Source organism: Chanodichthys erythropterus, chromosome 23 (genome assembly GCF_024489055.1).
Source record: "Chanodichthys erythropterus isolate Z2021 chromosome 23, ASM2448905v1, whole genome shotgun sequence".
Taxonomy (NCBI): domain Eukaryota; kingdom Metazoa; phylum Chordata; class Actinopteri; order Cypriniformes; family Xenocyprididae; genus Chanodichthys; species Chanodichthys erythropterus.
Window position 1 is genome coordinate 12,613,000 of NC_090243.1, and position 144,179 is coordinate 12,757,178.

Below are 144,179 nucleotides of genomic sequence, written 5' to 3' on the forward strand. Positions count from 1 at the left end.
GACTTTGAATGTTGGTAATTACATTGCTTTCTATGGGGGATAAAACAAAACAAAAACTCTAAGATATTTTTGATGAAATCCAAATTTGTGTTCCGAAGATAAAAGAAAGTCTTACAGGTTTGGAATGAAACGAGGGTGAGTAATTAATAACAGAAATTTCATTTTTGGGTGAAGTAACCCTTTAATACAAGGGTCCGTGGCTCTACCATTGGAGAAAGCGTAACTGCTAACATGAATCACGCGTGCCTTGATAACCAATCACATTACTGCCTTGATGTCATTGAATTTAGTTGTGCAATAGTCAGTTTGCGGATACTACAGAAATGAATGAGAAGTGCCGTAAACTGAATCCTGCAATTGTCTGTGACTTCTTATAAAACTGCATTTTTTTCTGTGTAAACTGTAAAAATAGATAAATCCAAAATTAATGTTTAAGAGCAAACCTGTTTTCCCACAAAAGCAGTTTATTCAGGCCACTCCTCCATTGCCATCCATTTAAAAAAAATGGCCTGTGGTCTCCTTCAGTGCGTACCATAGCGTTAGCAGGCATTGCTAACCTTGTCTTCAAGTTGCTTTGATTAAAATAAGAAAAAATCTTTTTTTTGTGATTGAGATCCACTGTTCTATGATATATTAGTCCCTTGATATGGCCTGGGATTATTTTTTATTGCCCATTTTATTGTCCACAGCTACAATCATACATATGACAGCTTTATTAGGATATTATTAGCATACCTGCACTATTTGAGGTATCATTCATGTTCATAGTGCAAACAGTGCATGATGTGTAACGAACCAAAGTTTAAGATGTAGGTTTAGGAATTTGCACAAAATCCTTACCTTAATTCTGAGTAATAGCAACACCACTCATAAACCACTGATACAATTAAACAAAGGATGAAATTGTCCTTTCCTACCATTTTAGATCAATTGCAGTACACAAAACGAACATTGTTGTAGAAAAAAAACAGGTGTGACTGTCAAACGTTGCTTGGCATTGTGGAGGAACTCATGATGGCGGATGCCATCTTGTGGTGAAAAGAGAATAACTACAGGCTCTTCATGGATTCCTAGTTGTACAAATAACACTATTATACCACCAGATCAATCTCACTACAACAAAACAGTCTGAGATACGTTCACAGTCTGGCACAATTTAGAGTTTATTTGCAGTCTCCATAACCTTGGTTATAGCAAAGATAGACCTCAATAAATAAATACTATACACTTCTACATCACAGTTAAGATGTACAGTAACAAACGGAATAACGACATACTATCTTTGTCCTTAAAAAATAATAATAAAAAAAACAGAGGAAGAGACTGGTATACTGCATGCAGATAACTGCTCTGGAAAAAACAGAACGGTAAGATATTGATACATCGTTTTGGCATGTTTACGTCATGTCATTTACCTACACGTAAATTAGCTTTTTTGTGTGAAAGCTTGAGCCTTCCTTGTACTCATACAGTAGTTTCTCATTCCATGCGTGTGTAAAATGTTTGTAATGAATTATAAAACTTTGTCACTTGTCTCTTCTAGTTTGGCTTCATTTTTTAACCTATTTCATAAAATACAACAGCTGCACCCTGTGCAATTCCATAAATTAGATTAAAACCAAGTTTTAAAAAAATGTCCCAGGTCTTCAAAAAGGATTAAAAGCAAATAGATGTTCAACTGAAATCCGCAGATGTGTGTTGGACATCCTCATCAACAAGCCCTGCCACCAACCACCAATTTCCCCTCTTTTTTTTAGTCCAGATGTGAAAAGCCAAGAGTTTTATCTATGACAAGCAGCAGTTCCCATGGTGCTCTCTGGCTGTAATGGTGGCAATGAGATCCTACTTATCCATCCAGAGGTCTTCCCAGATACACCATAGTCACTTCAGTATTCCCATAGACGGCCGAAACAGCTGGAAAGAGGCATGTTTTGGGCAGCCCTCGGAATGCCACTCCAAGGAACTCAAACCCTCGCTCAAAGGCTAGTGTCTTATCATCCATGTCTAGGATTACACGTATTCTCTCCCCTATCTGGAAAACAAATACAAACATATTATAGAAAATGGACAATTCTTATTTTTAGGAATATTGCAGTATTTATTACAAATAATTTATCAGTACACATCAATATTTAATTTTTTAAAATGAATGTGCCATCATAATCTTTAATCAAAATAACTTCCCTTCCCTCTTGCAGTGACATCTCTTCTCTGATGAGGTGTTTACTGGCGTGAGGGCGGGGCAACCTGTCACTCACATGAGGTCGACCAATAGCAAACCAAAGTGATCCAATGACCCAATTAATAGAGTACTTCAGGTATGACGTGTTTTTGTAGGCAAAATCCGTTAGCATATTAGGACTTCCGGTTCCATCGGCCCGAAGTCAATGGATTTTTTGAATGGGATTTTACTAAATCGCCTGAAATAAGGTCTGTGGTTAACAAAGCCTCTAAATATTTTCACGTTTTGATCTATGACATAAAACACACCAGTTATAACCCGCTTGTGATTTTTAAACCTTTATTGTGTCTTAAAAATGGCGGTTGCTAACAAGTTGCTAAAAGGGACTACTTCCATTGGCGGGGACTTTAGACATCATCATGACAAACAGGACATTTGGACAGCATTTTTCATGAAAAAGTGGATAAGTATTCATACACAACGCAGATCATAATCAGCGAGCATATTTTTAAATACAGTTTGAGGAAGCTTGGTGGTGGTGACGTTGAGCCGCGACCATGGTGTGCTGAAGTCTGTTTATAGCCCACTGTTAGCTTTTTATATTTGGTGACTTTATTTAGGCTTCAAAATGTATAAATGTTGTGTTAACTTGTAAAGATTATCTTGATAGACAAAACATGTAAGTGTCATAACCCTTTGTTAAACACAGAGGCTATTTTTTGCGATTTTCCAAAAGTCTATGGGAAAAATGCATAGGCTTTCGATCGAGGGGACCCGTGCGCTGCTATCTTCCGGGTTGGCCTACAAAAAACGCATGGGCCGTGAGCAACTGAGCTTCACACGTGCATGAAGGGGAATTTTGGGCCTCATTTATAAAACGTTCGTATGCGTAGATTTGAACTTGGAGTGTATGTTAAAATCTACGCCAACTTTCAAATTTATAAAAATGTTTTTTTAAGTACACATTTTACTTGTGGCGGAAAGTCAGAGTCCTGCAGGTATTTGGAATTCTAAGCAATTTTTGCCTCTCTCTATTCTCAAATAAAGCATTTGGATGTTGACTGGTTGGTGATCTTTTATCCGTTAATGAAATTAATTAGGGGGCGTTTTCAAGGCTGAGATCTGAAACAAATCAGCTGCACCAAAGTCCCTTTCAAGGAAAGTCTGTTTACTCTGCGGCCATATTTGCAACGCCTCTGGCCAGCTATTTTGGCCATCCAAGACCATTTCCTATCTATTTCAATGGGGGAATCCTGAAATCTCAACTGCTTGGCGAACACACAATTACATAACATTTCATATCAGCAACAAAATCTGGCATGAACTGTCCAATAAATATTGTTTCTTATGTTCAAATAGCGTTGAAAAAGCTTATTGGCTAGACGAACCAATCCGCATGTGCAGTCCTAAGCGCGAGTCTCAGGTTTTTATGTGAACCGGAGCTTCTAATGGCAGCTGCAGTGATGCAATGACTTAGACGGCGGGACGTATTCTGACATATTTCTCCCATTTATAATTAATAGGAGTGAACCATCTTTCTATACTTACAGGGTTTGGCTGCGCACAATTTCAAGATCATTTGTGATTTTTACATTCAAAAATTTAATTTACCTCAGCATAGTTGAATAACAAGAGTTCAGTACATGGAAATGACATACAGTGAGTCTCAAACTCATTGTTTCCTCCTTCTTATATAAATCTCATTTGTTTAAAAGACCTCCGAAGAACAGGTGAATCTCAACATAACGCAACTGTTACGTAACAGTCGGGATCATTAATATGTATGGCCCCAATATTTGCATATGCCAGCCCATGTTCAAGGCATTAGACAAGGGCAGCCAGTATTAACGTCTGGATCTGTGCAGAGCTGAATCATCAGACTAGGTAAGCAAGCAAGAACAATAGTGAAAAATGGCAGATGGAGCAATAATAACTGACATGATCCATGATATCATGATATTTTTAGTGATATTTGTAAATTGTCTTTCTAAATGTTTCGTTAGCATGTTGCTAATGGTCAAGGTCAAGGTCTCTTTATTTCGTACCCGCAGGTAAAATTGTTGTGCAGAATAGAATTTCATTGTCCAGCAAAAAAACACATACAAGACATAACAATGTACAACAGCATACCAGTTAATAACATCATGACAGGCTGCATCAAACACATACATATCCCTTCTTGCATTTAACTATTGCATATTAAAACATCTAACTTAAGTAATATTTAACTGTAAATAAGAATCATCACACCAAGTCACAAAATCCTCCACAACTGGACCATGGCCAGACTCATCCCATTGTAACAGGCTCACTATGACTGTGTCATCAGCAAACTTAATAAAAACTCTATTTTCATGTAGACTTTGACACAAGTTAGTATACAAAATGTATAATAAAGGTGAAAGAACACAACCTTGTGGGGATCCAGTAGATACACTTAATACATCAGAAAAACTGCCGTTCACCTTTACCTTCTGCATTCTGTTAATTAAAAAGTCCAATGACCATCCCACTAAATTATGGTTCAGCCTGTAATGCTCAAGCAGTCTTCTTACTAGGATGTGGGGTTGAATAGTATTAAAAGCAGAAGAAAAATCAATGAACAACAGTCTTGCATGTGTATTCTTTCCCTCCAAGTGCTTAGTCAGTAAATTTAATAAAACAATGTACAATGTACTAATGTACTGTTAAATGTGGTTAAAATCACCATCGTTTCTTACTGTATTCACGGAGACAAGAGAGCCGTCGCTATTTTCATTATTAAACACTTGCCATCTGTATAATTCATAAACACAACTTCATTCTTTATAAATCTCTCCAACAGTGTGTAATGTTAGCTTTAGCCACGGAGCACCATCAAACTCATTCAGAATCAAATGTAAATAAATACCATACTTACGCGATTAGACATGTTGCATGACGAACACTTTGTAAAGATACATTTTGAGGATTATATTAGCTGTGTGAACTTTGTTTATGGTGTTTAAGGCAAGCGCGAGCTCTGTGGGCGTGGAGCACGAGATTTAAAGGGGCCGCGTCCCCTGAATCAGCACATTTATAATGATAGGCAGTTAAAAAAATTAATAAAAAAAAAAAAAAAAACTATGGGGTATTTTGAGCTGAAACTTCACAGACACATTCAGGGGACACCTTAGACTTATATTACATATTTTCAAAACATGTTCTTCGGCACCTTTAATATCTGGAAGAGAGGTGTATGCACGTTTTCTGTGTGTACATTCGTTCTTTGAATCACACACATGCACATTTGAGAAATGATCGCTATATAAAATGTAGGACGGTTTCTACACAACGTTTTATAAATGAGGCCCATTGAGTGGCGCGTCACACCGCACAGTGATAACGACTAGAGTGTAAGTGAAATCTGATCGCTGGACACTGAGAGACGGGGTGCCATATATTTTTGGCCGTTTTTCTCTTTTTGCCAAAAACTGAAAATGCCATTTTCGGCCGATAATTTTCAGTGGTGAAATTTTGGTGTATCCCTAGACTGCACAAAGATTCTTGAAAATTTCTCCTTTTCATAGGAAAGATCATTTATTCATCTTCACGTCATTCCAAACATATAGCTTTTTTTCTTCTGTAAAACACAATAAGATATATATAGCTGTTGTCCATATTCTGAAAGTCAATGATAACATAAAAGGTAGAGTAAAACTAATTGATATGTATACATATGTACTGTCTAATGTATAATTTTTTAAAGGTGCCCTCAAAAGGTGCCATTTTTTTTTTTACAAGATGTAATATAAGTCTAAGGTGTCCCCTGAATGTGTCTGTGAAATTTCAGCTCAAAATACCCCATAGATTTTTTTAAATTAATTTTTTTAACTGCCTATTTTGGGGCATCATTAAATATGAGCCGATTTATGCTGTGCGGCCCCTTTAAATCTCGTGCTCTCCGCCCACGGAGCTCGCGCTTGCCTTAAACAGTGCCTAAACAAAGTTCACACAGCTAATATAACCCTCAAATGGATCTTTACAAAGTGTTCGTCATGTATGCGTCGGATTATGTGAGTATTGTATACTGTTATATTGTTTACATTTGATTCTGAATGAGTTTGAGGCTGTGCTCTGTGGCTAAAGCTAACATTACACACTGTTGGAGAGATTTATAAAGAATGAAGTTGTGTTTATGAATTATACAGACTGCAAGTGTTTAAAAATGAAAATAGCTACGGCTCTTGTCTCCGTGAATACAGTGCGAAACGATGGTAACTTTAACCACATTTAACAGTACATTAGCAACATGCTAACGAAACATTTATAAAGACAATTTACAAATATCACTAAAAATATCATGATATCATGTCAGTTATTATTGCTCCATCTGCCATTTTTTGCTATTGTTCTTTCTTGCTTACCTTGTCTGATGATTCAGCTGTGCAAAGATGCAGATGTTACTGGCTGCCCTTGTCTAATGCCTTTCATAATGTTGGGAACATGGGCTGGCATATGCAAATATTGGGGTCATACATATTAATGATCCCGACTGTTACGTAACAGTCGGTGTTATGTTGAGATTCGCCTGTTCTTCTGAGGTCTTTTAAACAAATGAGATTTATATAAGAAGGAGGAAACAATGAAGTTTGAGACTCACTGTATGTCATTTCCATGTACTGAACTCTTGTTATTCAACTATGCCAATATAAATTAAATTTTTAATTCGAGGGAACCTTTAAAGGTTATTTAGTCACCCGAAGTTGGATTCTGATAGCCCCTTCCCTAATTAAGTGCTTAAAGTCCCCCTGAAATCAAAATTAAAGTTTTTTAGCTTTTAGTATGAATATGTTAGCCTTAATGTTATGAATAAGATGGTGCGTTCCAAAACAATGATAAAATTCGCATTTAGGAGATATAAGCATTCAAAACTTTCAGTCTCTCACTTCCGCTAAAATGGATCACAGATTTTCATGACATCACATCGCACTTCAGTTTCTCGTCAAATCTTCGGTCCAATCAAATGCTCTCTAGAATCTGAAGTCCCGCCTCCTCCTACATTCTTACAGACGCTGAAGCCTTGGCTGAAATCGGTCATTTGTTCACACATTTACTAGTTCCTACATGGAGAATGGCACATAGTGCACTATATAGAGAATAAGGAACAATTCAGACAGTGTAAATATGCTTTCCATTGACGTGAATGAAGTCAGTTTTCGCATTAGTTTCACATAAACCGCAGCAACACAAGCACAGTCTGCTCCGGCCCAGAGACACGAGAGCACAGAGCAGATCATATGTGCGAGTCGGCACAGACCACAAAAGGTATCGGACTCATTTTAATTCTGCACAGAATGCTGTATATAAGCGATATAAAGGACATTATGAGGAGAAACGGTTAGAGATTAGAACTCTATCGGCTCTGGCAAACTTTAACATGAAACAAAACGCTATTGGCTATTTAAAAAAAGGGGCAGGACTGTTCGATATATATCGCCCTGTCTTCCTGTTTCAGCTGAAATTACGTCAACACACTGAATAATGCTGCGCATTCCAACACTCTTCAGTGGGCCTTTAATCTGTGTATTTAAAGTGCACTTTTTCTTTTTGCAATTTTCAGTGTGAACTACTTATTATGCACTATTTATACTACAAAATGGCATAGAATAGTGTGCAAGTATGTGATTTGGGATGCACCTACATTAATCATGGCAGCACAAACCTAAAACATCCTCTTGTGTGTTTCGCAGAGGAAAAAGTCATAAGGTGTGGAACAACATGGAGAAGTAAATTAAGTAAATTTTTAATTTTTAGGTAAACTATGCCTTTAAGTTTGGAATAGCATGATTTTTATATATAGTACATTCTCAAGCGCCACTACCTGGTATTTTGGTGCATTGTTGCACTGAGGAAAGTTGCCGTTGACCTCTCCGTTGTGAAGCAGGTTATTGTCTACTAGATTCCAACCCCAGCTCTGGTCATCGCTGCCTAGAAGTGCCACATAGCCCTGGCACTGCATGGGAGCCCTCTTGGTCGCGATGCCGATCACCGCCACCGTGCCAAGAGGACCCTCCCACCAGATCTCCCAGGCATGCCGGCCCTCCGAGAAGCCGATCTTCCCACGGGCACCGTCAGTGCTTTGGGCGATGGGGTTACGGTGCAGAGTGAACCCGTTTTTCTTTATATATACATTCCTGGAGCAGTCATGGGAACTCAGCGCATGCTGGAAGGACTTCAGCTGAGGATAAAGGAAAGAAAGTTACTCCAAACTTTTGTCCAATAAAATTGTCTCAATATATAAATTAACCATCTATCTCTATCTATCTATTAATATGATAGTATGATATGTTTAAAAAAGTATGATATGATTTATTTGGTTGTTTTATGCCATATCAGTATCTATTCTCATTGCAAGAACAGGGTAAAATAAGTCAAAAATAGGTAAACAATTTAATAAACATACCATTTTCAAAACACCATACTGGTGCCTTGCTTTCTGTAAGCATGATGAGCTTTGATACGACCAGTTAATACAGGATTTCACAAATTTATATGTAAATGGACATATTTCTGCACATTAATTGCAGGCAACCTATTGATGTGACTGTATTTGGGTCCAATATTTACAAATGACGTCATGCATTAGTACTGTTCTGACGGTCACCTACTAAAATGTATTAAAAAAATACGATATGAAAAATTAAAGTTTGTTTATTATTTGAAACATAAAAGCATATAATACCAAATTCTCATGCAGTAAGCAAAATCTAGCCTATTTAATAAAAATAAAAAACATTTAGAACATGCATGGCACATGATGCACGATCATGCGCATTACAGTGTCGATTATATTAATGAAAATAAATGAATAGCATGATGACATTAATTAATTTGAACAATCTTACTTTTCCTTTATATGAAGTCAGGTTGCAGAGGACATCAGAGCGTAGCGCTTCTTCACTGAGCAAGCGGGCGCACAGACTCCGCCACACCTCGCTGTTTTCATCCGCCAGACAGTTGTTCCAGTGCCAGCAAACGAGCGAGCAGTTCATGAGATCCGGTAGCTCCAGATATGAGAACATATGCTCGAGAACTCGGCTGGGTAACCGGCCTGCGATGCCCGATCCTCCGCTTAATAATGCGGCAGAACCGGCGCCCGACGAGGAGGAGCAGCAGCCCGCGGCGGCAGCGCCCAGCCCCGCAGACTGTGCCCCTCCACCGGCCCCTGCGCCAGACATGTCAAACTCCTCCGCTCAAAGCAACCGTTATTATAACCGCACAGTCGGATTCAACAGCGGGTCAGAACCCCACCGCGGTCCCGTGAAGCACGTTTGCCTGACACATCTCCCGGTGTTATTGCAGTTGCGGCCAAATGGATCAAAATCTAAGCTATGTGACTATTGTAAAGGTCCTGGACGGCGTGCGGTCAGCAAATCCTAGCTGTACGGGGTGTACGGAAGTACATAGTTTGAATAAGTTTAACTTTACTTTATATATTAACAATAATCATCCACGTATCGTACATAACACGTAGTTATGCGATAAACGCGCTACTCTTTCTGTTTCTGTTTCACATTAGTATTGTCCGATTGAATGAATGAATCTTGTGAGAAGTGAATTGATTGAACTGGTCCACAAAACCGATGAGTGAACCATTTGAAGTGAACCGAGGCTTTCACTAATGGTAAGTTAGCCAAATAAAATGTTCTGGGAGAAATGTTTATGCCTTTTATGATTGTATGTTTATGATGCTAAGGTGATTGTTTGACTTTGACATTATATTCAACTTATATTTAGGTCCTTAACTGGTTCTTTGAAACGAACCGATTCGCGGAAATGAATCTACCTTCTCCATTTTATATTACACACCCCTTTAAGGACCTTGCGATTGACTAGATTACGTATAGAGGGGAGGGGGAATGGAACTATAATGTTACGGGAAAGACAACTAGAGGGCGCTGTTGAGTTTAGGCTAAAATAAACACAATTATTAAAACCTAAAATGTACAATTTTGATAAATTAAAATAATTATTAAATATGCATTCAAATAAAGTGTGCATTATTTATAATATTAAAGGCTAGCTATTTCTGAATATTTAAATTCATAAATTAATAAAAGAGAATATTAGGAATCAACCTAATATGCAGGCTTGTGAAGAGAAAAAGATCCAATCTCTTAGCTCAAATTTATGGTTTATGTACTACATGCCTTCAGCCTGTTTCTCAGAAACAGCAACTGGAATTTGCAATTATTTTACTTCCTAAATGGCCTGTTATTAATTATTAACTATTATTAAACCTTCAGGGTTATTTAGTAGCTTGATCTGGCAAGGACTAATGATGTAATTTAGTCTTAACACTCAAAGAAAGATTAGATTTCCTCAAATTCTCTGTTGTATTGGAATATACCACCTTGGTTATGCATCTGTCAGTCTGTTTTCTGCATGATTCATTGCTTGTTTCTGTCAGGTCTGATGGATTGCTCTGACGGGGACAGGTAGGAAGGAAGAGATTATATCAGTTATTATGGCTCACCATTGCTTTTGCACAATACTAGCTGACATCTACTATAATGGGTTTATTTCTGCCAAAGTTTGTATATTGTAAACTTGTAAAGTCCATGTTTCCATGTTCCGTGAAACTAGCTGTCAGACTGGATTGACTGGTTGACTGGAAATGATGTACGCTGCTTTCTGTAAACCATCGCCACTATCTGCTGGGGGGAATGAGAGTATTAGTGTTATTGTATTGACTATAAATAAGGGAGTAAATATGATTATACTTCTGAGTTTTACTTCTCAATATTTATGTGCAAAGGTGCAGGAATGTTTTGGAAAGGAAGACACTGAGAACCAGGGTTATTCTCATGAACTCAAAATAAAACAAAAGAAAAGTCATTACTTGAAATAAAATTAACTGGAAAAAAGATACTAAAATAACACTGATATGCACCTATTATTTTAATATTAGTGGTTAATCAATGTTTTTGCTTTGCTAAATGCTCAAAATTTGCTCAGTATTCTAATATTTGATTTCATACTTAAACGCAAGACTAAAAAAACAGCCACTAGATGGATCAAATCCCTTTCCAAATCAGCCTTCCGTTTGGCACACTGTCAATTTCTATTCCTGAGCACAGATTTTAAGTTCCCTAGTTATTCGTGATGGTATAAAATATAAACAATGGGCAGGAAAATTCATTTTAAGGCATTATTTTGAAAGAAAATAAGCGTGAATGTCAATATATCGTCAAGAGTACAAGTACACCTGTTGTTAGTGGGTGGAGACGGAGGCCCCGCCTCTCCACCTACCAGGGCCAATCATGAGTTAGATGGACGCTAGAGGGCGGGGCGAAGCCAAGCGGAATGTGAAGCGCGCATAGACATCATTATTTCGGTTTACGGGACTGATATTGTAGAGCAGACCAGGGATTTAACGGCATTTCGGATATATTTTGGCTTCCAGTATACATGCATCTGTGTGCAATGATCGAGACAAGCTCTTTCAGTGAGTATGCATTGTCTAATGTCATATTTGATATAGAAGAATTGCTTGACTGGAGGGATTTTGATTTAAATAGGCTAATACGTTAATAAAAAGATTGAAGGACTGCCGCTATAAGTGAAATCCGTGTTTTAAATAGTATTTGATGTGTGCAATGTCGCATTAACAGCACAATTTGCAAAACTGTATGCTACTACAGCCTCGGATTTAGTTTTTTTGTGAACTTTTCCTCCTAACGTCTTTATGATGAATGTTGTCTAGTTGTTTGGGAATGGACTTCATGTGTCCTTTGATATTTGACGCAATGTTTGTCAGAATTTACGCGTTTAATGTCATTGTTTAACTCTTTCATCGCTTCATTCTATCAGTTTATTCTTGTAAAGATAGGATATGTTATTTTAATATTCAGTGTGTGGATTTGTCATATTGTGTGTGATGTATTTACATGTTTTAGGTTTTGGAGGAAAAGTTTTATACTTGCTAACACAAGGTTTCTAGTAACGTTACTCATATTTCTCTAAATACTGACATGTTTGGTACTGACAAGAAGCCACTTTCAATTGTCTTTAAACTGTAATTCTCATCTGCACATTTCCATCATAACCCACACACATATTACACGAAAAATACCTAAAGAAGTATAAATATGTTCTTAGGAAAAACTGCAAAGTAGAATTTCCATGTTTTTTGTCATCATTTTTGTTTATCAAGTTAAAAAGTCTGGATAAATGTAATAGTCTGTGAAGTTCTAACTTTATTTTCCTAATATGATTAGGAAACCTATACAAAATAACTTGTTATATATAGATATTTGGGATTCTAACTTACTCTTACTATCCTTGATTTATCTTTCTTGTCTTCTACAGCAAGGTATAGTTTTATTTACAATTCACAGTGTGAGTTCTTTCAAAAATGACAGAAATCTTAAACAAAGATAAAGTGAGATGTTACTTCATCTTTAGTCTGTAAGGTTAGTGGTTGCGCTTTCCTCAAACTCAAAGCATTTTACCTTAAGCAAAGTAAAGGCAGTGGGATTTATTTTTACCTGCATTTCTAAATTATAAACTTCTTTTAAGAGCACTTGATATAAAGAATGCAAGTCTTATATGTGAAAAATCACAGCATGATGAAGACATTATACACTCTAAAAAAAAGTTGGGTTGCGAATGGGTTGTTTTATCCCAGAGATTGGGTTAAAATGTTTGCCCAACCTGCTGGGTAGTTTCATTTAACTCAACTATTGTTTAAAAATTACTTTATTGCTTGATTAAAATGAACCATTAACTTAAAATAATTAATAATAAAACAATAAACATGTATTAAATTGATTATTAATAAATGTTCACATTTTGATTACTATTGTTGCCTCTAGTTATGTGTCTGATTTTTAATTTCCAACCTATATTGGGTTCAGTAATTTTTAAACAATAGTTGAGTTCGATAAAACTGCACAGCACGTTGGGCAAACATTTAACCCAACCGCTGGGTTTGTCCATTTTCAACCCAACTTGGGTTGTTTTTAACCCAGCATTTTTTAGAGTGTAGAGTTAGTCTTTTCCCAAGCTTTTCCTAAGCCTCGGGTCACAGTGAAAATATGCCTTTGAAATTCCTGGTTTGCTTGTAACTAATATCCCCATCTCAAAGTATATCCGACCATATCACCTTTAGTCTGTTTGAAGGTTTCTTTATTTGAGATGTAAATCACTTTTGAGACTCAGTGAAGGCTAAAGCAATTTGGTGTGTAAGACATCCCTATTAGAGTACAGCTTAAGTTTCTCCCCTGTGTATGTGCGTTAAAGTGCTGCAAATAGAAGTGTTCTTGTCTTTAAACATTAGCGGTTTAACCATACGTTGTCTCCATTGCGCACACAGGACCAACTGTCAGTGAGGAAACTCTTGGAATCTGAGAGTCTCCAGGGAACGTTGCACTGGGATCCTTTCAAACTGGCTGCAGCTGGGATGTTTGCTACTGGGATGCTGCAGCAAAGCAGCGGAGGACTGAACAAGCGATCGCTGGGAATGGCGCGGCTTCCCAACTCCCACTTTTTCCCCCTCTCCTCGGGTTCAGGGTCGTGGGGTTTGGGCCGGTCGGCGAAGAGTGGCTCTCTGAGCTCCGTCAGCTCGGGATCGGACAGCATGGACACGGCGGGTGCCGATCCCGACTACATCATGCAGCTGGTCAATGAAGTGCGGAGGTTTGCAGATGTGCTGCTCCACCTCAAGGAAGCTTTTAACACCAAAGGTAAGCGTGAGATCGCACAGGGTCGATGAAAAGAGGTTGTTGTTGCGCCCAGAGTTTCAACTTGTTGTGGGTCAGCTTTTGCCTTGGTTTCACGGCCACTAACCTCTCTTTATCTTTTTTTGGATAACGGCAAGGGAAAGTTTATTTGCCATCAACAATGTGAGGTCATTCAACAATGCCAGCAATCTTAAACAAAGATAGTCGGAAATGATTTTTTCTTTATTTAGAAAGGTTAGCGCTAGTTTATTTGCATTTTATTTTGGAGCATAGGAAAGACATTTGAGTTTGGTTTGGTTTGGTATGGGTTCAGTACAGAAAGGGGAAAAAACTAAACATAAAATTGCTTTTTTATCATTATTAAACAGCTGTTTATTGAACAAATTGTGTATCTTTCTTTAAATAAGTTAAATTGTAATTAACATTTTCTTAAGAATAAAAAATAATCTCAGCTAATATTGGAAACTATATACAGGGAGCCCTTTCTTGCATATTATATTACAATAATATTATAGGTTACAATTAACAACAGAGCGCAAACTAGTATCAGTTGCAATTTATTTTTAGATATAATACTCAACACTCAAAAAACAAACAAAAAAAACATGTAAAATAAATATAATGAATATATTTAGTGAAATACTCCCCTCTAGAGTTAATTTCTCTAGTGAACTAACTTGCTGTTGACACTAAATGACTTGCCTGAGGTTAATGTAATGCTACATGAAAAAATCAAAACCTCAATTAATTGAACATTTTACCTTGATTTTGCCCTTATAGTTCACTAACAAGACTTGTAGTGTAAATGATTGACTATTAAAGGTGGGATATTTTTTCCTATTGAAAGAGTGATCTGACATAACAGCTCACTTTCAGCAGTTATTTTATCTATGGTTCGTAACATTTCTGACAGATTTCTGCTCGTTGTAAATCAGATAAAGATATATTCGCACAGTACCAGTATGTAATGAGAGTGATTGTGTGTGTGAATTAGTCATACCGTCTCTATTAATTGTGAAGCTGTGGGTTGTAAATAGTTCCTTCAAAAGTAGAAAAATATATGCTATAATAAGTTTTGAGTTTCTAAGCTACTTTAAGGGATAAATCACAGGACAGCACTCACAACTAGTCTTCACGTTTTGCGCAACTACTATTTGTATGAGTGTTCGTGCCACAATGCAGCTGCGCGAGCACGGTAGCTCGAAATGATATACATCCAATCGTCTAAAATCGCTTGAATGTCCAAACTGGAAAACCTTAAAACAAATACAACTGACAAAGTTTAGTGAAGAAGCAAGGCTCACCGCTCGCACGCCATCACTATGTGTTGAACCGGCCGTCACCTTGGTGGAGTCATGTGGCTACATATGCGGTAATATGTTTTTAAGGATTAAAAAAAAACCCGAAATAACCGACCTGGGAAAATTACGTCATTTAGAGGTTCTGAATTTCGATTACTTTGCGATTAATCGTCCAGCCTTAGATTGCACGTAAACCTATCTCTGCATAGAATGTTTGTTCTTCTTCAGTGCTTTTTCCTGTTGTGGCAGTTAGCAAACAGCGTTGCATTACAGCACGCGCCCCCTTCTGGATTGGAGTGTGGATCGCCTGTGACTGACTGTATTCGTCGCCTGACTGTATACACAGAGACAGAACCGTGACGTCCGTACTGTGACAGTTTGGGACGAATACATGTAGTGTTATACGCCTAATTATATATACATATCATAACAGCCGTGATTGTGGGAATATTTAATCAAATAATAACCTCTATTGTAAATAAATAGCCTTTCGTCTATACTCTGTAATCTTAAGTGAAGTGTTTTAAAACAGCAAGAAATGTTTTTATAATAGAGGAGTGAATGAAGATTAACGGGATGATTGCTCTTGCATGTGCGATTACTGCATTCCCAAGGCAGTGCCGTTTGGGTCCGTTTGGATCAGATCCAGTGCACTAATCCTTGCCTTCGCTTGAGAGTTCCTTAATAAGGAGGGGATGGAGGGGTGGCTGTGTGTGTATGTGATGGGGGGTGTTTCCAGCCTCCCATTGTGTCTGTGCCATGTTGTCCAGGGACTGTAGGAATCTCTCCTTTTGTTCGTCGGGGTGATGGAGGGTCCTTGACCCCAGCTGGGTAGTAGAGTAACTCTGAGAGCTGCCAGTGTGTGACCAGTGCTTTTGGCCTCCAGGTCCACCCTTCCCGCAGCTTTGGACCTTGAACAGTAGGAACACCAGATCTGAGCGGGGGTGTTACTCTCCTAATCACTGAAGACTTACAAACTATGTGTCAGTCTTACATTGTTGTCATAGTTCTGAAAGTGTGGCGCTTTACAAATGCGTGTCAGGCGTGGAATCTTTCCGTAGAGTGACCTTATTAAAGATCTCTAAAACACCACTGCCAAAACAGTTGCACTTTTACAGAGAAAAGTTAACCTTTAAACACACATGTAGCATTTTTTGAAAAGACCCCTTTGTGTCTTAGCCTTGGTGGCACATATCGAAGATAATATGTAAATAAGCTTAGTAACACACTAACGTGAGTCATAGCGCTTTTGCCGTAATCGCCTGAAATTCAGCTAAATGCAGGAAAGGAGGCTAATTGGACAGGACGCTGAATATAAGAGAGTGAGGAGAACTCAAGAGGCTCCTTTCCATGGAAAATCAAACAACATGCAAACAAATAGTAAATTACTTCTACTTTGTAGAGTGTTGCAACTGTGTCATCACTGGGTGATATAGATAATGTTTTTCTTTCTTTTAATATATATTATTTTAGCCAATTAAAATGTTAATATATTGACAGCCCTAATATATATATATATATAGTTTAGTGTATATTAAATAATACAAAATAATATTCATAGCAATTCAGAGCAATATTTTATTTTATTATTTTTTATTTTATTTTATTTTATATAAAATAAAAAAATATAATTATATATATATATATATATATATATATATATACACACACACACACATATATAATTTAATATATATTAAATAATACAAAATGAATAATATTCAGAGCAATTCATGTTATATATATATATATTCATGTATATTAAATAATACAAAATAATATGCAGAGCAATTCAGAGCAATATTTTATTTATTTTATTTTTTATTTTATTTTATTTTACATAAAATAAAAAATATAATTATATATATATATATATATATATATATATATATATATATATATATATATATATATATAATTATTAACACACATATAATTTAATATATATTAAATAATACAAAATAATATGCAGAGCAATTCAGAGCAATATTTTATTTTATTATTTTATTTTTTATTTTATTTTATATAAAATAAAAAAATATAATTATTTATATATATATATATATATATTGACAGCAATAATATATATATATGTGTATAATATATATGTATATGTGTGTGTTTTAAATGTATTTATTTATATAAATATTTAAAGCAATATTTAAGTAATTTTTAATGCCACTTAGGTGGCTTAAAGAGTGATGACGCCATAATCACTGTGAAATTCACACTGCAGGTTCAATTTATATCACCAACAAAACAAAATCGCATGTATTGTAAATATTCAATATATTGCCCAGCCTTGCTTTATGAAAAAGCAACACAATTCTTAACAAATCATCATATTTCTTCCACAGCCACTGATTTATTCCCAAATCGTACATGCGGCACTTCAGACGTCCATTTAAATTAAGAAATACTCCAAGTTTCCATTCACAAGTGACTCTTGAGCCTTGTTTACTCTGGTGTGTGTAGGAAATGAACATTCTGGGTATCTGGGTGATTAGTGTTTTGCTTCAGCGCACATCTTCAAAGTAGTAATTGTTGGTAGTGAACTGGGTGGGGCTGAAGTAGAGCATAAAAGAGCTGGTTGGGAATCAGTTTCTCTGGTGTGATTGAAAGTGATTTAGATCCTTTCAGTTTATGGCTGTATTGTCTCTGCAGTACTTGGCTGCAGAAAGACACCCCTCGTTTCTCAAAGCTTTCAGGAAGGGTCGGGAAACCATGGATCTTTTATCACAGTGCAATATTTCGGCTTGTTACAAAACATCTGCTTTATTCACATGCACTGATGTGAGGGTGACTTCCTTTGTCACTCGTTCTTAGATTTGTTCTTCGAGCAAACTGGCAGCTTCTGGCAATGAGTCGACTTTCCCATACAAGAAATAGCAAGAACCTTGAGATCCCTCCTTAGGGAGTAGTGTTCTGCTATAGTAGGAATTCATTTTTTTCTTTTTCTTTTTTCTGTCTGAAGTCAAGCATGTCACCTTAAATGGCAATTACTAAACAGCAGCTCTCATAGACAGCACAGTTAAGAGGCTGACCTCTATATTTCATTCTACTTGAGTTTTTATGGATTTGAATCAAGAAAAAAAAACATCTCGATGGCTTGTTTTCACATCGTTCCCATTTATGAGGTCTAGACAGCTTCCATAAAGATGTCTTCACAATGAGAGGGATATTTGAATATCTTGAAAGGGTCATGACCTTGCCCGGGGGCCGCACATGATGGACATGTTGGTAATTGGATTGGATTATTTTGTGGTCTGCACTTGCCTGGGACATAACTGGCAGTTTGGGCTCTGAACTTGGAGGTCAGTATTGAAGTATTTAGTTTAATGTGGGGGTAGTGAGGATTTTTTTTAACCTATTTTAAAGGCCAAGAAACTTAGTTACAAATTATGTATATGGGTCAATGACATGACAGGTCATTTTTTTGTCCAAAGGCTTTAATAATAATAAAAAACAAAGATATGACATCCAAAGTATGTAAGGTAGCACAACTAGATCTCTTTTATTGAATCCAAAAGGTTTTAATTATATGTAACTACAAACAAAAAAAAAAAAGGTATTTTAAAGATTTTGAAGTGTCAAAAGGTCATTTGGTTTAACCATCCAAAGGTCAATACAGCCATTTCATTTGTGATTAAATTATCTTAAGATGTAATAAATGTATATATTTTTATACCTGGCATGATTTTTTAACATCATATATTAACATAGTGCAAAATGGTATTAAAAATATGTGTAGAAGTCGTTGCTTTATGAGAAAGAATGTCCAGAAAAAATTATTTTCATTGATGTCATTCGGAGTAACCAATATAAAAGGACAATTTTGGATCAAGTCATGCGGTCAGTATCATGTGACAGGATGTGACATCATTCAGACACCTGCAAAGGACCACATGGTAGCGATGGGCAAATGAAGCCTCAAGAAGCACTTCGGAAAAAGATTCAAAGCTTCAAGAGTGTCGAAAACAGCGTCTTTTAAAAAATAAAGTAGCCAAAACTCAGTGAAAGAAGCTTCTGTTACGTGCTCAAATAAAAGCCTAAATAGCGCACGCAGGTGTGTGTTGAATTACTTAAATTCATTTACCTGTTTAACTGTGGCATTTAATGCCAGTATGAATATCAATATGATGTAACAGAAGAATAAATGTACACATATATGAATTGCATATGGCAAAATATTTTCCTGAAATAATTTGTATTCTTATAATACTTGTATGACTGGGTATTTAAAAATGTAATTTAATTTAAAAAATTTAAATTCTAAATGAAAACCTACTCATAAAGTAAGATCTGGGGGTTCGAACTTTCCGACACTCAAAGTGAATCGCGCACGTGATTGGACATAAAGTGAGGCTTCATTTGTCATCAATCACTTGACTCTGGGAAACCAATACACACACTGATACGAGACTTCACTAAAAATTGTGTCGCATGCGCAATACGCACATCGAAGCTTCAGTGTCATATGTAACATCACTACCACATGGTTGTGAAGCAAAGTAACTAACTCTCTTTTGACTGAAACATTCATGTTTTCGCTTGCTCATACGCAAGTCCCGAAACATCATGTAATTTGGTACAACCACTATAAAACATGGAAAATGTAGTAATATTTTAAAAACTTATACTAAATATAAAATGTTTGATTGTCCTTTAGCTTGCTCGCTAGTAAGCTAACTTGCTAGCTAGCTAGATGTCAGCCTGTTAACATTGTTCGAATATCATCATTCGGTATAACCAAAAGTGTCATTTGGTAAAACTGAAATTTTTGACTTTTTTGGTGACAAATTTTGTCCATCTTGTAAAAAATGACAAAAGCAGTGTTAATTGATTATAAAAACCACATAATCTCATTGTTAACACTTAATAAAACTTCAATAATAATTATATCTCCATTATGTTTTTTTTTTTTTACACTTTTAAAAACCTTATTCTCTGATTTTGAGATCCGTTCTCTTCACACTGAGGACAACTGAGGGACTCAAACACAACTATTAAAAAAGGTTGAAACATTCACTGATGCTCCAGAAGGAAACAAGATTCATTAAGAGCCGGGGGGTGAAAACTTTTGAACAAGATAAAGATGTCCAAATTTTTCTTATTTTGTTTAAATATAAATTTTTTTCATTTAGTACTGCCCTTCGGAAGCAACAGAAGATACTTTTATGTTTCCTGGAAGACAAATTAAATACAATTTACCTTGATCTTCGAATTCAAAAAGTTTTCACCCCCCAGCTCTTAATGAATCGTGTTTCCTTCTGGAGCATCAGTGAATGTTTGAACCTTTTTTAATAGTTGTGTTTGAGTCCCTCAGTTGTCCTCTGTATGAAAACACACATCTCAAAATCATTCAGTCACTGCTGTAAAGGGTTCAAATATGCAAAGATGCTGGAAAACTGATGAATCTGCAGGATCTGGAGGAATTTTCTGAAGAACAGAGCTCAGTTTAACTGCTCAGAACAAACAAGAGACTCATGAACAACCATCACAAAACAAAAAAACAGTCGTAGATCATCAGGTAACCACACAGTATTGAGAATCAATGGTTCACATACTTATGAATGGGGTTATTTTAATAAATTCAGCTGTCTTGTGGATTATATGTAAACATCTTTTATGTAAAATATCTTACTCAGGACAGTTCTAAATAAAAATAACATGCATTTTGTTTTATACTTTATTTTGTTAAAATTAATAACATTTTCACAGATTCTGCAAGTGTTCACATACCTTTTCTTGCAACTGTATAATCTTTAGCAAATATCAAAATGAGTATCCATTTTCTACTCTGAACATTATAAGACCTCTTAAACAATGTCACATAGCATTGCACGTGAACCAGTCCTGACATAATTCAGCAAATTGTTTAAAATGTTCAGCATTATCTATATTTGACTGCCCTAATTCTGGATTTATTTGCCTCAAAAATAGTCAATATAATGCATTAAAGCATGGCATGTGGCATATACAGAGCATCCATTGTTGGATTGACCTCTTGTCTTACATTTTGAGACCGTGTCTTTGATTTGCCGAGCTGGTCAGGTGTTGCGTTTGTCCCATGGGCGACTCATTCAAGCAGCAGGATGGTTGGCATGTGTCAGCTATTTTGGAAATGAAAAACAAGATGGCCTGTAATGAATACTGGCCCTATTCACTGAGGGAAATAAAGTGTGTAAGGTTCACTGCTCTCTTTATGATGTTTTGGAGACCCTCCATTCACGCTTGCTCATTTCTGATGGGAACCATGGCGAGCTTTTTGCCTTTTGGATAATAATTTGGAAAGTGCTGTGTGAACGCACAGTTTCAAGTGTCATTTCTCTGAAAAGCTTTGGTTAGAAGGCACAACCGAAATTGACACAGCCGCCCTCACATAGACCAGAATCAGCTTCGATTGGCTGATTAGCCAAACCTGTTATTTCGAATTGCAAACTAGACTCTATGTTTATCACTCCACTAACTGCTTGGTCGCCCTGAAGTCTATGTGAACTCTCAGAGATTCTCAGAGTGGAGATTTGTTTATTACCAGCTCCTAAGGGACAGTAAACTGTTTCTTTTCTCCCCAAGTGCAGGATGGGTAAATAATCAAATTTTCATTTATATAATTTCCCTCATATTTCAAATGCTTTGGGGTTGCTTTATAGCTCACAGATGTTTTTTCCCAAACATAAACACTTATTCAGTTTTCTTAACTTTTAAGAGAATCATATTAATCACAGCTCACATACTTTATGATATCTCAGTACTTCAGTGGTTTCTGTTTGAAAGTGCTAGTGTAACCTTGAGAGGACCAGCCTGGTGTATTTTTAACTGTTAAATCAATATTGACCCTCTCCTGGTCGGCCATTACCGCAGTCTCGGCTCATCATTTTGATGGGGTGGGAAACGCAGTCCTCTCCTCTCCCATCCCCCCCACATACTCTGCATTCCTCCAGAACAAATGCTCACTTGTTGCTTTAGTGTCTTAGATCAACAGTTGCTGGATGTTGGACACTTTGGACAAAAAGAACCGGCATAAAACATTGACAGTGCTGCTGTCCTGTCCTGGTACAGTGACTTTACAGTCCATTATGATGATTGGAAATGTTTGGAGTCAAAGGGAAAAAATAGTTTGTCTTCATAATCCTTAATCAAAATGTACTGCTGTTGACACTTAGGCCACACAGGCTACGGGATGACCAACAGCTAAATAACATTTAGGGAGTTATTTTGAATTTTACAATGGGTTTCAAGAGTTTCTGTTGTTTTAGCAGTAGAGCATGGCACTAACAACACTGACATCTATCTAAAATGCAGGCCTTGATAAAAGAAATGCAAGAATTGATAAAATATATACCTTAAATGCAATGTAAGTCACTTTGGATAACAGTGTCTGTCTAATGCATTAATATAAAAATAAATATATTTATGTGTTGTAAATTTAATTTAATATTTTTTGTATTTTTTAATATTATGAAGAATTTATTAAGATTTTGAATTAGCATTTATTTTAATATTTTCCTTTTTCATTTTTATTTTAGTTGATGGTAATGTTATGTAAATGCTTTTTTATTATTATTTTTTTAATTTATATTTTTTTATTTTTAGCAATTTAGTACTATTTTATTTATTATTTCATATTTTTTTTCAGTTAACAGAAATTTTTTTAGTTGTTTTTTTATTTTCATTTTATTAGTTTTATTTTTAAAAAGTTAATATCTTTACTTTTTATTTATACCATAAATTAAAATTATACTAAACAAATGTTATAAATTATATATATATATAATTTTATAATTTCTTACTTTAATTTTTTTGGTATATTATGGCCTTTATGGCATAAGCCCCCTTATTATTATTATTATTATTATTATTATTATTATATTATTTCCAATACTGGGCAAATTTCTGAGATGGCCTGGAAAGGTCTCAAATTGTGGCTCTGGAGTTTGTGGAGGGTCCAAACTACCCTCGCAGTGAGGTGCAGTCCGAGTCGATGAGTGGGATTAGACCCCTCTTCATCCCCAGTGGCACCACATTGTGCTCCAGCCTGCCGTGCATGGGGGGCTTCCTCTGATCGGCTAAAAGTGATTTTCTGGCCCCCATTGTGAGGTGATTTGGGGGCTGGTGACCCTCACCACTTGCCCTGTGAACAACAACCTTCAAACACAGGCAAGATGGCCCACATGAACCATACATATGGGCTGCTTTGATCCCGAACAGATTTCAGATGTGTTTGGAGTATGGCTACAATAGCATAGCTCGTCTGTCTCAGAGAATTTGTTTCTTTGTGCAGAGTCAGTGCTGACTAGTTGTACCACAGCTGGTTTTATGTCTGAGTCATGAGTGCTTTACATTTAAAGTTAGTCACCTTTGCATTTTAAGTGTTTGAATACAAAAAGCTTTCAGTATTCTCAATGAGTCATTGGTGTCAGATGACTTAATTGCTTGGCTGAACAGTAAAAGGTGATCAAAATGGTCATTTTCACAGTATTCCTGCACTGTGGTAATGTTTGGTAATGTGTAACTTGTTAGGTGCTGAGAACTTCTCACCAGGTGTTTCACAACACCCTCATTTGTCAGACGTCACTGTGAGTAATTCCTGGTGTCGAGCCAGGAATGTTTTTAGGATTACGGTTTCTTTCCCATGTGATACTACAGACTGTCTCTCAACTGGTACACTTATGTTGTGTTGATTTCATGGTATAGATAACAATGAGAAACACAACTTCTCTTTGTCCCACTGTAAGTTTTATGGGAAAATGCACTAGCTCCTCTGAGAAAACCAATATGCTGTTTTAGAGATTTGAAATCATCCATTGTGAAATTCCAGCCTAAATTTAGCTGTCCCGTGTCATTTCAGTGGCTTGTTCTGGAATTTTAATGCAGCTGTGATCCAGCTGTACTTCTGGTAGATGATAGATCTCCTCTGATATGAGATGCTCGGTGCAACCACCAGTCAGTTCTCTAATAAAGAGTTCCTTTAATGGCCACTTTGAAGATATTCTTGTTCAAAGGCAAAGTAAATGAGCTCATAAATGAGTCCAGATCATCTTTGAAGATCACATTACACTTTCTTGTTTCATCAGAAGTAGAGTTAGAGCTAGCAATCTTACTTAGAACCGGTACCAAATACTGTAACCAAATCATTTTCATGATGTCCGTTTATGAAATGTCTGCATTCAGTCCTTTAATCCTTAAATATTTATTTAGTTAGTTAGTAAGTATGTATGTGTATATGTGTGTATGTATATGTACTCGACTCTTGCATTGTCAATACAAGATCTTGACCAAAAATTGATGGAAATAAATGTTTTGATGTTATTTCCATCAAGAGGTGCATCAATTTTTGGTGAAGATCCTGTACTTACAATGCAAGAGTCAAGCGCTCTGTAAAGTCAGTTAGGGTTAAAAGAGCTGTTCCTAAACATATAACATGCTAGAAACATAATAATCACTGCAATAATGATCCAGTCATAGACTCTTAAGTATTTGCCTATTTAAATCCAAACAGCGACTTTTTCCCTTTTTGGCAGTGTGTGTGTATATATATACACACTGTACTTTAAAGATGACCTATAATGCCCTTTTACAAAGGCTTGATTTTGGTTTTGGAGTTTTCTAGAATAGATTTTCATGCTTGAATGTTCAAAAACACATTATTTTTCACATATTTTACATTGTTGCAGCACCTCTCTTCCCAGTCTGCCAGTAATACCAAAGACTATAGAATAACACAAGACGCGTCACTCGTATTGTTTTGAATGGGAGAAAGTGTAACGCGCAATATGGCGGAATAAGTCCCGCCTTCTAAATAAGAGCCAATCGCCGACTGGTAAAGTCATCGCGTGACTTGAGCGGCCGTTAGAATCACGGGTTTCTATAGAAACAGTCAGACGTGTGCCTCCGAAGAGACGCGCATTTAGGTCTGCGCATGCGCATTAGCTTGATCCAGCCTGAAAAATAGTTTTTTTTTTGTCATGATTCGAGCGTTTACAAACTAAATTTATGAGCCGGTTGTTGTTAGATTTCATTGGTGATTTCAAATATGAAATTTAATCGTAAGGTTGGCGAACAGTTTTGGAGAATTTGATGTTTCCCCATTCAAAGAGATTGCATGACGCCCAGGATGCCCGAGAGGCGTTTCAAAGATGGCCGCCGAGTGAAATGACTTGTCTTAAAGGGACTTTGGTAACACTCTGTTTAGTTCCTGTTCCCTGATTGGTCAGCTGGATCAGTGTGTTGTTATTGGTCAATGGCATATCCCTTACCATAACTACGTTAGATCCGGGTGGACATGGCAACAACATACTATTAACACAACTCAATCAGATCTCGCACTCTTTATTTATATTGTGACGTGTTCGTCTCTGGAAGAAAACTCAAGACTATAATCGAGGCATTTCAGGGAGTTCAGAAACAGTGCACACTGATATAGAGAATATCTCCCTTTGGAGTGGACTATGTGCTTTGTAACTTTGCAGACCAGTTTCATGCTCAAACAACAACATTACACTAAAAAAGCATAATAGAACCTCTTTAAATCATTAGTTCAGCTGTTTTTTCTCCTTTTTCTCCCAGATTTCATTGCTTATCTATAGCAGAGCTCATTCAGGAGGTGGGCATGGAGCAGAGATTACAGCCTTTAGGGAGAGCTGAATGTAGGGCAAGGTGACATTCATTCCATCCCTGAGCAAAACACAGAGAATAATAGATAAGACACAACTGTTAGATTTCAGGGCTGGCTGTACCAGTGTACATGTGTGGGCTGCGGATAGCTGTTTACTGCCTGGTCTGTGCTGATTTGTGGCGTTTTAACAGTTAGCCACCCTGAAACAAGATTTGTAGGCTGAATTTTTTTTTTTTTTTTTTTTCTTCTCCATTCTGGTCCTGAATTGAATTTTGAGGCCACTCGTTTCACTCTTGTTTTTCAAGTTGAAGATTTATGGTGACATTTTATTCTCAGAGTGGATTTGTTTTAGGACAGGGTTCCTAATGAAATGTATTGTTTTTATTTTATTTTATTTTATTTTATTTTATTTTATTTTATTTTATTTTATTTTATTTTATTTTATTTTATTTTATTTTATTTTATTTTATTTTATTTTATTTTATTTTATTTTATTTTATTTTATTTTATTTTAGAGACCGCACTTACAGCGAAGACTTTTAGTATTATTTTTGACCCCTTTTGCCTGCCTCTATTGTTGGATTTTCTTCAACTATCCATCTCAAAATTAAAAGTCATCACAACATTGTAATGTACCATATGAAATCTTTTGAATATGAGCAATTCATGTTGTAAATGTCAAAATGAAGCATTTTTGTAGTTTATATGTTTGCAGAAAAATGAACACTTGCTGAACACTTGAGGCATTCAGATTAATACAAAGTCCTAACATAAGGAGCTCTGGAATGAAGAAAGATTACAGCAGGAAGTAAAGTTTGGAGAGAACTGTAACCTAGTCAAACATAGGACACAAAGGATTGTTAAACAGTTGTCAAGAAACTGAAATGATAATGTTGGTCAATGGTAACAAGATACCACACCTGAGGGTCCCAGTAGCTTTGTCTTTTATCTCCAAACCAACCTAGCAAATATGGTCTACAGATTAACCTTAATACTAGACAACCCCCAATCAAGCCCACCGCTCTGGATTAGCAACTTGAATCCAAGACGGCAAATTCATCCTGTAGATTAGATTAAAGTGGCCCTCCGATTGCTACTGGATTAAAATAGTCTGGAAAACTGAGGATTTTATGTGTCCCTTCAGTCTCCTTACCCTCAGTAAAGTCAGGAATGGATTAATCTCCTCCACTCCCACAAAAAAACACAAGGGGCTCTATAGCATAGCCCTGCAAGACCAAATAGGCCAGTCAACTTGATCTGACTCAAATCCTGTTTTCGAGCAGTGGGTTCCTGGTACAAGATGAGTGGTTGAAGATTAATTGGCCCCTGTTTTGCATCTGAGGCCTGAGCCCTGGAAAGCCCATCAAAGAGACACAGCTTCATGTTGAGAGGGGAAACCCTGTCCGTGGCTTATCCTTGGCCGAGCAACAGCTGTCTGGTTTTTCTCACGGATTTTATGGACAATTGCACAACTGGTGTTAAAACAGAATGAAATGTAATAGTGTTCCACAGAAGGAAGGAATGCATACAAATTTGATTTATGGGTGAACTATCCCTTTAAATGCTCAATGCACGCATATACCATTTTTAGAGGATGAAGCAAGTTTAGGTCTTGTTTGAATAGGATTTTTATGTCAGATTTCTGTAGATTATGGTAATTATGTGAAGCTTTTTGTGTGTTTAACTCTGCTTGACTTTTGAAAGCCCTTCATTTTTTTGGTTCTCTACCTTCTGGATGTCAGGTCCGAGATGAGCTAGTCGCAGTAATCTGTGCGAAGAGAGCTGGGCTCTCTGTGTTCTGGTCAGCATTGCTCTGTGGGAGATTTTGAGTCGTGTTGAATGCAGCATAGCTGGAATGCTGGGGCTCAATTCTCTTCATAATCTTGGGGAATTGGAGGGAGTGGTGGCTGTATTTTTTTCACGCTCTCTGAGTGATCGACAGCTGTGTGGTATAATGAAAGAAACAAGTGCATTCCTGTCTCCATGCAGTCGTTTGATTTATATTCAGCAATACTTGCAATACTTAATGGAAGTGAAGATATTATTGCCAAAATGGATGTATTTAGCAAATAACATCCGGTTTCACAATCAGCTGTCCTTCAATCTGTGATGCAAGTGATTGAGGAACATCTCAAAGTGGACTGTTTAAGGCTATTCAACAATCAGGGCACTTTTCTACCATGATTACTAATGGCACTTGATGAATAATGTGACCTTACCATGTCATTCAAGACAATGTTCATTTTTACACAGCTTTTTTTTAGTTATAGTTTTTGTCTTTTGACAAAAATATCCGTGAAATGTAGTTTACGCCCAAATTTTACTCTGACTAAAATAGCATCTAATTTAATTTTTAAATTTAAAGGTGCCCTAGAATTAAAAATTGAATTTACCTTGGCATAGTTGAATAAAAAGAGTTCAGTACATGGAAATGACATACAGTGAGTCTCAAACTTCATTGTTTCCTCCTTCTTATATAAATCTCATTTGTTTAAAAGACCTCCGAAGAACAGGCGAATCTCAACATAACACTGACTGTTACGTAACAGTCGGGATCATTAATATGTATGACCCCAATTTTGCATATGCCAGCCCATGTTCCAGGCATTACACAAGGGCAGCCAGTATTAACGTCTGGATGTGCACAGCTGAATCATCAGACTAGGTAAGCAAGCAAGAACAATAGCGAAAAATGGCAGATGGAGCAATAATAACTGACATGATCCATGATAACATGATATTTTTAGTGATATTTGTAAATTGTCTTTCTAAATGTTTCGTTAGCATGTTTCTAATGTATTGTTAAATGTGGTTAAAGTTACCATTGTTTCTTACTGTATTCACAGAGACAAGAGCCGTCGTTATTTTTATTATTAAACAGTTGCAGTCTGTATAATTCATAAACACAACTTCATTCTTTATAAATTTCTCCAACAGTGTAGCATTAGCCGTTATCCATGGATCACAGCCTCAAATTAATTCAGAATCAAATGTAAACATCCAAATAAATACAGTACTCACATAATCCAATGTATGCATGCAGTATGCATGACAAACACTTTGTAAAGATCCATTTTGAGTGTTACATTAGCTGTGTCAACTTTGTTTATGCAGTGATAAAGTCGAGAGCTCGGGAGGGGGCGGAGAGCGTGTGCAATTAAAGGGGCCGCAGCCTGAATCGCCGCATTTCTAATTATCCAGTTAAAAAAATTGATTAAAAAAAATCTATGGGGTATTTTGAGCTGAAACTTCACAGACACATTCAGGGACACCTTAGACTTTTATTACATCTTGTAAAAAAACTTTCGATGGCACTTTTAATTCTGACTAGCTTGTTCAAGTGCTACTGCATTCGCATAATTTTAGGCAAACTTAAGTTGTAATATTACGTTTATGTTTGAGTATAATCTCATTTAGGATGCATCTGGATGAATTAATTTACCAAGCAGTTCAGTTTACCAGTGTTCAGCTTCAGCTCGTGCAGCTCAAGTGGGTCAATCCACGACAATATTGATTATGATTGGATTGTTTGAAACAATCACATTATTTCAAATTTTTCTTCTTTATAAAACATGCAAGCCTTTCAAAGTATGCACCTTTGACCATGAGCGTGGAAAGACGAGTGTGTTCACCCCGTGCGGACTCAAGTCACTCGTGTGTATGTTTTATTTAAAATTGTTGATATGATCATGATGCATTTTTCGCCTCATCTTCGCTATTTTAGAAAAATGGTCAATAATTTCATTGACGAGATTAAGACTTGATTAATTTAACACTTGCAAAGTATTTAAGTCCCGTTTGACCTCCGAGGCATGTCTATGCGGGTATGTGTGTGCATACAAGAGGTTCTTTTAAACGTTGGCCCTTTGTGTGCAGTCATGGGAAAGAGTGGATGAAAGGTGGATCAGCAGGGTATTTTGGGGCAGGGGGAGATGCTAAATGCAAAAAGGCCCCTTTACCATGGAGCATGTAATATCCTGATCCCGGGAGCTTCCCTGTCACTGGGGAGGACCTGGCCCACCTACCTCAACAGATAGTGCCTCAGGGTGGGCCGTACGCACTGAGGAACGCATTAGACCGTCCACCCTGGCAGATCTGATCAAAAGGTCATGTTAAAGGCTAAGTAGTCTGATTTTTACCAAGTCTTTTGACTTTAAGATATAAAGGAGGAACGTAACCAAAGATGTTGATCACCAAATGACTCCTAAACTCAGAATTGATTGTAATGCTGTTGACCCCTGATCAGATGATGCAGACAATTATCATAATGAGTCTTCTTGATGGTCTTTGTGTTGACTTTTTGAGTAGGTGGTTGTTGTGGGCCTCCAATTAAAATGAATTTTCAGTGGTATAATAGCATGTTTTTTTTTAATCCTTTGTGGAGTGGGGTTCACATTAAATACTATAAGCTCTTTATAATTTGATTGGGTCTCAGCGGGCTTAATTGTGACATGTTTAGTGATTTCACACTGGCCGTAGACCAAGAGGCCCTGCCATCCATCTCTCATATTCTGAAGCTTTATTATTACATTGTTCTCATGATTAGCCATGCATGATTGAGCAAGCTTGGGGTCGCAGGAAGATGAATATTCCAAAGGTTTATATATAAATACTGATACTGTAATTATAATTAGATTTTTTGATTTTAAAATGTAATTGTGCATGCTTATTTAGATTTTATATATATATATATCAGTTCATATTGGTTGATATTGTTTTTTTTTTAATTTCAAAATATAATTGTTTAATTTAATCATTTTTAAAGGTGCCCTAGAACACTATTTCACAAGATGTAATATAAGTCTCTGGTGTTCCCAGAATGTGTCTGTGAAGTTTCAGCTCAAAATACACCATAGATTTTTTATTATTCCATGTTTTATATGCCTATTTTGGGGTGGGATTAAAAATGCTCTGATTTGGTGTGTGTACACCTTTAAATGCTTGTGCTCCCCACCCCCAAGCTTGTGACTGCATTAAACATTGCATAAACAATACTGAAGTTCACAATAATTTGCAAAATGGATCTTTACAAACTGTTCGTGACGCAACATATTAGATCATGTAAGTATGGCATATTGTGAATGTTTACATTTGATTCTGAATGAGTTTGATAATGGTGCGTGGCTAAAACTACACTGTTGGAGAGATTTATAAAGAATGCAAATGCGTTTATTAATTATACAGACTACAAGAGTGTTCGGTTTAAAGATGAAAATAACGACATGGCTCTGATCTCCGTGAATACAGTAAGAAACAATGGTAACTTCAAACACATTTAACAGTACATTAGCAACATGCTAATGAAACATTTAGAAAGACAATTTACAAATATCACTAAATATATCATGATATCATGGATCATGAACAGTTATTATCGATCCATCTGCCATTTTCGCTGTTGTCACTGCTTGCATGCTTCACAATACCTGCGTAACTTCTGATGATTCGGCTATGCAGCTCCAGACATTAATACTGGCTTGCCTTGAACATGGGCTGGTATATGGAAAAGTTTGGGGCGTACATATTAATGATCCCGACTGTTGCATCACAGTCGGTGTTATGTTGAGGTTTTCCAAGGTTTTTTTTACGAATGAGATTTACATATGAAGGAGGAAACAATGGTGTTTGAGACTCACTGTATGTCATTTCCATGTACTGAACTCTTATTATTCAACTATGCCAAGGTAAATTCAATTTTAAATTCTAGGGCACCTTTAATACACTTATTAGTTTAATCACACTGTTTGTTAATCACACATCGACTTTTCAACAGATATTGGCCATAATGTGAAAGTAATGATCAGTAATAACCAAAATGTTAATATTAGTGCACTCATTGTACTCATTGATTGTTTGTTTTTACATTATTTATTATAGTTTTATGCTTTGGTTTAGCAGATTTTGAGGAACACTTCCTTCCCAGAAAGGAGCCTTGGCTGTTGTACTTATTTGGAAGACGTTATGTTTGTTTACATGTGTGGCCCCTCTTTTCCCACTCCTACACTTGATGAGGCGTCTCCATATAGGAATGCTGGGTTTCCATGACGCTAACTGGGTAAAAATGTGGCAATGTCTCTGAGAGTCCGGACAGGCTTGCAAGGTGGTTTTATTCCTAGAAACAAGCTTCCCCCTGGCCTTAACCCAGGTGCACATATCTGGACCCAGGAAAAAGTTCCCAACTTCACCCTTCCTTCACCTTCTGTTCCCTGTAGAGTCTCACAGTCCCATCTCTCGTTTCTGAAAGCCTCCCAGATTTATTGTTTCTATAAATGCCTCATGCTGCAGGCCCCAAAGAAGACATCCCTACTGTTTGCAAATGGCCCCCGGAGACAAAAGAAAGGTTCCCCCAATCAGAAAGGCTTGTCTTGTACTGCTGAAAGCTCACTCTTGGTTAAACAAGGTTTCCCGTCATCACCGGTGAGGGGTCTTTTCCCTGCTATATCAATCTCTTGGTGAGTGATCGTGTTTGGCCCCGTTGAGAACAAACTCGGTGCTATTGTAACCATCCCAAACAGGGAACCACAGGGTTAAAATCATCAACTTCCCATCCTTCCCGCTGTTCCAGGGCTCAGTTGTGCTAATTGGTTGTTTTTTAGTATCGGCCCAAACGAGCAGGGAGCCATTTAAAGTGTTTGATGGCCCTGGGTCTTGTGGCCTCTATTCTCTCTGTTCAGCCATAGCGAGAAGAACTGAACCCCCCCGTCCTTTCGGGATGCGTGACCGTGTGTGCATGTGAATGGGAACGCTGTGTGGGGATGGGGCCTTGCTTTGTGTTTGTGTTATTGTCATTCAAAATGTAATGTCTTTAAAAGAGGGATTTTAATTTGACCCCCACCAATTAAGAGATTTAGGCTCGGGTTGGTTGGCGGTCACCTTTGACCCACCTGCTTATTATACTCGCGTCTTCACATCATGGTGTGAAATCCTCTTGTGCTCCTTCTGTTTCTCCGTGTATCTCCCAGTCCGCACTCATTCTCTATTCACGAGATTGTTTCTCTTGATAGTAACGTAGATCATTGTTGCCGATTGAGAATTTCTAATTGTTCTTGGTCTTATGCTTTCCAAGTGAAACGCAACCTTAATATAGCAGAACTTTAAGAATAGTATGGCAGTTGCAGCATTGTAGTGATTAAGATTATACTTAGTCAGCTAGTAAGTCCCATACTTACAGTTGCTTGAAAACGTATGGGAACCACTTGTAGAATCTGTGAAAATGTGAATAGTTTGAACAAAATAAGAGAGATCATACAAAATTCATGTTATTTTTTTATTTAGTACTGTCCTGAGTAAGATATTTTACATAAAAGATGTTTACATATAATCCATAAGACAAAAAATAGCTGAATTTATTAAAATAACCCCATTCATAGATATGTGAACCATTGGTTCTCAAAACTGTGTGTGGTTACCTGATGATCTACGACTGTTTGTTTGTTTTGTGATGGTTCTTCGTGAGTCTCTTGTTTGTTTTGAGCAGTTAAACTGAGCTCTGTTCTTCAGAAACTCCTCCAGGTTCTGCAGATTCTTTGTTTTTCAAGGATTTTTTGCATATTTGAACCCTTTCCAGCAGTGACTGTATGATTTTGAGATCCATCTTTCCACACTGAGAACAATTGAGGGACTCAAACACAACTATTAAAAAAGGTTCAAACATTCACTGATGCTCCAGAAGGAAACACGGAAGACTAAGTATAATTTACCTCGATCTTCAAATTCAAAAAGTTTTCACCCCTCGTGTTTAAAATTCCTTGAATGTGTTAAATTGGTGTGTTAAATTTTCTTGAATTGCAATTCAATAAATTCCTCTTCCTGCCATTTCAGTCCAACTTCCTGAGTGGCTACAGATACCTGCTATATCTCCTCAGATACAAACGTAAAACACTCTCTATAGGAGCTGTTCCTCTTGAGTCATTCAATGCCTCATTGACTCATTGAACTGTAGATGATTTAACTTTGAAAGCATGGTGACTTCACAATCACCTAGAGCAACCTCTCTCCCACAGCTAAGAGTAAGATATTCAGTTGTAGAGGCTTACAGGAACACATCCTGCACACTCCCACATGCAATAACCTCATCTGATGTGTAATAGCACTCATGGCGAGGGGTCTCTGGTTCAGAAGTGCAGGGTTGGCCTCTTTGGAACAGGAGGGGAGCTGGTGAAGATTGGCTGCAGAAGATTGAAACAAAATCTTGGTTCAGTTCTCATAAGAGAGCACCGGGTTATCTCATCAGGAAGTGGTTTTACATGACACTTGATGAAGATAAATGAGTGCTAAAGCAACAGGACAGTGGCAGACCTGCTGTTCACGCTGGTAAGGGCAGCAGGGGTGAACATCAATGTAGATATGTCATTCTATGAGCTTGGCATATTGACTCATGCAGTGGGTAGTCATTGAGCAGGGGTTTTCTAACATTTTGATGTCAAAGACCACAAAAATGATGATCCCCTGGCAAAGGACTTTAAAAATATAAAGGCAGCTATATAATGAATGTTAACATTTTATTTTATTTTATAAAACCCACGAACCCAAGATTAAAAAGGCCTGATTTAGCTTTTATTCAAAGTAACATTTACAGCAATCCCAATCACTGCTCAAGGGCACTGTGGTGATATTTATGGATCGCCCCTTGTATAATTATAACTTATGACCTTCCGGTTATCATTCACCATATCAGGGCATGTGGGTACACCTGCATAGGAAGCCTACACATTAACCAAAATATAGACAATATTTTTTTTTAACACTACTTAGTGCATCACCTTCAAGGTTCATATTTATGAGGAACTTAGGAACACACTGATTTCTATAATTACACATGATTTAGAAAATGGAACGCACAGTAAGCACTGTTTCATGAGGAGATAATTTTTTTTTGTAATTTACACTTTATGCTCATTTTTATTTATTATATTAATGTTTATTGTTTAATCTTTCATACTTTATATGATCGTGTTGTGATGTCTTAAAGGTGCCCTAGATTCAAAAATTTAATTTACCTCGGCATAGTTAAATAACAAGAGTTCAGTACATGGAAATGACATACAGTGAGTCTTAAACACCATTGTTTCATCCTTCTTATATAAATCTCATTTGTTTAAAAGACCTCCGAAGAACAGGCGAATCTCAACATAACACTGACTGTTACGTAACAGTCGGGATCATTAATATGTACGCCCCCAATATTTGCATATGCCACTCCATGATCGAGGCATTACACAAGGGCAGCCAGTATTAAAGTCTGAATGTGCACAGCTGAATCAACAGACTAGGTAAACAAGCAAGAACAATAGCAAAAAATGGCAGATGGAGCAATAATAACTGACATGATATCATGATATTTTTAGTGATATTTGTAAATTTTCTTTCTAAATGTTTCGTTAGCATGTTGCTAATGTATTGTTAAATGTGGTTAAAGTAACCATCGTTTCTTACTGTATTCACGGAGACAAGAGCCGTCGCTATTTTCATTTTTAAACACTTGCAGTCTGTATAATTCATAAACACAACTTCATTCTTTATAAATCCTCCCAACTGTGTAGCATTAGCCGTTAGCCACAGAGCACAGCCTCAAACTCATTCAGAATCAATGTAAACGTCAAAATAAACACTGTACTTACGCGATTAGACATGCTGCATGACGAACACTTTGTAAAGATCCATTTTAAGGGTTATATTAGCTGTTTGAACCTTTTTTATGTTGTTTAAGGCAAGCACGAACTCTTGGGGCGTGGAGCATGAGAATTAAAGGGCCACACACCTGTGAATCGGCTTATTTCTAATTATGCCCCAAAATAAGCAGTTAAAAAAATGAATTTAAAAAAATCTATGGGGTATTTTGAGCTGAAACTTCAAAGACACATTCAGGGGACACCTTAGACTTATATTACTTCTTGTAAAAAAAAAGTTCTAGGGTACCTTTAATTGACTTGTAGCATACAAACAATTATATTAGTTTTTAGCATGTTTTAATTTTCTTAAAAAAAAATTGTGTAGATTTAGATTATCGGCCAATCATGAATAAATAAAAAAATTATAGCCTAATGATAAAATTGTTTTCCTATAACTTCCCTTGTGTAACTGTAATGTGGTCAGACTGTGTTAGCCATTCTAAGGCCAGAGAGCAGCAGTCATTTCCATGGTAGTCACCATCCACGGCAGCATTAGTTCCACCGCAGGCTCTTTTTGTTGCTTTTCGGAAAAGAGATGGAGCGAAAAAAGAGGGTAGAGGGGGTAAAGTCTCCCTGATCCCCTTTTCCATATGCCGGGTAATCCAGAGGCCACTGTCAGCACAAATGTGGCTTTGATAGCTGGGAGAGGGTGCGACTGAACATGGTGCCCCTGAATGTGTTTATGGGTAAGCGAGTGTGTGGGTATGTGTTTGTGTGCTAGTGCGAATCTAGGGGGAAACATGTCAAAAGAAGCTGTATAGAAAGAAGGCCCCATTTGGGAAGTTCAGTTTGAATGTGTCTGGAAAGTCGGCACTCTTGTTGGGCTGTGCAGTGTATGCTTGGACTGCCCAGACACTATGACGAAATAACATAATGAAAGCAAATGTGTTTCAGAAATGGTTATCTCAGGAAATGAGATTTGAGAATGTAGATGTAGTGATCAGACAGGTTCATGCCATTGTGTTGTTGCAGACTGCAGGTTCCTAATCTAAACAAAAGATTCATTCAGAATAGTGTTTGATGACGTATTAATTGGAATCAGGTGTCAAAATACAACCATCACATGAAAACGATTATTGTATTACCTAAGTTTAACTTAGGGTGCTTTCACACCTGCCTTATTTAGTTCGGTTGAATCGTACCAGAGTTCGTTTGCCCCTTTGGTGCGGTTCGTTTGGGCAGGTGGGAAAGCAGCAATCGCACTCGGGTGCGCACCAAAAGCGGACCAAACAAGCGTACCGAGACCTGCTTGAAGAGGTGGTCTCGGTACGCTTTCAAACGAACTCTGGAGCGGTTCGCTTGAGATGTGAAAGCAATCGACCCAGTTAACGGACCAACGAACCAAACTATATCATTTTCATAACGGAAAATATGATATAAAAATCAGTAATGTCTGATTCTGTGAGTGAGCACATTATTTACAATATCTGAAAGCCAACGATCGCCTCTGGTGTGTAATTACACTTCTCCGTGCGAGAATGCTGTCCCGACGAAGTCTCAATTCCCGCTCTGCTTCATTATAAAATTCAAATGGTCTCTCTCGACAGACGGACAACAGGTCGCCTACTAGACAGCGCTGGGAAATCCAGAGATGGAGAGAGAGAGAAAGAGCGCGGGTTTGAATTTGCCGCAGCAAATATGAATTAACTGCGGGAGAGAGCTACATTTATAAAGTGTTTGTGTGTGTCTCGACAGTTACAAATAAAGCCACAATAAACTCATGGAGCGAACTTGTCAATCATTATTTTGATGGATGACGCAGAGAAAATTCTGACCAATAAGAGGACAGTTTTACTCCCATGTGACTTACCTTAACGCATTTTGGTACGCTTTGAAATTTTGCCATGTGAAAGCGAACCGAACCAAGAAAAAAAAGCAACATTGTAACAAATTTAGTCCCTGTTTCGGAACAAAACAAGCGATCCATAGGTGTGAAAACACCCTTAGATTGCTGATATTTGTCTTGTGTGTCCTTTCAGAACATTTTATTTTGTTATTATTAGTGGTGTTTGCAAAAACTAGCATCACTATTATAATTTCTGTCATGACAACTCTCTGAGGGTTTTGCATGGTCATTGATATGACAATGTTGTTATGTTTGGTATTGGCGGAATAGATATGTTATGCTGCTGATGCAGAGCAAGTAGCTACGGGACTTGCTACTGCCAATACATACACAGACACGCTGCTGTGAGCAAGTAAAGGCACGTTCACACCAAGAAAGATAACAATAAAGATATAGTTTTAAAAATCGTTCTAAATATAAAGGATAAGCACTGTCCACACCACAACTATAACGATAACGATATAGAAAAACGTTATCGTTGGAATCACTTTCAGACCGATTTTTTTTTTTCAGCTGTTCAACAATAAAACACTGACAGTCAATCAGAATACATTCTAATTTAAGTGTCCGCGCATTAAAAAGATAATCGCCGAGGTCCAGAAAAAGCCAGCACTGTTTGACAAGTCAAACCCCATTTTCATGGATACGTTAAAGAAAATTGATAAATGGAAAACAGTCAGTCATAGTATACCCTCAGAATGAATGGTGAGAAGTATTAACGATGAGATCATTTTGCCAGCCTAGCAAACAGTGTAACATAAAATTACCTCAGGTATCCAGCGCTAGTTTCGACAATATTGTCTTGCTTCCTTTGAAGTTGCAGTGAAAAACACTAGGCGTTGTTTTTATTCCACTATATTGACTTTGTCAGGTAAATTCACTTTTAAATTAGATCGATTACACTAGCTATTCACTCGAAACATTGCATGCTGAGGACATCTGCTGGTTAAAACCACTTCCCTTTTTTTCTGTGCTTCTAATATGTAAAGCTGCTTTGAAACAATTACCAATTGTAAAAGCGCTATATAAATAAATTTGACTTGACTTGACTAAAACAGTGTAAATGCAACAAGAACAGCAAAAACATGTTGTAGCCTACACACTTTGAAACCACAGCGCGTGTACTTAGAATAAACAGGCCGTTATCATTGTTGATGTGGACTCAAATATAGTTATCTTTATAATTATTGGTTATTGGTGTGAACAGGCCTTAAGACTGCTGCTGCTGTACAAAATAGCATACATGATTTACCTGTAGCAAATCTATACAGGTGGAACTAGGGGAGATGGAGGGCTTCTGAAAGTGTGCTGCAAATTCTACAGCAAAAGCTGACCAAGTATTTGAAGGCTGAGCAGCGAGCTCATTGGCTACTGATACAGCAGGAAACAAATATTTGTGTGCCCTATAGAGAGCGATGTGATTGCATGCAGATTGAGTTAAGGACCTATCAGCCTGCGCCATCTAGAGTTTCATGACAGAACTTTGTATTGCTGGCTTTGGATTTGAACGAAGACCTAGCTCTAAGTATAAAACTATGGTTTGTAATTGTGCTGCAGACATGAGGGATGCAACAAATCATGCAACTAAGTGAAAAGAAAAAACCTTAGCTTCAAAAAATGTGTTTTTTAAAAATCTTTTCAACACTGATGTAATGCATATTTTGAGTCATGAACAATTTGTTTAAACAAGTTTCAGTTATTGAATAACACTTTAAACACTTTAAATTCATTTTTTGACTGTTATGTCAAGAGGTACAACCAAGTAGTTGTATGTATATACTGTAGTTGTACCGTCTGACATGGAAATTGAACTAACCGACCCATACTTAAAATTATCAGTTTTACCAGTATTTAAAAGAGATCTACAGACCTTTTTACTCTGCCACAATGATCATTTGAGGACCTCTGGATGATGCATTTACTGTTATTTCCTTGTCAATTCATAATAAAAGGGCCATGTTTGCAGTTGTGCCACCCTGACATTTGAGTATATATAAATTGCTGACAAAAGTTTTTCACTCGTCTAAACAGCTTTAAAACTTTAAAACTATAACTTTATAAAAATTTGTTTATATGAAAGGTTTTAAACCTAAAATGATGCCATAGTATTTAGTTTTTAATTATTTTAAATTATTTTATACCGCCATCTCATCTGTTCATTTGTACGTACAGTTGCACCATCTGACATTTTGTGGGTTTAAGATAACAAAACATAAAATAATATGCATTATTTAAATGTACTAAAAATTAATTCAAACTAAATAGGTTTTATAGAATAAAGTAATATATGTCATGAATTTACCAAATTATTTTAAAAGGAAATAATTCACTTGGACACAAAAATAAATGAATTTTTTTTTTTTTTTTTTTTCATGACTGTAATGCTTCCGTATATGTGTTTCAGATCACCAGGACTGTCTGCACCAGGTTGTTCACGAGCGTCTGGGAGAGCTGTTGCGTGTGTTGAAATCTGTGATTTCCAAACACCACTCTCTGAATTCGGTGGAAATCCTCAGCGCAGCAGGGACCCTAATCGCAAAGGTCAAAGGTAAAGAGTTGTCTCACTCGCCTCCTTCAAATTTAATATTACACATTGTAGAAAAATGAGGGAGAAATACTCATTCACTTGATATCTTGTTACTCAAACTCTCTCACACAGGCCTCCCACTCTGGATCACTCTAAATTGTCTAATGTCACTAGTAACGATAAACCCAAAATTGCCAGAGATGACTTTCCAGCAGGATTAACAGTCTATACAAAGCTCTGTGAGATGCATGTGGAAATCAAATCCCTCAAAAAGAGACATCTTTGTTCCTCAAGCTTCTCACAGGGCTGACATTGGAAAAGCAGAACAATGCATGTCTACAAGTGTGTTTGTGTGAGTGCACGTATGTGTGGGGGCAAACGCTTGCTCGCAGTACAATGTCCTTGTCAGAGTAGAGAAATCCTGTTTCACTCGGTTCCTCGGTGGGAGATTAGCATCTCCATGCATGGCGATGCTTCACTTGGCTTGTGGACAAGAATCTCTGTATCTGCATAGCATCTAACAATCTTCTTTTTGTGAGTGTTTTGCTTGTGATGTCTTAGAAACCACTTAGTTTGATATTTTGTTATCTAAATCAATGACATTTTAAGTGCTGCCCAAGTGTGTATATAGTTTTTTAGGATATATGTGCATATTAATTTCATAGATAATGATTAATTAATCCACATTTTCTGATATGTAAGTTGTAGTGTCAGTGATGTCGAGATTTTTCAGTGCTGAAATGTCTGCTGGTTCTCGCTTGTTAACACAAACATAAGCAGGGCTAAATGGTGGGTCTTGGTTTATTATGTGGTCACTTTACTTGCACTCTGCCTGCACTGTTATTGGGAACTGAAGCTAAATGCCTAGCTTTGTTTTGACAGTTGATCTCATAGCGGGCCATGTGATGTTTTTGTATAAACACATTTCCAAACCTTTTAGTTTCCTCTTTCTAAACAGTTATGTTGTTATGCATGCCTTTTGGTTTCCTCTTTCTGTGCAACTATTCAGTTTTCTCTGTGTAATCAAATTTATTTAACTTAAATCTGGTTTGTTAGTCTTTAGTATGCGTAAAGTGTGATTCTAACATACGTGCATTTCTGTGTATATGTATATAAACTCAAAATGTACTGACAGCATCTGAAAAACTTAAAGTTTGGATACTTATGAATGTATAGTTAATATCAATATCAGAACATGAAATTCATAGATTTATTTAAATTTTATGAATTTAATTGGGATTTATTGTAATTGTAATAAATTAGATTAATTAATATATTATTAAAATTGTATAAAAAATTATTTTATAAATCAAATGATCCATTTAATTGATCAGAATCAGAAATATTCTATAAATAAATAAAGATAAATGATACAAAAAAATAAGATACAAAATAAATGTATCATATATAAAAAGTAACTAAAGAATATTTAGATAAATAAATATTCTGCACTTTTCTGCAGAGTCTTTGTGAGTCTCAACATTTCTCTGATAAAGTGTTTCCGTAATTCACTGATAAATTTGTGAAAATGCTCTGGAAAATTCTGTTAGAGGATTCAAATAAATCTCTATTGGATATACTGTGAATATAGATGCTGTGAATATTGCATTTTGATATTGTATGTTTCAGTGTTTAAACATTTAAATATTAATGATTTCACCTTTCGATTTTTCTAGCATTTGTTAATAATAGCAAGTTTCTGAAGGTAAATCTGTGCAATTCCAGCTGCCACCACTAGAGGGGCAAAATGCTTCTTATGTTGCCACCTCTTTCCAATCTCTCTCTCTCTCAGATACACACACACACACACTGAATCCTTTGTAATGTGACACTTGAATAATCAGTGTTCTAGCTCTGTGGCTCGGAGATTAGAATAAGAGAAAGTTGAATATCCGGATCGGGGAGCTCCAAGCATGATAAGAACTCCACTGTGGAGTTTGAACAGGGCTGAATCTCTCATGTTGGCTCGAACACATGCGTCCGCTGCAGAAATGTGACACTGACCCTCCTGGCTGGGCCTCAGGATGAGATAGGGACCAGCAGGAGTTTAGGCAAACCTTCATAGAGGCTCTAGGGAGGACTGCGGTCCAGAATGTTATGTGAACATCGCAATATAAACTCCCCAAAAGCCGAATATCCTGATGGGAAGATATGTGCTGATGTTGACGAACCTTGTGCGACGTGTCCTTGATGATTTTAGTGCTCAGCGTACCGTCCTGTTCTGAGGAAATAAAAATAAGGCTTGTTTTCTTGAACGAGAGCCACAAGGAGGTTTTTTTACCTTCTTCATTGCTGTTATGCAAGAACTTTGAGGCTTTCTCATGCAACGTTCTTGCACGTATTGGGTTTCAAAAGTAATTGAAATTTCTCTGTGGTACGGCGTCTCTCATGGGCTGCCAACAAAAAGGGGGTGTGTTTGTTCCCATCAGTCCTGTGCCTCTTTACCTCTCATCACCTATATCCCTCAGGGACGCTCCAAACCCCCTTCATCTGATGGACTCGAGACCTTTTGACTAAGTGCTGCTCTCCAAATTCCCAGAGCTTATGGAGACGAATCCATCAAATTCTTCTTCACACCAAGTTAGGACTGCATTTTAACCACCTCTAATGTGAGGACGTGTCAGTGTCATCCTTATCTGAACAGATAAGTCTGGTATCTTCTGTGGGAAACATCCAAACTGGGTCTCCGGAGGCTCAATGTTTGGTCTCATCCATGTTTTATCAGTTCCTCCCTCTAGATTTAGAGGTGAAATTGATTAGCAAGCCTCACTGGTGCCTGATTTCCCAGAGAGAAGGGGGAAAAACGCGAAAAAACAATGCCATTTTTGCTTGATGATGTAACTTCCACATTTGGATTGTGTGTGGACGGTGAGGGCTGCCATTGTGTTCTTGCGAGCTTCAGGATGTCCTGTTGGGGAGGGGTATGTGTAGGGACGAGGGGACGTGAGGACCAGACAGAACTTCGTAAACGGCGGTAGAAGGTGCTTCTGGTCCACTTCAGAATCTAAAAACATTTCGGGATATCTCAAAATGTCAAGAAGAGCAGCCTAACTGCTTTGTCCATTCAGACCAGGAGTGTCTTCAAGCAACGGTTGTTGGAGAATTTTGGTTGAAAGACCCTAAAAAGTTTCCTGGAAACTTCGATCTTGTCTTTTCCTGGCGGTTTGGTGTGTGCTAACTGGATGGGAAGTGTAGTGGTCGGTAAGTGTTTGCTTTGAGTCTTCATTTGCTAGTCACGCTATGATTTTTGAGGGCTTTCAAGAGTTCTTAAAGCTTCTTGTTCTCAGTTGAATGGCATCGGAAAGCTAAACTAAGACTGTAATGTCAGTTAGTTGAGTTTAAACCAGTGGTGACCAGATAGAAAGGGAAATTTGGTATATAACAGGTGAAATCTGTTGGAATGGAGTACCTGGACATCCATTGACCTTCTTCCTCTTCACAAATCTTTGTTCTCCTCCTTTTTGGAGGGTGTGTTGGGGTGGATTTGGAATCGTGGGGGGAGGGTGTTGAAATAGGAATGGCGTCAGTGGTTTTGGCAAGGTCTGCCACTTGTTTATTTTCACAGTGTTTATTATTGGAGCTGATTGTAGCTTATTTACACTGCTGTTTAGTCCCTCCCTGTCTTTACCAGTGCAGTGTTTACCAGTGTTTAGACTCAGGAAACAAAGTTTTCTCTAGATTACAGACTGAGCCATAATTTTACTCCCCATCTTAGAGTACAATTTGACTTTAGCATCGTGTATTTTTATGTAGGAGTGACTGGAACACTAAATCTGTTTAGCTAGTAGTTTATAATTTTTTAATATTAGTAATTTTGCTTAAATTATTATAGCAGCATCTTTGATACATAGTAAAAATAGAAAAAAAAATCTATAGCTGTATATAATGTGATTTAAATTAAATATTAATGTATGCATATTCATTCATTTGTTTTAGTATCCATGTAATAAGCAAAACAATTAGTGTATTTTAATATTTTCATATCAAACCTTTTTTTCATTTTTGTCATCAAACAGGTGTGAACTTCAAGGAAGTGAATGAAGACAATAAGCAGACGCTCTTTTCCGAGATCTACACTTCCATAGATACATTGGCCTTCACGTTTGGCAATGTGTAAGTGCAGCACAGTTTCCTAATTATATGTTACTGTAAATTCATTGCTTTGTCATGAAACATTATCTGATTGGTAATTTAAAAAACATCTGCACAGAGGATAGTGACCTCCCTGAGTCAGCAAGCTGAATGTGTGTTCAGCTCATGTCTGTTTTATAAGATAACACCGACTCTGTGGTTTAGGTGTTGCTTGTTATTTTTAACGTCAGGAGTGTGCATGATTGTGTGTGAGTCATTGGCTTTGTTCCTAAACCTAGTGAACTGAACTTCATCATTTTAAGGCATCTTAGACAAAAGCTGTTAGAAAAGGCAACTTAATTTTATCATGTCTGTCTGCCTCCTAAGATATCTTGTTTTAGAAAGATTCCAAGAAAGCATTGCATCGTTTGAATAGAAGGCAATGGCTGCATCCACATATGCATACTGTACTTCCCTACTATATAGTGGGCGAAAAACAGTATGTGAAAAGAGTAGTATGTCTGAACTCTCAGTATTCATAAAACAGTGGGCGAAGTGTACCCAGTTGATTACTTCCAGTGAGATTTTGAAGTGTGCATCCACTTTACTATCCCATGAGGCCACCAGAGATGAATTGTGAAAGGCAGCGAAGTGACACAACTGACATGTCATGTGATAATAACAACATGACGAATGTAGTATTTATGGATTATATTCATACTACACACATTCATGGTATGTAGAACATACTTTTTTTATCAGTTGTGAAGTAATTACTTATTCAAAAGAAATACCAGCTCGGAGAGTATGCGATTTCGGAAACGGGTTGATAAACAATGGATTATTATTGTACAGCATATTTTTGTGCAGTATGTATTTTTATGCTTAAAAAATTGTTAGTTCCTGTCCTTGATTTTGATTGGTCAATAGCTGTGTTTTATTCACGATAAAACACGGCTATGAGCGCTTCACCCAATGGTTCTGTGTATCACTACACAACACCCTTAGCAACCACTCTTAGCAACATAAACTGTATGTTCTCAAATGATACTGTTCATTGAAGCTTACTGCATTATGTAGAAGAGTACTGTGAGAAAAAGAAAGTGAGCGAGTTTATTACCTGAATTCAGATTTAGCATTTTCCTCCAGGTCAGTCCTATGTTCATAATAAAAAATCTGTTTATATGTCTGATGTATCATCCTGTCCTTTTAACAGTTAAGGGGTTTTCCCATGACTGACGCACAGCGCTAGTCAAAGCATTTGTCAGTTGTGTCTTGTTCCGTGTTCACAACAATTCAGTCTTTTCAATATAAAAGTCTTCGTTACTGACTGACACACTCATAAAGACAGTCTTTGCCGCCATCTAATGGCGTAATAATGTAACTACTGTTGCTGTTCGCGGTCAGGGAATATTTTTTCCGGCGGAAGGAAGGCTTTTAATGAAAGTTTACTTCATCAAAGTTGCATTGATACATATTTCTGGCTTTAATATTTGTATTTTATTGTAACCGTATTATAAAAGCAATAAGGTACTCGAGGCTAGTGCTGTATCGTGAATAAGTCACAGCTGAAGGGGTTGCAGGTTTGCCTAACAACATCCTTCAGGAGTGAATTATTGACGATACAGCACAGCCTCTCGTACCTTATTGCTTACTTAAAAGATCATTACAATGTTAGCTTAGCAACATGCTAACAACAACCTATTGGAGTTAAGTCAAGTCTCTTGTGCTATTTTTATTTATATAGTTTTTTGAGTTGCTGCCTATTTAGACCACTCCAAATTGGTCACTTATGAGGTTTTGTCATGGTTAGAATACTGTCTAATTGTGTTCACACACTCATCAGATATGTCTATGATTGGCTACAATGATCAACGCACAGGAGCTTTTGAAAGCACACGGAAGTGTTTGAATTTGAAAATGTTTTGAAAGCAGGTGTCCCTCAGCGGAGCAGTCGGCTGATAGATGTCTGCTTTCGAACGCTCCCGTGTGTATCTGTGCAAGCGTTCGGTGAAGAGCGTCATTGATGTCTGTTTACAACATGTTTTTGAAGCGTTGATCATCGTAGCCAATCACAGACATATGTGATGAGCGCGTGAACACAATGGCCAATCAGAGGTGTTTACGAATCCGCTCAACAGCGCTCAAAGCGTCACATTTCTAAAATTTCAGTACCGACTTTGTATACCGACTAGTACTTTTGACAACGCTACTGTCTAAGGGGGCTGTCCACACAGAATGCTTTTTTACATTCCAATGCACTGTTTTTCCATTGTTTTTCTATGTAAACATGCGTGAGAAGAATGTGTTTCACTGTCGCACTTGGGTTTTGCATCTTTTGCAGTGTCTTGCGCATTACGCTCAGGTTAAAAATAGTTTAGCTTTCCAAATCAGTCACTTACGAGGTTCCGTGACTGCTACGATGCAGCTACCTATGTAGTAGGTAGCAAGCTGTCTCACTAGATTTTTGGAACAAAGCTATATGGTCCTGCTGTGCATGTACGTTTATGTGTGTGTTGTTTTAATGCTGAGTTTGTTTTTGTCTTGTCTTCCTCAGAGTGTCTGACTTCCTTATGGGAGATGTAGAGAATGGCTCAGCCTCGGGGCTTCCTCAGGCCCGCAGGAGCAGGGTGAGATTTCCCGCTGTCCACTCCTCATTATACACTTTAAAGCAGTCCGATTTAACAGGTGGCTGTATGTCACGTCAAAGGCTGAAGGATACGGATGCTTTCTGTGCTTTAGAGGTGGGGGTCAGAGAGTGCAAAGCTCAGTAAAGAAAAATAGAAACATGGTCTGTTTTGGAGAAGAGGGCTCTTCCTGTTTGGACCACCCCTGTGATATATCTCATGGAAAAAGCCAGTGACACTTTGGCATTGTGATTTGACTGAGCACTCTCAGATAAAGCAGATATGGAAGATAAAACGTGTTTCCTTTTCTGTATTGGATTGTTTGTTCATTCTGTGTCTTTTATTTCAGTCTTTTGAAAACCTGACGGTGGAGTCCGGAGGATGTGGACCGGAAAAAGATGACCCTCCAGGTGAGAGTCAATCCATTTTCCAAATGCAAGTTACTTATGAATATGCTTAAATTATATCTTTTAAAGGATTAGTTCACTTCAGAATTAAAATTCCCTGATAATTTACTCACCTCCATGTCATCCAAGATGTTTGTCTTTCTTTCTTCATTTAAAAAGAAATTAAGGTTTTTGAGGAAAGCGTTCCAGGATTTTTCTCCATATAGTGGACTTCAACAGTTATCAACGGGTTGAAGGTCCAAATTGAGTTTAAATGCAGCTTCAAAGGGCTCTACATGATCCCAGCCGAGGAATAAGGGTCTTATCTAGCGAAATGATCGGTCAGTTTTCTTTTTTTTTTCTTTTTTTTTTTTTTTAAAGAAGAAAAATTGGATACTTTTTAACCACAAATGTTGGTCTTTGACAAGCTCTGTGATGCTCCACGCATTACGTAATCACATTGGAGAGCCCTTTAAGCTGCAATTTGGACCTTCAACCTATTGGTTATTGTTGAACTGTTTTTTTTATAATTTCATTTGGAAATATGTCACATAACAGAAATAAAACAACAATTGCAAAGGTTTGAATTTAGCAGCACGGATCACACCCACGTAGACACAAACATATCAAACAGCTCTCTGTTCTCAGATCAGATTTTACTGATAATTCTTAGCATGTGTGAATAAACTCTCTCTCGGGTCACACATTCGCTGTCACTTTAAATCCTAGCAGGGCTGCTTAGTGCCAATCCACTCTAATACAGCCCCAAGGTCAGTAAGCACTTTCCATCTGTAACTCCTACACACACATACGCAAACACCCTGCCCCTGGTGTAAAAACACCTATGTCTGGGGTGGGCTTGCTGGGATCCATACGTCAGCCCCTGCTGCTCACCCTCACGGATGTGTTTGGGTTTGTGTCTGTCCTCTTCGCAGGTCCCTCTCCGCCCGCGCGGGTGGAGGAGATGGATGGAGCTTTGCTCCGGAGTGACAGCGGGGTTGAGTCCGCCCTGCTCTATGCCAAAGCCTGGTCGAAGTACACCAAGGAACTCCTAGCCTGGGTGGACAAACGTCTTAATATGGGTGAGTAGAGCTTCTAGATATCTCATGTTTATCTATCATTAGTAGATGAGGGGGTTGCAATTAGATGTCAATCAAGTTAGAGTCATATTTTGTCTTCAACTTTATGATGTGTTTTTCAGTGACTGATGAAAATATGATTAATAAATATGTATAATTGAATATTTGAGTAGACTAGGGCTTACAAAATGACAATGAGAAATGTTTAATTTCACAATTTGTAGCTTTGATTATATGACATCATATGTAACGTGCAATGGTCATGATAATATAATTCAAATGACACGCTACCATTCAAAAGTTATATATATATACATTCATAATTGTAACAACTTAAAATATTTTAGTTAGTCGGATGACTGTCTAATTGCACTGACAAAATTTTATATATATATATATATATATATATATATATATATATATATATATATATATATATATATATATATATATATATATATATATATATATATATATATTATATACATTTTTTTTTGTCAGTGCAATTAGACAGTTATCCGACTAACTATTTTTTATATATATATATATATATATATATATATATATATATATATATATATATATATATATATATATATATATATATATACATTCATAATTGTAACAACTTAAAATATTTTAGTTAGTCGGATGACTGTCTAATTGCACTGAAAAAAAAAAAAAAAAAAAAAAATATATAATATATATATATATATATATATATATATATATATATACATTCAGAATTGTAACAACTTAAAATATTTTAGTTAGTCGGATGACTGTCTAATTGCACTGACAAAAAATATATATATATATACATTCAGAATTGTAACAACTTAAAATATTTTAGTTAGTCGGATGACTGTCTAATTGCACTGACAAAAAAAAAAAAAAAATATATATATATATATATATATATATATATACATTCAGAATTGTAACAACTTAAAATATTTTAGTTAGTCGGATGACTGTCTAATCGCACTGACAAAAAAAAAAAAAATATATATATATATATATATATATATATATATATATATATATATATATATATATATATATATATACGTTCAGAATTGTAACAACTTAAAATATTTTAGTTAGTCGGATGACTGTCTAATTGCACTGACAAAACAAGGCTCTATCTTAATCATATCCTTCGCTTTTATTCCCAGACATTGAGTGTGCAAAGAGCTATGCTAAGATGGCTGAATCTGCAAAGGCGCTGGCGTCTCAACAGGTCAATATTTCTGCTATGATATGCACTTCATAAAAGTACAGTACAAAAAACTACAAATTTCCATTCTTAGACTATAAAAAAAAACCTTTGCTAAGTAAACAATGGTGCTATCAAAGCTTTTTATCAGTTTGTTCAATCCTTTGTGGTTTATTCCAGGAACACATGCCATTCCGGGATATTTACATCTCTGCCTTCAAGAATGATATTGAATACAGCCATTTGATCATGCAAACCACAGCTGCGCTACAGTCCAACAAATTCATGCAGGTACAACTACTATTTCCTTTCTGATTTTGATCTTATGCTCTCATTGTGTAACTGATTAATTGGAAATGTACTACTTTTTTAAAAGTGTATGTCCTTTTTTAGCCTCTGCAAGCTCGAAAAAATGAGCTCGATAAGTTGAGGAAGGAGGTGAAGGAACAATGGCAGAGAGAGCAGAAGAAAATGGTGGGTAGATTTGCAGGCAAATCAATGAAAAGCAGTATTTGCGAAATACGTTGCTCACTATGAGGTCCCTTCTGAAAACCGAGTTGGCACAGCTGTCAGCCTGTTTGCTGTTCAAATTCCTCTGCTGATCTAATAGAGGCTCTGTGTTAACACTAATTACATCAGATTCAATTGCAGCAACTTCATTCTGTTGGTGCACAGACATGTCTTTGTGTGAGGTATTTTTGTAAGTGGCTGTTTAGCACCTTAGCATGACTTATTACTGCCGAAAAGAGAACAAAGAAAGTTTAAGTTAGTGCTTAAGCACTGCTGCACTCTCAAGTGCAGTTGTCTGTGTTCTTCTAGTGCCTCTGAATGGGCACCAAGAATGTACTTCCTTTAGAGCGTATTTGCGTGATTTGACTGTTATATAAATGTGTTGTGTAATGGATGTGCATATGTGCTGAAATGTGTTGATTAGTTTGACTTTATTATAAGAAATTGCTGTTTTATGGTGCTTATTTGGTATTTTTTCCCAATGTATGATTTTTGAAGGGCCAGTATTCTTTTTTGCAACTTTTTATTATTATTATTAGTCCACTTTTATCATTTGTCGAAGTTTTAACTGATAACATTTTTGCAAGATATTAAAGATGAGCACACTCTTTAATACAGTTTTTCTCAGTCGTTTTGGTACATTTCTCAGATCAGAATTGAAATTCTCAAAACTACCTGTTCAATTCTCACATCATTGTGTCACTTGTGCACATCAAAAAAGCAGTTTCTCATTTCTTTGAACAAGTTGCAAATGCTTTGGTACATCCATGCAAATGATTATGTACAATTCTCTGTTGTTTCCTACATTATCAGTTGCTTATGTCATGTTGATCAAAATTTATTATATTGGGTCTCTGTTGAATAGTCTCACCCCCACAACATTTAGGCACAAGCTCATAGCATAAGTCTTTACATGCAAAATGGTTGAACAAGTTATCATAATATGTCAAGCATATTTCTATACTTTCTATATTTCCATTAGACTTTTTTCTAAATCTGTCCTGAATTGGTAAATTGCTCCCAGGTGAATCTTGACAACATGACATGACTCAATAACGACATGACTCAATGACTCAATGACATGTTCTGTCAATAAAATACAGTACAAACAGTAAGAGAGTAAATTTGAATCTTTTCCATTCTCTTGCAATTACACTCACACATACACTAAGATGTAACTTATAATTGACAATAATTGTCATCAAAACTTTAGCCATAGTTTCCATCAGAACGTCCCTCCAGAGTAAACGGTTATATTGAGAACATGACTAAACAATTTGACTGTCTTATCCGTACACAATGACACAAGGACTTGTCATTCTGATGGCACTGACATGTTCATTGACACAGATATTTACTTTTGAGAGATGAACTAAGGATTTTGAGTAAGAGAGTGGCTTTTGCAGGTTATCCATGGTGTTTTGCTATTTGTACAAATTGTTTTGCGAAATGCACTTACTGTTTTGCAAATTGTGAGTTTGATTCGAGAAATGTACCAAAGCGACTGAGAAAAACTGTAATATGTATAAGCAGAGATGGTCCAAAATGCATGCGGCACTTAGTTTAAGATTGAGTTATGAGGGTGGTGTTATGGATCCAATGGAGTTATGAGGTTTAGTCACAACTTTTAATTGGTTAAATATTTGCAAAACCCACTAACAGATGTAAAGGGTGACCAATAGTGATGATTTACAGAAAAAAAAAAAAAGATGAAATACGATAAGAGGTTTCCGCTAACAGATTTATTTTTATATCACTCTGGAATGACTTGGCTGTTTTTGTTACTGTACCTTTAAGATGTCTCCATTTAAATGACCTCTGTTATGATTGGCTAATCATATGAATGTGTTTAAATTTTGTATTTACAGCATGAAGCAGACAGTGCGCTGAAGAAGGCCCGGCTCCTGCAGGCTCAGAGGCAGGAAGAGTACGAGAAAGCCCGCTGCTCAACCAGTCGAGTGGAGGAGGAACAGATCGGAACAGGAAAACAGCTTGAGAAGAGACGCAAACTAGAGGAGGAGGCTCTGCAGAAGGTCTGACACGGATGCAGCGCACACCACGTTCCTAATTCATATAATTAAAAAGATTAACTATATTATAAATATTTGATATAATAAAATAAGATTGCACCCTTAACTAGTTTCATTGTTGCAGCTATGTTTTATTTGTAACTAGTATAGCTAACTACTTTTCTAAAATGCTAAGGAGTCACAACAATTGTTTACTACTACAACTATAATTTATGAGTCTCTTTTGGCTTGGCATACTAGTTTCCTCAAGTCTGCTGTAAATAATCCGTTGTTTTTGACACGAAGATGATTTGGGCCAGAAATGAGAGAAACAGGAAATATCCTGGTCTAAATATAATTGTGTTTGTATGTGTCTGTTTCTAGGCAGAGGAAGCCCAAGAACATTACAAGCATTGCATTACAGATGTCGGGGTGAAGAGAGTGGACCTGGCCAACACCAAGAGCGAGATTCTTACTCAGATACGAGAGCTTGTGTTTCAGTGCGACCTGACCCTGAAAGCAGTGAGTAATAATGTACACACACATTTAGATCAAATCTAACTTATTACTGGTTATTCAGACAAAACAGGCGCACCTGGGATCCTTGAGGCGGAGTGTAATTGGTTGACCTCACTTTAACAAAGTGACCTTAGGCTACAGATTAAATTTCACAATTTCTTAACCAGGAATGACTCAGTGGACAAGCGATAAAGTGTTAATTATTTTTTATTTTTTTGACAATTGCTTGATTTTACTTTTTTCATGTTTTTTAATGTTTATAAATTTGGGGGATTTATATATTTATATATATATAATATATATATATATATATATATATATATATATACACATGCACATATTATATATTTACAAACTTTTATGTTTAATGCGATTAATTGCGATTAATTGATCTGACAGCATATATATATATATATATATATATATATATATATATATATATATATATATATATATATATATATCGCATCTAACATAAAACTTTGTAAATATGTTTGTATGTGTATATATTTATACAAACTTTTATGTTAGATGCGATTAATCGATTTGACAGCATATATATATAATATATATATATATATAATGTTGGTGTGTATATATGTATATGTATATATATGCTGTCAAATCGATTAATCGCATCATATATATATATATATATATATATATATATATATATATATATATATATATATATATATATATAGCTTTAATTTAAATAATTTAGTGCTTCAACTTCAAATTATTTCAGTTTCAGTTAAAGTTTTTCTGTTTTATTTCAGCTTTATTTTATTTTAGTTACAACACTAAATCCCATTGGTTTGAAATTCTGTTCAAACAGATTTGCATTAAAGTTTCAATCATTAACATCACTAAAACATCCTTAATATTGTTCTAACATCTGGCCAGTAACTTTTCTGCAACATATTGCAGTTGTTCAGATGCTGTGGTTTTTCAAAATGTATTTTCGAAATTTGGCAAAATTAGGATGAGATGTTTGTGTCAATTGCCTAAGTTGTACTCATTTGATAATAATAATTTATTTTCTTGCTTGCAGGTGACGGTGAACTGGTTTCAGATGCAGCAGGCCCAGGTGGTGTCCCTGCCTGTGAACTTCCAGTCACTATGCGAGAACGCTAAACTGTACGAGCCGGGTCTGTGTTACACTGAATTTGTGAAGAGTCTGCCTTCAGACAGGACCAGAGTGGATTCATTCTCCTTTGACATCTCTGGGACACAGAACACAGGGTAGGTCTATATCCCTATCCGTAATTTTTCCCCAGCTCAAGACATTCCCACCGAGATGAGTATCCAGGAAAATCTATGTTTTGGAATCACTATGAGAAGTTTTGATTCTCAAAAACTGGCAGCGGCCTGCTTGTTTTTTTCCCAGATCTTTGACATTTAAGTCACTGAGTGATGGAGAAAGAGAGAGAAAATGAATTGTGTTGGTGAGAATGTCACACAATTGTGTGGTTGCCCTCAGGTCTTCCTGAGGAAATGGCTGTGGTCAGGGCAGAGAGGGATTCAGGGAACGGGACAGGAGTGAAGGGAGGAATGTTTCTAGTTGTTCCTATTTAGCAGATCTCACGTTAACACGCGCTCTTTCTGGCACATGAATCTGGGTTGTTGATATCCTGTGTTGTGTTGGGGACAGTATTTCAGAGAGACCTCTATTAAAAACACACCTCTCATTTCTGAAACGAAACTCAAAAGCAGTCTAGTCAAAACACCCATGTTCTAACACAAGGTCCTTTTTTATTCATGGCTTGGTGAGAGATTTAGCTGAAGGCCTTTTGTTTCGAACTGTTAAGAGGTTTTACTAAAATGGCTGGAAGGTGGTGAAAACTGGATTTCGACAGTCTCTCTTTTAAGCAAGCACACAAGTGTTAAAGGGATAGTTCACCCAAAAATTAAAATGATCCAATAATTTACTCATCCTCAATATATAGCGTACCAACATTAACATGTTTAAATAGCCACAGTCAATATGTCCAACTATGTTCTTTCTCATATCAGGTTTGTGGTATAAAAGCTGACTAAACTAGTCCAAACTACTTTTAACTGGTTTTCTGAAATACTTTTTTATGTTCATGCAGGTTGCCCCTCTCAAAGCGAGTGATGAATAGCGGTCATTCATCCCAAGTTCACTTGTCCCAGGTGTCTCTCACACCTGGAGACTTCCTGAGCGCCGACGACGTGGAGAGTCACGTCCAAGCACGCACTGGAAAGATGACGGATGGACGCTCCAACAGCACTACAGATATTCAAGGTAGCACATAAAACACCTCTTCTCTTTTGAACAAGTTTTCCTTAAAAGCGCAGCACGTTTTAATGTATGGTGAGGTCCAGTTAGGCTGCATCACTCTGGGGTTTGGCTGACTTCCCTGGAATGCTAAAAGTGAATCGCTCCCTCAGGATGCACCCTCGTTTATCTCTTTCATGAAAAACTTTGTTCTTTTCACTAATGACCGATAAAACCTCCGCTTTGAGATAGGCCTGTCAGACCTGCTTTTAGCAGAGATCAATTGGACACATTAGTGTTTTGAGACATCTCATTAAGGTTTACGAGAGTGAACTAGCATCAGCTGAAGACAGGGCAGAGGAAGTGGGCGTCAGATACACCTGTGATGTTTCTAACTCTCATTTACTATTTTTCATCCAACTTCCTTTAATTTTATCCTATTTATTATTAGGGTATCAATACTGATTCAATAATGATTCAATTTGATTCTGATTCATAAGCTCTCAATTCAATTGAATTCTGATTCAAATTAGATTTGATTAAATTAATTTGGGTGTATTTTAGTTATAATGTCCATTTTGCATAAAGTACATGTGATGGTAATTTTCTCTCTGCTAAAACTTTAAATTATATGTAGTGTTTCAGACTGATTCAAATCTGTAACTTTAATTAAAACCAGTGTTTGTCAGACGTTTTCTGCCATTCCCCACTTTCTAGGTAGGGAAGGGTTCCGAGTCCCACCTGTCCCAAATCACCCCAACAAAATGTTAATAAATTAGGTTAAGTTTAAAACATTTAAAATGTATTAATTTATTTTATTAACATTGCATTTTAAAACATTACATCAAATAACAGCATAAAAAACTTTATTATTTTTTTACAGTCTATGATAAATTATAAATTAAATATTATTTGAGGGTTTTATCGTTTCCATGGCAACGCGTCAGGCTTGTCAGAAAAAACAGATGTAACGCTTTTATTTCGTTTCTTTTTTTCACAAAATATTCACAAACTTGCTTACCATGTCATCAACTATCTGATATTCCGATTCTCAAATATGTATAAGTGAGTGTGTTTTGTCGTCTAAAAACGTTAATAAATGATCTTGATCTATAAGGCGAGATGGGCGCCGCCATCTTTGTTTGCGCAACTGTTCTGCGAGTCCTGTCAGTCGGATTTATAGCACGTGAATTAATCAATTTCTCCCGAAATCCATGTAGGTAAGTGTCTGGTGATCTGGGAGAAAAATAGAGTAAACTTTATAGTTATTTATACTATGTGTGTCTGATATGAATAAAACACGTCGGCAAATTATATTTGAATTGATTGTTACTGCTGCTTCCATAGACATCAGTATGTAACGTTACTTTACAAACTCTAAATGTATGGTTTTACTAGTACTTATGTATATTTAAATGTCGGACACCTAAAATAAACATTATGTTGTTAAAAACACTGCATAGTTGTGATAAATGACAAGCGCTGCTGAACGCGTCCGTCTCTGGCTCAGCGCCAGCCAAAGCGCGAAAACACAATTTGAATCTTGCAGATAAGTGACGTTACTGAACGTTATAAATCCCATATTTGGGACCGTACTCTCAGGGGCACATAAATAAAAATCCCATATGTGAGACAGGACTCAAAAGGTTAAAAGAGATGGGCACAAAAATGTCCAAATTTCCTCTCGTTTGTCGCGCCCCATCTGTCATGTCTCTATGCCCCACACTTTGAGAAACGCTGATTAAAATTATTAATTAAAAGGTCTGGCTCATAAGAGTCATGTTTTGGGAATCAGGTTACATTGGTATATTAAATTGTTATGATTCACTAAAAAGAACTGGTTCATAAGAGTCATTTGTTTCAGGAATCAGGCTACACTGGTGACTATATATGGTTATGATTCACTAAAATGAACCAGTCCATAAGAGTCATTTGGTTGCAGAATCGGGCTACTACAGTAAATCTGTTTGAAGAAATCTGTATTTTATAAAGCGCCATATAAATAAACCTGACTTGACTTAGTACACTATATTTTTTTGAATCAATAAAATGAACTGGTTCATAAGAGTAATTTGTTCATGAATCAATCACTTATGTACCATGTTATATAGTGAAACACAATGATGGATATATATATATATATATATATATATATATATATATATATATATATATATATATACACACACATTAAAAACGAGCTTGTGTATTCAGATAAAAGTTTCTGAATGTTATGTCGTGTTGGATAGCTCTGAGGATCCAGGGTCCGTTCCGGGTCTGGAGGACCAGCAGTCAGGGTGGAGGCATGTGCAGTGACTCTGAGAGCGCTGGAGGAAGCAGCGAATCTCGCTCTATGGACTCTCCTACAGCAAGCCCAGGTACAGCTATAGTCACTCTTACTCTTATAAATCTCTCATCGCTTGAGGCAGAACAACACTCTTGATTGACAGGTCTTGTGTCATAACCGTGCATAACATAGTGATGGTAAACAGACAAGTCACGTATTCAGGTGCAAAATGACCCAGAATGCCATGTAGTGCTTACAGTACATATACTACCATTGAAAAGTTTGTTTTTTATAAAGAAATTACTAATTTTGCTCAGCAAGGATGCATTAAATTGATCAAAAGTGACAATAAAGACATTTATTATTCTATTTCTATTTCAAATAAATGCTGTTCTTTTGAACTTTCTATTCATCAAAGAATCCTGAAAAATGTATCATGGTTTCCTCAAAAATGTTAAGCAGCACAACTGTTTTCAACATGAAATTAAATGTTTTTTAGCAGCATATTAGAATTATTTCTAAAAGATCATGTGATTGAAGATTTGGCTTTGCATCACAGGAATAAATTACACTTTAAAAATATATTAAAATAATTTTTTACATCTATTTTTATTTTAAATTGCAATAATATTTTACAATGTTGCTGTTTTTATTGTATTTTTATCAAATAAATAAGCATAAGCAACTACTTTCAAAAATATTACCATCCCCAAACTTTTGAACAGTACTGTAACATCTTCTATATATGATTTTTGCATTGATTGTAAACATGTAGTGTTGAAACTAATCATCCCTTTGTGGCATTTTTCAGGTGATTTTAAGAGAAGGCTTCCCAGAACCCCATCCACCGGCACCATGTCTTCAGCAGATGATCTGGATGAGAGAGAACCACCATCTCCTTCAGATAATGGTGAACTTTTGTACATTGAGTTCCAAACATGCTCTCTGTTTGACATTGCGCACATTCTTTTACTGTAACCCACACACAATGCACAGAATGTAGTCCACTCATGTTAGAATTATTGCTGAAAACATTTTTCAAAATCTTTTGGCTGTAAACATTGTCTTTTAGGCTTGAGTGAAATGGTTACGGAGGCAGCCAGCTCTCCTGGGCCTTTTCGCAACACGCAGATGTCTAAAGCGGCACAGACGCACAAGCTGAGGAAGCTCCGTGCTCCATCGAAGTGCCGGGAGTGTGATAGTCTAGTAGTTTTTCATGGTGCTGAATGCGAGGAGGTGAGGTTTTACATACACACACAGGTCATTGATAAAGCATGAGCTAAAATTATTTTTTGTAAGATAATGTTATTTGATGTTTTTGTGTTTCAAATGATATTTCATACCTTTAAGGTGAAGAATAAGTTAGCACAATGAAAATGTAATTATGTAATCTGTTCTTCATTATTTTCAGTGTTCTCTCGCTTGTCATAAGAAGTGTTTGGAGACTCTAGCCATCCAGTGTGGGCATAAGAAGCTACAGGGAAAACTCCATCTCTTTGCTATCGACTTTGCTCAGGCAGCCAGGAACAGTCCAGATGGAATCCCATTCATCATCAAAAAATGCACCTCAGAGATCGAAAACAGGGCTCTTAATATCAAGGTGGGTACTTCCTCTCTATGCCTTACGTATTTCCAGGAGGATATGAAACGTAAAAGATGAGCGAGACTGAAAGAGGATGTTTTGTTGTGTTTTTTAAAAAGGGAATTTATCGTGTTAACGGTGCCAAATCACGGGTGGAGAAGCTTTGTCAGGCCTTTGAGAATGGGAAAGATCTGGTTGAGCTTTCGGATCTCTACCCTCATGATATCAGCAACGTCCTCAAACTCTACCTACGCCAGGTATAAGTCAAAATTATATTTTTTAAGTAATAAATGTATTATGTTTTTGTGACTTTTTTATTATTATCCATTATTAAACAAAATTATTTAAGAAATATTTTGCCCTAAAAACATAAATTTTTAGCCCTGCTTCAGAATTTTTTAATTTTTTTTTATTTTAATTAAATGTATTTTTATTAATAATTTATATATATATATATATATATATATATATATATATATATATATATATATATATATATATATATATATATATATATATATATTATAATGTATATATTATATTAATATATTAGTAATTTATTATTATTCTATTTCATTATGTGAATTTTATATTGTTCTATTTACCCATTTATAAAATAAAATAAAATAAAAAAGTACTTTTGTATAATAAAAATGATAATTTTATGCCCCTCAGCTCCCAGAGCCCCTCATTCTTTTCCGATACTATAACGACTTCATCGGATTGGCCAAAGAGAGTCAGAGTATTATTGTTGACGAAGTAGAGGCGTCAAGAGGCTGTCCCACCTCCGACAGCCCGCAGATCAGCGTAGAGCTCAACCGGGTCCTCTTCAAGATTAAAGACCTGCTGCGTCAGCTTCCTCCAGCCCACTACAAAACCCTGCAGTTCCTGATTCAGCACTTGCACAGGTGTTTGAACGAGAATATGTTTTAATTAGAATATCGATGAAAACAGTGTCAGTTATGTAATCATATTTTTCTTTCTAATAGGGTGTCAGAAAGGGCGGATGAGAACAAGATGACTGCCAGTAATCTGGGCATCATCTTTGGGCCCACACTGATCAAGCCCCGACAGGCCGATGCAGAGGTCTCTCTGTCCTCTCTGGTGGATTACCCCTACCAGGCCCTGATAGTGGAGCTTTTGATCCGCCATTACGAGATGATCTTCGATACTCCTCTGAGTCCTCTTCCCCCTTCCTCCCCTGTAGCAGAGAGCTCTCCGCTTCCCTTCAAATCACGCTTCACCCCACAGGAGAAGGAACAACAGCTTAGCCGACATTCAAAGTCCCTGGTGGACATTAAGGAGGTGAGGCGGTTTGTTGATGTTTATGATGATGTTGATAATAATGGGTAAAGTCCATCAGAAACCAAGTTCTGATAGCTTGATAAGTTTCAGACTGGCCCAAAGCAGTCATTACCTGGTCAAGATGGTAGTTTTGCTAGTTTGAACCATCTTTATTAAGCCAATTAGCACTGGTAGACCACCTTTGACCATTAATAGTTGGGATTTTGTGGTCCAAGTAAGTTTTCCAGCAGAGAGAAGATCAAACCAAACCTTAGAAGCCTAAAAAATGATACCAAATGTGTCTAATAAAAAGTCTCTGCTTCATATTTCCATTTTTGTTTCATTTGTCAAAGCAGCAACAACCAAAGGCTAAGACATATAAAAGACATTCCTCTGTAATACCTTCTATGCACCTGATGGATGAGGTGAAAGAGGTGAAGATAAGATCTGACAAAGACTTCACTGCAGGTCAGTATTGATTTACTTGGCTAAAAACCCATAAAGTGACATATTGTCATATTACGAAAGCTTCTACTACTTCTCTCACTCTTCGTCTTTACATGCAGTTGCCGATACAGTGGACATCAACAGGCACCTCTCGTCAAGCGTTCCTGAAATGCGGAACTCACCCAGCCTCAGCCGCCGCAACCACGTCTCCAGAGTTCAGCTTCGGCCTCCGAGACCCAAGCTGGCCTCTCGACCTATCAGCATGCCAGCCGAGCGGCTCCTCAACCTCGCCAAGGTGGACGAATGTAACGTGAAGAACTCCGTAGAGCAGGATGACAACCACAGTCGTGATCCCGTCATTGAGGAGGTGTCTGAAGAGGAGAAGCCCAAGTCCAGAGCGGGAAACCATTACAGGAAATCTTACATCGATACGCAGACCCTACGGCGGACATGGGACAAGCAGTATAAGCATCACGAAATCACTCCAAAGACCTTCATGATTACAACTACCTGTCCTTCTGATTCCGGGACCAATGATGCCAACGTTCATACTTCTTCTCTCACGTCATCGTCTTTCTCAGAACACACCAAATCCGCCAGCACTGCTCTTGCTAATAGACCCTACACCATTGCTGTGAGGCCTGGACGGACTTTACGTAGGGAAGGAAACGTTAGTGAGTACTGCCCTGTTCCCACAGCCTTCAGGCCTCCTAGAACTCTGCAACCTCCTCCTGGAACGTTCTACAAACCTCCAGGTAGCAAAACCAAATCATTAACAGAGGTCGAGCGTAAGTCTAGTAGAGCAATTGCAAACAGCACCGAGGAAGAAGAAGAGGATGATGATGACGACGATGAGGAGGAGGAAGGGTTTGGGGTGGAGGTCTCGGTTGATGAGCCCGAGCCGGATTTGGACCCGGAACCATCACCAGAGCTGGATGCCTGCAATACAAGCCCACTTCCGCTCCCCCAGTCTCCCAGCTCCAGCCCGGAGGAACTCGGACAAAACGAGACCAAACCCGTGTACCAGAGACTCAGATCACACCGTATGCAGGATCTCGAACACAGGGAGGCACATTTTGTTTGAGATCTGGACACGTATGATTCGAGGGGGACAGCCAAGGAATGTCATTTCGGGACGAAGGAGCCCGACTATGACATACCCTGGACACTGTCTTTGACGATTTTGTCTCGGACTTGTGAATTTTAGCAACGGCCCCATTTTGTATATGTGGAAATATTTTCCATAACTGTGAAGAGATGCAAGGACATGTTATAAATCTATATATTAATATATATTGCGCATCTTTTGTTTGTAATAATCAAACAAACCCCTTGGACAAGAATTTACACAGTATGCACTTAATGTTTTTTACTTTATCGCATCACTTATGCACAAAGTCCTGTTTTCGCATTATAACACCAGAACGTCACTGTCACTGTGCAATTTCATTTACACTGTATATGATAGTTTGTTTAAAATATATATAAATATATATATTCTGTATATTTCTGTTTTTTTATGTTTTACACCAAAACCAAAATGACCAAGCTGTTACAGTTGAGTATCGTCACTTTATTATAATCATAAAATGCACTTATTAGACTTTGGATCCACACATTTCTCGCTACTGAATTGTTAAACTACATGCAGTGTTAATTTTGTTTTTCAAGAACAACAGACAGATGTAATCTGACCTGTCTGAGAGATGTACACTTGTTTTTTTTAAAGTGTGCAAAGGTATTTTTTTGTCTTGTTTCTTTTTTTAATACAAAAAATGCTGATATTAATTATTGTTTATAAGTCTGTTAAAATAGCGCTTTTAGAAATGCAATTTGGCCCACATTCTATTAAGTGTTCATATAATATTGTAACAGTTTGCCCAAAGTTTTTTTTTTTTCTTCTTTTTCTTATTATTTTACTGGTTCATATCAACATCAACTGAAATGTCAGTTTACCCAAAACAAGCAAGTCAAGCCAAAGCAAGTGCCTTCATTTATGAGAGTCCACTGACTGGTTGTCCAACACAAATTAGCTAGTCTAAACCACATTTTACCAGTTTAACACTCAATCAGTGTCTTTTGTAAATAGCAACCATGTATCTGATGTGAATGATATAAACTGAGTATTTTCAAGATGTCTTGCCTTCCCTCAAGTGTAAAAACAGGTACATGATGTGAGAATACACACTTGTAACTTATTAAAACCACAGCTGATGTCAAATTTGAGTTCATGTTTTTACTTGAAATTGTTCTGATGTACTTCACAGAATGTGTTACCCCTCATTATGTGTGCACAGAAATGTGTTTTTGAAGTCCCAGCCATAAATTTAATCAAAATTAAACTTGATAATTAGCGAATGGTGAATGTCAATGATTATTGTAACGATGAATTGTTAAAAAAAATATATTTCTTATCTCTTATTATTGGTTGTTTTTACCTCAGTTAATATGGGGCATCTTGATATTGCATCCTGATATGGTAACACTTTAGTATGGGGAACATATATTCACTATTATGACTTTTGCCTCAATAAACTCTTAATTTACTGCTTATTAATAGTTATTAAGGTAGTTATAGCTTTTAAGTTTATATACTGGGTATTAATATGTGCTTTACAAGTACATCCTAGTAGCCTAATATGCACGTGAATAAGCAACAAGTTAAAGGTGCTAAAGAGGATGTTTTGTTAATACATTTTTCAATATTACTTGAAACTGTCTTTACTAACTGATAAAAGACTATTTATTAGGTGCACTGAAAGTAATAATATTAATATACATAATCTGTGCACGAGGTAGGGCCTTAAAAACATCAGCCAATCGTTTACGCGATTGGCCCTCTGGCTTGTCAATCACTGCCGTGACGTTCCTTGTGAGAGACGTGCACAGCTGCACTCCAGTAACTTTCCACACTACACAGGCGCTGCATGCAATGTTTTTGTCAGGAGACAGGAGTAACAACTGCAGATTATGAGTTACCTGTGGTGAGTCCGACATAATGAATCCAAAAAACACAACACAGCGAACACCGGTGGTAAACACTCGTTTTCCAATACTCGTGCACGAGTTTTGGGAGGCGTTCCTTTGAAATTGAGCTGTGAAGGAGGGGGGCTGTTCTTACGCATGCGCTCATTTCAAAAACTCAGTCTAAATTCTCAGTCGACGAAAAAATCCTCTCTATCACCTTTAAAAGTGAGAATTGTTCCCCATGCTACATGTTACCCCTGATATAAATAGTTATTATAAAAAAGAAAAGTGTTGTAATGTTAAAGGTATCTCATTTTGATTATGTATAGTATAAAACTAAGTAAAATACTGAGGCAACACTGAAACGTTTTGGGAATGGCAACTGCGTTTATTTGCAGAAGGGAAGTTCCCTACAGTGTGCGCGCCATTGGAGCATGTTGTCACAGAACACTTTTGTTTATTGACGATGGAAATATCCAATATATTTTTTTTGTAGCTTGACTTTAAGGTATGTGTTTATACAGAAATACTCAATACTTGACATATTCACTGGCGTAAATGTGTGACAACTAGCCCTGGTCTTCGCTATATAGAATATTTTACCATTAGTAAATGAAAATGAATTTATAAGAATTCATATTCATCACCGATCAGCTGTTAGTTAGGTCACAGGTCCAACGCAGCAGAGATTGGGCTCAGAGCAACGGCTTTCACACTGGTGAAAGGAGCTTAAATCAATCAGATTACAAACCTGCTTAGCTTCTGTAGCAAACCTACAGTCAGTGGAGTGAGGAAAGCCATGAGCTTCAGCAGATGTAAGCGTAAAAGAGCGTTCTTCTCCTGAGGTGAGTTCTTTCTGTTTAATTATGTTTTACATGTGTCTTTTAGCCATTTCTGGATGAATGGTTGTTGAGTGTTACATAAAGGAGCATGCAGGCCTGTTACGTAAGAGTACCGTGTTTGTCTGTACTATGCTGAACTGTATTGACAGCCCACACAATTCATTTCGTCTCATTATGTCTCATGATTAGTCTTATGATTTAGATACAGTGTATTTATTTCGAACCTTTCTGAGAGGTAGAGGACAGAAACAGTTTGGTTTCTTGCTCATCCTTTCCTGCTGCCTTTGGGTTGCTCACTAGGTGTTTTGTAAGCCATTATTTTCTGTAAAATTCCTCTGGAACTAAATGTATGAAGGTTTGCATGAGGTTGTATGAGGATTCTTAGGTTGGGATTAGACCACTGATGCATTTATAACCATCTTACATGTCTGATGGAGATAAAATGTGCATGAGTGTCTTTTCTTTCGTTGTTTTGTCCAGGTAGGTCACCTTTATGTGACCCCTGTGAGGGTGAAGAGCAGCAGTCATGGGAACCAACAGCCAAGTGCGGCTGCTCCTCTGGAAAAACTGGACTATCCGCAAGAGGCAGAAGGTGAAAAGATCAGCTTGTTCCTTCACTATACACATAGGAAAGCTGGAAATTACTACATTTTATTCAGCAAAAGGAAATTCCAGTCATGTTATGCAATGCATTTGAACTTCAACTGACTAATGGATACAGCTCAAAAGTTTTGTATTTATAAAAAGGATGTGTTCACTGTCATCTGTACTAGGTTAGATGTTCTTTGTCTGCATTTTTTCTTGAGCCTTTCTAATGAATTTTCTTGCATTTTAACCACAGACACGCCTCTTTATGGAGATTATGTGGCCTGTGGTGCTATTCATTGGACTGGTTTGGCTGAGAAGAGCGAACCCACTTTACCGCCAACATGAATGTATGATGCTGAAGATGATTTTAATAGTTAATTAAATACATTTAGAAAAATATATTTTCATAAAAAATAATTTTATTTCAAATATTTTATATATATATATATATATATATACATATATATATATATATATATATATATAATTTAATAATAATAATAAATAATAAATATAATTGAAATTAAATGTTCATTTTTATAAAAAAAATAATACAAATGACTGTATATATAGTTAATATATAAAATATAAAGGATATAAAATTTTATAAAATGGAAAATATATATATATATATATATATATATATATATATATATATATATATATATGTATGTTATATTTTATACATTTTATAAAAAAAGAGAATTATGTAAAAACAAGATATCTATTATTTTATTTTATATATATATATATATATATATATATATATATATATATATATATATATATATATATATATATATATATATATATATATATATATATATAATATATATATATACACAATGATTGATAATATCTTCTTTTTACATATTAATAATAATTCTAATTTATTTTATTCTATATTACGGTATTTCAAGTCACATTCAGAAAGCAGGTGGTCTCACGGATGTTGGTTGATTCTTGTGATTCATATGTCCTTTGTTGGCAATAATGACCAGTTTGCACCACCTCAGGTCATTTTCCGAACAAAGCCATGCCCTCCACTGGCATCCTTCCATGGATCCAAGGGATCTTCTGCAACGCCAACAACCCCTGTTTCCAGCACTCAACCCGTGGAGAGTCTCCAGGCCTGGTGTCCAACTACAACAACTCAATGTGAGTTGATTTGTTTCATGTGCAAATGATGAAGTTGATCCAGTCCTCCATTGCTGTAACACACATTCACCCCTCTCTGTTCAGACTGGCTCGGTTTTGGGCAGACACACAGGAGCTGCTGTTTGAAGATCCAGAGTTCCTGCAATTGGGACGGCTATGGCGAGAACTCATGGACATGAGCAACTTCATGGACACTCTCCGAACCAATCCCGAAGTGATCGCAGGTCAGCAAACCTTACGTCGCCTCGGCTTCCCAGCCGTTCCTCCAATGTTTACAACACTCACTCAGATTACATCACATGCTCAGTCTGCCTTGAAGAGGTCCTTTCATGGGGAATGCTAAGAAGCTTATGGTCCTTCCATACTATTATTTTTAGAGAAAGCACTTCCATTTGTTTACCTCATGACGGGACACACAAATAGAAGTTGTCTCGGTTTGAGTCTGGCATTCCTTCCCTGAAAGCTCTAATGGGCCTGTCCGCGCTAGAAAAACAAAAGTCTATGGCCATCAGTGGAATGTGATTGATTGTTCTCTGGTGATTGACTGCATAATTGTCCAGTGCATTATGGTGAGGGCAGGAATGAATGAACTTTTGATTCCTGGCAGAAGAACCTGTCTTAAGCTTAGTCCTACGTGCAGCAGCTTGCGTTCAAAGTGCTAATAGCTCTGTGGCCCTTGAGAATAAGGCCCATGTTTTTTGTGTCGTGTTAAATGGTCTCTGGCTTCTCTAGGTTCCTGGCACTGATTCACACCGGAATCTCTCTCCTCTATCAGCTCTTCTTCTCACTTTCTTTCAAAAATAAGCATGAACAGAGCGATATCTTGGCCATATTTCAGCAGGCCATGGATGCCTGGCATACCAAAGCTGTTGTTTATCTGTTCATCTCATCAGAATGATAGACATGCTGCTGAAATCCTTCCAGCTGAGCATCTCTTAAGTGTTGGCGTGTCGCATTCTTTCATCCTGTTGAAATTCTTCTCTCTGGCATCCTATCCTCATGCATTTTGTTCACTTCATGTGCAGGTCGAGGTGTGAAAGTGGAGGACATTTTGAAGGATGATGAAACTCTCACTTCATTCCTGCTCAGAGATGTTCCTCTCACAGAATCTGTGGTGCATCAGCTGGTTCATTCACAGATCCGACCTGAACAGGTGAACTGTTTTGGACTGCTTACATTATATGATCCTGAAATATCCAAAATACATATTGGAATAATTTGTCATTTATTTTTTATATGTCCATTTCATACCACACTGCAAAATATAGTATGTGTTTTAGTTGCTCTTTTTTGGATTGTTTTCCAAGTACAATTTCTAAAAATCTTTAAAACAAGATAAATTTACGTGAGAAGAAGCACTGCATAAAATATTAAGACTAGTTGGTAACACTTTATTTTAGTGTCCTTGTTACATGCAGTTACTATAGTAAGAACTATAAATTATGCATAATTACATGCAACTAACCCTAAACCTAACCCTAATAGTAAGTACATGTAATTAATTAGTATTACTCAGTACTTACATGTATAATTACACTGTAACAAGGACAACTTAAAATAAAGTGTAACCTACTTGTTGTTGTATCACTAGTTTTTACGTGTTTGCACTTATATTAAAGACACAATCTAAAATAAAGTCTTAATTTTTGCTATGTTGCTGATCAAGTAAATATATTTAGTTTGAATGATTGTTAGATATTCTTTCTGGAAAGTAAGATAAAAAAACAAAAACAACAACTAAACATTAAAGATAAGAATATGATTTCTTTGTAGTGCACTCATTCGCTGACCCTTAGAATTAAACTGTCAGTATGTAGCCAATATCACCAGATCACAATTTCTCTTGGCTTTTCTTGCAATAATAAATGTGTCTTATAAACACAGTTACAGCAGCCAGAGAAAAACTAATGTCAAGGGTCAAGAGACCAACTAAAGCAAATACTGACCACCATAATGGTGACTTAAACATACTCAAACATACTGTTAACAACGGGTGTGCCTCATACGTCCTGAAAAGTGAAGCTGCGGGCTCTTTGATCGCCCCCTGGAGGCTGGATGCAGTACAGGTCATAAACCCCGCCCGCTCAATGCAGACGAATGAGACTTAAGTTAAAACATAAAAATAAATTATGCTTCAAATAAAATTTTCCGAAAGATGGTTTTGGTCTTTTAAGGTAGTTGTTATCACGCTGATTTATATTCAAATGTTCGTTTTTGTGATAAGTTTGATTTTAGCTAGTAATTTAGTGCTATAGAAACGGGGCATGTCATCGTGATTCACAGTTGATTGACAGCTTCTCTGAGGACTGTCGGAGCTTCGAGGGGAGATTGAAGATAAATAAATAACTATTAATTTTCAGTTTCTGTGTTATTTCACACTGACAAAATGAGCTGTTCGGCAGTAAACTGTACTAACTGACCTACAGGAGCTGACGGATATCTGAGCTTTTCTCGGTAACGTTAAATGTGGACTTCATAAGCTAATTAATAAACGTTATTAGTTAAGATAACACGCCTAACGTTGGCCATGACGGGAAAAAAGCAGGTGATCGTTATCTGGCAGTTATAATTATTTTTATGGGTATAAAATAATAATTAGCAGGATAAAACTAATGATAGCCTACTCTAATTAATTCTAGAGCACTGTCTACAGCAATCGACCTCCTGTAACGTTAGTTTAAACATTTTATTTAAAATGACAGGACGTTTCTTACATTTTAGTTTCTAGAGGCATATAATATTGAGTTCATCTACTGAATTTGCCGTTCAATACAATGGAAGGAAGCGGCGTCGCGGCGTCCATCTTTTTTTACAGTCTATGGTTAACACACAGTTTTTTTTTTATTTCTGTAGCATTTTTACAGTCTTTTACAGTTAAAATTAGTTTAGTATTAAAATTAATTTATCAGAAAGAGTCCAATATGTACAAATGGGACAGATTATATCTAGTAATAATGGATAATAAATTATCATGGAAAGCCCACATCAGACATATAAGAACAAAAATTTCCAAAACCCTCTCAATTATTAATAAAGTTAAACAATTCCTTGATCATAATGCTCTCCTCACATTATACTGCTCCTTGGTACTCCCCTACTTCACCTATTGTGTAGAAGTGTGGGGAAACAATTATCAAGGCTCAATATATCCATTAGTTATACTACAAAAGCGAGCAGTAAGGATCATACATAAGGCTGGTTTTTTAGAACATAGTAATATTTTATTTTTTCAATCTAAACTGTTAAAAATCCATGACCTTATAAAATATTATACAACACAAATTTTATTCAAAGCATTCAATATGTTGTTACCAAGTAACTTACAAAAGTATTTTACTGTCAGAGAGAGAGCTTATAGTCTGAGAAGTTACGGAAATTTCATACTACCGAAGGTTAGAACCACCCGAAAGAGTTTTTGTGTGTCTGTATGTGGGGTGAAAATGTGGAATGGTCTGGATCTCCAACACAAGCAATGTCCAAATATTCACAGATTTAAGTCGCTTTATAAACAGTTGGTTTGGTCACAATACAGAGATGGTGGGGCCTAAATGGCCTCATATGATAGTCTAGTCATGGATCTTATCTTACCATTGTTGGTATGTGATGGTGTTGTAATATGTATGTATGTACTACAATTTCTAAGATAAATAATTATTTATTGTCTTGGTATAGTCATGGATCTTACCATTGTTGGTATGTGATGGTGTTGCAATATGTATGGGTAGATTACAATCTTTAAGATAATGAATTATTTTTGTTTTGTGGTTATATTTGTTGTGTGTGTGCATGTGTAGGTATGCATACATATAGTGAAAATTTATTATTTTTTTATTTTTATTTTCTTTGGAGTTTGGTGACTACTTGGTTTGATGAAAGTTGTCTTTAAGGAAGCGGTTATGCTTGCGTGACATGTTTTTGTATGTGAGATGGGGGTGGGATTAAATAAGTTTTCTTCTTCCCACTCCTTTTCGAGCTGATGTGATATAAATTATTTGTTGACATGATCGAAGAGACATGTACCATGTCTTTGGACGTATGTAAATTTGTTTTATTTGTAATTTTGTTTTTTTGTTTGATTGCTCGAAATGAATAAATAAAGAAAGAAGAAAGAAAGATTGCTTAGCCTCTTTTTCATGTAAAATGAGTGACAAAGTTAAAGGATTAGTCCACTTTCAAATAAAATTTTCCTGATAATTTACTCACCCCCATGTTATCCAAGATGTCCATGTCTTTCTTTCTTCAGTCGAAAAGAAATTAAGGTTTTTGATGAAAACATTCCAGGATTATTCTCCTTATAGTGGACTTCAATGGCCTCCAGACGGTTGAAGATCAAAATTACAGTTTCAGTGCAGCTTCAAAGGGCTTTAAACGATACCAGACGAGGAATAAGGGTCTTATCTAGAGAAACGATCGGTCATTTTCGGAAAAAATACAACTGTATATGATTTATAAACACAAATGATCGCCTTGCACGTGCTTCCGCTTTCCGTATTCTTCAAAAAGCTTACTCTGTATGTCCTACGCCTTCCTTAATCTACTTACGTAATGAACGTGGAACCAGTTCCGTTTTTTTTCTGTAAGTAGAATAGGGAAGGCGTAGGACATACAGAGTAAGCTTTTTGAAGAATACAGAAAACGGAAGCACGTGCAAGGCGATCATTTGTGTTTACAAAGCATATACAGTTGTATTTTTTTTTTTTTTAAATGACAGAATGTTTCTCTAGATAAGACCCTTATTCCTCGTCTGGTATCATTTAAAGCCCTTTGAAGCTGCACTGAAACTGTCATTTTGACCTTCAACCATCTGGAGGCCATTGAAGTCCACAATAACACAACAATAATCCTGGAATGTTTTTAATCAAAACCTTAATTTCTTTTCGACTGAAGAAAGAAAGACATGAACATCTTGGATGACATGGAGGTGAGTAAATTATCAGGACAATTTTAGTTGAAAGTGAACTAATCCTTTAAGCTTAAACTCACATTTAGGCCATCATAAGTGAAACAGGCTCTAATATATTGGTACTATATTGGTTATGGGTGGTAGTGTTTTATCTATAAGTACTATATATTCAGCTTGAAGTCTCCAAAACTAAGAGAAGCGAAGCGTCCTTTTTTTGTGATTGTCTAATTTAATCATGAACGATAAGCAGATTGATTTTGCCGCAGAGACACAAATTCATCTGCTTTCTCTGCATATAAATAGACTTTGTTGGTGGACTTGAATGTCTCTGTTTGAGACTGAGAGAATCTTGGCTGGTTCTCAAGTGCCTGTTTGTTCAGCATCAGACTGCATGTTTGGGTTTCTCAGCTCTCTGTACAGACCTTTTGTGATGTATATATTTGTCATCCCAGGGCCCTGCGAGTAATCAGACCCCCAACCCACAGCAGAACGACTCTGGCCGAACCTCGCCCCCATGATACCCTGCCCCGAGATTCTTTGTGGGTTTATTTTTCAGTGAGAACAAAGCACCAATGATGATTTGCACGAGACTGTGTCTCCTTTGATCTTGAGGGCAGCGCTGTGGACAAAGAGAAGAGCAGAGGAAGCAGAGGAGAGAGGAAGTGATAGCATGAACACAAGAACATTAGGGTCAGAATCACTTTCATATGGAAATGTAAGGGAGAGGAATGCAAGGCATTTTGAAGGCTTTCTCAGAGGTGCTGCCAGTCAGCCAGCAGGGGCGTACAGAAGAAGATGGAATGTCCTGGTTGGATAAGTCCTTAGCTACCAATGAAATAGAGAAAAAGAGAGGAAGGCAGGGAAAAGCTGGTTAGAGAGGATGCGTGAAGCTGGAAGTTTTCCAGCTGTTTTTTTTTGCACACTGCTTTTAGCCATAGCTTGCATCTATATGTATGTTTCATCCAAGAGTGTATCCCATTGTTGTGGCAAAGAGATACAAGTGCTGTGCCCGAAATTTTGTACTGGGTAGGTACTTCACGACCATTAAAAAAGTATGTTCTATATAGTATGATTATGGGTAGTATGAATGAAATTCGGATGCATTACATCCGCCATGTTGTTACTGTCATGTGACCTACCAGTGCCAGTTGCATCGCTTCACCTCCATTCATAAATCCTTTTCCGTGGCTTCATGGGATAGTAGAGTGTCCATCAAATGCATACTTCAGAATTTAGGCGGAAGTATTAGGTCAAACTACTGTTTTTCGAATGTATTCAGACATAATACTCTTTTGGTGTATTGTTGTAAAAACAGTAAAATGTGAAATATTATTGCAATTTAAATGAACTGTTTTCCATTTTAAAATGTTATTTATTCTTGCGAAAAGTTAGCAAAGCTGAACTTTCAGCCTCATTACTCCAGTCTTAGTGTCACACGATCCTTCAGAAATCATTCTAATATGATTTGCTGCTCAAGAAACATTTCTTATTATTATCGGTTGAAAAGAGTTGTGATGCTTCATATTTTTGTGTAAACAAAAATTATTTGATTAATAGAAAGTGAATCACAGCATTTATTTGAATAAAAATATTTTATAACGCTATACTGTTAGTGTCTTTATTGTACTTTTGATTAATTTAATGCATCATACATAAAAACATTAATATATTTTTAAAATCTTCCTGTTCCCAAACTTTTGAACAGTATAATTTTATTTTTATTCAAATTATATACAATATGACACATATATAAAATATGTGATATCTATATATTATACACATACAGATCATTTAAAAGAATAAAGATTATGTAAACATACATGTTATACATACTATATAATATATATTATATATGTACTATATAAGCAGCAGATGTTGTATTGTCTAATGGCAGCAGGCAGCAACACCTCAGAAGTGTTTTTGTGATTCAAACTGATGGCTAAAGGATGTCTTGGGATGTTAATGATTTCCTCCAATTATGTTGCCATCCTCTTTTGTGCCCCTTCCTTGAGCTGATCCTTGAGCTTGACTTTTAACCTGTGTGTGTTTTACGCTCTGAAAGGAAAATTAGCTCATTTTCATTCTCAAACCTGCTGCTAAAACACATGTGGTCTTTTGTTGCTCTGTCATACATTGATCAATACTGTGAATTGTGCTAATTTAGATAGCATTAGCCAGTAAGCCTATGATGCTAATGTTAATATGTCTTTATAGTGAGGCCAGAGAATGTTAGCATAGCAACTTTAGCTAGTATAAATCTGAATGTAACCAGGCCTGAAAAACAAAAAGTTAAGCATTGATGCTACTAAATGTAGCATTGATGTGTTTTTTTTTGGGTGCTAGTGTCTTCATTCTTGTGACCGAGTTGGTGTAAGTGTTGCAGTAGTAGAGCCATATCAGAAAGGAGTTTCTCAGAGAAAAACTGCAAAGAGTTTGAAGTTATCATCATCTACAGTGCATAATATCATCCAAAGATTCAGAGAATCTGGAACAATCTCTTGCGTAAGGGTCAAGGCCGGAAAACCATACTGGATGCCCGTGATCTTCGGGCCCTTAGACGGCACTGCATCACATACAGGAATGCTACTGTAATGGAAATCACAACATGGGCTCAGGAATACTTCCAGAAAACATTGTCGGTGAACACAATCCACCGCGCCAAAATTCTATAGGTCAAAAAAGAAGCCATATCTAAACATGATCCAGAAGTGCAGGCGTTTTCTCTGGGCCAAGGCTCATTTAAAATGGACTGTGGCAAAGTGGAAAACTGTTATGTGGTCAGACGAATCAAAATTTGAAGTTCTTTTTGGAAAACTGGGATGCCATGTCATCCGGACTAAAGAGGACAAGGACAGCCAAGTTGTTATCAGCGCTCAGTTCAGAAGCCTGCATCTCTGATGGTTGCATGAGTGCGTGTGGCATGGACAGCTTACACATCTGGAAAGGCACCATCAATGCTGAAAGGTATATCCAAGTTCCAAGAGACGTTGTCTCTTTCAGGGAAAACTTTGCATTTAGACCACATACTGCATCAATTACAACATCATGCTGCGTAGAAGAAGGATCCGGGTACTGAAATAACCAGTCTGCAGTCCAGATCTTTCACCCATAGAAAACATTTGGCGCATCATAAAGAGGAAGATGCGACCAAGATGACCTAAGACAGTTGAGCAACTAGAAGCCTGTATTAGACAAGAATGGGACAACATTCCTATTCCTAAACTTGAGCAACTTGTCTCCTCAGTCCCCAGACGTTTGCAGACTGTTATAAAAAGAAGAGGGGATGCCACACAGTGGTAAACATGGCCTTGTCCCAACTTTTTTGAGATATGTTGATGCCATGCAATTAAAAATCAACTTATTTTTCCCATAAAATTATACATTTTCTCAGTTTAAACATTTGATATGTCATCTATGTTGTATTCTGAATAAAATATTGAAATTTGAAACTTCCACATCATTATATTCTGTTTTTATTCACAATTTGTACAGTGTCCCAACTTTTTTGGAATCCGGTTTGTACATGACAGATCGTTTTAGAGATCACTCTATCTATTTTTATCTATTTTTTTCTATTTCCAGAAGCATTTTACTACTGTTGAATGTTTAAGTCCGGCTCAGACTAACTAACACAGCATTAACTGCCCTCAACTCCTAATCTTTTCATTCTGTTTTTCACTGTCTGTCTCTCTCTTTCTCTTTCAGTTTGCATATGGAGTTCCTGATCTCCATCTGAAGGACATCGCCTGCAGTCAGACTCTTCTTGAGCGCTTCCTTATTTTCCCGAGCCGTTGGGGCCTGTATACTGTGCGCAATGCCATGTGTGTTCTCACACCGCAGCGTCTTCAGATTATTGAGGACAAATTCTATGCTAACCTCGACTTCTTCAAACTTTTCCGATTGGTCAGTCTACACATACACTCAATAAACTCACTAATATCTGTAAATGTTGGAAATTGGTTTGGGTGTAGTAGAGGAAGTGCTGACACAGATAGCTATGCCAATTATGTGGGAAATCATATCAGCTCTTGTTTTGAGTGGAAGCAACAAAGAATTATGGGTCAGAATTTAGTACACACAGAAAATACCAGATTAAAATGATAGTCCACCCCCAAAATTTTAATTCTGTCATCATTTACTCACCCTCATGTCATTCCAAACCTGACTTTTTTTCTTCTGTGGAACACAAGAAGATATTTTGAAGAATGTTCCCATTGATTTCCATTGTATGGATGAATATTAGAATGAAAGTCAAACCTGAACTGTTTGGTTATCAAGTTGAGAAAGATGGTTGACTCAAGGGTGTTTTAAATAAATAAGAAGCCTGATGGAGATCATTTAGGGTTACATTTGTAATAAGAATAAATGTTTAACTTTAAATTATATTTGGGCTTACGTATTATAATATATATTATATTATACTGCGAACCCATGTTCATTGTTCCACTCTTTTCATAAAGAAAAAAAAAAAAGACTGATCATTATAGCATTTTTTTTATAATTTCATTATTCCATATCCAACAAGTGAACAAAGGAAGATTGATGATTGAGTATAGTAACATCAAGTGCCTGTTTTTGTACTTCCTGTTTGTTGATAGCTCTTGAATTTTTGTAGAGTTAGTAACAAAATCCCACACACCCTTCCTGGTTGTTCTTGGTTGTTTATGATTTCTAAATGAGCATGGGGAGAGGACAGAGGGGCGTTAGTCTGAGTCACCCGATCTGTGTTAGTGGAGGGAACCGACTTGGCCTATTTCAGTAATTAGATTACAGTCAGCACACCTCTGCTGGACTAAACCCTGTGAGAGCTTTTACATAATAGTACTGAGAAGACTAGTACTGAAGACTAGATGTTATCCTTCCCCCTCTGAACAGATACATTAACACATTTATGTTTATTCATTTGCTAGACTCTTTTATCCAAAGCCACTTGTGTTGTTTGCATCATGTTACACTTGAACACTGTAAGTGTTGTTTCTGTCTAATTGTCAGTCATATGCAAACACTGAAGGCTGGATCCATATAAACGTGTTATAAGTCACTTTTAGCTTTAGAGAGATAGAAAGGCTGATAGGAAGGATCATATTTGAGGTTACTTCTGTGACACACATATATGGCATTTCCTGGTCCCTCCTGGTCCATTGTAAAGTAGCTTGGATACTGAAAGGGCAGCCCCTGGAAGAAAGATTGTTTCTGGAAGTGTTACATCTCAGAAGACAGGATGTGAGCTACACGCATTTCCTAAACCCTGCTTTGCAATTTCAGCTAAAATGTTTTGGCAACACTATTTTATTCATGAGATTTCATTTTATACATATATTTTAGACATAAATGTAACTGAAGTCAAGGTTATTATTGTGAACTAATACTAAAACTGAAACCATAAAAAAAAAAAGAAAAAAAAAAAGTTTTCATTACTTAAAATAAAAATTAACTGATATGCAATAAAATATATATATATATATATATATATATATATATATATATATATATATATATATATATATATATATATATATATATATATATAAAAAATGTTTTTAACTATCTTATTTTATTTCAGCTAGTGCCAAGACATCATTTCTCATTTTCATTTAAATTGAAGAACTATATAACTAAAACTAAATAAACTAAAAATCACAAAACCAAACAACAAAACAAAATGACTAAAAAATTAAAAATATTAACAAAAACTATGATAGTATATATCAGTTATTCTAAAATAACATTGAATGTTTGTTTAATTAATTACTATTTATAGTATTGCATGTATTCACTTGAATTGTAAAAATTTAAGTCTTAAGTCAATAAAAATGACAAAAGTACGACACAATTACTCAAATTAAAATGAAAACAGAAAATACAAAAAAAATCTTTACAAAATATTAACAAAAACTAGTATATTACTGATTCTAAAATAACACTGAATTCTGTTAATTTATTTGTTACTATTTATGTATTATTGCTTGTATTTAGTGTAAAAATCAGACTAAAGTGTTTTTACATCGGTGTCGAGTCTGTCGACTGACAAAACATTGAAAATTCATCTTTCCGAAAAATTTCCAATTGACAAAAAACTGAAAACTTGCTTGCAATAACATTGCGACTGTTAAAGGGTTAGTTCACCCAAAAATGAAATTTCTGTCATTTATTACTCACCCTCATGCCGTTCCACACCCGTAAGACCTTTGTTAATCTTCGGAACACAAATTAAGATATTTTAGTTGAAATCCGATAGCTCCGTGAGGCCTCCATAGGAAGCAATGACACTTCCTCTATCAAGATCCATAAAGGTACTAAAAACATATTTAAATCAGGTCATGTGAGTACAGTTGTTCAATATTAATATTATAAAGCGACAAGAATACTTTTTTTTAACGACTTATTTAGTGATGGCTGATTTCAAAACACTGCTTCAGGAAGCTTCGGATAATAAATGAATCAGTGTGTTGAATCTGCTGTTCGGAGCGCCAAAGTCACGTGATTTCAGCCTTTGGCGGTTTGACACGTGATCTGAATCATGATTCAACACACTGATTCATTTATTATCCGATGCTTCCTGAAGCAGTGTTTTGAAATCAGCCATCACTAAATAAGTCGTTATTTTGTTTTGTTTTTTGGCGCTCCAAAAATATTCTTGTCGCTTTATAATATTAATATTGAACCACTGTACTCACATGAACTGATTTAAATATGTTTTTAGTACCTTTATGTATCTTGAGAGAGGAAGTGTCCATTGCTTCCTATGGAGGCCTCACGGAGCTATCGGATTTCAACTAAAATTTCTTAATTTGTGTTCCAAAGATGAACGAAGGTCTTACGGGTGTGGAACGGCATGAGGGTGAGTAATAAATGACAGAATTTTCATTTTTGGGTGAACTAACCCTTTAATGTACTGAATGCCTTGTACATCTGTTAATCTATGCATCTAACCTTGATGGTCTCATTTCCTTCTCTTCTCTCATTCCCAGCTTCCTCTACTTCGTGATAGCTACTCCAATGGACTCGACCTGCATTTCTGGGCCCGACTTCTGCCTGCTGTGTCTGAGAAACTTAGAGCGGTGCGTATGGGCTTCAGGGCCCTTCAAAAGTTCAACTGTATTTTTAGTGATCAGGAAATCACGATTTCCTCCACCCCAGCTTTTTACGCAAGCACACGGATATGAAGATATCACTGGTGTCTGCGGAAAGCTAATTTCAGCCGCTGCTCAGTCAGATTCTCAGTGTAAATAAGGTTGAGGTTCATATGTGGTTAGTTTACAGTTGAGGGCGTATTATGCCCTGCTGAAAGAGAGGGAAACGCAGCACGGACGTTATACAGCAATGTCTGCTGATTAAAGTGTGTCAGTGTGCCTGTAGCTTTACAAGTCAGGGACTTCCTGTCGGTGGGGCTGGTCTTTTGTCTGTCGCCCAGCTAAGAGGGACCCCGACGCCAATTACTCATTTTCCGAATTCCTTTTCCATCATGTTCTCTATGTCACTGGGCCAGATGTGCGTAATGAAAAAAATCCAGGAATTTACTGTCTCCTGTTTCCAAATATATCCCTTTTTATTAACTTATGAGAAAACAAATACAGTTTGTGTTTTACAGAACTTGCTGGCTTTTGTTTGAAGGAATCAATGGATTGCTGTTATCTGACATTCTCTAGACGCTGTTTTCTTTCTCTCTTCACCTGCTGTAGTGCTGTGGACCCCAGAGGCTCAGATTATCTGTCCTGCCTGTAGGCTTTGATGTGTTTGAGTTTAGAGGATAATGGACTTTCCCACCTAGAGTGATTTTAGTTTGGTGCCAAAAGGTTTGCCTTTTGACTCCATGACAGAAATGAAATTCATACTCCTTACTTTGTTGTAATATGTGCAGATTATGGTGATTTTGGCATAAACCACATCAGAAATGTTTTAGTACAAAATTAATTATTTATTTTTTGTTATACAAGTCAGAAGTAATTAAATCCACAGGTTCCCATCTGGACATTAAAGTCACACATACTGTATGAATTTTGTTGCATTAAATACAAAACTTTGGGTTTTTTTTAGCTTTTTTTTAACCAACTGTTCCTATTTGGACTATCAATTATAACCTGGCTAATTTTGTGGACTGAAGGAATTATATGGCACAAAATGCAGTTATAAAATTTACTACAGAAAGTCAGTGGCAATTGCAAGTATACCCACCATTTTGTTTAGTGCACAAAGTTCTGAAAGAAAAAAGTGCACGAAATACACTTTATGAAAAACACATTTACAGAACAGGAATCCTTTTGAAGACAAAAAGTACACTCATGAGCAAAGTGCATTATGTAGATGAATATGCATATTTAATTCACAGAATGTGCATTTTGAATTACAAAATTGAATTACAAAAAACATTTTGTGGACAAAACTGCATTGAGGTCCACAAAACTCTGTGTCTCTTACTGTAAATGCACAGTCCCAAGGTCATTTTTAATGTATTTCAATCATGGCCACATTCAGGTTTATCAGTTAATAAGTTTTAGCATGTTATTGAACATAGCAATGTTAATGTATTTGGTCTTGGTGGACTAGATTTGCTGTGCTGCTGATGCAGAGCAAGTATGAACTTGCTACTGCTAATAGATACACAGACACACTGCTGTGAGCATGTAAGATATGCTGCCGTAGCAGAAATAGGCAGGTGGAGCTGGGGGAGGTGGACGGGTTCAGAGGAACTGAGCGCTGCAGGACTAGCTTACAGTAAACAATGAACCAGACAATTTATGTTGAGCAAGCAATCTCATTGGCTGCGGGATCAATCATCTTGTGCCATGTGCTTGCAGACTGCCTGTAAAGGACCTATCAGCCTACGCCCTCTAGAGTTTCATGACTGAACTAGATATTTATGCATTTAAATGTATTAACTATGGAAATGTTCTCTCCGTGTTAAGTTAGACAACCAGAAAGCATCCAAATACATTTTATCATAATTTGTAACAGTGTACAATTTTGTGCCAAAAGTTTTTGTGAAATGTTTTGCTTGAAAAGTGAGCTTGTGCTTTAACAGAAATATAAAAACATTTTAGTTTGATATTTTAAGTAATGCACTGACATTTATGTATTAAATGTGACTAAACTGTCTTAATTCTGTTTGGGGCTGCTGTATTCTAAAAACATTGGTTTTGGCAAAATTAAAAAGTGCACATTCATTTTGATTTTGAAAAAAACATTTTTACTTTCTTATACCACTTTTTCAACAGCTGTTTGACAGAACTAGCTCTAAAGACCTGCTGCAAGTGGTCTCTCTACTGCTTCAGTCCCATGAGACCCCATCTTTCAGCCAACTCATGGCCGCCACCTCCAGCTTGTTCTGTGGCTACACTGAAGGGGCCTTCTCCAGGGTCACCTCCTTCAACTGGTATGAGGATAACAACTACAAAGCCTTTTTGGGCATCAACAGCACACGGGGAGAAGGGAAGTACAGCTACGATCACACGGCCAGTGAGTACTGTACTGTACATAGACTTTAGATTGATGAAGATGAAAAGAATGTTCTTGTGTTTCTCATAACTCCATATTTCCTTCAGCTCCGTTCTGTAATGACCTCATGAAGGATTTGGAGTCCAATCCAGTCACAAGGATTGTGTGGAGTTCAGTCAAGCCTTTCCTGATGGGCAAAATTCTGTATGCTCCTGATTCCCCTGCTGTCAGACAGATCATTAAAAATGTAAGAGAAAGAGCTCTTCTTTGATTACACACACACCTGGAACAACAGTAAATGAGCGAATGCAACAGCTAATCTTGCTCCGGGCCTGTCAGATAAATCACACATTGCTGCAGACGTGTCAGCGGGTTAGCCAGAGGGGAAATGACGCAGGACTGATGGGTTCCCATAGAGGCTACGTGTGTTTTAGGAACACTTCAGAACATATGACCAGCTGACTGGCTTTTGCTCCCTCAGATTCTTATGTAAGCTGCAGGTTTTTTGGCTGGTTGCTTTGTAAATGAGTTTCCTCTCTTTCCACTAATAGCATATCCTTAGAATTCCTATATCTCAAAGAGTAGAGAATGGCAAATGCATAAAGACGACTACTTGTCCAACTTTTTTGTTTGATCAGAGTAAACTTATTTTGTCTTCTGGGATACATGTAAGGTTACACTTTATTTCGATAGTCCACTTTAGACATTCTACTAACCATTAGTAACTTTGCAATTACATGTCAACTAAGTCTTATTAATTTGCAACTACATGTCAACTAACTCTCATTAGAGTATTAATAGACTGTTAGGTTAGGGTTTGTAGAATACATTAACATGTATTTGCAAAGTTACTTATAGTCAGCAGAATGTCTGTTGGGGACCATCAAAATAAAGTTAGCAGATATTAGGCAAAGTTACTTTTAGATAGTTGAATGTCTAAAGTTGACTATCAAAATAAAGAGTTACCATATGTAAATATCTTAATATCTTAATTTTTTAAATTTTTTTATACATGAATTAATGTTTATGGATTAACTTAAACTTTAAAATACTCCACACATCCACAGGTTTGAATGATAATTCCTGTATTTTCTATTATATTCTACAGTATAGCATATTTTATATCGTTTTTTATAATGCATATTGTCTACATTTAAGCTCATTTAACAAATATTAGAAGAAAAATTAAACATGTAGAAGTAATTCAAGTGTAATCGACCAGTCTCTGTTGTTACCGTAACGGCGCTGGATCTCTTGCCGGAGCTTTTATCATGTTCAGCGGGGGAACTTCTAACTTCAGACCGCCGCCTGCGTTTCCCTCATAGCCGAAATATGCTGTGACTGACTCCATAACTTGTCCATAAACACACACTTTACAGTTCTCTGAGAACATATCTTAACATCGTAAGTATTTATTTTCTGTATAGTTTTTGAATAAAATTATAAAATGTTATGCAAGCATCAGGCGTTTCAATCACGCGAAAAGACCGACGCTACACTCATTTAGGCGACTCACATCGCGCCCCTGTATATGTTGCGTTGCATAAAATTAAACGACATACAGCACAATGACAATTTCATAAAATAAAATGTACCGTAAAATAAAAAACCTGTATTTTACCGAAAACATGCACCAATTTGACAGAGCTGTGCGCACTGCTCTCTCCTGAAGGGGACGCAAAATGCCCGCGATAAATACCTCAGTCCTTGTTATGTCTGACCCAGGAGCTGGGTAACACAAAAACTACTAGCTTCTGAAGGGCAATACTTAAAAAAAAAAAATGTACAAAATAAGAAAAAATACACATCATCTTGTTCATCTTGTTTACACCCTGGCTCTAAAAGCTTTGTGTTGCCTCCTTGAGCACAATGTTTTACCTTTTGTAATAGTTGTAAATTAGGCACTCCAGTTGTCTCAATTGTGAAAAGATGGATCTCAAAATCATAGTAACTGTTGGAAAGGGTTCAATAAACAGAACATTCTATAAAACCAAAGAATTTGCAGGACCTGGATGATTTTTCTAAAGTAGGCTACAGTGGGCAGTTTAATTGCTCAGGACAAACAAGGGACTCATGAAGAACATCACAAAACATTAAAACAAACCATCCAGGTAACACAGTATTAAGATTCAAGGTATTGCAAACTATTGAACTGGATCTTGACTATAGTTTTGTCTCTATAATGTAACCTCTAGCTCTTTCCTTGATGCCTCTTGCAGTTGATAAAGTGGAAGCAAAAAACAAAGCATTTGAATGAAAGAGCGATAAAGAAAGAGAAAGAGGGAGGTAAGGCTTTTGCCCCTGGAGAGAGCTCCGGTGCAGGACAGGCTTGCCCTGGGCAATGGTCCATGGCTTTGGTCCCATCAGATCAGCTTTAGAAAGCTTCAGTTTCTCTGTTTATGCAGTAGGGCTTTCAGTGGGACTGTGTAAACTGCTCCTGGTGGGAATTCAGTCATTCTGTGGTCAAACTCAAAGCAGACGACCAGTTGCCACCACCTGAGTATTGTCTTTGAGACTGTGCCATTGAATGCTAAACAGACTGATCATTTAATTTGTTCTTACTTTATTTGAATGCATCTAACCTTTGTAAGTTTGTGTGTTTATCCAGGCAAACACTACCTTTGAGGAATTAGAAAGACTTAAGAACATGGGTCGGGCCTGGGAGGAGGTGGGCCCACAGGTGTGGAGCTTCTTTCAGGATGGTGTACAGATGAACATGCTTCGGGTAAACTCTTAAACATTCTTCGAAAAAATCATACCAATACATAAGAGAGCCTTTCATTTTTAGAACAGTTCTTCCAGGGTGAATGTAATTTCACCAATTAGAAAATGTTCCTGGATTAACATCCTTCAGAAAACCAATCAGATTTAAGGGATAGGTTAGAGTTAATGTCAAGGTTAGGCTTACAACAATTGGGTTAGGGGCTTCTACACCAAACTTATTCACCTATCGCCTAGGAATATAGTTCCAGGATGTCTAAATCAAGGCAGCCATATTTCAGGTTTCAGTTCCATAATATTGTGCCTTATATCTCAGGACTCCATTAGAAACCCCACAGTGATGGATTATATCAACAAAGGCCTCCAGGATACTCCGTTTACTGGCCATCACATCCTCAACTTCCTGTACAATGGTCCTGAGGAGGATCGAACCCAGGACATGCCTAATTTTGACTGGCGGAACATCTTTAACCTGACTGACCGAGTTATTCGCCTCATAAACAGATACGGAGAGGTATCAAATGCTAGAATACTACTCATACTACTCATATGTAAAATGTGCAGTACTGCATACTGTGAGGAGTACTGTGTCCCACAATGCATTGACCTTCCATTTCCAGTATGATGAACTACCTTTTATTTTATTTTTTTGAAAAATGGACCTAAAATGCATATATAGTACTTATACATATATACATATAGTGCAGTCTGAAGTATGGTCATATTATGTTTTTAAAACACAGCCTTTGAAATTCTAAATATAATTTTTAAGAGTTCTTTTATTGGTGATAATCAAGCTAGACTTTCTAAGTTCACTCATCATTTAGAATTTCAGTGTAGATAAAGAGACCAATCTGCTCAGAAGCAGGAGGGTGAAAACCAAGTGGTCACTCTCAGCCGGCTCTGCCTCTCTGATGTCAAGCAGAACAAAGAAAACCGTTTGATTTCTCACTGAGAGTTTGCCAGTGTAGAAGGGCTTTTTAATGGTGGAGTTCAATGCTGAATGCCTTCAATACAAATCAGGGTGAGCTTAAGGCAGCCTGTGCCAGCGAGAGCAAGACCTCTGCTATCGAAACCATGTGTCTTTTAGTTTTTGTCTCTGTCTCAGCTAGCAACACTTGAGGAGTGACAGACAAACCCAACGAATGAGTCCAATTCGATACAGCTGTCAGTCTACTCGGCCTACACAAAGAGAAAGCGCAGGCCAGTTTACTGCGGTGCATACCGACCACATGGAGAACAATGTCTCCAAGATCTCAAATAGACTCCCACCATCTTATGCGAAGCTGAAAACAAATCAGCAAACAATTCAATTAAACTCAAGACTCATTGAATCAGTCTTTTTGGATTCTAATATTGTGCTAAATTCTGATACAGATCTAATACAGTGGAACGACTTGATCTGATTTAGCTTGACAGTCCGGCATTTAAATGTCAAGTAAAATATATATAAAATAGTGGATAGTATTTCAGGTGCAGTAACAGAAAATTAAATATATTAAAAATAAATTAATATTAATAAACATAAAGTAATAAGAATAATAAATATCTACATAATATTAAAATGTAACTATACAAATATATTTATACAATAAATATAATGAGCATACATAATACTTTTAATTTTTAGATGCTGTCATTATTTTACACCTTTCAGCATATGTCCAAATGTACAAAAACATGCATATAAACATTTCATATATATACAAATTAAATTATGAAGTAGAAATAAGGTAAAAAGTTTACACTTTGATGATCACTTATATGCCCCCTCTGTTTACAGTGTCTAGTCCTGGACAAGTTCTCTGGCATTTCTGATGAGGACCAGCTGACCCATCAAGCGCTGGACCTTCTAGGGGAGAGCAAGTTCTGGGCAGGGCTGGTATTTGTTGACATGTACTCTTGGACCACCAAGGTGCCCCCTCATGTCAAATTCAAGATCCGCATGGACATTGATGTCGTGGAGCGCACCAACAAGATCAAAGACAGGTCTGTTTGTTTATTTTTGGTAAAAATGTGCAAAAAGTGTACCTTTAAGGGTACAACAGCTTGACACTGTGGCAGTACTCTTAAAAGGACAACTTTGTACCTTATTTACACATAAAAAGTTTATAGTAGTACCTTATAGGGTACATATTACTACTAAAATGCACCTTTTTGTGGTAGATAAGGTACAAAGTTGTTCTTTTTTGGGTACTGCCATAGTCATTCCCCAAATCTTGATTTTCTTTGCATTAATTCCAATGTATATCTTCTCCTATGGTCAGATACTGGGATCCAGGACCAAGAGCTGATCCAATGGATGATCTGCGTTACATATGGGGAGGATTTGCTTACTTGCAGGACATGATAGAACACGGAATAATAAAGAGCCACACAGGGAAGGAATGGCCGTTAGGAGTCTACCTGCAGCAGATGCCCTATCCCTGCTATGTGGATGACCTGTGAGTATCACACTCAGAATTTTTAACATTTATAGATAGGGATGCATGATATTTTTCCTTCTTGAGCTCCATATTCTTCTATATCATGCTATATGAGCTATTAAAGCCTCATGTATCAAATACGATACTTGACAAAAACATATGCAGTCATGCACACATGTTTTTTAATATTTTGTCTAAAGGTTCAATAAACTATTCCATTAAAATTATTTTATTTTAATCTGACTATTATTTCATATGTCAGGCTTTACAGTGTTACAGTGTTCGTTATAATATTGTGATGCCTAAATTCACTTTTAGCATTTAAAAGGAATTTTTATTTTTTATTTTTACATTTTAGTCTTTTATTTTTAACTTATTTAGACAAATAGTTCATTTTTAATTTTTAAGTAGCCAATTTATTGATTATTATCCATAACATGAAAATGATTAACGGCTTACTGGCATCTGACAGAATTTTAATATTGTTGCATTCATATTTTAGGAACATAAATTAGTTTTTTTTATGTCCAACCGTTAGTCCTCTCCTCCAATCAATAATCTATCTTCTTCTCCTCATTGGTGACACACAGCTTCATGCTGACTCTGAACCGCTGCTTTCCGATCTTCATGGTCTTGGCCTGGGTCTACTCTGTCTCTATGACAGTGAAGAGCATCGTGCTGGAGAAGGAGATGAGGTTGAAAGAGACTCTGAAGGCCATGGGCGTCACCAACCGTGTGCTCTGGTGCACATGGTTCATCGACACATTCTTCATGATGGCCTCCAGCACAGCCCTGCTTACTCTCATTATCATGGTAAGAGATTGTGTCCAAAACACCCCTAATATCATGAAGCAAGACCACCTAAGACCAGTAAACAAGTGCTTTTTTTCAGTAGAATAGTGGTTAAAGATCTGGTTCCAGTTCCCATGACTTTCACCACTGTTTTTAAAAAAATGAGTGCTGTCCCTGTAAAAAAAAAAAAAAAAAAAAAATATTTTAGGTTGCTCTCTGAAGTGTGAGCAAAAGTTTTTCTGTTGTCAGATTTCATTTTTGTGATATACTGACATCTTGTGGTGACCATCATAAGTCATTTGAAGATGTACTTGTTATGTATATATAACACATAACAATCTTACTGACCCCAAACTTTTGAGCAACAGTGTACAACCAAATCTATGTTGTGAAGAATATAAAAGATCATCTGTTTTCTCACAGGGAGGAAAAGTGCTGAACTATAGCAATCCCGTCATTCTCTTCCTATTCCTGCTCACTTTCACCATGGCAACCATCATGCAGTGCTTCCTCATGAGCGTGTTTTTCAACAAGGCTAACTTGGCGGCAGCCTGCAGTGGAATCATTTACTTCACTCTATACCTGCCGCACATAGTGTGCTTCGCTTGGCAGGACCGCATTACCAAGGACATGAAAATCATGGCGGTATGTCGCATAATAAAACGTCACAGTGGAAACACACTACTGAACAGAACAAATTATATTTATATGGTAACACTTTTCAATAAGGTCCTATTAGTTAACATTAGCTAATGCGTTAACATAAAACTAACAATGAGCAAGATATTTGTTACAGTATTAATCCTTGTTAGATCAAGTTAGCTCATATTCATTAAATACTATTAACAGATAAAACATTTATTTTTACATTTAGTATTTTAATTGTTAGTTCATGTTAACTAATGTTAACAAATGAAACCTCACTGTAATGCCTTACAAACTATATAAATAATGTGATTATGTAATACTCTTTCATTGATAAAACAGCAACTTAAATGTGATATTCTGAATCTAAGATTGTTATATTGTGTATCAGAGTCTGATGTCCCAGGTGGCGTTTGGCTTTGGGACGGAGTACCTGTCCCGTTACGAGGAGCAGGGTCTCGGCTTGCAGTGGGATAACATCCAGACCAGCCTTCTGGAGGGGGACGAGTTCTCCTTTCACACCTCGATTATCATGATGGCAGTGGATACGGTCCTTTATGCCATTCTTGCATGGTACCTCGATAATGTCTTCCCAGGTAAACTATATTCAGGTTTATTTGATAATAAAAAGCCTATCAGAGGACCATAACTTGTGTTTATCATCAGGGCAGTATGGTATTGGTCGGCCTTGTTACTTTCCAATCCAGCCTTCTTATTGGTTGAACCGACCTGAGCCTCTAAAACAAGGTGAGTGGCTTTTTAACTTATTATAAGTGGCTGCATCAGCTTTTTATAAACACGTAATCTTTTTTTACACAGTTTCTGGAAAGGCAGCAGTGGAGAAACCTGCTTTTGATAATCTGGTGAACAACACTCATGACCAGGCCAAGAACCACACAGCACCTGAAAAACCTCCGGAGCAGCCAGGGTCCTGCAAACATGGAGACATACGGGACAAACTAGAGAAAGAACAAAAGAGGCTAGATGAAGAGGAGACAACCAATCAGAGCATGAGCACAGACTCATCAGGTGTGTGAGAAAAAACGCCAGCCTAAGGTGGTTTGCTTGTCTTAGCTGGTCCCCCAGGCCTAGTTTACCAGGTTTGGAGACGTTTTTAGTCAGGTAATCCATATGATCTGACCAGGTAAACTCGCCGAACACCAGTGGCCGGTTGCAGACTAGTCATACAATTTACTCATCTTATTTTTTCTTTAGGACTGGTCATAACTTTTTTTATGTAAGTTAGAGTAGATTGGATTCGAAGTAAGACGAATAACCTTGAATAACTGCTAGTTGTCTAGTAAGACAAACAATGTGTCCGAAATCGAATATATCCCTACTATATAGAATGCAATAAACAGTACGCCAAAAGAGTAGTATATCTGAATACATAGTATTCGAAAAACAGTAGGCGAAATTACCCGAATGACCTACTACTTCCTCCGTGATTCTGAAGTGCGCATTTGATATGGAAACTTTACTGTCCCATTAGGCCACAGGAGAGGATTTATGAATGCCAGTGAAGTGACGCAACTGATGCTGGTAGGTCACGTGACAATAACAACATGGCGGATATAGTACATCCGGATTTCATTTATACTACGCATATTCTATATACTATAAAGAACATACTTTTTTAACAGTCGCAAAGTAAGTTTAAATTCAAATGTGGTACCTACTCAGTACACGATTTCAGTGTACTGATTATGTAGTTTATGTAGTTTAGCCAGGCTAGGTTGGTTTACGCAGATTGTATTAGCATGGAACTGCTGAATTACTAACTATTTAACCTGTAAATTCTGACAGATATATTGTGGATCTCCAAATGTTTTTACAATGGCAATTCTCCAATGGGCTTTATTATCTATCAGGGGAAGCATTTAATTCTACAGTATTTTGTAAAGGAACCTATTACATCAAACAGGAAGGTGGTGTTTCTCTTCTTACTCCTGGAAAAGATCCAATCAGATGTATTCAAAGACCTAACCAGGCTTATCTGCTTGACTAGAGCGCAGGCATCCAGCAGGTTTCTTGGCTTTGAACTGATGGAGCCCCATGGGAGTAATTACTGCAGTCTTAGATTCACTGGCGTTATCCATCGGCACTTGCCAGTCTTAAGTTCAAGCGCACTGTATAAGGTGGCTCCAGGCATGTGTGCACGCGCACACATGGACACTAGTATAATCGCACACAATGCACAAACACATCTCTGTCCGTGCCCTTTGTGGGAACCCGGTGGCCTTGTGTCTGTTTGCTTGGCTGGCAGGTTGGAATGCTGGTTTCTGTGTTTGTCTTATTGCCGGTTAATGTATATTAGAATCGTTAGAGATGTGTATTCCATCATTGTGACAGTGACATTCCTTTTGTCTCATGAATCTAGGTGTAAATACACCTTTTCCTAACAAATGTAGCCATGGTTGCAGGCAAAATAATAGTTACTTCAGGGGGTTTTGGCCATTGATAAATAGCAATTATTTGATTTGGGATTATTTCATAAGGAGTTCTGTATAACATCTAATATTTTAATAACCTTCCAATTTCTCATCTCCAGGGAGGCACTTTTTCGAGCCCGAACCATCCGGTTTGGTGGTTGGAGTGTGTGTAGAGAACCTGTATAAGGTGTTCAGCAGCGGCTCTAGACCAGCTGTGGATGGTTTGAGTATCACCTTCTACGAGGGTCAGATCACAGCTTTCCTCGGACACAACGGTGCAGGAAAAACCACTACCATGTGCGTATCCAAAATCAGTGAAATAGATCTTTATCTATGGGAATATCATACATGAAAGTTTTCTCTTCTCTCCCACAGGTCTATTCTCACCGGCATGTTCCCTCCCACCTCTGGCACGGCATATATTTATGGGAATGATATCCGAACCGACATGGATGCCATTCGTAAATCTCTGGGAATGTGCCCCCAACATAACATCATCTTTCACCAGTTCGTAAACCTCTCATATGGTTTCACTTGGAAGGATGTTGGTACACCTGCTAAAATAAAATGTCAGAATACTGATTTGTTTTGATATCTTTTTCTTCTACAGTTTGACGGTAGCAGAGCACATCTTGTTTTACTCTCTACTGAAGGGTAGGCCGTTACCCGAAGCCCAGCTAGAGGTGGAAAACATGCTGGAAGATCTTGGTCTCCCTCACAAGAGGAATGAGGAGGCACAAAACCTGTCAGGTTAGATCATAAATATCATTATAGCAATCCTTTCCTCTGCAGACCGAACTCAGTTCTGTTCTGTAACACTGTAAGACTGAATTGACTAAGACCTTTGAGAAATGAAAAAAGGATATTGTCTTCCTATGTAGGTGGTATGCAGAGGAAGCTTTCCGTCGCCATGGCTTTTGTCGGTGGTGCTAAAGTGGTGTTTCTGGATGAACCTACATCAGGAGTGGATCCCTATTCTAGGCGCTCCATCTGGGACCTTCTGCTGAAATACCGTGCTGGTACATGAGCCAAACTTAAAATATATACACACAGTCAAACCAAAATGTATTCAGACACCTTGAACATTTCATTCATTAATTTAGTTTAAACACTATAGTTAAAAAAAAAATGGTAATATGACAAGATCTCAGTTATACGGAAGAGGATTAGGGCCAAGCAATAATAAAAAAATAAAACCATCTTGAGATTAAAGTTCTTAAATTTCGAGAAAAAACTTGTTTAATTTCGAGGAAAAAGTTAAAAAATAATGTTGAGAATAAACTCATTAAATTACGAGAAAAAACTGGTTAAATTTCGAGAAAAAAGTTGAGATAAAATGTTGAGAATAAACTTGTTAAATTATGAGAAAAAAGTCGTTAGATTATGAGAACAAATTCGTTAAATTATGAGAAAAATAGTCATTAAATTTCAAGAAAAAAAGTCGAGATAAAATGTTGAGAATAAACTCATTAAACTACGAGAAAAAAGTTGTTATTTGTTCTCATAATTTAGCGACTTTTTTTCTCGTAATTTAATGACTTTATTCTCAACATTTTATCTCAACTTTTTTTCTCGAAATTTAATTAGTTTTTTCTCGTAATTTAATGAGTTTATTTTCAACATTTTATATCGACTTTTTTCTCAAAATTTAATGACTTTTTTCCTCATAATTCAACAAATTTGTTCTCATAATCTAATGACACTTTTTTCCATAATTTAATGAGTTTATTCTCAACATTTTATTTAGACTTTTTTCTCGAAATTTAACAACTTTAATTTCGAGATGGTTTTATTTTTATTTTTTATTATTGCTTGGCCCTAATCCTCTTCCGTACAGTTAAACCGTGTCAGAAAAAAAAAATGTATTATGTCAGACAACACTTTAGCAAAACATGGTCATCATAGTGTCTGAATAATTTTTTATATCAATTTTACTGGTAGTCCACTGTATGAATAATTTTTGGGTATAATATGTCACAGTTTACTTTATTTTGCTATCCTCACTTACATAAATTAACTATAGTGTCCTGCACCCACTAGTAAAAATTAATCAAAAATATCAAAAATGTCTGAATAAGTTTTGGTTTGACTGTATATATATATATATATATATATATATATATATATATATATATATATATATATATATAATATTATATCCATCCATATAATATTTACTGATATTATATAATATTTACTAATCAGTCCATTGTAAAATTGAGCATCATCTAACAGACGTTGTTCTATACATTTCTACTCTAAGAAATGTGTGTATCTGTGTGTGTCATTCAGGCCGTACAGTGATCTTGTCCACACACCACATGGATGAAGCTGACCTGCTGAGTGACCGTGTGGCCATCATCTCTCAGGGTCGTCTGTACTGCTGCGGCTCTCCTCTCTTCCTGAAGAACTGTCTGGGTGCTGGTTTCTACCTCACTCTGGTGCGGCGCATTAAAGAGCAGCCGTCCCATGTCAGAAAGGAGGTGAGACATTTACCGTCTATTACAGAGAGTGTATAAAGCAGCTAGACTCACATGGTTGTTCTGGTTCTCACAGGGTCGTTGTGACTGTACTGAGGACTGCTCCTGTAAGTGCTCCCTCTGTACCAAATTTAAAGAGGGCAGCGGAGATCAGCCCAGAGTGTCAGAAAGACAGATGGAAGGTAAAGAGTTCATATGTTTATTTCCGATCAATGAAATCAAACTGAAATGATCATAATTTAGGATGTATAATCTCACTCTCTCAGGGGACATAGAGAACATAACAGCCCTCATCCACCATCACGTCCCAGAGGCCAAATTGATAGAGGTCATAGGGCAGGAGCTGACCTTTCTTCTGCCCAGCCAGGGATTCAAACATCGTTCTTATGCCAGCCTGTTCAGAGAGCTGGAGGAGACGCTGGCAGACATGGGGCTGAGCAGCTTTGGAGTGTCAGACACTTCATTGGAAGAGGTCTGTCATGCACACACAGGCTCATTTATCATTTGTATTTGAGAACGAAAATTGTTTTATTTTATTTTATTTTATTTTGCAGTAAGGGATCAATATTTTATAAACAATCATCCTCCTTCCCTAACAGCAATATAGTGTCTGCCCAGATCCGGACCACATCTGGTCTGCATGTAATCCACATGTATCAGATGTGAGCCGGATCTGGGCCACACTATCTTGCTGTCTGGGTTTGTACAACCTGTAAAAATCAAGTTTGTCTCTTTTGTGTCCTGCAGATATTTCTGAAAGTCACAACTGATGGAGAGGCTGCTCACATCAATACTGCATCTGGTAAGATTTTAGTCTACTATCTCTGCTATATAGATATTGTGTATATGTGTCAGTTTATGATGCTTGTGAGTCTTGTATATTGTGATTGTGATGTCTATTTTTGTGGTTGAACCCCTTAGACATCAGAGTTCTGCAACAGAAATCTCTTACAAGTCTTTTTAGAGACAACGCAGTCAAAGTGAATATAGAAGAAGGTGACAATCAACTTAGTCTCTCCGGCTTATAATGCTTCATCCTTACTTCAGCTAAAGCTGCCTGCTAAAACAACAACAGAGAGTTAAATGGACACAACAAAGATATGCTAAATAGTGCATGTGGTTAACCCTTTGACGCATTTAGTGATTTCTTTCGACCCTTACACATAATTCTTTATGATTTTTTAATTCTTATATTTTTTATTTGACAAAATATATTGTATGATATATGATGAAATCATCTATTGGACAGATGTGTAACTCTCAAATATTAATATAAAATATTATATTTATTTAAAAAAATTTATTAAAAATGTAATACATCAAAGGGTTAAGCTCGCTTTTTATAGTTGAAGCTATAGTTATTTTTAAAAGCTAAAAGTTAGTTATAGAATAATATATTGGCCAATTCTATTATTATAAATTATCAAAGGATATTCGTGCTTTTTGAGATTCTGTATAAGTCAACCCTGGTTTTGTTTTTTGTTTTGTTTTATTATTTTATTTTGAACCATCATCCTTCTTTGTAGAAACTGTACATTTGTTTAATACTAATAATGTTTTATTACATTTTGTCTATATGCTGTTAATAAATTGTACCAGCATTATATCAGCCTTCATCCACCCCTGTTCTCTAGATATCTGCATCAGCCTTTGGAAAACTCAAACTCATATTAGTTGACCAAAAAACTTATAAAAAATAATAATGAATAATTTGGTTTGATCTTTTGTGCAGATGCAGACAGATCGATGTATGCTAATGGACAGACAAACTCTGGAATTTTTCCCAGCAAAGACGGCAGAGGATCCCCACAGGTGAAAGGAATCTTCCTGGTCCTAAAACAGTTCTTCGCTCTTCTCATTAAGAGGTTTCATCACACCACACGCTCCGGAAAAGACTTCCTTGCCCAGGTCAGAATAACATCATTGCTTTGTAAACTTTTAGCTTTGTAACAACAGTAAAGAAGTCCATAGGTTTTGCATGAAATTTTTTATTTTCTATGATGGTCATTGATATTCTCTTCCTCAGATTGTGTTGCCCGCCAGTTTTGTCCTCGTTTCTCTGATGTTCACGCTGATTGTTCCTCCATTCGGCGAATATCCCAGTCTTACTCTAAGTCCGTGGATGTACGGCCGACAGTTCACCTTCTTCAGGTACATTTACGATGAAACAGGATTAGATCATTTATTTAACGTATGGTTAACCGAGAAGCTAAAAACATTATTTTGTGTCTGTTTCCAGTAATGAACGGACGCAAAGCCCAGATATGAGGTATTTTGGTGAGGTTCTTCTAAACAGACCAGGATTTGGGACTCGCTGTATGGTGGATGAACCTCTACAGTAAGTGTACTAATGATATATAAATGAATATCCAGTTTTGTTTGTTCTGCTTACCGTGTCCATTTATGTTTCCCACAGAGACTATCCATGTAATAACATAACCACAGAGTGGGAGATGCCCCTAGTGAACCCGACGCTCATTGAGATGCTGGGTAACCCGGAGTGGACAGACATCAGTCCATCTCCCAGCTGCCAGTGCAGCACACCCAAAACACTCACCATGTTACCTGTGTGTCCAGAAGGTGCTGGGGGTCTTCCTCCTCCCCAGGTCTGTCTTTCGACTATACATATGACACTACAAAGTCCTTAAAATGGTGTATAATGATGTGGTTCCTGCATTTCAGAGGATTCAATCCACTGGTGACATGTTGATGGATCTGACCGGTAGGAACATCTCTGATTATTTGGTGAAGACCTACCCAAACTTAATACGAACAAGGTATTATGGCCCATTTATGACAAATTGTTCATTAACTAGCTCTTATGTTTCCAGGAATTAATCTTATTTGTGTTTTTGTTGTACAGCTTGAAGAGCAAGTACTGGGTGAATGAACAAAGGTATTGGTGTCTTATACATGGAGTAGAAAATACAACTACTCCCTCTTGTGGATACTTAGAGAACACATATATGCTTTAAAAAATGTGTGGAAGACAGTATGTGATCTCTTTCCTTCAGGTATGGTGGCATTTCTGTCGGAGGGCGACTTCCTGTTCTTGATGTGGATCCTAAAACCATCCAGAATGCAGCTGCTCAGATAGGACGTCTGCTTAATGTCACAGGGGTAAATGTTTCATATTGTTTCTTTGTGAATTCGATGTAATCATATTTTCTATAAAAAAAAAAAAAAAAAAAAAAAATATATATATATATATATATATATATATATATATATATATATATATATATATATATATATATATATATATATATATATATAAAAGCTACTTAAAACCAAGTAATGAATAATAATTCACTTTATTTTTTAATTATGATTAAAAATTATTCGTTTTTAAAAATTATTTTAACTTTAAAAAAAATATTTTATTTAGTGCGAGAAAGTCAGAGTTGCGAGATATAAACTCGCAATTCTGACTTTTTTCTCACAATTCCGACTTTTTTTCTCACAATTGTGAGATATAAACGTGCAATTATACTTTCCTCACGTTATAAAGTCCAATTCTGAGGGAAAAAAGACAAAATTGTGAGTTTATATCTCACAATTCTGACTTTATAACTTGCAATTGCAAGTTTATATCAAGCAATTCTAAGAAACAAGCGGTGTAAGTGGTGGAAACAAGCTTCCATAGCAAAATAATACTTTAATTTGACAAAAAATAAATTTTAAATGGTAAAACAGTAGATATATTGACAAAACGTATTTAGCCACTTCCTGGTTGTCAGATGTTTCTATTTTTAAAAACTTTTTTTGTGCGTTTAATAAATTATCATTTTATAGTTTTATTGTGGCTTAAGTATTAATACTTTTGAGGGTCACTTTATGTTCATGTTGTAATCATTTACAGGGCAGATACTCAAAGCTTGCTCTGCAGGAGTTTGGTACTTTCTTGAGGTATATGGAGACTGAAAACAATGTCAAGGTGAGATTTCTTTCAGCTTCACTTCCTGTCGCAGTTTACTGAGCTCGTCCCATTCAAGATAAATAACCCATTTGTCATCTCCTCTAGGTGTGGTTCAATAACAAAGGCTGGCACGCTATGGTGGCCTTCATGAACGTGGCGAATAACGCCATCCTTCGAGCTAACCTGCCTCCTGGTGTCAATTTAAATGAGTACGGCATCACAGCCATCAATCATCCACTAAACCTGACCAAGGAACAGCTGTCGGAGGTCACAGTGTGAGTGTAATGCTGACAGAACTTCACACAGTTGTTTTACTTGCAAATCTTCCTCAGTAGAGCATGCCATATGGCTATGTAAGTACTGTTCACTCATTCATTCTCAGACTGACCACCTCAGTGGATGCAGTTGTTGCCATCTGCGTGATCTTCGCCATGTCTTTCGTACCGGCCAGTTTTGTGCTGTATCTGATCCAGGAGAGAGTGACACAGGCCAAACACCTGCAGTTTGTGAGTGGGGTCAGTCCTATTGTGTACTGGACTGCTAACTTCTTCTGGGACATGGTTAGTATGAAGACACTACATCCTACCATAAAATGCCAACATGTTCACTGGTCCTACAAAATAAATAAATAAATAAATAAATATATATATTAGTTAGAAATGTGTTTTTATATTTGCTTGAAATATTTAAATGGATCATGTATTGTCCTTTACCATTTCTTTTGTTCATTAAATTAAATTATTTTTAATTAAAAAAAAAAAAAAAAAACTGTCCCCACCTAAATAAATATATACATACATGAATAAATACAAATATTTGTTTTAATTTTTAGATATGCATTTTTAAATTTGCTAGAAATATTTACAGTCAATTTCTAATTAAATATTACATTCTTTACCATTTTTTGTTCATTGAATTAAATTATTTTATTTAAATTATTATTTTTTTTGCAAAAAGAAAATAAGCAACAAGCTAGAAATTATACTGCTGTTAATGCAATGCCATTAATTTCTAAACACACTTTTGCTAAAAAATAAATAAATAAATAAAAAAAAATATGCTAAACATAATTTATTGGTTTGGTATTCTTGCTTATTAGATGATCACAAATCATTTTTGCAATTTCATCAAAACCTATGTTAGCCAGTAACATTATCTTAGTGACAAATCGGCGCAATTTGCAACTACATCCCTATTGCTGAGCCCTGTATAAATAATAAACATCATAAATTAAATACTAATAAACCAGAAGCATTTTGTTTTGACCATTAAGTGTCTTTATAGTGTATAATGAATCCAGAATAAATATAGAAGTGTATTTATTCTAAAGCATTGTCTTATGTTCTCTAAAATGGTCTTATAATTCAGTTTTGCTGTTGTCCTGTCATTTCAGATAAACTATGCTGTCAGCGCGGCGATGGTTGTGGGGATTTTTATTGCATTTGATAAAAAATGCTATACCTCGCCTGGCAACTTGCAAGCCCTAATAGCTCTGCTGATGCTTTATGGGTAATGTCATTTTTCATTGATTCTTTTACATTTCTTTTAGCAGAACAACCTTTTTAGGTATATTTAGGTCTGTCTTAGTAGATATGTCGGTCGGTAGTACTCTGTGTAAAAAGGTCACCATTAGTAGCTTTAACAGTACGGTCTGAGAGATGAAGTTGACCCCACTGAAAGGTTTGAAGGGTTATTTGTCAGTGTTTTAATCACGTTGCCATTTCCCAGTGTGGTTATTTGGCCCTTGATCACATCAACAAAAATTTTTATATTATGGTAAATGCTGATTTTATTTTTATAGTCTCTATAAATCTGACCTGTATGAATATTTTAAAATATACTAATCTGTCTTTTTTTCTCATCTAGTTGGTCAGTGACGCCCATGATGTACCCAATGTCAAATGTGTTTAATGTGCCCAGCACAGCATACGTCTCTTTGTCCTGCATCAACCTCTTCATTGGCATCAACAGCAGTGCCATCACGTTCATCTTAGACCTGTTTGACAGTACTGAGGTAAAAAATCCCAGCCTTCAAATTATTTTAGTCTAAATGAATATGATTTATTAGCTTTATTAGCTTTTAAATGCACTTTGAACAACCTTCTAATTTCCACTAATATTACTGTATCATTACAATTTTAATCAGACTAAATGCATTAGTCATTTAGGCCAAAAGTTCAAGTGTAAAGTTGAGGTTAATTTCATCCTCCATCTGTCTCTACTTTCGTAGGCTCTGTATAAGTGTAACCAGGTGCTGAAGAAAGCTCTACTTGTCTTTCCTCACTTTTGTTTGGGCCGTGGGCTCATTGACATGGCGATGAACCAAGCCGTGATGGACGTGTATGCACGCTTTGGTGAGTCCTGCTCCTTCCCCACCTTGCATTTCAATCGGTTGTATTGAGGCTGCCGCAAGCAACCCTAGCCTGGCCCCTGGCAAGGTGTGGACTCTGTGATCTGGCCTCCATAAAAGTCACTGAGCTTCAATCTATATGTCAACATGATGGAAATACAAAACCTTACATTTGTCAACCGTGTCTTCATAGGAGATTCACATTGCATCTGATGGCTATTCAAAGCTACCATTGTTTTAGATAATTAAATGGAACATGCTCAAAATGATCTCCAAGACTGCTCAAAATCTACAAAGACTAACTAGAGAGACTAGGAGATGTCTCTCTAACTAACTGGAGACTTCTGTAACAGAGTAGATGGATGATAAAATATATTAGCAGTCTCTAAGACTTACATTGTCGAAGACATCCAAGCCATATATTGACCAAAAAAGCAGAGACTTGGAGAATAGCAACACCTCAGAACACCATCGAAACTGCTTGGCAACCATTAACAACATCCCAGAATACCCAAGCAACACCCTGGCGACCATCAAGAACACTTTAGCAACTCACTAGCAACCAACCACCCAGAACATCCTAGAAACTGCATAGAAACACCCAAGCAACCACCCAGAACACCATAGAAACTGCTTGGCAACACATTAACAACATCCCAGAATACCCTAGCAACACCCTGGTGACCATCAAGAACACTTTAGCAACTACATAGCAACTCACTAGCAACCAACCACCCAGAGCTTCCTAGAAACAGCATATAAACACCCAAGCAACCCCCCAGAACACTTTAGAAACTGCTTGGCAACACCCTAACACCTACTTAGAATACCCTAGCAACACCCTGGTGACCATCAAGAACACTTTAGCAACTACATAGCAACTCACTAGCAACCAACCACCCAGAGCTTCCTAGAAACAGCATATAAACACCCAAGCAACCACCCAGAACACTTTAGAAACTGCTTGGCAACACCCTAACACCTACTCAGAATACCCTAGCAACACCCTGGTGACCATCAAGAACACTTTAGCAACTACATAGCAACTCACTAGCAACCAACCACCCAGAGCTTCCTAGAAACAGCATATAAACACCCAAGCAACCACCCAGAACACTTTAGAAACACCCTAACACCTACTCAGAATACCCTTGCAACACCCTGGCAACCACTCAGCATAGGAACACACTAGCAACCACCCAGAACACCCTGGAAACTTCTTGACGACACCCCAGCAATCCCCCAGAATACTACAGAAGCCACTTTGCAACACCTTAACTCCCACCGAGAATATACTAGGGACACCCTGGCAACCACCAAGAACACTCTAGGATCTGCATCGCAGCATACTAGCCACCAACCAGAACAACCCCTAGTAACTGCATAGCAACCACCCTTAACACCCTAGAAACTGCTTGGCAACACCTTCGCAACACCCTGGCAACCACCCAGTACACTCTTTACATGTAGTTAAGTGTGCATTGTTATGCAGTTGCTAGAGTTTATATATAGTTGGTTCTGAAAATGTAAATGTTGGTGACACTTCTTGTGAGGTTCATGTACATCTCATGTGCATCTCAGGTGAGGACTTCAGTCTGGATCCTTTCAGCTGGGACTTTGTGGGAAAGAATGTGACATTCATGGCGGTAGAGGGATTCGTCTATTTCATCCTGAATGTTCTGTTACAGTACCGATTCTTCCTGGATCACTGGTGAGAAGAAATACATTCAAAAGACATTACATGTCCTTCAGTAGATCCAGTGGTTTCCATATATAGATAAGCTGTCTCTTTCAACAGGATATCAGATTTTAAGAAGCCACCAGTAACTGATGAAGATGTGGATGTGGCCAAGGAGAGAGAGAGGATTTACAATGGAGGAAGCCCTAGTGACATCCTCCAGATAAAAGACCTTTCAAAAGCAAGTCTGTGTACCTTACAGTGGTGCATTATGGGTAATGCTTCACACAACAGAGATCATGAATGCATTTTCTTTCTCTACAGACATATATCGGAACGATCAGGCCAGCAGTGGACAGGATATGTGTAGGAGTGTCACCAGGAGAGGTAATCAATTGAGGCGTTTGCTCTTTGTGTTGTGAGCACATTGAGCTTTGCATGAATTTAGTTTATGTTTTTCCCTCACAGTGCTTTGGACTTCTGGGTGTGAATGGTGCTGGGAAAACTACCACATTCAAAATGCTGACAGGAGACATAGATGTCACTTCAGGGGAAGCTGCTGTGACTGGTTACAGGTTTGTTTAACTAGCTAATTGTAAAGGTATATTTTTTGAATGCTAACACAATACAGTTATGGCTACATAGTGAATGTGATTTCACCAAGTGCAACATCTTTGTTGATCCTGGAACAACATTCCAATCAACCAATCAGATTTGAGGGATGACTTTACAGTCAAGTTATGTCAAGTTTAGGCTTAAAACCAGGGTTAGGTGTGTTACTCGCTTATCATTTCCCTCTGATTTTAGAGATAACTTAAGGGGTTAGGGTTAGGACAAAATTTGTTTCAGGATGAACAAAATTTGTTGATCCAGGATCATGTTTTACTTGACAAAAAAAAATCACGGTAACTAGCAGTTATTATTTTTACTATTTTGTTGGGTGCCGGTAGTGATGCGGAAAATTATTTTACTCTAATAACTCCTTTTGAATTTGTTCATCAATTTCATTTCTTATGATGCTCCAGCATTCTGACCAACATCCTCGATGTGCACCAGAACATGGGCTACTGCCCTCAGTTTGATGCCATAGATGATCTTCTAACAGGAAGAGAACACTTGCACTTATACGCTCGACTTAGAGGAGTCCCAGAATCCGAAATCAGCAGAGTGAGACGATATTCCACTTTCTTATCTCTTTTTACTTACTTCTCTCTGAGGATTTCTGTCAGAGACCTCTATCTCCCTTTGATGCAGGTGGCTGAATGGGGAATTCAGAAATTGGGTTTATATGAGTATGCAGGCTGCAGTGCCGGCACATACAGTGGTGGAAACAAGCGTAAACTCTCTACAGCTATTGCAATGATTGGCTGTCCAGCTCTTCTGCTCCTGGTAAGAGCCTTTCTATGTGAATTATCTCAGAATAAGATAAGCATTGGTACTAGCATTTTTTCTTCTTCCCTGTGCCAGGATGAGCCAACCACAGGGATGGATCCTCGCTCTCGCAGGTTTCTGTGGAACTCCATCATGAGCGTGATTCAGGGCGGCAGGGCGGTGGTCCTTACCTCACACAGGCAAGAACACGTCACGCGTCAAAACACATGCATTTTATATAATGCTAATTATAAATGGAGGTTTTGTCAGATTTACTTCATTTCTGGGGACAAATTTAGTACAATTTACTTTATATATCTGGTAATACTGTGCATAATTAGTGTTATTTTAAAAGAAAATATCAAAACATTTTGGAGCTAATAATATAATTATTTTTTTTTTAAATATGACATTACAAAAGTTAAATTATTATTGGTAGCCATTCCATGCTATTTTATTACATTAACTAAAAGTAAATGTGAAAAAGTATAGTAAATATTGTTTGTGTTTTTATTTTATCCACAGTATGGAGGAATGTGAAGCTCTCTGTACACGACTGGCCATCATGGTGAACGGAACGTTCAAGTGTCTTGGCACAATCCAGCACCTCAAATACAAGTAAGATCACAAATTTTATTCACATGAAAATTTCCAGTTACACACAGTTCCTGCCATCTCATCGTTTTGTGTTTGCATTGCGAACATCTCTTGTAATCATTTCCCTGCAGATTTGGTGATGGATACGTGGTCACCATGAAAATCAGGGCGGCCAAAGCAGGCACAGTCCCGGATCTGAACCCTGCTGAAGCATTCATGGAGAGCACATTTCCAGGCTGCATTCAGAGGGAGAAACACTATAATACTCTACAGTACGAGATCGCTTCTTCCTCTCTGGCCAAAATCTTCCAGCTCGTCTTAGCCAACAAGGAAGTGCTGAATATTGAAGATTACTCAGTTTCCCAGACAACGCTGGACCAGGTATTTCATATAATCCTACTGGCCTAGATAAACCTTTACCATTTAGATTTTCAATTAAATGACAGCTACTGAAAATATTTGACAGTATATACTTATGGTAGACATTTAAGTTTTAAAAATGTATGATTCCCTTTATGTAGTACTCTCTTACTTCTGAGACAGGATGTCCCAAACTAGACAAGCGCAGAATAGAACAGTCCAGTTCAGGGTCAGAAGATTGCCAAGAGCATCCATCCATCTTGTGACCGCCACCATTTCTTTCCATGCCTGTATGTGACAAATGCACTGGAACAAGGGCATTTCAGCTCTTTATGTAGTCTCGCTCTCTTTGCTTCACTCCCTGTAGGTGTTTGTGAATTTCGCCAAGCACCAATCCGGAGAAGATGATGCCATTGTGTTGCACCCGAGGGCAGCCGGTGCCCGGCGGGACATGAGAGTCTTTCCAGTGAAAACGAAAACCTGAACGCTTGTAGAGGGTCGTTTGAGCGGGTCAATTGGAGTCATTTTGTAGAGGCGCACAAAAGAGTCATAAAAGAAAAGGAGATTACTTTTTTCTTCTTTACAAAACACTCAGTTTGAGACTTTTGATCGTTTACGCCATAAAAGCTTTGCGCACCTTCTTTGACTGGCCTTTTTTTATATAGAAATGCAATGAAAACCACAACAAAATACCGACAGAACTGGACTGAGTTAGTCTTATGAATACTGTAGCACTTTATTATCAAAAGTGATATTTATTATTAATATCACTTTTTTTTTTTTTACAAAAAATTTTGTTTTAAAAACAAATCAAATGATGCAATAGATTTTATTGCAAAGGCTATTGCTATTGAAATGCATATTGCATTGTGACACATTGCAGGTCACAGCTTAAAGAATTCTTGCCAAGTTAGAAAAGAGTAGCATACAAACAATTGCTGTAAATGAACTAAATGTTAAATGTTTAGTTTTGTAATTACTAGAAATGGCTGATAAGGCAAAGCATTGTAGAAAGTTGATTTTTTTTGTAAAAATTCACCAAAATAATACTATTAAAACGGTACAATGTTGTCGCTGACTGTGAATCTTGTCAAGAATTAATGCTACTATTTTCAATACAGTCTAGACATAGTTGTTTAATGGTTATATAACCATTTAAACCAGTTAATGAGATTTCAGGTAAAACTAATTATTTTTATTTGACACAAAACGTTTCATATAAATATAGTTTTGAATTCCCTGATGTAGAAAAATGATTTTCTTTCATGCTGAAGTAGTTGGTTTACAGAGATAGAGTTTTGTATATTGCACATGGATGGCTGTTGTAATGATTTAACCCACACAAATATATTGCGTCAACACAAATCTGCTTATTTCAAATCCCAAGTGGCATACCATTGTACCCGCAACAATGTGCGACATCATCTTGCATGAGAACCGTGAGATATTTTTGAAAAGAGGATTTTACTTTCATAATCCTGCCCAGAGGGTGTCAGAAATCAGCTTCATTTCCATGCAGCTGTTCAGATGTGTCATAGTTCTCTCAGCCAAAATAATCATGTCTCCGGATTGATTTTGACCTGAAGTCGGTATATATGAATGTCAGAGGATGAAGGGGAGGATTGGCATGCGGAGATGTGGGTAATCCTTAAACTCTCGGATGTAAGTTTTGTGTTTTCCTTTGGCCCAGATAGTCTTTTGAATGAAACCTACAAGTGTGAAGAGAGCCACTGCCAAAAAAATAAAATAAAATGAAAATAATTGTAGCTTTGTGTATACCAGATATATCAGCATCACAAAGCTGAGAGCTGTTTGATGGCAGTTGCTCACCTGGAACGCACTGGGTCATGATGGACAGGCTCACCCAAGCACCCACCTGATGGAACATTTAACCAAAGAGGTGATGGGTCAGGCAGAGGTAGTGGAAATTGTATTACATTTGATTATTTCAATGATGCTGTTACCTCATATGTGTAGTTGGGACATGATACAAAGTAAAAGAGCCATGTAAAAGGGTTTTTGGATGGATGTGGGAACCTCCGACATTTTGTACCTTTTAAACAAAAAAAAACTAGGGTCATACAAGAGTATCTCAAGCTGTAATGAAATTGAAATTTGACACTCACCTTCACATTTTAAACTGTTCAATGACCAGTGGATGGAGAAATTACCTGCCTCGCATAACTGAAACAAACAATATACATCCATGTTTTTATATCATTTATATCAAAGTCCCTTTAAAGGATTAGTTCACTTTCAAATTTACTCACCCCCATGTCATCCAAGATGTCCATGTCCTTCTTTCTTCAGTCGAAAAGAAATTAAATTAAGGAATTAATTTTTTTTTTAAAATGTATATGCTTTATATAAACAAACGATCCTCTTTGAAGTGGTTCCGCTTTCCGTATTCTTCAAAAAGCTTACGCTGTATGTCCTACGCCTTCCCTATTCTACTTACGGAAAAATGGAACTGGTGCTGTGTTCGTTCCGTAAGTAGACAAAAACCTTAATTTCTTTTCGACTGAAGAAAGAAGGACATGGACATCTTGGATGACACGGGGGTGAGTAAATTATGAGGAAAATTTTATTTGAACGTGAACTAATCCTTTAAGACAAGTCAATTCACTCGGCGGTCATATTTGAAACGCTTCTTGTTCTTGGCATCCAAGTGCAGCTCCTATCTTTTTGAATGGGGAAACATCAAAAGATCCAAAACTGTTAACTAAGCTTATGATTAAATTAAATTTTTAAAAACACAAATGAAATATGACAACAACGGTATCATAAAAAGCTTTTTTCTTACGTTTAAATAGCATTTAAAAAGTTTTACAATGCGCATGCACAGTCAATGAGCGTGCTGCAGTGACACGATTACTAATCAACGATTGGCTCTTTCATTTGGAAGGCGGGGCTTATTCACCATATTGGGTGTTGCACTTTCTCCCATTCATAAGTAATAGGAGTGCCTGTCTTCCTATAAAGTCTTTGTTTATATATTTGTATAAAATGAGACCAGACCACTAGTGAAGATACTTCTGTTTTGATTTATATATTACATTTTCAAAGTGATACCAGATTTTTGGACCACACTGTAACCTATGTGGTGTTCATTAAAACAGAAACATCACGTACCACAAAAATAATTAGTGCATAGTTGACTTGTTTCTCTCCATAAGCTGTAAAACATAAAGGTATGTTTAATGTATCAAACTGAATTGAATATTAAAAATTGAAATTGAATATTATCTCTTCTGGTACTCACATGGTGGTGTGTAGAGAGGATGGTTGATGTAGTATGCTAACCATGCTGCAAAACCCCAGTAATATGCACAATTCTGTAAATTCAGAGAATCACCATTCAACACAATCATACCGAAGAGGATTAGGGCCAAGCAATAATAAAAAAAATAAAACCATCTCGAGATTAAAGTTGTTTAGAAAAAATTTCGAGAAAAGTCGAAATAAAATGTTGAGAATAAACTCATTAAATTACGAGAAAAAGGTCATTAAATTACGAGAACAAATTCGTTATATCTAGACTTTTTTCTCGAAATTTAACGAGTTTATTCTCAACATTTTATCGACTTTTTTCTCGAAATTAAACGACATTTTTCTCATAATTTAACGTATTTGTTCTTGTAATTTAATTACCTTTTTCTTGTAATTTAATGACTTTATTCTCAACATTTTATCTCGATTTTTTTCTCGAAATTTAACAAGTTTTTTCTCTAAATTTAACAAGTTTATTCTCAACAATTTATCTTGTCTTTTTTCTCTAAATTTAACGACATTTTTCTCATAATTTAACGAATTTGTTCTCGTAATTTAATGACCTTTTTCTCGTAATTTAATGAGTTTATTCTCAACATTTTATCTCAACTTTTTTCTCGAAATTTAACACGTTTTTTCTCGTAATTTAACAAGTTTATTCTCAACAATTTATCTCGACTTTTTTCTCGAAATTTAACGAGTTTATTCTCAATATTTTATCTCAACTTTTTTCTTGAAATTTAACAAGTTTTTTCTCGTAATTTAACGAGTTTGTTATCAACATTTTATCTCGACTTTTTTCTCATAATTTAACGAGTTTATTCTCAATACTTTATCTCAACTTTTTTCTCGAAATTTAACGAGTTTTTTCTCGTAATTTAATGAGTTTTTTCTCGTATTTTAACGTAGCCTGGTAATACCAGACTCTGCTACTTCACTTTGCTTCGTAGACAGAGTCTGGAATGGCATAATAGAGAAGTGTTTTCTCTCTCGCTAGGGAGCGCTTGTCTGAAATTTAAAATCATTGGTTACCCGTAGGCCAATCAGATATGTTTAGTTATGACGTATGTTATGTGCCTGTACAGCCGCATCGAAGCACAGACATCATGCATCGAACTCAAATCTATGAGTGAACTTCCACTGTAAACCTGTTGTAAACACATGATAAAACAAATGTTTATCAAACACTCTTCTTGTTCTGGCTTCAGTTTGAAAAAGAGTTGAATGTTCTCCATTACAGAGCGAATTGCATCCCGCGTCTCGTTTCCCATTTCCGCGGTCGTTTCGGTTTTCGATTTCTCTAACCTACAATGTAAAACTCGGCGCTTAGCATCTACGTCACGGCTCTCAGCCCGCCCTCTGTTCGTTGATTGGCCCGGCTGTTTCCAGACCGGTGGCAAACAGAAAGCTCTGACGCTGTATCAGACTGAGTACAGAAGCGAAATGAAATTGAGCGGAAGTAGGAAGTCTGACGTAGTCAGGCTAATTTTAACAAGTTTATTCTCAACATTTTATCTCGACTTTTTTCTCAAAATTTAATGAAATTTTTCTCATAATTTAACGAATTTGTTATCGTAATTTAACAACTTTTTTCTTGTAATTTAATTACTTTATTCTCAACATTTTATCTCGACTTTTTTCTCGTAATTTAACAGGTTTATTCTCAACATTTTATCTCGACTTTTTTCTCGAAATTTAACGAGTTTTTTCTCGAAATTTAACAACTTTAATCTCGAGATGGTTTTATTTTTTTATTATTGCTTGGCCCTAATCCTCTTCCGTACAATCATAATTGTATTGTTTAATTGGTAAAATTGCTCAGAAAATGTCTGAACTGTATTCAATGATCATTTTACTGTGTCTTTCTGAAGTAAACAAGGGTGACAAATTAATTTTCATTTGGCACAGTAGAAAACCAGACCACGTGTGACCGAACACTCACCCTTACAATGGCTCTGATAGGCATCGTGCCTTGAGAAAACCGATGCACAAATACTGTTTCGAATAGCCTCTTAATATAGTGAAAGGAGTGACAAGCACAAGCCAGTCTGAAGAGAAAATGAAAATTGTGTTATTTACTCATGTTTTTCAAAATCCATATGATTTTATTTCTTCTACGGAGCACAAAAGGTGTTTTTTTTTAAAGAATGTACCTGACCACAGTATGAGAGCTGGAGGTGAAGGTGTATTTGTGGCTATAGATGTACGGGACACGGACATAGAAGAGGAGATATATCAGAAGGGGACCAGTGTACTCCGCCAGAAAAACCTGCAGAGAATTGATGTATTAAAAGATCGTATGTTTGATACTGTCAGAATTACATTTTGCAAATCTCCAGCACTCTTACCATCGTCCATCCCAGTTGTGGGCCAAGGTCTCTAAAATACATGGTCGCTGAGGTCCCGACAGGCAGATTCTGTAGTACATCATCATCTCTCAGTGCTTTTCCTTCTAAAAACCACAAATGCAGAGCTAGATTTGTTACTGTTAAAGTTTTAGGTAAATGTAGGTTTTGGTCCTGCTGCATCAAAGCAGCTCGCATTCATCTTGCTTTCTGAAACCTGAAAATGCTGCCTTGAAAAGCACTACAGAGGTAGCATGAGATCAAGGCACATCCTGTCTACTTAGTTGCCTTCATCTGGTCAGTTTTTAAAAGCAGCATAGATGAAGAATATCCCTCAATTCAATGTGTTGCTTTAGCAATTGGTGGAAATGGAGCAGATAAAAGAATTTTTATAATTCCATTTCTACTAAGGAATAAGCAAGTCCTGAAATATTTTCTTGGTTATCTCTAAAGAAACAGAGATGAGGACTGAATAAGCGTGTGGTTATTATGGATGAAATATTGAATTCCACAGCCATACTATAGGAAACATAAAAGGATATCTTCTGGAATTGTTTTGTTTTTGTAGATATACTCACTGGGGTCCAGCCTCAGAGCTTGTCTAGCTGGATACCATTTGGGATCTGACAGCGAGACAGAAAAATCATACAATATTACATACATTTTTCGGATGTGCAAAAGAAAAAAAAAATAATGTAACTACTTTATCATAAAATATTAAGTCATAAAAAGAGGCTGAAGATATTGGATCATTTAATCACTGAATTTTCAATAATGAAATATAAATAGACAGATATTCTACCTAGCAAATAGCATTTGTGTTAAACATATTAAACATTATACCTGTCCTACAATGAAATTTCAAATAAAGTACGTGCACGTGCTCTGGAATACTTGATTTTGATTGGTCAATTGAGGCATTCGGGTATTTCCAGAGCCTTGGCTCTGCATATTTCCTAATATTAACCATCACCCCATAACAACGCGTAACTGCAATAAATCAGGTACCGAATAGAGTACCCGTTAAAAGGCCCTTCATCAACAGAATAGCTAAGCGGACCCATTTGACCGGCGCAACTATCAAACGCGGACCGTACAAACACAACTGGCGCCATCATCTATCTCAGGTAACGTTATCGATTTTACTGAAAATAACTTAAAGGGATAGTTCACCCTAAAATGAAAATTCTGGCATCATTTACTCACCCTCATGTTATTCCAAACCTGTAAGACTTTCAGTCATCTTCGGAACATAAATTAAGATATTTTGAATGATTTACTGTCTGTCCATTAGCAGCCTATGCAACGACCACTTTGATGCTTTAAAAAGTTCATAAAGAGATTGTAAAACTAATCCATACGAATTGAGCGGTTTAGTTCAAATTTTCTGAAGAGATACTTATTGTTTTATATGATGAACAGATTTTATTCAGGCTTTTATTCACATATAAACATTCATCAGCTCACACATCAGTTGTGGTAAACAGCAGCTCAAGCATGTTTACTTGACATGCGAGAACCAATGAGATTTATTCTCGCGTGTGTCACGCAGCAGCTTCGGTTGCACTTCTGTTTATGTTCGCTGATCAGTGTTTATATGTGAATAAAAGCCTAAATTAAATCTGTTCATCATTTAAAGTGATTGTGTCTCTTCAGAAAATTTGGACTAAACCACTCAGTTCATTCTCTTTATGAACTTTTTAAAGCGTCAAAGAGTTGGTTGCGTAGCTGTCAATGGAGAGACAGAAATCGCTCAGATTTCATTAAAATTATCTTTATTTGTGTTCCAAAGATAACAATCTTACAGGTTTAAAACAACATGAGGGTGAGTAAATGATGACAGACTTTTCATTTTTGGGTGAACTAACCATTTAAGCTTAACAAATAGGCCTGTAATATTGCAATGGCCGATTGTTTTGTACATTGTAAATGGACTATTTTAGCAGAAACTTTACGATAATATACAAGTGAAATTATACAACAATTTAAACTTCAATCAAAATTTAATGTCCGGTTTGTTTATTTGGTGATTGGCTGTGTGTTAAAATAGATAAATGTACAGTCAGCCTACAGAGACAAATAATAGGATAAAAATGAAAAACTATTTTCATGTTTTGAAACTAAATTACCTTTTATTTACTACGGAAAGCACACTCTCTTCCTCCCGCTCTCTTTCTCCCATACAAACACACATTAGCACCTCAGGTGTGCATTATTTTTCTAATAATTCAAAGGCCCGCCATCAATTCCTTATTAAATAAACAGGTTGATGAGGACTCTTGAGGCCGAGAAGAGGTAAAGTGTAACCTTTCATAATTGACCAGGTAAAATGACAATAATACAATGCCACTGTGAGGTAAAACTTACATGACTTGTAAAACAAACTCTTAATGTCACCTATGCTTGAATGGGGTTCAACCTGCATTAAAAACAAAATAAAGTAATTCACCTTAAAGTTTTAGCTGCAGTGCAGCAGTCACTGTCATTGATAGTGGTAAAATCTGCTTACCTTGTCAAGAAAACAGAGTTGTTCTTTGGTATTTGAATCTAGAATTTCAACCTGGAAGATTAAAGTAATAAATCAATAGCTGCATGGCAAAGACACTATGAAGCATACTTTTTTTTTTTTTTTTAATTCAGTCAACATAAATCAAGTTAATTCACTGAAGGTCTGGCCTCAGGGTGAAGCTGCCCATAACTTCTCCCAGAATTTTTTTTTGCTTCAAAGATGCATCACATAACTGACAACTGAGAAAAGCAATCAAATCTAGCTGTTTACACAGTTTCATATTAATAGAAAATAATGAGAGTTTAAAGGGTTAGTTCACCCAAAAATGATAATTATGTCATTAATTACTCACCCTCATGTAGTTCCACACCTGTAAGACCTTTGTTCGTCTTCAGAACACAAATTAAGATATTTTTGATGAAATCCGTGAGCTTTCTTGCCTCCAATAGACTGCAATGTTATCACATTCAAGACCCAGACAGGTAACGACATTGCTAAAATAGTCCATGTGACTACAATGGTTCATATGAATAGCATAGGAAACAAGAAATTGTTGAATAAAGTCGTTATTTTTGTTTGTTTTTTGCGCACAAAAAGTATTCTTGTCGCTTCATAACATTACAGGAACTCCACTTTTTTTGAAAATAGGCTCATTTTCCAACTCCCCTAGAGTGAAACCATTGAGTTACCATTTTCGAATCCATTCAGACGCTCTCTGGGTCTGGCGATACCACTTTTGGCATAGCTTAGCATAGTTCATTGAATCTGATTAGACCGTTAGCATCTCGCTCAAAAATGACCAAAGAGTCATTGCGCCTGCTTCGCCCATGGTACGGCAGCAAAGTTCCTTGATTATTACGCCGGAACGAGAGTATAGTTCCTAGCCATATCGGCCTAGAAAATCACAACTCTTCATTTTCCATCGGTCTTAGTACACGATGTAACTACAGAAGAGTTTTAAATAGGAAAAATATTGAAATTCTTTGGTCATTTTTTTGAGCGAGATGCTAACGGTCTAATCAGATTCAATGAACTATGCTAAGCTATGCTAAAAGTGGTACCGCCAGAACCGGAGATCGGTTAAATGGATTTGAAAATGGTAAAACTCAACTGGGAAGTTGGAAAATGAGCCTATTTTCAAAAAAAGTGGAGTGTTCCTTTAAGGTTGAATCACTGTAGTCACATGGACTATTTTAACACTACCTTTCTTGAACGAAGATCTTATGGGTTTGGAACTACATGAGGGTGAGTAATTAATTAATAACAGAATTTAAATTTTTGGGTGAATTAACCCTTTAAGGAATAATTTGCAACACGTCTCTCCTTGAGCGATCGCAAAAGATGTGCTGTGAAGTGAACCAATTCATTCTAACACAGCTTTTGTGTAGGCTATCGCAGAATCCAATGAGCGCCTAATGAGGGCGGCACAGTCCAGACACTGTTTATTGATCAAAGCTTCTGTTTTGACAGGTCTGGCTCTGTTTAGCTCATTGTATTCACTTCATCAATCATCCCCAAACAACACTCTCCGCCATTATCTGTTTCCGACCAGTCTGAGCTCTGAATTCCGCAGATGCATCTTATCACAGTACAGGGATCTTTTTAATCTTAATTAAAAGGTGTCAGCGTTGATCTACAGAGTATGCACTGCGAGTTGAGTCTGCTGCAATTTGCCTTGAAAGCACTACATATTGTGGAGCTCAGCAGAGCTGTCACCCTGAAACTGCTCTTATACTGGCTAGTGTAATAATCTTCTAATGGACACATAGCCTAATGCTCAACTTAAAGAAAGAATCCCAGTGGAGTGGTTGACGTTATTCTACAGAACTGATGTTGATCCACTGGTCTAAATTCAGCAGGGAGATTTCTAAACTCTTACACTTTTTATGGCAGGAGTGAAAACATCATTATCATTGAAAACTTTGTGTGTCCTGTGTCCTTCTAAGTACAGTAAATTATATAAATATTCAATAAAGCAAACATCACTCTACTATCACTCACATTATATAATTTATAATATAACTAGATTCATCATAGCACATCCTAATCTGGTTTGAAAATCTGATCAAAATTTGATTATCTCATTCTGAACCTGTTTTATTTAAGATATGACGTGTAACTTCATATGAGGTGAGAAATTTCCAAATACACTTATTTTCACTCTGCCTTTTCTCATAGTGGACTATATGACTCACTCAACATCATACTTGTGTATAAAGACCAAGCAGTAAAATTGTCCTGTTTTCAATCAGGCAGAGTAATCAATAAAGCACTCTGTGGATTTCTGAGTGCTATTGACAGGACGTCCTGCTTCTGTTACACCCATCCCCCCAGTACTGTAAATACAGCAGTAATGATGATGAACGTACCAGGCTCAAACATGACATAATTCTCCATCCACACTGTAAGCTCGATTTTGTCCATTTTCTATCTTTGCTTACATCTTTCTGACAGAAAACAGTTTAGTACATTATATTTAAATGTTTGATTCCTGTACATTTAATTTGAAAGTTGTTTAACGTTAGTTTATATAGAGCGTATGTTAATTAATAACAAAGCAGTCTCTGGTGGTGTTTACAGTAGGCAGTGGAAATGCCTGAGAGGGTTATTAATCCTCTTCAGATGACAGGCCTGTCGGTTATGTGCTGAATTATATTTACTTGTTTATGTTCAGCAAGCGTAAAATTAAAGCAAACCAGCGTACAGCAGATTTGCTCTTACAGTATGACACCCGATTGGAGGAACTGAGGGCTGACGTAAAACAAAAATTCTGTGATTGTTTTTAATTAGCCTAATATTAAACATATTTAATCACTTTTACCATCACTTATATTTATGGTTAGATCATGAATTTGTTCAAATTCATGTTGTATAAATTTAAAAAAGATGTCAAATTAAACCAGAAGGTTGCCAGATTTAGTCATGTTCTGGTTAACCCACACACAGTGAAGAATCTCCTCCCTTGTATTGTTAATGAAGGAATGAGGCTATTTACTCATTAGAAACAGAAATAAATGGCCCATCATTTAAAGTTTGTACAAAAAGCATGTAATCTTGTAAATGAACTTGACGCCTTACCTCAAAAAATATTGTTCTGCTCATTCCGGGGCCCTTGTCTGACGTAATGTGATGTCCCCCACAGTTGGACAGGCAGCTCCGTCCTTTCCTGTGGTAATGCCAGTGTTAATTCTCCATTCTAACCCTCGTCCCTCACTCTCCATCTCCCCTCCCACACTCACCCCCTCCTACTGCTTTCTTCTGTCTTTTTTCTCCCATCTTTAATCTCCTGCTCTTTCTGTCTGAATAGAGCATATACTTTCTTGAGACCTGCCTTGGTCTGTAATCTTGTCCTTGGTGTGTCTGCAGACCTTAACCCAATGTTAATCCGTGATTTCTGCCAGTGTTTTAGATGAACACTTCTTAAAAACTAAAATAACACTGCTAAATGATAGATAGATAGATAGATAGATAGATAGATAGATAGATAGATAGATAGATAGATAGATAGATAGATAGATAGATAGATAGATAGATTGATTGATTGATTGATTGATTGATTGATTGATTGATTGATTGATTGATTGATTTGTATAAAATCTGCCCAAAGCAATCAAGAGATAAGAGTAAAATGTGTTGTGTAGCCTGATAGTGGCTACTTTGGCAACATTTTTTCTGCTGTGCGCTCCAAACACTGAGCTTTATAATCTGCCTACACTCCAGTACAACTGCCTGCAATATACTTTAGTGCCATCTAATTTGTGCAGAGGGAGGCATGGTTCAATCTAAATGTTATATTAGTGCCCTTTTCTCTCCGCAATGCTTAATACGCCTGAGATGTGAGAATGTCTGGATATTATAAACTCATCAATTAAATGACATTTAAAAAAAAAAAAAATAAAAAAGAAATATATATATATATATATATATATATATATATATATATATATAGATATATAGATATAGATAAATTCAAGGCATTCATATGGGGAATATAAAAAAGAATTTATTCTACAGAGCTTAAAGGGTTAGTTCACCCAAAAATGAAAATTATGTCATTAATGACTCACCCTCATGTCTTTCCAAACCCGTAAGACCTCCATTCATCTTCCGAACACAGTTTAAGATATTTTAGATTTAGTCTGAGAGCTTTCTGTCCCTCCATCGAAAATGTATGTACGGTAGACTGTCCATGTCCAGAAAGGTAATAAAAACATCATCAAAGTAGTCCATGTGACATCAGTGGGTTAGTTAGAAGTTTATGAAGCATCGAAAATACATTTTGGTCCAAAAATAACAAAGAACAGGAAAGAAGAAGAAGAAGAAGCAGCGTCGCTGTGGAGTGAAAGCGGATATACAACAGACGCGGAAGAGAAGACAATGCTGAATAAAGTCGTAGTTTTTGTTATTTTTGGACCAAAATGTATTTTCGATGCTTCAAAAACTTCTAACTGACCCACTGATATCACATGGACTACTTTGATGATGTTTTTATTACCTTTCTGGACATGGACAGTATACCGTACATACATTTTCAATGGAGGGACAGAAAGCTCTCGGACTAAATCTAAAATATCTTAAACTGTGTTCTGAAAATGTATATGAGGGTGAGTCATTAATGACATAATTTTCATTTTTGGGTGAACTAACCCTTTAATAAATAAATATCTTTAAAAAATGTGCATACAACTTTGCATTTAAAGAGATAGTTCACCCAAAATGAAAATTCTGTCATTAATTACCCTCGTGTCAAAGATCTTCGTTCATCTTCGAAACACAAATTAAGATATTTTTGATGAAATCTGAGCGGTATCTGACTCCTCCATAGAGATCTAAAGCAACTACCACTCCAAGGTCCGGAAAGGTAGTAAAGACATCATTAAAGTACTCCATGTGACTCCAGTGGCTTAAACTCAATTTTATGAAGCGACGTGAATGAAAACATAATTTACTACTTTTTTTTACAAAATAATATTATCCAAAGCATTCCCACAAAATGTCATCTCTCGCGCGAACACGAAACGCATGCATAGTGATGCTCTCGTGAACACTCGCGCATGTGCGTTGTGCTGACGCATGAGTCTAAACACAACACACGTGTCGTGAAGCTCTCGTGAACGTGCATTGCAGATCAATATTTTTGTGGTAAATTATATTTTTTGGCACAAAGAAAGAACTTGCATCACTTCATAAAACTGAGGTTAAACCAGAGTCACATGGAGTACTTTAATGATGTCATTCCTACCTTTCTGGACCTTGAAAGTGGTAGTGGCATTGGATCTCAATGGAGGGACAAAAAGCTCTTAGACTTCATCAAAAATATCTTAATTTGTGTTCCGAAGATGAACAAAGGTCTTAACACGAATGACAGAATTTTCATTTTTGGGTGAACTAACCCTTTAATATAATTTTGTGCCATCATATTCAAAAGCCTTAGTGAGAACATTAAAAGGCTTTTTTTTTGGTCCTTAAAAGAGCATAAAAACAGCCAAACAAGGAAAAAGAGCTGACAGAAACTTTGTTGCATTTATTTCCAATTATTTCCATGTTCATTATGTGTTGCATTTCAACAGGCCTTTTCTGTCTTTGTTGTCAATTGAGTCTGGTCACGTCAAGTGGCTTAGACATGGTGATTGAAGCTTGACTCTTTTTTTCAAGTGTAGTGCAGAGGCAACGGGCCCTGCAAACTCTGAGTGCAAAGCATGTATTCAGAAAGCTGCCAGCACTTCAGAGAGCTCACATACAGTATCTGTTGTGCTGTCCACGTTCAGTGTCCATGACAGCATCTGCTGCCGTTCTGAACTGTAACAACTATAGATAGATAGATAGATAGATAGATAGATAGATAGATAGATAGATAGATAGATAGATAGATAGATAGATTCATTTTTATTCTTCAGAATTCCATCTCTCAAGGTCAGATTGGCTCCCCTATCATGATGGGAATCCTCTGTTTCTCATCTTTTTCACGTCTGTGGTTGCTCAGCCACACAGGCAGCTCCCCTCAAAGAATCTCTGACCCAGCTGCCATTGAGATGTGAAGTTCAGTTGAAGAGACACTCTGAATTGCCAAAGGCACTCAGGCCACTTCAGGGAAAGTGAACAGGAAGTCGGCTGAGAGAAAGAGTTCCTCTTCAGCGCTCAAGGACAAAATGAGCACAAGTACAGCTCAGAGAGTGTTTATTTCATAAAGGGCTGTGTAACAACTTCATAAGAGTCTAACTGACAAATAGCATGAAATATGAAGGTATTGGTGAATTTATTCAAAACAAGGGTGGCGAGCAGGAAAAGATATTCCATCACACTCTGTTTGACATTAAAAGTACTTATTAAAATTGCCACTAGATGGTGCTGTAATCTTGTTAAAACATCTGTGATTTCTGTAATCCTTCAACTGTGGAGAAGCTTAGAAAGCGCCTTCATATACTTGGAGATATTGGTTAAAATGTCTGTTTATCTCAGTGGCAGTTTGTGTGGCTGATGCAGGACTAATTGTGAATGCATGCTAAATGGTGTAACTATGGCATCTACCAACAGGGGCTAATTGGGTCATGCTGATCAGCCAAACCCTGAACCCTAGGGTCCTTCATCTTTGAAAGAACTCTAAAAATGGCCTTCTGAAAGTGATTTTGGTGTTATAAAAATTGCAAATGAACATGTAGGTCTTTAGTTGAAGGTTGAATTAATTATTTTTTTTTTATTTTTTATTATTATTCCAGTTCACAGCAGTCAAGAGTTATGGCCTTGAACCTACAAATCTAATTTTGCTGCTTAATATCTGCTTAGCATCTCAAAGCACTGCCAATTTCAGTTGCCAGGTAAGGAGTCAGTTTTAAAATCAGCCCTGATTATCTTTAATAATAGAAAACTTAATAATCCTGCAATATAATCAAAAAAATTAACTCAATGTAATTTTAAAGCCTGTAATAATGACGCTTTTGTGAAGCTGACATTTTAATTTGAACATTTTCAATAATTCATTTAATCATTCTGAATAATGTCTGGCTGTTTTTGACATTATGGGAAGACCATTTCCCTGAAAGTTGAAGAATTTTTTTGAAAGCTGCCATCTGTATTGTTTTCAGCTCTTGCTATCTATTTGAACCATGTATTGTGCTGGTGCTGCCTTTGGGTAATTTATGTTATTTATGATGTATGATGGTGTTTGTTTTAGCCCATGGCTTTGTTGCATATCTATAAGCCTCCATGTTCTTTGGTGTTCCCTTTTGATCTTAGTGAGATGTCTGCCGTCTCTCACTCTGTTTTGTTATCTTTGATAGGATTTCAAACTCAAGGCGTGTTTTGTTTCACATCTCTCTAGTAATTTTGCCTGAACTCATACAGGCTTCATCCAAATTAACCAACACCTGTTCACTTGCTTCCCTCACCATCTGTGAGCTTTCCATTGGACTGTTTAAGATGGCTCATTAGAGAAAATCCATATAGATCTGAGGTGCTGAGTGTTTCCTGGTAGGTGCGTTTTGGCTGCAGTGGATGGAGCGCTAAATTAAATTTTCATGGAGGGCCTGAGGAAGGCTAATTGCTGCCTCATCTTAATGTCACCGAGACCAACGTGAATAAAAAGAGCTGATATGGCACTAGAAGCAACCGTTGTGCTTCACGCCAGTTTCCCTTCGTCAGTACAAGGGACTTAACTTAATTTGTAAATTAATGTTAGTGAGCTGGCACAGCAGGGAAATCCCTCTAGTGTTCCTTGTTTTAGGGAGATTTTTATTGGACTCATTTTATGTTCACCTCAGCTCAGAAATTGCAGGATTTACTTTTTGTCTATCCAAGTGATTTGTTTTGTTCTTTTGTGCCAATGTTTGGCTGAAAAAGAGTACTGTCACTATAACTAAAGCACTGAAATATATATATATATATATATATATATATATATATATATATATATATATATATATATATATATATATATATATATATTTTATGGTGTAAGCAAACGAGTTCACTATTTCTTATTCAACAAAACCATGTTGACATCTAAGAATTCTAAGAATGTTTTGCTAATGTTAATTAAGTTTTTTTTTTTTTTTTGTATTTTAAATGTTTATGCAAGTATTAAGGGAACATTCCATTTTATCATTTTGCAAACATTATGGGAATGTTACTTTTGAATGTTCTCTGAACAAACCCTGCGGCTCGTGACGACACATTGATGTCCTGAGACACGAAACGATCGGTTTGTGCTAGAAACCGAACAGTATTTATATAATTTTTTACCTCTAAAACACCACTGTGTCCAGCTGCCCTGCACATCCAGCTAGTGAGGTCTGAACGCGCTCTGACAAAGGATGTGATGTCTAGCACTCATTGAAGCAAAGCGCGAGTGATCATTTCCGTCATCAGAATGCGTTTTCTGACCTCACCAACCGGATGTGAAAAAATGTGTAAAAAATTATATAAATACTGTTCGGTTTCTCACACAAACCGATCGTTTCGTGTCTTAGGACATCAATGTGTCGTCACGAGCCGCAGGGTTTAATTTGGATTTGTCTGTGCGTGTTTTTTTGACTCTTGTAGATGGTGTTGCCATTGACATGCATTATATGACTGATAGACGCAACGGTTCATCATTTGTGTTCTACTGAAGAAACAAAGCCACCTACACCTACCCTGGGAGTAAGCAGATAAACATCAAATTTCAATTTTTGGTGAACTATCCCTTTAAGCACAAAAAGCAGTGAAAAACAACTCAATTTAATAGTGAGAAGTGGCCTTATGTGCACAGACTTTGGGGGTGTGAGCACAAAATCTGTGGGAATGAGTAAAATTATGCGCAATGCATGCAATCCCATGCCGAAATTCAAGCCCTGTAACACCAACAATATTCATCCGGAGCAAATGAAACAAGTGAGTGAGAGGAGGCGGGTTTGTGTGTCAACTCGCTGTCAGAGAGACGAGACAAGCGAGAAAGCGCAGCTGGTATCGTGTATCTATTCTGCGGAAAATTAGCATTGGAAGCGTTTCAGATATTTCAGTATCGTTATGTATCGAAAAATATATATTTTTGATAACACTCAGTTTATTATTACAGATGCCTATTTAAAAGAATACAATTGAAAAATGTATATATTATATATGAAATTCCAATTCAATCCACCTGCTTTTGGCTGGTTGGCAGGTGTTAAAGGTGCCCTAGATTCAAAAATTGAATTTATCTTGGCATAGTTAAATAACAAGAGTTCAGTACGTTGAAAAGACATACAGTGAGTCTCAAACTCCATTGTTTTCTCCTTCTTATATAAATCTCATTTGTTTAAAAGATCTCAGAAGAACAGGCAAATCTCAACGTAACACCAACTGTTACGTAACAGTCAGGGTGTACGCCCCCAATATTTGCATATGCCAGCCCATGTTCAAGCCATTACACTAGGGAAGGACGTCTGGATGTGCACAGCTGAATCATCAGACTAGGTAAGCAAGCAAGAACAATAGCAAAAAATGGCAGATGGAGCAATAATAACTGACATGATATCATGATAACATGATATTTTTAGTGATATTTGTAAATTGTCTTTCTAAATGTTTCGTTAGCATGTTGCTAAAGTACTGTTAAATGTGGTTAAAGTTACCATCATTTCTTACTGTATTCACAGAGACAAGAGCCGTCGCTATTTTCATTTTTAAACACTTGCAGTCTGTATAATTCATAAACACAACTTCATTCTTTATAAATCTCTCCAACAGTGTAGCATTAGCCGTTAGCCACAGAGCACCATCAAACTCATTCAGAATCAAATGTAAACATTAAAACAAACACTGTACTTAGGCGATTAGACATGCTGCATGATGAACACTTTGTAAAGATCCATTTTGAGGGTTATATTAGCTGTTTGAACTTTATTTATGTTGTTTAAGGCAAGCGTGAGCTCTTGGGGCGTGGAGCATGAGAATTAAAGGGCCACACACCCTGAATCGGCTCATTTCTAATTATGCCCCAAAATAGGCAGTTAAAAAAAATGAATTAAATAAATCTATGGGGTATTTTGAGCTGAAACTTCACAGACACATTCAGGGGACACCTTAGACTTATATTACATCTTTTAAAAAAAAGTTCTTTAATGTAAAGCCCTGGTAGTAACATTTAGAAAATGTTAGACAAACTAAAACATTTCAGAAAAAAAGTTGCATGAATAATGCATAAATAATGTTTTTTTGTGCTAATGTTTTGAGAACATTATTAAAGACCAGATAACTTTGAACAAACATTCTATCAATGTTACAAATGTCAATAATATTGAGAGAACCACACCACAATGTTAGCCAAATTTCTGAGAACGTTCCTTGTTAGCTGGTTGGCCACAGGCTTTAAAACTTTCTAACAACGGTACGTCTGTGTTTCCTACACCATAAGGATGTGCATCACAGACCGACCTCTTTTCTTTCATCTGACTGTCTGACAGAAACCCCACATTCTGGCATGTTAAAAAGTCTTTTGCAACTTTATAAATCGTTTGCTCTAAAGCACCATTCTTATTTCAGTAACTTGCATCAGCCAGACAGACTTCCGGTGATTTATTACCCAATTACTCTGCCCACACACCTTGTGTTTAAACTCCTGAATCTTTCCCAATCATTCGCGTCTGTCTTCGCGGTTTCACATATGAGTGCTCGCAGGCATTTTGTCGTTTTGTGAGCATGCTGAGCAATGGAAAAACCTGTGGTCCTCTCTGGACGCCCCACCTTCTTCTGTGCACCTGCATTTGCATGCAAAGCGAGCAGTCATGCACTGCACTGAGGCATCCAGCGCTGTGAAATGTGTAGAGCGCTGCTGGTGTTTTGGTGGTGATCAGATTTATTGCCAGAGGCGTCTGAGTCACAATACGATAAAACAGGGGTGGGTGACAGTTGGGGGCATTGTGTGGCCATTAGCGTTTACATGCAGGCATATACCCCACATGACGAGGATGAAAAAATGGCAAAGCTAGTCAGCAATACTCCTGTGTTGCAGCAAAAGCAAAGCCAGAAGAGCTGTAAAAGAGCTGCTGTTATATGCATCTGCAGTTAAGTGAGCCATCATATTTTTTGGACCCAACGGATTATCAAACTAAGCTCTGTCAGTGAGCCTCTAGCAATGTAGAATTAAAAACAAAGCATTTGGCAAACTTTAGATTGTGTACCTTTAAAATGATAACATGCTCATTTGAATACAATATAAAATACATGGAAAAAAGGGAAGTTTTTTTTGATAATTGGCAGTTATGTCAGATGGAAATTCGATTATGTATAACCAAGATTTTGATGAACATATGTTGATCTATTGCAGAAATTATTGTTCTGTTTGGAAAATACGTATGCATGGTTTCTAACACGTTTAATAGCCTCCATGTTCAGACTGGTTTGTCTAGCTTTGGATTGACACAAACTACCATATGAAACAGTGTTAGGTAATTAATTTGATTAATTTTCAGGTGCTCTAAATGATTAAACTGATAATAATGTGAATATTGTGGATGTTACTTTTAAAGGGTTAGTTCACCCAAAAATGATCCCATGATTTAATCACCCTCAAGCCATCCTAGGTTTATATGACTATCTTCTTTCAGATAAACACAATCAGAGATATATTTAAAATATCCTTGCTCCTCCAAGCTCTATAATGGTTGTGAAGGGGGGGCCACATTTTGAAGGCAAAAAAATGCATCCATCCATAAAAAAAGTAATCCACACAGCTCCAGGGGGTTAATAAAGGCCTTCTGAAGTGATGGATTTTTGTAAAAAATCCATATTTAAAACTTTATTTACTATAATAACTAGCTTTTCAGCAGATGGCCGTATGCATTGATTTGCAAAATGTAATTTCTTTTTACAATGTGAGCAGTATTGGGCACAAAACCAATAAGTGTCTCAGATAGGGACAGAATCAGTGGTTCAGAGCACCAAAGTCACATGATTTCAGTAAACAAGGCTTCGTTACATAAGTGTTTAGAAATTTCAATGGTTCACCACTGGGGGGTGACTTTGGCAGTTTGATACACGCTCCGAACCACTGATTCGAAGCTTCATGAAGCAGTGTTTTGAAATGGCCCATCACTAGATATTGTTGAATAAAGTCGTTATTTTGTTTTTTTGGCGCACAAAAAGTATTCTTGTCACTTCATAACATTAAGGTTGAACCACTGTAGTCACATGAACTGTTTTAAATACGTCTTTAGAAGCTTTCTGGGCATTGAAAGTGTTAATTGTCTTGCTGGCAATGGAGGCCTCACTGAGCCATCGGATTTTATGAAAAATATCTTAATTTGTGTTCTCAACATGAAGGCTTTACGGGTGTGGAACTAGAATTATGTAATTAATTTTTGGGTAACTTTAATTCTTTCACTACAAAATAATAAGCCAAATAAATCAATGAAATTCATTTTTATATATACTTTTTACACAAACCAGGTTTTGCTACTCAAAGCTATCTAGAAGCCAGTGATCTGGGCTCTCAAATATGGGCATGCTTGATATTCTGCCTGATGTTTACAAGCCTAGATCCATTCATTCATATTTTTGAATAGCGAGGGCTGAATGCATCATGTTTTTTTTTTCTCCTTGTGGCCCATTTTCTCGGCCAGTCCCCACTCACTGTTTTATGATGAAGTCATTGCTTGTTCCAGGCTGGTCAACCATGACAGTCGAGCTCTTATTAACAGCGTGGCAGGATCCCTCACTCAAAGCAAGAGAGACATAGTGCTCTTCCACACCTGCTATGTCAGTGTACATCATTGCTGCTGGCATATTGAACGTCTGGATGGGCTCCAGACTCTCAGCTTGGTGGAGGTGGGGAACAGCCAGATCTGTATGCTGAATGAGAGAGATATAGGAAAATAACCTCAGATGAACTTACCTCTGCTAATCATTGGCAAGAGGAACGCCAAGGCTGAATAAAATACAATAGCATACCAATCTGCTATACTGGCCGGTTGTTTACTGGCCCAAGTCATAGATAAAACACCATTCAGACGCCTGTGTGTTCATGGGAAGGTGCAAAAAATTCATTCAGTACAGTGCAAAAAAATATAAAGCACTGCACAATCAATGCTTGCAATCTTAATTAACACAATGTATTAAAATCAACCAGAATATTTAAAATATAAGCTAGCTATCAGATCATGTTTTAGGTGTATTGGAGCCAGTGACGTTGAAGGTGACCAAACAGGTTATTGTGACGTACATCTGAGTGAAATGGATTAAAAAAAAGAAAAAAGTAGTGCTTTGTTCTGTCTAATATTCGTGGATTGGATAGAGACAGATCTGATTGCAAGCTTAAGGCTACGTTTACACGTGGGCGGCTATTTTCATAAACGGACATTTCAACCTCTCTCAAGAGCACGCTAAACCTGTAGGTGGCGGTGTAACGAGAAGCTCAAGTCAACGTAAGCCAATCAGAATCCCGAAAATAGCAACGAATAATACACGAGAAGAGCTTGTACCAACATAAATGCGACTACTACTCTGAACGCTTCCATGATCACGTGTAAACATAGGTCGCACTTTTGACGTAGGTGCGAGCTCATACTGTGACGTTGCCTGCCCAAACACCCGTTTGTCTCAGTTTATACAAACGTGCAAACGAAGATTTTCAAAATCTCCACTCTGGCCGGAGTTTTTAGAAAGACTCGTTTTCAGAGGCGAATTCTCAGTTTGCGTGTAAACGAAGGGCGCAAACAAAGGTAAATGTCTCCGTTTTTCAAAATAACCATGTACGTGTAAACGGTCAACTGTAAGAAAGGGGCAGGGTTTAAATGAACTAAATGATTGGAGAATCAGCATACGTCACCAGAGAGAAGTCTGTCATTTCACTAGAAGATTGTTATTGTCAGGGATTATCTGTGTTTGTTTCAGTTTTGGACAGTGTTGGGGGTTTTGGACGCGAGTTACAAAAACTGATTACTTTTTTCAAGTAACTAGTAAAGTAACACATTACTTTTAAATTTACAACAAAATATCGAACTTTTTTTTAAATAAGTAACACTCATTTAACTCGTTTACTTCTCCTGCATCTTATTCTTCTGCGATCCAGAAGAAAAAAAGCCTTGTTTGTTTGAACTGCGCCCTCTACTGTACAGGCGTGAATTTGCATTTCCTTCAGTCTGAGACTTATTCATTTCACTTTTGGTGTTAAAAAGTGTTCATTGCACTTTTGGTGTCTTTACATTTGCCAAAAAATATAACTTTTTAGTTGTTATAAAAACAAAAAGTAATGCAAAAGTAATGTAACACATTACTTTCCATAAAACGTAACTAAGTAACGCAATTAGTTACTTTTTTTAGGGAGTAACCCAATAATGTAATGCATTACTTTTAAAAGTAACTTTCCCCAACACTGGTTTTGGATGGTTTTATCTCGTGTTTTGTTCTGTGACCAAGTTTTCAGTTTGTTTCCTTGGTTGTTCATTGATTGATTATGTCGTACACCTGTGATTCATTGAGTTGATTGGTTTGTTGGTTTTATTTAAGTTGTGTGTTTCGTTCAGTTCTTTGTCGGTTCTTACTGCATTATGTTTAGTTGTTCTGTTCTTGTTTTCTAGTGGCCTGAGTTAAACTGTTGCTTTTAGATCCTTTAATCCTCGTTTGTTGCAACCCAACTGTGACCGTTATGAAATTAAAAAATACAAGATCACGATGTGACGGTTAAAAAATACAAGATCAAAAAAGCTTGTAAAAATTAAATGTATGCATGGATAAGTTGTTCACAATAAGATGCATTTAGCCAACTTTAAAAATAGGTAAAGTGAAAACTAAAGAAGAAAGAAAAATCAGATGAGAAAACGAAGGGAAAAAATAAAATGCATTTTAAATATTTTATAAATTCTTTAATTTAGAATTTGTTTTATTTAATTTTATTTATTTTTTTTAGTTCAAAGAATTTTATTTATACTTTTGTTCAAGAAGGTTTTTTTGTTTTCAGTTTTTTTTTTTTCAAATTTATTTTTTATTTATTTAATATTTATTTGGATTAAATTTGTGTTAAAAAAGTATAAGCAATAATAATAGCAGCACAAATAAGGTCAAATGAAAAAAATGCATAAAAATGGCGATACAGTATGCTGAAATACAGTATGGGCACAATATGACCAGACACACTTTGAGCCAAAGACAGGGCACTACATAAGGGTCATGGAGGACAGCCTGAGTCACACTGATGTGTTTTTATGTTCGTGTTTCAAGAAAGACTTGCCTGTAGCTTTCAGTAAGCCCTTCATCACCCTCTAGCTGGTGGTTACCATGGCACTAGCGCGTCAGGTCAGGCAGGACCCACAGACCTTTCCTCTGAACACAGCAATCCCAGAGGACCGTCTGATGAGAATTAAAATGAAAACAAAGCAGATGAACAGCCAGCCTCTGCTACTGCATTCCTTTTCACACCACTTCTCGTTTGCTTCAGCAAAATAGACTTCAGAATTAGGTTTATTTATCGTAGCAGAGAATGAACATCTAGTCCTTGAAATGCTCCATCTTAGGTGATTAAGCGTCTTTCATCTCTGCGGCCCATCTATCATGTCACAGTCTGTTTCTCTCGGTCGAGAAGCAAGATTACATGATGTTATTTACAAAGAAAGGCGCTCGCTGAACCATGCGGTTGGTGACACATTCACATGTTCTTTTTCGTTGTGGAACAAAAAGTTAATTCGTTTAAAGTCTGTGCATAGAGGGGAAAGTAATTACAGAGCCGAAGAACATTTTCCATGCCATACAGACGGTTCACTAATGAAAAAACAGGTGAGTGACTCCAGTAATTAATTTCCAAGGAGACTGAATCAACTTGTTGAAATTATTGATGTTTATTTGAAGTCCTCCCTTTTGCGGCACATTTTCAATGATGCTTTATGGAGTTAGATGGACTTTTAATATATATATATATATATATATATATATATATATATATATATATATATATATATATATATATATATATATATAATTCATTGATCCTTATATTACCTTCTAGGGTCATACAGTAGGGCTGCAGTTTCTATATACTATATACTTTTTGGCTAACTGACCTGTATATACCAACTGAATGAACTGGATTTATTCATCACAGTCAAAGTAGCCACTGTATTTAAAAGGAAAATAACAAAAAATTAGGTTGATGTCCAGGCATTATACAGGCCAGACTTGAACCTACATCTCCTGCATTAGCACCAATGTGTCTAGAGCATGCACAAGTGGGATTATCTTAATTGTTGATAAGGTTGCAAACCCTTGCCATGGCTCTTTTTGAGATGGAAACTGACCAACATACTGCATGCAAATGTGACCTTGGCAACCACATGTACGTTAACACAATATAATGTAAACACAGTCAGTCAACAAGCAACACAATCCTTGCACAAACATGCATGTTCATCTCCCTCTGTTGGAACAAGATAAGGAGTCAAGGCAAACAGTGATGGTCTTTTTGGAGCAGAGCTTTTGTGGTTTCATTTGACCTCATATGCCAAGCAAATAAACCTTCAATTTCCCATTGCCTTGGACTTGCCTGCATCCATTTGGAATCAACCAAGTCACATTTTCTTGAATAATTATAGAGGCAGAAGAACCTCTGTATTGTAGATCAACTGAAAGCAAGTGAGGTAACAAATATCTTAAAGAAAATGCATATTCAGACTTAGTGGCTTGATCGCAGATATTCAGTTATTCACTGTTCCTTTGCAACATTTTCTTCACCTACTTTTAGCAATCTGCTTTTTTTTCTCTCTTGGAAGCTTGTTGAGGTGTCAAATGATGCTCGGCTTCAAGTCGAGTGAGTCTCTTATGCAGCTCATCCAGGAGAGTGATCAACATGGGAGTGATGAGTTTAAAGTTGCTGGCAGAGACAGGCACTGGGCTCATTATTCTCAATGACATTTTAAGCATCCCTTTATAGCAAGCTGCCATTGTAAGTCAATGCCAAACGGATGATAAGGGTGCAGTACAGCCAGCCAACTAGGTTCAAATGCTGTTTGTTTTTGTTTTTTTTGTAGTCCCGGTACTGCAAATTATACGTTTACAATTCATAACTATTTTATGTTTTGGTGAATTGGGGGCTAATTCGTATGAATTTGTATGATCTCATTTATATATTGTTGTATAGATTTGTAAATGATGGGTTAAAAACAACCCAAGTTGGGTTGAAAATGGATAAACTCAGCGGTTGTGTTAAATGTTTGCCCAACGTGCTGGGCAGTTTTATCTAACTCAACTATTGTTTAAAAATTACTATGTCTGTTATTGGCTAGTGTCTGTTTTATGATTGGCTGATGCCTGCCTTGGTGCTTGAAAGTTGAGAAATCTTCTGCCGCGAGCAACACGAGTGAAGCGATGCGTCGGAATCCACAATTCAGCTTGGCAAGGCATGACGTCCCCCACTTAAAGTAAATTAGAAGCGTCAATGCTGACGCCCCGTGTGAATCCACCATAACAACCAACCACAACACAGTAATAATCGCCTAGCAACATTTTACTGCACAGGTTTTCAAACACTGGACCCTCTGGTATAATTTAAGGAAATATATGTATGTAACAAAGTTCAAGACTCAAAAAAGAAGGAGGCGGGAACCAGCAAGCCTAACTTTACTAACAAAATAAACAACAAAATGAAAGTAAGCGGCTGCTGCCTTGCTGCCAACATAAACGTAATCAAAACCATAACATAACATCCCAGGCCTTGTCCTCTCTCTTGCCTTTCACTGTCATCACTTGTCCTTTTATCCTTACGGAGCTCCTCCGTTGGACTCGAGACCGGTGTGTGGCGCAGGTGTCGCTTTTAGCATTCGCTTCACCTGCCTCGTTCCACTCCCACAGCTCTCGGCCCAGTCCTGCTTCATGCTACTGAACACTGAGAAAATCTTTTTTTTAAAAGTTGCAACCCATTTTATGAACATCAAAACATCAAATCTTTGAGACAACACTTGATCAAACTGTGTCTCTTTGATTGGAACTGATCATGTGGAATCTATTAATTTTTCAATTATGTGCTACGCTCAGTCTGCCTTTTGATGCAAATTTGATGGTATTTACATTGTTCCCTCAATTTGCATTTATAGTGCTTCTCAGCTTGGACATACAGACATGTTTAGCACTTATTTTTACTATTAACTGACCAGCCATTCAAGTAGATTAAACAAAAACATTTTCAGAACTCCCCACAAACAACCACTAACACCCCTGAGAAAAGAAATTCATATGAAGCTTCAAAAGGGAAGGACTCGTTCACCCAGAACAGAAGGAAATATAGTGGTGAAACTAAGATTTATGAGGACAATTTAATCTAAACTAGAATGTAAATAACAGCTAGAGTGATTAATTTTTTCTGAAAAGTGACGCATCCAGTTTGTGTTGCATTCTCAGGCTGTGAATAATATCTAATCAGTTTTCATTTATACAGACACAACGTTCCTGTTTTTTCCTGGAGGAGTCCAACAATGCCACAGCACACAGCTTGGAATAGGTTCATGTCCCTATAGTCTGAAGAGGTAGCTAAATTACTTAAATAGAATAGATTTTGTATGTATAAAATAACTAAATATAGTACGACATTAAGAAATCCATTGCCTGATCATTCGTTGGCTGAGCATTGAGATGTCAGATTATGCATCCTGTGATTCAATATTGATTTTTCCGCTCTCTCTCAAATAAAATTTTCTCCCTTCTAAAAGTCTGAACCCCAAATAACTGGAGCAATACTCAAACAGAGCCATTTGTTTCCCAGGACTATATGAATATAAAAAAAGAAGCGAAAATAAAATTTTTAACAATTTAGAATAGTTATAAAGACTGTTTCTATTAACTTTTCAAACATAAAATATACAAGAGAAATGCTAAAGAATAAAAGACAGCCTTCATTCTGATTTCCATATTTCGCCTCCTTAAGAAACAAGTTCATGGAGTTCTACTGCATTACTTTAAATTGAGAGATTGATTTGTTTGCCTTTGTTTCATTTCATTTATGAAACTACCTTTGAATGCACACAGCACAGCAAATTGATTTTATGCTTGCATTTTCACCAAAGGATGACCAGAAATTATCTGAGTGTCACCCGCAAACTTGATTTGTGTCTAGTTTTTTGTCTATTTTTTCATACAGCAATCTCACATTCTAATCAGTGGCGAAAACCTCAAGGGTAAGAAATGTGGCCTGCTGGCACGTGAGAAACCGCAATGATAAGGATAGTAATTGGAATTTTTTTTATGGAATATGCAGTAATTGGACATTGAAGGAGAGAATATTAATCTGTTAGTCTCGATGTGACCTGATTAGGCAAAAATGGACTGTTGAGTGCTGATTGTACCGTATCTTGCGTCTTTATTGAAATTCATGGCAGTGGAAAACCTTTCCCTCAGGCGTTTACCTCTCTCCATTTCAAAGATCCTTCACAAAGATTTGATGTGTCTTTGTCAGGGGGGCTGGGGGGGGGGTACCATAACACTTTACATTTCCTAACATGACACTGGGCGACACCAGCAGTGGAGGAATCATAAAGAATACCAATAATTCAACACTGGCGAGCTGTGTGAAGCGAATCACACATACACGCACACACAGGTACAGAAATAACAGGCTACTGTGATTGATATGGAAATCAGCAGTGTTTTTTTTTTTAAAACTCTTTTCAGTGTGAAATGAAATGCAGACTGTTGTTGATCTGCCGGTGAATTACTCACTGCTATAGTTTGGGCCAGTGACAAGATGGCAAAAGGCGATTTTGGAATTCTAGGCTTGTGTGGGGAAATAATCAAAGGTGTTTCAGTAAATACTGCTCTACATTCATAAACCGGTGTGATATTGAGTTTGAACATGTATCATGAGGCTTGGCTTTGATCTTTTTGCATCGAATTGTGTTGAATTCTCTCTAGGGACGTTGGGAATTTGAGATAAAAGCAAATTATGAGTGTCATAATTTTTTAACATGTTAATACAGTGCAATTTATTATACAAAAAATAAAGAAAATAATGTGATAAAACATTACTACAATTACTTATATCCCTTGACCCATACAAATATGTGACCTGTGCTGGGAAATGAGTCGAAATGTGCATGGGCTAATTTCGAGCTACAGGCAAAACAAGTCAAAAATGTTGATTTTGGTCGAATTTGAGGTTTTCACAAAAATGAGCCCTCACTTGCTAACCAAATGCTTCAAATAGCAATTAAACATCTAAAAGTATCTTTATTTGTATGTTTTCTGAGAGAAGTAGCTACCTTTCCTTTGTCCGTGAAAACGTACTCGGTTACTAACGTAACCTCGGTTCCCTGAGATACGGAACGAGTACTGCGTATGGGAAAGGTCTCCCTTTTTCCCCGCTGCTGAAGCCTTTTTCAATAACGCAGTGTAACTGCACCGTCATTGGTTCACTCATAGACAAGTTGTTGAACCAATGGCGGCGCGGCATAGCTGCGCGGCCTATGGCGACAAAGCGCGCGAATATTCCCGCCGAAATGGGCGGGGTATAGGGCTATATAAGCAGGCGTTTCGCCATAGGATTTCAGTGTCAATCGACTGAAGCGACGACCCTGAGCCGCAGCCTCGTGGCACGGCAAGTGACGCAGTACTCGTTCCGTATCTCAGGGAACCGAGGTTACGTTAGTAACCGAGTACGTTCCCTTTCGATACTTCACTCGTACTGCGTATGGGGAACGAATTCAACCACGCCGTGCCACGGCTGGGAACGATATAGCTTGCATTTGGCCACCCAGAGGGGGCAAAAAGGACAAGCGGAGGCAAAGCCTAACCGAACCCATGGTTACACTGAAGGAAGATACTTCCTATGGTGGCGTGAAGCGGGACCTGTTGGAAGCCGCTAATCACACCGACAGGACCCGAGCTTGTAAGGTCGGGACATCGAGGTGATAGAACCTGACAAAGGTGGACGGCGAAGACCAGCCGGCCGCCTCACAGATGTCTTGGATGGAAACTCCGTTGGACCAAGCCCACGAGGAAGCCATTCCTCTAGTGGAGTGGGCCCTGACTCCTATGGGGCAATTAGTGCCCAGTGAGGAGTAGCACAGGTTAATAGCATCCACTATCCAACGGGAAATGCGTTGTTTCGAGACCGGAGACCCTTTGGTGCGGCCGCCAAAACAAACAAAGAGCTGATCCGACAGTCTGAAAGACTGTGATCGGTCTATGTAGGTCCTCAATGCCCTGACTGGGCAGAGTAGCTGCAGCTCTGGTTCGTCCGCCGAGGGAGGAAGAGCAGAGAGCGAGATGACCTGAGCTCTAAACGGAGTTGAGAGCACTTTAGGGACGTAGCCATGCCTAGGTTTCAGAACGACCTTAGAGTCACCAGGCCCGAATTCGAGGCATGCAGGGTTCACAGAGAGGGCCTGCAAATCGCCAACACGCTTTACCGATGCTAGTGCTAGTAGCAGAGCGGTTTTTAGTGTTAGGGGCCTGAGGTCGGCTGAACCCATTGGTTCAAATGGGGCTCCTTTCAAGGCCCTGAGGACCAACGAGAGGTCCCAGGAGGGAATAGTGAGAGGGCGAGGAGGATTCAAACGCCTAGCACCTCTCAAAAAACGGATCACGAGCCCGTTTCGTCCCACCGATTGGCCAGCAATAGGAGCGTGGAACGCTGCAATGGCTGCTACGTAAACCTTAAGCGTGGAAGGGGAGCGCCCCATTTCCAAGCGTTCTTGGAGGAAAGACAGTATGGAAGATACGTCACTCTCCACAGGGTCTATGTTGCGTGTTGAACACCAATCAACAAAGACTGACCACTTCTGGTCGTAGAGGCGCCTCGTAGATGGGGCTCTAGCCTGAGAAATGGTATTTAGGACGTCCTCGGGGAGGCTAGTCGGCTCCCATCGAGGGACCAGAGGTGCAGAGCCCAGAGCTGCGGCTGTGGGTGCCAGATTGTTCTGTTTGCCTGAGAGAGGAGGTCCCGTCTCAGGGGAATCGGCCACGGGGCTCTTAGAGAGAGCCTGAATAGCTCTGAGGACCAAACCTGGTTCCTCCAGAGCGGGGCCACCAGAAGGACTCTGTGCTGGTCTTCTCTGATACGCCTGATGACCTGGGGGATCAGTGCGATCGGAGGGAAAGCATAAAGGAGCGTGCTGGGCCATGTGTGGGCCAGAGCATCTACTTCCTTCGAGAAAAATGTTGGGCAATGAGAGTTGTCTTCTGAGGCGAAGAGGTCTACCTCTGCCTTCCCGAAGAACTCCCAGATCGTGAGGACCACTTGGGGGTGGAGCATCCACTCGTCGGAGGGGATGTTGCTCCGTGACAACATGTCCGCACCCAGATTGTTCCTGCCAGGAACATGAGTCGCTCTGAGCGACTGAAGCCTCGGAAGAGCCCATTCCAGCAGTCGTTTCGCCAGAGCGCATAAGCGGCTGGACGAAAGACCGCCTTGGTGGTTCAGGTATGACACCACCGTCATACTGTCTGACCGAACTAGAACATGACGTCCCGTCAAGTAAGCCTGAAAGAACTGAAGGGCTTTCATCACTGCTAGCATCTCTAGACAGTTGATGTGTAGATGGCTTTCCTCGTGGCTCCACGAGCCGAAGGCCGGTCTGCCCTCGCACACAGCGCCCCAGCCCAAGTTGGAGGCGTCTGTTGAGAGCACCGTCCTCCGTGAGACCGCCTGTAAGGGGACTCCGCGTTGGAACCATACTGGATCCATCCAAGGTTTCAGGGCTAGAAGACAGGCCCGATTGACCTTGAGACATAGGCGGCCGTGCCGCCATGCGCTGGGAGGAACCCGGAACTTCAACCAGTACTGAAGAGGCCGCATCCGAAGAAGGCCTAGCTGCAGCACCGGGGAGGCGGAAGCCATCAGCCCTAGCAGCCTCTGGAAAAACTTCAGAGGGAGATAGGCTTTGTTCGTGACAGATGCCGTGAGCTGCTGAATTGCCAGGGCGCGCTCTGGCGAGACTACTGCCGTCATACGGACCGAGTCGAAAACTGCTCCCAGAAACGAAATTCGTTGAGTGGGGCATAGCGAGCTCTTGGCTAAGTTGACCCTGAGACCCAGGCATTGTAGATGGCTGAGGAGCACGGATCTGTGGCGTTCCAGCTCGTCTCGCGAACGGGCTAAGATGAGCCAGTCGTCGAGGTAATTCAGAACCCGGATTCCCATCTGTCTCAGAGGGGAAAGCGCCGCGTCCATGCACTTGGTGAAAGTGCGGGGAGCCAGAGACAGCCCGAAGGGCAGGACCGTATATTGGTATGCCACCCCTTCGTATGCGAATCTCAAGAATCGTCTGTGACGGGGGGCTATCTGGATGTGAAAATACGCATCCTTCAGGTCCAGCGAGCAGAACCAGTCCTCGGGGCAAATGTGCGCGAGGATCTGCTTCAGCGTCAGCATTTTGAACTTCCGTCTCATGAGGGAGTGATTCAAAAGCCTGAGGTCTAGGATGGGTCTGAGACCGCCATCCTTTTTGGGGACCAGAAAGTAGCGGCTGTAAAAGCCTGTCTCGCTCTCTGACGGAGGAACCATTTCCACAGCTCCTTTTTCCAGCAACGACATGACTTCGGCCCGGAGGACATGAGCGTCGTCCGGATTGACCGATGTTTGAAGCACCCCGGCGAAGCGGGGGGCCGTCGTGCAAACTGGAGCGAGTAGCCCTGGTTTACGATCCCCATGACCCATTCTGACACATCGGGGATGGCCTGCCAGGCCTCGGCCCGAGTGGCTAGGGGTTGAATAATGTTGGGTGACAGACCGCCGTTGAGAGGGTCGTACACCGCGAGGGGTGGAAGAGGAAATTTGCTCTTTTTGTGATGAGGTAAAAATTTGTCCGCCGTGAAAACGGCGTTTGGAGTGGGCGCAACAGGTGTGGGCCCAGCTGTCACTTGGAGTATGTTTCCCACGCCCGGAAATAAACGAGGCGGAGGGGAAATTACCCGTGGGAGCTTTTGGGGTGGTCCGGTCGTAACGGGACGGTCCCCCATCCTCTTCCTGTCCGACGAATCAGGACGACTTCGGAGGCACCGGGTCCAGCACAATCCTGGGCCGGGGTCCCTGGCGCCTCGGGAAGGGAGGGCGCTTCGCAGGGCGCGAGCGCTGGCGATGCTCCTGGGGCGGCGCTGCCTGTGTTGCAGGTGGGGCTGGTTTGTTCTGCTGAGCCGGCGCAGTCCTGGGGCGGCTAGACGCAGAAGCGGAGCTGGAGCGCTTAGGCAAGAAATGCCTCATAGCCTGAGACGATTTCTGCGCGGCAGTAAAGCGCTCAGTGAAGCCATCCACTGCAGGCCCGAAGAGACCAGAAGGCGAGACCGGGGCGTCTAAGAAGGCCGTCTTGTCTAGGTCTTTGATCTCCGTTAGGTTGAGCCACAGGTGGCGCTCCAACACGACCAGGCTGGCCATGGAACGACCGATGGCCTGGGCCGTAGCCTTCGTAGCTCGCAGGGCAAGATCCGTGGCGCTGCGGAGATCTTTGAAGGCTGGCGCGTCGATTCCAGACTCATCCAGAGAGCGGAGGAGTTTGGCCTGGAATGCTTGAAATATGGCCATGGTGTGGAGCGCAGAGGCAGCTTGGCCCGCCGAGGTGTAAGCCCGTCCAGCCAGAGTAGAGGTGGTCCGACAGGGCTTGGAAGGAAGGGCCCTCTTCGTCTTCCAACCCACAGCCGCGGGAGGACAGAGGTGAGCAGCCACCGCTTCATCTAGGGGTGGCAAGCGCTCGTATCCCTTCTCCTCGGCGCCGTCGACGGCGGTGAGGGCGGAGCGGTGCGTAGTGTGGAGGCGGGCAGAGTAAGGAGCGCGCCACGACTTCGTCAGCTCTTCGTGGACCTCAGGAAAGAAGGGCGCTGAACGCTGGCGAGGTGCTTGGCGGCGGCCTGGCAGAAACCATTCGTCCAGGCGGCTGCGAGACGGCTCCTCTGGAGGGGCCCACTCGAGGTCCAGCTCTTCATCGATGGGTTCCAAGGGAGGCGGTGGAGCGGGGTCTTCCGGCTCGCCAGCCCATCCTTCCGCTTCGGAAGCCGCAAGAGACATGGAGTCGTCTTGTTCGTCGTCTGTTCCCCCGAATGAGACGAGGTCACTCGCTTCTGCGGAGGGACGCTGCTCAGGGCGAGAGAACAGAACTGGAGAGAGTTCCCTGGGAGGAGAGGGCGAGGCACGCGGGGGCTGGGCCGGCGTGAGCTCGCTCAACTCCTGGCGCTGAGTCGCTCTACCCCGCTGTCTTTTCCTCGCCGGACCGCGGGAGGAAGGAGACGGGAGGGCGCGAGCGGCGAGATCGCCCTCAGTGAAGAAGGCGACCCGCGAGCGCAGGGAAGCGAGACTCATACACTCGCAGTGCGGGCATGAGTCTCCAGCGAGCGCGCCGTCTGCGTGGGGCTTGCCCAGGCAAGCGACACACTCGCTGTGTCCATCGTCGTCGTGCAGGGGGGCCCTGCAAGTACCACATGAGTGGCGGGGCATCGTGAGACGCCGCTGCCGTGAAAACGGCAATTGGGTGGCTCTTTTAGAGCGGCGAGGGCCGCGGAAGCTCTTAAAGCGGTGAAAACCGCTGGAAATCGCTCTTTTAGAGCGGCGTTTAAGCCGCGGATGAAGCTCTCAGGCGGCGCGCCGGATGGCGGCAGGGGACGCACAGGAAGCGGCCGGAAGCGGGAAGCGGGAGGCGGCGGCTCGGCGACGGCGCTAGAAGCTGCAGTCCGCGAGGGCGCCGGCGCTTTCTTCCACCGGCGAGTCCAGGCGAGTCCGCTGCGGGAGCCTCTTCAGACGGCGGCGAGAGCAGAAGGCGGCGAGCTTCTTCGGCTTCAGGCGGAGATCAGCGAAGAGAAGTAGATGTCGTCGCTGAAGGAGAAAACACTGAAATCCTATGGCGAAACGCCTGCTTATATAGCCCTATACCCCGCCCATTTCGGCGGGAATATTCGCGCGCTTTGTCGCCATAGGCCGCGCAGCTATGCCGCGCCGCCATTGGTTCAACAACTTGTCTATGAGTGAACCAATGACGGTGCAGTTACACTGCGTTATTGAAAAAGGCTTCAGCAGCGGGGAAAAAGGGAGACCTTTCCCATACGCAGTACGAGTGAAGTATCGAAAGGGAAATGCAGTTTTTCTCGCTTTGTCGTTTTGCTCACTTCACCACTCACGCTTCCCCTCAGCAACTTCCTCATTAGTCTAGTTTGGTATCGTTGGTGAGCACAGCATTTCAACTTTGTGAAAATTCATAGTCAATTCTTGATGGCATGAGTCTGAACCAATGAAATGTGATTTTTCAGCTGATGTAAACAAATCAATTTTACTCGCACTGATTGTAGTATAGGCTACATGTAATATATATATATATATATATATATATATATATATATTCCTATCGATATTTGGTTTTGAAGAGTTGTGTGCCAAATTAGGTGTTATTAACAGGGATTTTAAGGTATGGTTGCTTGGTGATTTTGTTTTGGAACCTTCAGAAAACTTTAACTTGATTTTTCTCAAAATTGACTGACTCTTTCGACTTCACCGCGCACAAAGACGACTCAGACACCACGCAAAATATGCCAGTAAAATATTGAAAAAAAGTTGATATATATATATATATATAATATACTGTACACATATATTAGACCACTTTGGAGCAGACGTCACAATTACGTCACTTACAGCTGCGCGCGCATACTGGTTGCAGAAAAATTGCGGTAGCAATTGAAGGAAAATGTGCAAAATCCACAGAATAAGAGAAAATGTTTTGTTGTGCCTCTGGATGTTGGAATCGGAATGCAAAAAATATAGTCTTCATTTTTAAAGAAAACCATCGTTGAAAACGTCCTTTGAAGATAAACAGAGACGTTTCACAGACTGGATTGATGACACCTGCAGGGATTAGTCTACTATTAAAGCAGGAATTTGATGTAAACAGTAAGTCTACATAATATTCACATATGCAGTTCAGAGGACATGCATACATAGCAGTTACAGCATGAAATAATTATAATTAAAATAATTTAAACCTATAATATTTTACATAGATAACATTTAAACATAATTTTTATTTCACAATTCTGACTTTTTTTTCTTTCTTGCATTTGCGTGTTTATTACTCCCAGTTCGGACTTTATAACTCGCAACTGTGAGTTTATTTCACAATTCTGAGGGGGGAAAAGTCAGAATTGCGTGATAAATTGCAATTCAGAAAAGACAGTTCTGTTTTTCTTTGTATGAAATGTGAGATGTAAACTCAGATTTGCGAGAAATAAAAGTCAGAATTGTGAGATATAAACTCGAAATTAACTTTTTTTATTCTTTTATTTTCGTGGCTTCCATAGACTTCTACTGCTCAACTGTCATTTTCTGCAAGCTAGGCTCCGCCCACAAAAAACGTCATTGCTGTTTGCAAACACCAAATTGGTCTATAGGCCTATATTCCTATCGATATTTGGTTTTGACGAGGTGTGTGCCAAATTAGGTGTTATTAACAGGGATTTTAAGGTATGGTTGCTTGGTGATTTTGTTTTGGAACCTTCAGAAAACTTGATTTTTCTCAAAATTGATTGACTCTTTCTACTTCAAACAGGTGTAGCTCAGTCATTTTTTGTTGGATTCCAACAAAACATAACTCATTTTTGAAAATTTGCTCATTGCGACTCTTTTTGCCATCACGGGTCACATATTGTCTACATCGAACTGTCAAACTTGAAAACGTTTATATTCAGTCATATAGAATAATATCTTTTTTTTTGAATGATGTTAATTTAGGTACAAACATATTTATGAATTATGATTTCTTTGTGAAAACTTTGTACCCAGATTTAATGAATATGTTTTAGTATTCATGTTTAGCATTCATACTTAGTGAATGAGACCCATGTTGTTTTAAAAGGTACACTATGTAACTTATGGCCCTCTAGTGGTTAAAAAAACTGCATATATTTTGTGGAAGATCATTGTTATGGTTGTGCTTCACCTCTGTGCGGATGAATAGGGTTATCCTACTGCTCATAACACATTCACTACAGTATAGATGAAAAGGGATCTCAAGCTGAGCTGAAGACGCTACTGTAGCTATACCCGTTAGACTAATAGTCACGACCCTTCCTTGAAAATAAGTTCCAGCTCTGAACTACAAGAACCATAATAAAATGACCCTTCACAATAGATAATGCTTTACAATGAAGAGCTATGTTCAATAAAATACCTTACTCACCTGTTGAGAAATAAAAACGCCATTTCCTCATCGCTTTGGCAATATTTCAAATCCCTCAGTTCTCGTCATCTCCAAAAAGCCAAGCCAATGTTGATTCTTGTTTTATTACGAGCTCTGGCACATTCACATTCCCCGGAGGTTGGAGATGTAACATGCTCAACATTTCTCGCTCACTGTGACAACTAACTTATGCCACTCCCACACCATACACATGTCAAAGTAGCCAGAGCAACTTTTCTCTATTTATGAATACGACGAGATGCACAGTATGTACGTATGTATGCAATTTCCTGTGAAAACCATCCTGTTGGCTCTAAAATATAAAAACACTTGTAAATAAGCTTACAATAGTGAATTAGGGTAAGACAAAAACACATTTTGTATTGATAATTTTGAACAAAAAAAGTTACATAGTGTACCTTTAATTATTCAATCTATTAATCTGCCTATAATTTAATTATAACAGCCATAATTTAATCTGCAATGTCTATGGCAATTTTGCATAGGCCTATACTTTATTTGGCGATGATGATTTGGAACTATAAAATCAGGGATTAAACTAATAATTGCTCAATTTCACAAGAAAAGGGAATTCCTTTAATCGAGAATCAAGTCGACCACCAGATGAACTGTGTGATCTACAACTCCTGCTGGGAGATAAGTCTGTTATTAAAGAAAAACATAAGCACAAAACGTCCCAACTGAACACAATCCGCCTTTTAATTGGTGTTTCAAAGGGCCGGAGAACAAACTCCCCTGAGAAACAGCAACACTTCAAGAAGTTTCTCTTTCTAGTGAAGATCTGAGTGCGGGACTCAAATTACAACAGCCCTGCCATATTCAAATTAATTTGCACAATCACATAAGTAATGATCTTTAAAAATAAAACAAAAGCCAGTTCAGCATTAAGGACAGATGATATCAGCTCAAGCTACAGACAGATGTCTTAGATCAGTGTTGCGGACAGATGTCTTTCTGGAAAAGAGCGAAAGCCGGATTGGTGTTTTTTTTTTTTCTCATTATATAATTGACTCAGAGTTTCTAATCTGAGTGAGAAAACTCAATAAAATAAGAATGGTTTCAAAAAGTCACAGAAAAGTCAGAAGTCAGTTCATTTATAATGCAGTCTCCCTTCCGGCATTATTTTTCTTTTTAAACTCAGCCTTCATTTCTCGGCTAGTCAGTGAACAGAGAGCTTGAACAAATGCCGTGGATGGAGAATAGATTTAAAGTATGATTGCATTTCATCAAAAGATCTTGGGAATTCTGTGCTTTTTATTCAAACTCAAAGATTAATTTTGTGATTAGTTACTTTTTGAGAGATCAGAATCATCTTTCTACAAATTGTCTGAATAAGCTTGCAGAACAAGTCTCGTGAATGGCTAGAACCAAATGTCTGAATATGAATATTGCTCAATAATGCTATCATGGTAACACTTTACAATAAGATCTCATTAGTTAATGTATTAACTAACATGAACTAACAATGAGTAATATATTTATACAGCATTTATTAGCTTTTGTTAATGTTAGTTAATAGAAAATGTTATTTCACAGTGCAATAACTAATGTTAACAGATAAGTTTGATTTTGAGATTAACATTAACTAAAATTAATATATATATATATATACTGTAGAAAGAATTATTCATTGTTAGTTCATGTCATTGTGAATGTACTGTAAGGATTTACAGAATATAAAACGATTTGTGTATTTCCACTGGCAAGTTTTTCCAGTAGGCTACAGAAAAAGGTAAAAATGAGTCTAAAAATATCAGTGCAATGATGGAGAATAGAAATAGTATGGCATCCCTCTGAGTTTCTCATTTTTTGCACATTCTCTGGAATTTAAAATGAGTTGCAATGGAGCACAATACACTCCATTGCCTTAACCGAAACTGTCAGGTGACTGCTGAAGCGGTACTGTGAATATCAGTCTGTATTGGATTTATCATCTGATAAAACCGTATGAAAAATGTATATTCATATAGATATTACTCCTCTTCTGAGCTATTAGTTTTATGCATTTGTGAAATATATATATAAATATATATTATAATGTGGTCAAAAAATATAAAACTCATAAAAATGTATGTTTTACAGACCCACCGGAAATTGTGGCTTCCTAATGCAGGGGTAAAAATATAGCAAAACTCAAGTTTTTTTTTTTTTTTAAATAAATAAAAAACAACAACAATAAACCCATTAACTTTCATGGTGTTCCAGACCAGAATGGTCTTTTATGTGTAACAATAAATGAAGAATATCATAAATAAATCTGATTTGTTCACAACTCGCTCAATTGATCTGGTCACAACAGTTTTTGAGTTAAAGGGATAGTTCACCCAAAAATACAAAAACTGTCATCATTTACTAACCCTCAAGTTGTTCCAAGTCTGTATGAATTTCTTTCTTTTGCTGACCACAAAATAAGGTATTTTTAAAAACAGTTGATGGGCCTCACTGACTTCCATAGTATGGAAAAAAACACTATGGAAGTCAGTGGGGCCCATTAAATGTGGGCTAAGCGATATTTCCAAAATGCTGTTGGACATTGTTGTTATTTGAAATAAACCCAAAAAACACACCCCTCTCTTCATTGCTCTGCCTCCAAAACCCACCCTCCAATCACAACCACCCTGCTCCAAGTCAGTGTCGAACACAACCTACCGACATGCGAGGTAAGAAAACCCAGTGTTACTCACATGTGAAGCAGGATCAAAGCAGCCTCCGCATCTGTTTTCAACCCTTCCCGCTTAGCTCTCTCCAGTGCTGGAAAGCTTTTCTAAAATTAAAAGATTAGTCCACTTTTAAATAAACTTTTACTGATAATTTACTCACCCCCATGTCATCCAAGATGTTCATGTCTTTCTTTCGTCAGTCGAAAAGAAATTAGCCTTCCCTATTCTACTTACGGAACGAATGCACCGCCAGTTTGACTTTTTTCCGTAAGTAGAAAAGGGAAGGCGTAGAACATACAGCGTAAGCGTTTTGAAGAATGCGGAAACTGGAAGTACGTTCAAGGCAATATTGTTACAGTTCTGGTATCTCAGAAAACTCGCAACAAAGGTAATAGCAGAAAACACAGTCTTTAATCCACCTGGAGAGCATCACGGGTTACACCAGTAACATCTTACAAATATAGCTGCAAGCAGCAATTCGGGGCCAAGCCCCAGAAGGGGCAGTAGCGCAATATGGAGCAGGAAGAGCAAAAACAGCAGAAATTGAATGTACATGCAAAACAGCTGGTTCAGAAGGACAGGTGGAAATGAAATGAAAATCAATAGAAGTTCAGAGAATGAACAGGGAATGAACTAAAAACACTTGTATCTCATTCAAGAGGAATAAAGATTAGTACAATGCTTATTTGGATAAAAAAGGTATCAAAATGACTCATTACACACAATTGTATAAAGGAACCCCACACGGGATTCGAACCCACGACCTCAGAGTCCAGTGTCCATTTCTCATCTCATTGCACCACTGTGCAGGTGAATGTTGGCACACCTGCCGAAGTTCATTAGTTCATGTGAAAATGAACTCAAAATGAAGAATTTTTATAAAACTGCACTGAATGTTATATTTAATAACTACTTTAGATCATTCTGCAGCTCATCATGCTGTAGCGCAATACAGAGCAGGAAGAGGAAAAACAGCAGAAAATGAACAAACATGAAACAGCTGGTTCAGAATTACGGGCGAAAATGAACTCAGAATGTACATAAGCTTAGATGAAAATGAACACAGCATGAAACAAAAAGCATTTATTTCTAATCCAAGAGGCAGTAAAGGAATCAAAACACACTATTTCATAAAACCGCTCCACCTGGGATTCGAACCCACTATCTTGGGGTGCAGAGCTCATCAGGTAACTGGCTTTACACATTGAGCTACTTGAGGATGCACATTTAACAATCTGTGGAAGAGAACTTTTAGTGTAAGAAAGAATTTACAAAAAAGCATTATTTAGCATGCTAACCATATTACCATGCTAAGCTAACTTAATGCTAATAAAGCTCATGGTTAACTTGATAGCTGAAGAGCCACATTAAAGAGAATGACACCTGGTTAGCATGCTAAGCAATTAGCATGCTAAGCTAACTAGCATAAGACAACAAACACAAGCAAGGTCACATTCAGAGATGAATATCTTGGGAATGGTAGCGAATATCAAAAATCCGTTCAGTCATTTCTGTGCGGCTCGGTCCAAAGATCACCTGAGCTGATTTTGGACAAAATTGGACAAAAATTGTAGGAGTATGCAAAAGTTATTTAATGCCAACTAAGTTTTGGTTAACCTGTTGACTGAAGACCACATTAGAAAGAATAGCAATAGTTTAGCATGCTAAGCAATTACTGTGCTAAGCTAACTAGCATAAGACAACAAACACAAGCAAGGTCACATTCAGAGATGAATATCTCGGAAATGGTAGCGAATATCAAAAATCTGTTCAGTCATTTCTGTGCGGCTTGGACAAAATTGACCAAAATTTGTAGGAGGAGTAGCGAAAAAACTGTTTTTCATTTACTTCAATATGGCAGACAGGTACATTTAAGGAAAATGACAAATGATACATTGTCGGAATCGGCATAAGCCAGGGAATAAAATGACATGAAGCATACACGTTTTGGAAAGTGTTTTCAAAAGTTATATGCATTTTTGAAATAATCATTACATCTGTGGAACAGTAGGTGGCGCTGTGCTGAAACTTCTCAGGTACCTTCACGACCTTCTAAAGGTCATACATACCAATTTTTGTGAAGATATGTCAAATTGTTTAAAAGATATCGCAATTTATGACAAAATTCAAAATGGCGGACACGTGATTCATCCAATATTGACAGAATCGGTATCGTCGGATTCGGCATGATCCAAGGAATCCATAGACACCAATATCTTCTGACAAACTGTTCAAAAGTTATTGGCCAAAATAGACATTTTTCATATCTCATGACCTGTAGGTGGCGCTGTTCCCAAGTTTGGCATAGACCCTCAGACCATGGTTCTGATGAAGGGTACCAATTTTTGTTTCGATTGCTCAAAGTTTGGCCGAGATACAGCCTCTATACTAATTTTGGGTCGACCTCGTTAACTTCGTGACATCATAACCTTTGAACAAAGATGAATAAAAAAAATCTGTTCAGTCATTTCTGTGCGGCTCAGTCCAAAGATAATCTGATCAAAGATTGGACAAAATTGGACAAATTTTGAAGGAGGAGAAGCGAAAAAAACAAATACTGTACTTTTCAAAATGGCCGCTACTGTAATGGGTGGAGACTTAATGTAAGAAGTTGAATAGCATCAGCATGAAGAGACGAATCAGATGAACTAAATTTAATTTTTCTATGACAAACAGTTCAAATGTTAAAACCGTTAGAATGTTGAAATTTTGAACTGGTGGTGGCGCTATAGAGTTGGTTCTAGAGACTCCAAATTTGGTCCAATCACTATTCATGAGCATCTCTACAACTGTGCCAAATTTCATCATTTTCTCATGTTCCGTTGATAGGGCTGCCATAGACTCCCATTCGGGAGGAAGAATAATAATAATAATAAAAGGGAAAACGTACAATTACAATAGGGGCTACAGCCCCTTCGGGGCTTGGCCCCTAATAAAAGGGAAAACGTACAATTACAATAGGGGCTACAGCCCCTTCGGGGCTTGGCCCCTAATAAACCATGACTGACAAAGGACACGGAACAGGCAGGAACTTAAATACACAGATAATGACTACTAAACGGAAACAGCTGACGAGACTTAATTAGAAACCATAACGACTAATGAGGACTAATGCAGACAAGACAGAACAGGGGTAAACAGAACATACACGTGACATTACGCCCGCCCTCGGAAAGGCGCGTCCTCGCGCCTTAACAAAGTCTATAAAGAAGAGAGAGGGCGGAGGCTTCGGTGGAGGGCATGGAGCTGTTGACAGACAGCAACCTGGAGGAGTAGACCACGGGCACCATGGTGAAGTTGACAGTGGGAGGAGCCAGGGTGAGATCCTGACTGCAGGGGAGGACGAAACCCTGGAACCAATCAGCGGTGACGGGACCATGGTGAGTGGAGGTGTCGGTGGAACGTAGCGGCTGACGGACCTAGGCGACATCACAGGCCTGGAAACCTGGCGCTGAGCTGCTGGCTTGCGGGACTGAGGCGATGACAGGGACTCGGATGACTGGGGTGGCGATG

The 144,179-nt window shown here is 37.6% G+C and overlaps 4 protein-coding genes across 7 annotated transcripts; 2 read left to right on the top strand and 2 right to left on the bottom strand.

The window, feature by feature from the left end:
• Window positions 1-1,034: 1,034 nt before the first annotated feature.
• On the bottom strand, window positions 1,035-9,741 carry fbxo45 (F-box protein 45). Its single transcript, XM_067377808.1, has 3 exons — window positions 9,049-9,741; window positions 8,025-8,381; window positions 1,035-2,032 (listed from the first exon to the last, which is right to left on the bottom strand). The coding sequence occupies exons 1-3, from the start codon at window positions 9,379-9,381 to the stop codon at window positions 1,847-1,849; spliced, it is 876 nt and encodes a 291-aa protein (XP_067233909.1). The 5' UTR covers window positions 9,382-9,741; the 3' UTR covers window positions 1,035-1,846.
• A 1,799-nt stretch (window positions 9,742-11,540) lies between these two features.
• arhgap29a (Rho GTPase activating protein 29a) lies at window positions 11,541-62,450 on the top strand. 4 transcript variants are annotated; one of them, XM_067377346.1, is made up of 23 exons: window positions 11,541-11,651; window positions 13,521-13,890; window positions 39,728-39,871; window positions 43,867-43,963; window positions 46,479-46,551; window positions 46,898-46,958; window positions 47,870-48,016; window positions 49,192-49,256; window positions 49,413-49,523; window positions 49,626-49,706; window positions 51,611-51,775; window positions 52,136-52,273; window positions 53,325-53,515; window positions 54,367-54,539; window positions 56,762-56,890; window positions 57,611-57,709; window positions 57,872-58,035; window positions 58,211-58,399; window positions 58,501-58,638; window positions 59,057-59,289; window positions 59,371-59,686; window positions 60,019-60,133; window positions 60,232-62,449. In XM_067377346.1, exons 2-23 carry the CDS (start codon window positions 13,608-13,610, stop codon window positions 61,194-61,196), a joined length of 4,077 nt encoding a protein of 1,358 aa, XP_067233447.1. In that variant the 5' UTR covers window positions 11,541-11,651; window positions 13,521-13,607; the 3' UTR covers window positions 61,197-62,449. The 4 variants fall into 4 exon arrangements, with proteins under 4 accessions (XP_067233447.1, XP_067233448.1, XP_067233449.1 ...); XM_067377347.1 differs by having other exon boundaries at window positions 60,022-60,133; XM_067377348.1 differs by lacking the exon at window positions 49,626-49,706 and having other exon boundaries at window positions 60,232-62,450.
• Window positions 62,451-64,410: 1,960 nt separating this feature from the next.
• abca4a (ATP-binding cassette, sub-family A (ABC1), member 4a) lies at window positions 64,411-102,812 on the top strand. The gene is made up of 50 exons (XM_067378570.1): window positions 64,411-64,513; window positions 64,763-64,856; window positions 65,526-65,667; window positions 65,752-65,891; window positions 66,693-66,820; window positions 74,276-74,473; window positions 77,542-77,631; window positions 79,786-80,026; window positions 80,113-80,252; window positions 82,614-82,730; window positions 83,043-83,240; window positions 84,510-84,715; window positions 84,994-85,170; window positions 85,743-85,965; window positions 86,368-86,589; window positions 86,981-87,185; window positions 87,256-87,336; window positions 87,409-87,618; window positions 89,141-89,318; window positions 89,397-89,528; window positions 89,632-89,771; window positions 89,903-90,040; window positions 91,314-91,504; window positions 91,578-91,683; window positions 91,768-91,973; window positions 92,249-92,303; window positions 92,423-92,497; window positions 93,234-93,409; window positions 93,528-93,652; window positions 93,741-93,839; window positions 93,918-94,107; window positions 94,184-94,278; window positions 94,365-94,397; window positions 94,516-94,621; window positions 95,364-95,438; window positions 95,526-95,695; window positions 95,803-95,980; window positions 96,814-96,929; window positions 97,287-97,434; window positions 97,651-97,774; window positions 99,352-99,481; window positions 99,569-99,689; window positions 99,773-99,835; window positions 99,917-100,023; window positions 100,474-100,615; window positions 100,703-100,837; window positions 100,916-101,019; window positions 101,345-101,437; window positions 101,548-101,797; window positions 102,144-102,812. Exons 1-50 carry the CDS (start codon window positions 64,448-64,450, stop codon window positions 102,258-102,260), a joined length of 6,996 nt encoding a protein of 2,331 aa, XP_067234671.1. The 5' UTR covers window positions 64,411-64,447; the 3' UTR covers window positions 102,261-102,812.
• Window positions 102,813-103,378: 566 nt separating this feature from the next.
• On the bottom strand, window positions 103,379-113,002 carry tecrl2a (trans-2,3-enoyl-CoA reductase-like 2a). Its single transcript, XM_067378571.1, has 13 exons — window positions 112,979-113,002; window positions 109,901-109,951; window positions 109,759-109,810; window positions 107,970-108,014; window positions 107,395-107,498; window positions 107,200-107,315; window positions 106,989-107,094; window positions 105,039-105,111; window positions 104,909-104,952; window positions 103,903-103,960; window positions 103,741-103,829; window positions 103,607-103,652; window positions 103,379-103,506 (listed from the first exon to the last, which is right to left on the bottom strand). The coding sequence occupies exons 1-13, from the start codon at window positions 113,000-113,002 to the stop codon at window positions 103,379-103,381; spliced, it is 936 nt and encodes a 311-aa protein (XP_067234672.1).
• Window positions 113,003-144,179: the final 31,177 nt, after the last annotated feature.

What these genes read in the sequence shown, in the direction of transcription:
- fbxo45 (XM_067377808.1), bottom strand. Translation starts at nt 9,381, where the DNA reads ATGTCTGGCGCAGGGGCCGGTGGAGGGGCACAGTCTGCGGGGCTGGGC. An exon ending in TGACTTCATATAAAGGAAAA is followed by an intron (nt 8,382 to 9,048) that starts GTAAGATTGTTC and finishes CTTTATCCTCAG; the next exon opens with CTGAAGTCCTTCCAGCATGC. An exon ending in ACAATGCACCAAAATACCAG is followed by an intron (nt 2,033 to 8,024) that starts GTAGTGGCGCTT and finishes TTTGTTTTCCAG; the next exon opens with ATAGGGGAGAGAATACGTGT.
- arhgap29a (XM_067377346.1), top strand. Translation starts at nt 13,608, where the DNA reads ATGTTTGCTACTGGGATGCTGCAGCAAAGCAGCGGAGGACTGAACAAG. An exon ending in GCCTTCACGTTTGGCAATGT is followed by an intron (nt 43,964 to 46,478) that starts GTAAGTGCAGCA and finishes TGTCTTCCTCAG; the next exon opens with AGTGTCTGACTTCCTTATGG. An exon ending in AGTCCAACAAATTCATGCAG is followed by an intron (nt 49,524 to 49,625) that starts GTACAACTACTA and finishes GTCCTTTTTTAG; the next exon opens with CCTCTGCAAGCTCGAAAAAA.
- abca4a (XM_067378570.1), top strand. Translation starts at nt 64,448, where the DNA reads ATGGGAACCAACAGCCAAGTGCGGCTGCTCCTCTGGAAAAACTGGACT. An exon ending in TCAGACAGATCATTAAAAAT is followed by an intron (nt 80,253 to 82,613) that starts GTAAGAGAAAGA and finishes GTGTTTATCCAG; the next exon opens with GCAAACACTACCTTTGAGGA. An exon ending in CCCTGCTATGTGGATGACCT is followed by an intron (nt 85,171 to 85,742) that starts GTGAGTATCACA and finishes GGTGACACACAG; the next exon opens with CTTCATGCTGACTCTGAACC.
- tecrl2a (XM_067378571.1), bottom strand. Translation starts at nt 113,002, where the DNA reads ATGAGCAGAACAATATTTTTTGAG. An exon ending in GCAGAACAATATTTTTTGAG is followed by an intron (nt 109,952 to 112,978) that starts GTAAGGCGTCAA and finishes TTAATCTTCCAG; the next exon opens with GTTGAAATTCTAGATTCAAA. An exon ending in TCCTCTCTACACACCACCAT is followed by an intron (nt 104,953 to 105,038) that starts GTGAGTACCAGA and finishes TATGTTTTACAG; the next exon opens with CTTATGGAGAGAAACAAGTC.